The following is a 144,179-nucleotide window of genomic DNA, read 5'->3' as shown; positions in this document are numbered from 1 at the left end:
GATCTTGAGGGGAAAAATGGAAGTTAGGAATGAAGCAGAAAATAGTACTTCAGGACTGCAAATAATACTATAAAGCAATAAACATTAAAACGTTTCTAATATGACAAAAATAATAAGAAACTATACCAATAGGACAAATTAAAGAAGGAAAAATCAGAAACAACTGAACTCAGTAACTCAAAGTTCACTAAATGCAAGATGACAAATTACTTGGGGAAGAAATCTCTATTTAATAATTGTTGGAAGAACTGGAAAACAATTTGGCAGAAATTGGATTTATGCCAATATCTTGAGCCATATATATCATGATAAGTTTAAAATTAACACATTAAAAAAGGAAAAGGAAACCAGTTCAGCTACCTTTGAAAGCTATGGCTAAGGGGAAAATTCTTAACAAAACTGGCATTAGAAACAACCATAAAGTATGCAACAGATAATTTTGAATACATGAAATTGCAAACCTTTTGCATTCACAGGTCAATGCAACTAGAATAAGAAAAGTAGCTGTTGATTGGGGAAAATCTTCACATTAATTGGTTTGATAAGGATCTGATATGGAGCATAAATAGGGAATTAACACAAATACTTAAGATGTGTAGTCAAAGGCTATGAATAAACAATTCTCAAAAGGATAATTATGAACTATTAACAATAACATCATAGATTGCTTAAAATCATAATCAAAGAAATGCTAATTAAAATAACTTTAAGGTTCCAATGGGGAAAGAATAAATCAATTTACCAGGAAATAGCTAAGTAAATAATAGTCCATGAAAGTAACTAAAGGATGTTGTGTGATAAGGAATAATGATTATGAAGAATTCTTAAAAAAGTAGAAAGGCTTATATGAAATTTTGCAGAGTAAATTAAATAGAACCGGGAAAAGATATATCCATATCTACACCTACCTACATGCACATGCAAACATGTATCTACACACGTATGTATGCATAATTGTGCTTGTGTAATGGCTCTAACAATCTAAATCGAAAGAAATATAACAGCAAAAACACATTTATCCCAGAGGAAGCGAAAAAATTCACTTTCCCTAATTCTTTGGTTGGAATGGTTGAATCCATGGTTATGGAACATTGTATACATCATCATCCTTATCATTAATAATAATAATTTGAATTTATGTGGGACTTTACAAATATTATTTCATTTTTCTCTCCAGAAATCCTGGGAGGCAAGTGTTATTATTATCTCTAATAAAGAAGATGAGAAAACTGAAACAGATGGAGGTTAAGTGACTTTCCTAGGATTACACAGTAAGTATCAGAGGCTGGATTTGAATCCAAATCTTCCTGGCTCTGCTTCCAACAATTTATTCACTATACCATATCTATTTACTAACTGCTCTGGTTGATTTTGTGGACATGTTGATTATATTTTTCTGAATTGTTTTTTCTCTCTTCTTTTTAAAATTTTTTGTTATTGTTATTAGAAGGTTTGGCTCACTTGGTAGGATAGAGAGCAAGAATACATTCAGATATGAATGAATCAGTAAAATTGAAAAAGAAATGTCAGTTAAATGAAAAATTAAATAATTAGGTTAAGACTTCAGCAAGTATATATCAGTGTAGGGGAAAATTTATAAATGACATTTTTTCACTGTTCGGATGTATATCCAAGGTTATTCCCAGACATTAAAATAAATCTACGTTCAAAATCGATCTCACACATTTGCTAGCAGTGTGACACTGAACAAGTGACAACTTTGGTTTTCTCATATGTAAAATAGGGGGCCTACAAGGTCTTGCCCTGTTCTGTTGCTATTATACTATGATATTTAAGAACCAGTACTAAGACTCCATTGCATCTCTTCATGATCTCTTTTATCTTCTTGACAATTCTGAGCATTACAAGTTACTTTTATTATTTGTTGTTGTTGATCAATTGAGAAATAAATTCATCTGAATGCTCAAGACTCCTTCTTTGCCCATACTTCTTAATTCGATTCTAAGACTGTAAATATATGATTCCCTGATATTTTTGTGTCTTCAGGCTAAAAAAGACCTGAAAGTCTTTTGACTCTTTTGAAAAATAGTAGTATTGATGATAACGGTGAATATGAAGAATAATGGTGGAAGAAGAATGGAGAACATAAAGATCAAAGTAAAAACTCAAAGTTGTTATTGGGATTCAAAATTTGTTTGGGAAGCATATTGAATTTTTCATTTTTCTACTTAACCTCTTTATCCTTCTTTATTCTCATTGTAACAACATACTACAGCTCTTCTTCTTTAAAAAAAATCATTTATGATGGAGCCCAATATTCTCTGAACAAGGCTTCCTATCTCTATTCTCTCTTTTGTCCTTCATACTATTTCTAGACAGATATTCTCATGTAACTTCATTTCTTCAAAATCTGTAATTGATACTTATTACCTACAGAGTTTAATGTAAACTCTTTTGATTAGAATTCAAGACACTTTACATTGTAGAACCACTCCATTTTTCAGTTTTATCTCCACATTGCTATTTCTTACCCATATATGTACAAATAATTTCAGATTTCATGAATGACCAACCTCATCACTTTTATATCCTTTTAAAACTTTTAAGACTCATTTCAACTCAAGTATCACATCCTAAGAAAAGTTTCTCCTACTACCTATTTGTTGTCATTTGCTCACTTTATAAATCAGTTTGTGTTTACTTGTTTTTCCATCTTTATCTCCCTGATATAATTTAAGTTCTTCAAGGATGGCACCTGTTTTATATCTGTTGGTTTCCAAAAATGCCTATAGATATTGGGCATAGTGACCTGTCCCCATTAACTCTTCTATTGGGTGAGATAAGGTTGATAGGGCTAGAGAATTCTGAAATATAATGTGCTAATCTGATTAGCTGTTCCAGCAATTTTTATGTTAATTTAATAAACTTTAAAATATCAGATACTTGTTGGCTAAATAGGAAAGAAAAGTCTCCTAGAAAAAAATGACATTTGAGCTGAAGGAAAGGTCAAATTATAAGATGTTATGACAAGATGAAGAAATTTCAGGTTCATAAAATAAACAGATTTCATCCAGTGATAGCCAAATGAGCATCTCTGTACATAGAGGTAGAATGAGATTTATGGGAAATCAGTAAGTTTAAGTGCCAAGGAGTGTTTGAGGCAATATCAAAATGTATATTTAAATGCCCAAGTATAAAGGAAATTATTGGGAAAGAAGGAAAATTATATATCAGATATCTACATATAGGTTGATAGGTAATGATTACCAGGATCTAGTTTGGATGGTAAATTTGAATAGCATGAAATTCAAAGAAGTTATTGAATGAGGAAAGTAGAAAAAGGTGTTAGGTTGATGAGCAACAAATACTTTTCAGATATCCCATCATGACAAATAAACTATTTTGAGAGAACAAGAATACAATAATAGAAATAATGTTTGAGGAAATAATCTCATCAGAAATGAGCCAGGTTTTAATGAGTTAATTGTATAGTGGAGATGATGTATCTATACAAGAACACTTATGCTTGGTCCATTTTTTTAGTACTTGTTATCTCTATTTCTATCTATGTAATTAAAAAAAACATTCTCTTTATGTTCAAAGGGGAGAACATGTATTACCTTATCTGCTCTCTATCTCCACATGTCTAAAATATGTTAAATTTCTAGAAGATCCAGTACTCTTTCAAAAGATATCACATTTTAGCTAAAATTTATTTCTTTTCAAATCTATTATTAATTGTATGTCCATGGACAAGTCACTTATCTATCTGAGCTTCAGTTTACTTATTTGTGAAACAGGAGGATTAAAACAGATCACCTCAAATGTTTCTTGGAATTCTAAATCTATGATCTTATGATCTTCCTTTCTTTCTTTTCTTCTCCTTTTCTTGGCTTTTTTCCTTTCCTCTTTGCTGGTAGTATAGTACAGTGGGAGGAATGCTTGAACATGTAGTCAAGTTACCAGACTTAAGCTCAAATTTACGTCTTTCTCCTATAGGTGACCTTTAACAATTATGTCCAGGATTCTCATAAAACTTATAATTTATACCATTCATGGTGATATCAGCACATATTACACAAACACACACATATCATATATATATATATATATACATATATATGCATATATACACACAAAAACATGTGTGTGAGTATATAAATATATGTATATATGCATATATACCATATAGTCATGCATATATGTATATATATATATATATATAATTTAATTTCTCTGAATCTCAGTTTCCTCACTTGTAAAATGAGGGGGTTGAAGTGCATTACATTAAAGGTCCTTTTTCATTCTAAATGAACATACACACATACATACAAGCAAATATGTACAACTCTATAGACCTATCATGTGGAAATATTTTTATACATATATATCCTGTTTTCTCAAGGTATCTGAAATTGAAGTCAAGTTGTATACCTTCATATCTCTATCCCTAACACAGAGCCTAGAACACAGGAAATGAACAATTAATGCTTATGTTCACAATTATAACATTAAGACTCTGCTCTGAACTCATCCAAGATCCAGACTAAATATGATCGTTAGAATTAGGCTCTATGTTCTACAGTTTGCTATTTCTGAGTCTATCTTGTAAGACAAAGAAATAAAACTGCCACAGTTAGTTAATCCAGTGATACAACTGTATGGCTCTGGTGAAAAACATACTCAGGGAAGATTGTTAATTGTTATCATAATTAAAATTATAAAAACTAGAACTCAGCTGCATTTCGTTGTAAGTATTGTAAAGCATAAATTTTTTTTTTATGATGTCCAACCCAAGAGCTTTATGTTTTCTGCACTAGAAACTTTTAGATGTTTACAATGTAATCCATTTCAGAACATGGCATTCTATTGTTTTTCTTTGTTTCCAGATACAACCTGTTCTGAGACAGGGGAATATCTAGAGAAAACTATGGCCATTTTTTGGAGATAGAGAGCAGATAAGATAAATTTGTGTCCTAGGCAAGTTTTCATAATTGTGTCCCCTTTATATGAAAATTACATTTCCCTTTATACTATTATCCACATTATTATAGGTACCTATTATGCACCAAATGTTCTACTAGGAATAGGAGATAAAAAAGTAAAAATATAGCAGTCTTTGAAATGTAGAAGTACCACCTGCCTAATGTCCTTCTAGTATTTTAAACTCAGGTTTGGATAGTCACACTTTCTCTCACTTTCTACTTTTTCACATATCTTTTGTATTTCCATGCTTTTTCCTTTCTTTATGAGTATAAAAATCTGTAATGGATTTGGCAGGGAAGCTGTATTTTTCTTTAAAACTTTGTGTAATTCTTAGCTAAAATATGGTTTGTTCTGGAAGAAATACTGGAGTTTTTAATATTTTTAGGAGATGGCCATTTTTTGGAGATAGAGAGCAGATAAGATAAATTTGTGTCCTAGGCAAGTTTTCATAATTGTGTCCCCTTTATATGAAAATTACATTTCCCTTTATACTATTATCCACATTATTATAGGTACCTATTATGCACCAAATGTTCTACTAGGAATAGGAGATAAAAAAGTAAAAATATAGCAGTCTTTGAAGAACCTTGCAACATAATAAGGGGAGACAGCTTATAGATATATAACATATCTATGTGCATATTTACTATATACACATATACACATATACATAAGTGGGTGTAATATATGCAAAGGTATAAAATGGATACAGGATAATTTTGAGGAGAAGCCTCATTGGCTGCAGGCATCGGATAAGGCTCCATTGAGAAGGTAGTACTTGAACCGAATCTTGAAGGATGTTAGGAATTTTAAGAGGTGGTGAGGATGGGGGGCACCCCAAATGTGAGAGTGATGGCCCATGCAAATGAACATAGAAAGGAGATGGAGTACTATGTAAAAGAAATGGCAAAAAATGCTCAATTTGGCCACCATAATGAATATTTTAAGGGGAATAATGTGAATCATGGCAAGAAATGTGTTAGGAGGAAAGCACTTTGAATGTTAGATATAGATATATGTCTATGGATAAATTTTATGTCCATGTACTGATAAAATATTGACTAATTGTATGCAAAGTATATTGAAGTTAGGGAGAGATTTCAGGCAGGGAGACCAGGTAGGAGGCTTTTGCAACAATCCAGATGATAGATGATAAAACCCTGAATTAGAGGGGTTGACCTGTGAAAAGGAAGTCAAACTCAGAGATGTTATGAAATTAGAAGTGACAAGATTTAACAACTGATTGGATTGCAAGGTGAATTTGTTTAAGAATAATACTGAGATTGTGAATCCAGATGACCAGAAAGATCGCAGTCCTCTCAAAAAATATAATGGAGACTTCTGGGTTTGTGTATGGGAAACCAGGATGACAAAATAGAGGAAGCACTCAGCTAAACTTTCCCAACATTCCCAAACAAATAACTTTAAAACAATTCCTCAAATTGAATCTGGAGAGGCAGAAGCACAAATGATCAGAGAGAGACATTATACCAGTTCAAGACAATTTAGAAGGTCTGAGGCAGAGATCTCTGGCATAGGAGTGAGTGCTGGTTTTAAGCCCTTGTGGATGAAATGACAGTAGTGGAACTTAGTGATGGGGACAGAAGTAAAACTATGGAAACTCTCACCCTTGTGATGGTCAGAGGATCTGGCATGGTTATAGGAGATTCCTGGGCTAGCACTAGATGCAGCACCAGATTATGTTTGACAACTCTTTTGCTTATACTTACTTTCAATCACAGTCCAAGGAAAGAAAGGCATATATTTGGTCAAAAGAAATCAAGGTCCCTAAAAAGTAGTATTTATGACAATCCCAAGAAATCAGGGGCCCTTTCTGAGTAAGGACCAGAGCACAAATTAGGAGAGCAGTAGCCATACTTTTCTCCACACTAACTAGGAAGCATTAAACTCTCAACCCCTCTGAACTGGCTTTCAAAATAGCAGTGTGAAAAACAAAAACAAAAACAAAAACAAACTGAAAATTTGGATAGTGCCCCTCATCTTCACTTCCACAATGAGAACAGAGCTTAACTTTATTTTTTTTATGATAGCTTTTTATTTACAAGATATATGCATGAATAATTTTTCAGCATTGACAAATGCAAAACCTTTTGTTCCAACTTTTCCCCTCCTTCCCCCCACCTTTTCCCCTCATGGCAGGTTGACCAATACATGTTAAATATATTAAAGTATAAGTTAAATACAATATACATGTCCAAACAGTTGTTTTGCTGTACAAAAAGAATCAGACTTTGAAATAGTGTACAATTAGCCTGTGAAGGAAATCAAAAATGCAGGCGGACAAAAAATAGAGGGATTGGGAATTCTATGTAGTGGTTCATGGTCATCTCCCAGAGCTCTTTTTCAGACTTTTAAAAAGAAAAATTCAAAGTTAAGAAATAAGCTGGAAAAAATGAGCAAATAACAAAAAAAACCTTTTTTCAACCACAAAATGTTACTTTACTAGGGAAAAGATCAAGATACAAACTCAGGAGACACAATGTCAAAACAGCTATAACTAAAATCTCAAAAATACGAACTAAAGGTAGAGCAATATAAATTAATTGAAAAACTAAAGTGATTTTTAAAATTAACTGACTGGTAGAGGAAAAAATGGGTAAAGAAATGAGTGTGAGGGAAGAAAATTACTAAAAAGACAAAAAGTAGCTTACTAAAAAAGAGGCACAACAAATACTGAAGAAAATAATAATTTAAAAAACAGAATAGGCCAAATGGAAAAGAAGGGCAAAACTTCACTGATGAAAATAACTCTTAAAAAAGCAAAATGGAAAAAAGGTACAAAAGCTTATTAAAAATAATTCCTTAAAAATTAGAATTGGTCAAGTGGAAGGTAATTACTCAATAAACCATCAAGAAAAATAAAACAAAATAGAAAGAATGAAAAAAGAGAAGAAAATATGAAATAACTCACTGGAAAAACAAGTTATCTGGAAAATATATCAAGGAAAGATAATTTTAGAATTATTAGACCACCTTTAGATGATGACTGGCCATGATCAAAAAACAGTCCAGGCATTATTTTTCAAGAAATTATAAAAGAAACCTTCTCTAGTATCCTAGCAGAAGATAAAATAGAAATTGAATGACTTCACCAATTAGGTCATTAAAGAGACCCCCCCAGATCTTATATTATTATAGCCAAATATGAGCTTAATGGTCAATTAAACACCAAAATTGAAATACTAAAAAGCAAAGGAGAGATGAATAAAAATTAAATTAAAAAGAAAAAATGAACTAATAAATAAAACTAGGAGCTGATTTTCTGGGTAAAATACATAAAATATATATTGGTTAGTTTGGTTTGAAAAAGAGAGAAAATTAAATTATCAGCATTCAAAATAAAAAGATGAATGTACCACCAATAAAGATGAAATTAAAGCAATTGTTAGGAGTTACTTTACTCTCATATGACAGCAAAACTAATCATCTAAGTGAAAAGGATAAATAGTTATAAGATCCATTTCTATTTAAAACACTAGAAAGCACAGAAATCAACGTAGTCTTTCTTATAACTCTAAGTAGTATCTATCTACAAAAGCAGGAATTATCTGAAATGTGGATAAACTTGAAGCTGTCCCAGTAAAATCAGCAGTGAAACAAGGATGTCCATTAGCACTACTATTGTTCAGTTTGACATTAGAAAGGCTAACTGCAACAATAATACAAGAAAAAAATTAAAGAATAAAAATAAGCATGAAGAAATAAAACTGTCACTCTTTGAGGGTAATGATAGTATACTTAAAGAATCCTGGAGGATCAACTGAAAAACTATTTGAAACAATTAGAAACTCTAACAAAGTTATAGAATATACAATAAATCCATATAAATCATTAGCATTTCTATATACCACCAATACAACTCATCAGCAAGAGAAAGAGAAAACCCCTTTAAAATAGTTGAAGATAATATAAAATGTTTGTAAGTCTGACAAGAAAAAGCCCAGGAAATATATGAACGCAATTACAAAATACTCTTCACACAAATAAATTCATATCTAAACAACTGAAGAAATATAAATTGTTCATGGACAAGCCAGGTCAATATAATAAAAATGATAATTTAAAGTTACTCTGTTAATCAAGCCACCAAAAAAAAAAAACCTACAAAAATAACAAAATGTATCTGGAAGAACAAAAAGTCAAGAATATTAAGAAAATCAATGGGAAAAATGTGAACAAAGGTGGCCTAGCAATACCAGATTTCAAACTATATTACAAAGGAGTAATCATCAAAATAATCTGGTATTGCCTAAGAAGTAGAGCAGTGGATCAGTGGAATAGATTAGGTACACAAAGTCACTAAATGTATGTGAAGAGTGGAAGGATCAGAGCAGGATCATAGTTAAAGCATGGGATCTAGAAGATAATCCAATAAAAGAGATTGTGAAGGAGTAATCAGGTAGGCAGAGAAGTCACTTGTCAAAGTGTGAAATGTCAAGATATCAAAAGGAATGATTGAGACAAAGTCATGAGATTCAAGGTTTACTCATTAAAAGCAGATAATTTGGAGAATCAATTTAAGTTGGATAAGGAGATGGAAAGCCAAATTGAAAAGGATTGAGAGAGAGGGAAAGAAAGTAGACAGCTTTTCTTCCTTTAGGAATTTGGCTGAGACATGGAGGAGAGATTAGGATGCTCTCTTGAAAGTGTGGTAAATCTAAAGTTTTTCATTTGTCTATTTTTAGGATGATGGAGTCTTTGTATACAACGGAGATAAAGTCACTAAATTAGAAAATTAAGGCGAGGTAGGAGAAATGATCATTGAGACAATATGCTAGCAAAAAGAAGGGAAGGATCAGATCAAGGGAACACATAAAAATGGTAGCATTGATGAGAAGCACACCTCTTCAACAAAGACTAACATGAAGGAAGAGGGAATAGGAAATAACAGAGAAAGGAGATTAAAAAACTCACAAAAATGGCTTCTTTTCTGGGTAAAAATAAGATGAAGTCCTCATCTGTGAATATGACGATTATGACGGTGTGGGAAATTTGAAGAGAGAGAATATATAATTTGAGAAAGTTTCTGAGGGGAGTAGCAGAGAACAATTTTGTAGGAATTCTTTGTAGTTGTGCTTTGTCTTAGTTATGATAATATAGCATTAAATTGAGCTTCTAGAAATCAACATGGTTGGATGATCTTCTTCCGTTCTGTTCACCAGCACAAGAAAAGGATGAGAGTAGGCAGATGGTATGAGCAATCTATTGACAAAGCATGAGTGCCAACAGAACAGGGGATCAAGGAATGTAATTCGAAGGAAATCATTTGCAAATTCAGATAACTCTAGAAGAACTCTCATTTCATTATAGAGATGTCTGTCTATATGATAGCATTACTTCCTCCTTTTTCTCTTTGTGGGTGGAAGGCAAGAAATCTGAGGGCTGCCAGAAAAGAGATGCCATAGTTTTTTTCCCAAGAAGAAAGTTATTCCCTACACTGTACTTCCCTTTGTCCTATATCCTTTCTGACACAAGGAGGGATTAGGCGGTTAAATGCTAAGATGGCTGCCAGTAGAATAAAACAAAGCCAATGAAAATTCCTGAGGACTCTTGTAAGGGATAACAGCAATTGAAGCAAGACACAAGATTTTTGGTGAGAAAACGGTCTGCCTGGAGCCTGAAGATAAATCTGAGAGAAGTTTGATTTCTGTTCAGGATATAGGGTGAACTAGAAAAAAATCAATACAAAAACCCCTTAAAAATCAAATTAGGGCTACATTAAGGGGCAATTCAGGACAGTTAATAATTAATGAGAAAGATTCAAAATTAAACCTGGATATGTAAGATTCTAAATCCATTATTTTAATATAATGTTGCTACGTGTGCTTCACTATTTTAGTGGATTTGTTTCTTTTAAGAATTTCTTGAATCAGAGCTATAGCTTGAACCTGCATGTTCAAATAAAAACAACCAGCCAACTGATAAGTATTTATTGGGAATCTATTACATTTGCATAAGTGTCCTATCCACTGAATCACTTATCTTGCTATGGTGACAGTATGTTCTAAGTGCTAGCTAATTACACAGGAGGAAATGAACTTGAAGTTACAATAAATTGATTCAAGTGTTATCAATTATATATTGGTTTTGAATGCAATTGAGTGGGCATGAGTCGATTTTATTTTATTCCATCTTGTGAGATATAGAACCCTTCCCCTAAAGCCTTCCCCTGATGCTTGATTGCAGCATGGTCATCCTGAGGATCTGATGACGTCAATGAAATGCAAGCTCTGGCAAGTCTCGCCCTGTTGAGAAGCCTTTGAGTACCCGGCTTATAATGGAGCATATGTAGGTGTCATCCAAGGATAAGCCAAATTAAGTTTAGAGAAGCGCTCTAAATCACTCGGTGTCTAACCAAAGGGATGGAGAGTTGGTGATTTATTTGGGGGGGTGCACATAACTTATTAAAGCATCTAATAGAATTGTCGTGTCTATTAGGAGAAGAAATAATGAGAAGGATGAAATAACAGATTCTTGAAGTATTAGAGCAGTGATTATAGAATCCATTCTCACATGGTTCATTAGGTAAGTCTGAATGTATCATGATTTAAATTATTTCTCCTGACACATAACTCCATTTAGTAAACCTTGATATAGTTAGCTCACAATGCAGGTGTCTTGTCTCTCAGTAGTTGTGAATATTACAAAAGTAGGTAAAGCCAAGATAGTGGAATAAAGGAAGTATTCTACTCAAGTCCTCTCAATAAATTTAAATAAATTTAAATAACACACCAAAGCAAATTCTAAAGAAGTATGACAAACAAAAGTGGAGGTAAGACTTTTTTTTCAGTCCAGGCAAATTAGGAAATAAGAAAGAAAGGTCTCTGGCACCAAGAGTGTAGCACAAAAGTGATGGCCATCTGTGGACCTTGGAGGCAATGGGGTAGCATCAGTATCTGGACAGAAAATGGTCACCACCCAAAGAAAGAAAGATGATTGAACATCTGGATTGAAGAAATTATAGGAACCTTCTGCACTACCACTGGGTGTAGAAACAGATGTCATTTGGCAATCCGTGGCCAATTACCCCATTTAGAATTGCAGTTCCAAGGAAGAAAGAACTTGTGATTAGTTACAAGGAAGGATGAGTCCTTTTGGGGTACAGATCACAGTTCTAGTGAGGAGAGCTGTGATTTGAAGTGAAAATGTTTAAAAGAGCAACTGTTATACTAATGACCTGTTAGTGGAGTTGTGAATTCAACCCCCTAAAAGACAATTTAGAACTATGTCCAAAGAGTTATAAAAAGATATATATATATATATATATATATATATATATATATATATATATATATATATATATATATATTATATATATACATGTACCTTTTGATCTAGCAATAGTAGGTCTATAACCCAAAGAAATAAAAGGAAAAAAATCAATTACATACAAAAAATTATAGCAGTAATTTTGTGGGAATGAAGAATTGGAGATTGAGAGGCTACCCTACAATTGTGAATGGCTGAACAACTTGTGTATATGGTTGTGATAGAAAAGTATTTTGATGTAAGAAATGATAAAGATCCCCAATTGATAAGGGATATCAACAGACCGTTTTCAAATGAAATTAAAACCATCTATAATCATATAAAATGCTCTAAATGACTATTGATTAGAGAAATGTACATTAAAACAACTCTAAAGTACTACCTTACACTTATCAAATTGGCTGACAGGAAAATATAATGATAAATCTTAGAGGAGATATGGGAAAACTAGGACACTGATGCATTGTTGGTAGAGTTGTGAACTCATAACCATTCTGGGGAGCAATATGAAACTATGCCCAAAGGACTATAAAACTGTGCATATCCTTTGATCAAGTAGTGTCTTTACTAGGTCATCATCTCAAAAAAATCCTACAAAAGGGAAAAGTATCTACATATGCAAAAATGTTGATAGCAGTTGTTTTTGTGGTGACATGGAATTGGAAAATGAGTGTAAGCCCATCAATCGAGGAATACCTGAATAAGTTATGATATATGAAAGTAATGGAAGATTATTATTCTATAAAAATGATGAACAGGCTGATTTTAGAAAGGCTTGGAAACGTTTGCATGAAAAAAGGGAAGAAAGTAAAACTAGGAAAATATTGTAAACAGCAACAATAGTAATGATCAACTATGACAGTGTTGTTTCTTTCAGCAGTTCAATGATCCAAGGCAATTCCAATAAACTTTGGATGGAAAATGCTGCCCACATCTAGAAAGAGAACTAAGGAGATTTTGAATATAGATCAACACATTCTACTTTCTCCATTTTTTTCTCATGGTTTTTTCCTTTTGTTCTTATTTTTCTCTCCCAATATAACTCACATGAAAATATGTAAAAATGAATTTTTATATAACAAAAAATGTTTTACTTGTAACTGGGGAAAATAAAAATAATAATAAGGAAAAATACAAAAGATTTTAATGAAAGATAAAGAAATGATGAAGAGAGTGTTTTCAGGAAAACCTGGGAAGGCTTATGAACTAAAACAAAGTGAAATGAGCAGAATCAGGAGATCATTGTCACCACAATGTTGTAAAGATAATCAGATGCAAAAGACTTAGCTACTCTTATCAAGCCAATGATCCAGGATGGTTCCAAAGATCTATGATGACAAATGCTATCTATCTCCAGAGAGAGAGAACTAGAATGCAGATTAAAGTATATTTTTTCCATTTTCTTGCCTTTTAAAAATGGCTAATATAATAATGTATAACAGACATCATATTGCTTGCTTTCTCAGTGGATGGGGGAGGAGCTAGTGGAAGGAGAGAATTTAGGACTTAAAATTTAAAAATTGAATATTAAAAAGTAATATGATTTTAAGTAGAACAATTCAAAAAACATAAAAAGAGCAGTGGATGCTTAACAATAGATGCATATTTGTTAAAAGAAGTCAAGTAGATAAATGAGAGCCATGAAGATAATTGGATTTGTCACAATCTAAATTCAGTAAAAAAAAAAAAAAAATATATATATATATATATATATATATATATATATATATATATATATATATATATATATATATGTGTGTGTGTGTGTGTGTATGTATGTATACAAATACATATATATATATATATATATATATATTTAAATCATATATAACTATATACATTTCCATACTTTAGCACTGCAATGGAGTTGTAATTTCTTTGATACAGAAATGCCTTCCAATAATTCAAAGCACAGTTCATGCCTATCTATATTATGTAGCTTGATTATTTTGTGGTACCATAAAAATTCCACAGGAAGTTACTTCAAATTCCTAGCACATGCCTGACTTAAATGCATGATTGGTCCCACAAGAGCCCAACTCTCTTTCTTTTACTCTAGTAATAATAAAAATGAGCTGAGATTAAATATGACCCCAAAATAAAGTGGAAATCTAGTGAGACCTCTTTTTCCAATCAGGCCTACAAAAGAGCAGAGGCAGAAGATGTAGAAATTTGAATTGGAGTTCCTCGTTTAGTTATGCTAAGGAAGAGGGAGAAAGTGCAAGTTCTTATTCTAGGGCATCCTGGGAGAACAAAGGGACACTAAGCACTATAATTGGAGAAGCCTTAAGGGAGGGGGTATAATACCACCTATTGCCATAACCAGAGAAATTGAAGAGGAAACAGAAGGGAAAGAGAAGCCAAAAAAACATGACTGAGAATTCCCTAAAAATGTTCCCAGGACAGACAGAAATCATCCAGTGTCTTGAATGTAGAAATAAAAAGGAGAGGCAAAAGACTAAGGTGCTCCTATAGAAAATCTCAGGAAGTAGGGAGATCACATAGTGCCCTATTCAAAAAAGTTCTACCATATAATACTAATAATAAGAAGAATCAGTTAAACAAAGACTACACAGAACCATAAACAAGTAAGATTGGGGGGGGTTAGAAATTAACTACTCTCATTAACAAAGCCTCAAAGGGGAAAAAGATCACCTAATGTAAAGGTCATTGACACTCAATAATATAAGTGATTATAAATGCAACCAGTTCACTGAGTATAGACCAAAAAAAAAGTGGAAGTATTAGAAGGAACCCAGAAAAATGAAGTTAGAATGAAAAGAACCTGACTTCATCATCTCAGAGTGTGGGAAGAGGCAGCTAGAGCCTGCTCCTAGCACTAAGATAAAGTGAAAAAGAGGATAAACACAAGAAAATAACAAAGAAACATTATGGATCTGAGAGTTCAAACACAATCCAAGAGAGGAACAAATCTCCACCACTCACATGCAGTTTCAAAGAAAATCACAGATTTGCTATAAATCCTACTGAGATTTTCTAGGAAATGAAGATATAAAAATGGAATGAAATGAGAGCTATAAAGAAAAAATGGAAAGGAAAACAGAAATCTACAGGAAAGAATTGGGAAGAGAACAAACAATTTCATATAAGAAGTGCAAAATCTCATTCAATTTGGGAAAAATTACATTGATCTTCTCAATTACATTGAGATTGGTGACTTCATGATAAAACAAGAAATACTGGAATAATATTGAAAGATTGAAAAAGTATGAGAAAATAGAAGATATCCTCTTTCCAAAGCAACTATCCTAGAGATCACATTAAAGAGAAGTAGTCTAAGAATCAGACTACATAAAAACCTTAACCGCAAAACATTAAATGACATATTTCTAGAAATTATGAAAGAAAACTGTACAGACTTATTATAATCAGAGGAAAGTTTGAAAATAAAACATCCTTATAATCTTCTGACATAAACTCCAAATTGAAAATATCAAGAAAATTTTTAGCCAAAATCCTGATTTTCCTGGTCAAAGAAAAGAAATTAATGCTGTAAGAATCCAGAAATAATTTTAAAAACTAAGGAGCCACAATCAGGGTTAGAGATCTTGGAACTATCACTATAATGGAGAGGGTGGTTTCTAATATAATATTTCAAAAGACTTATAGCCAAAAATAAGTGGCAATGCTGGGTATCTTACAGAGATGTAGGAATGAAGCTTTAAAGAAACAGAGAATCTCTAAGTATTACTAAAATAGCAGAATTTAGTAGATAGTAAGAAATAAAATATATAAGAATAAAGAAAAAAGAAATATGAAAAATAAAAAATAAAGTTATAACAATTAAGTATTTAATATGTTCTTTCTGACACAGACAAATTTAACCAAAAGATAAATAAGAAAGAAATCAAAGACCTGATTAGAACATTAGAAAAATTAAATATGAAATGTTTAATGACTACTAAATAGGAAGAGAAAGAAGTGTATGTATAAATCAGCTGTGCATAATATAATAAAAAGGCCCAGTACTATAATATTAAACTCCACAATATGTATAAAAGCAGGAATATCAATCATGGTATTTACTTACTATAATAAAATAAAAATTAGGTTCAGAGACTTTGAAAAAAGGATTCAAATTTAATCAGAGATGAACTCCTAAAGAATTATTAGGTCAAAAGAGGAATAACATTTCATAAAAAATGATAACATAATTGCCTAAAGTTTTGGGATGAATCCAAAGTATTCCTGCGGCAAATTATATATATCTTAACATTTTTGTTGAGAAAAAAAAGAAATAAATTAACTGAGTATATGTATACATAAACAACAAATTTAACACCCCAAAACTAACCATTGAAATAGATATTCTCAAAAACAAGAGATTAGTAAAATATTGAATGCATTGATACAAAACATCATTTTATTTGATATTTTATTTTCCCCCAATTATATGTAATTTTTATATTCATTTCTTAAAACTGTGAATTTCAAATTCGCTTCCTTTCTACCTTCCCTGTCTTTCATTGAGAAAGCAAAGAATTTTATATAAGTTATACATGTGCAGTCATGCAAAACACATTTCCATATTAGTTGTGTTGTGAAAGAAAACACAAACCAAAAAAGAACTCCCCAAAAAATAAAGTTAAAAAACATATTCTTCCATCTGCATTCAGAGTCCATTAGTTCTTTGCCTGGAGACAGATAATATTTTTCATCATTAGACATTAGGAATTATTTTGGATCTTTCTATTGCTGAAAATAGCTAAGTCATTCATACAGGATAATCATACAATATTACTCTTATTGTGTATGCTGTTCTGCTTCTGCTCACTTCATTTTGTATCAATTCATGTTTTTCTGAAAGTACCCTGACCATCATTTCTAATAACAAATGGTTCGCCATCACAATCATATGGCACACTATGGAGAGTCATTTTCCAACTGATGGCCATCCCATCAGTTTCCAATTCTTTGCTACTACTAAAAGAGCAGCTATAAATAGTTTTGTACATATATGTCCTTTTCCTTTTTGTTTTGTTATGTTTTTGGGATACAGAACTAGTAATGATATTTCTGCGTCAATGACTATATAGCCCTTTGGACATAGTTTCAATTTGCTCTCCAGAATATTTGAATCAATCCACACTTGCACCAACTGTGCATTAATATTTCCCCACATCCCCTCCAACATTTGCCATTTCCCTTTTTCTTTTGGTTACACTCTGATAGATATGAGGTAGCTCTGAATACTTGTTTCTCTAATCAGTAGTTACTTAGACTTTATATATACATATATACATAGACATATACATGTATGTGTATATACATATATACACACATTTTTCATTATTCATTGATTTGATTCCTTTGTCTGAAAACTAATTTTTCATATCTTTCAACCATATAGCAATTAGGAAATGTCTCACTGTTTTTTAATTTATTTTTTAGATTGTGCATGTATTCATTTTTTTACATATTTCCATGAGTCCTGTTGGGAGAGAAAAATCAATATTAAAGGGGAAAACCATGAGAAAAAATACCTGAAACAATAAAAAAGTTGAAAATATTATGTGGTGATCCACATTTGGTTTGCATAATTTTCTCTCTGGATATGGATGGCATTTTCCATTCAAAATTTTTTGAAATTACCTTGAATCAGTGAATTGGTGAAAAGAACCAAGTTTATTTTAGTTGATCATTACATAATCTTGGTGCTATGTACAATGCTTTCCTGCTTCACTCAGCATTAGTTCATGTAAATCTTTGCAGATTTTTCTAAAATCAGCCCATTCATCATATTTTAGAAAAATAATATTCCATTATTTCCACATACCATAACTTATTCAGCCATGTCCCAATTGATGGACATCCATTTATTTTTCCATTTTTTTTGCACCACAAAAAGAGCTGCTACAAACATTTTTTGCACGTGTCTCTACTGGGCCTGTATCCCCAAAAGATCATTTAAAAAAGGAAAAAAAGAGTATTGTGTGCAAAAAATGTTTGTGGCAAGACCTGGAAACTGAGAGGATGCCCATCAATTGAGGAATGGTTGAATAAATTATGGAATATGAATGTTATATATTATTATTGTTCTATAAGAAATGCCCAGCAGGATTATTTCAGAAAGGACTGGAAAGACTTACAGCAACTGATGCTGAGTGAAGTGAGCAGAACCAGGAGAACATTGTACACAACAACACTAAGATTATACAATGATTAGTTCTGAAGCACATGGCTCTTTTTAACAGCAAGGTGATATATAGTTTTGTAATAAAGTTTTGTAATAAAGAGATCCATCTGCACCACAAGAGAGGACTATGGGAACTGAGTGGGATCATAACATAGTATTTTTTACTTTTTGTTGTTGTTTGCTTGAATTTTGTTTTCTTTCTCATTTTTTCCTTTTTGATCTGATTTTTCTTGTCCAGCATGAGAATTATGGAAATATGTACAGAAGAATTGCATATGTTGGGTTACTTGCCATCTATGGGATGGGGTTGGGGAAAGGGAGGGAAAAATTTGGAACACAAGGTTTTGCAAGAGTGAGTATTGAAAATTATTTATGCATATGTTTTGAAAATAAAAAATATATAAAAAGTTCCCCTTCATTGAATATCCATTCCTTCCCTCTCTGAGTATTTTTTATACTCAGTTTTGTTGGATAGATGATTCTTGATTATAAGACTAACTTCTTTGCTCTCCAGAATATTATATTCCAAGCCCTCCAATTCTTTAAGGTAGAAGCTGACTAAATCTTGTTTTATTCTGATGGTGGTTCTACAATATTTGAACTGTTCTGGCTGCTTGCAGTATTTTCTCCTTGACCTGGGTAAGCTCTCAAAATTAGCTGAAATATTTCTGGGAGTTTTTATTTTGGTACCTCTTTCAGGAAGTGATCAGTGGATTTTGTTTAATTTCTATTTTGCCCTCAGTTATAGAATATCAGGGTAGTTTACCTTATCAATTTCTTGAAAGATAATATCTAGACTATCTTTTTTTGATCCTGGCTTTCAGGTAGTACAATAATTCTTAAATTCTTTCTCCTTGATATATTTTCTCTTTTTTTTTTCATTCTTTGAATTTTTAAATTGCTTCTTGATGCCTCATAAAGTCATTAGTTTCCATTTGCCCAATTCGGCTTTTTAAGGAATTCTTCTATTCTATGAATTTTTGTAGCTCTTTTTTCCTTTTGGTTAATTTTGCTTTTTCAATTCTTTGAATTTTTGTGCCTCTTTTACCATTTGGTCTATTCTATTTTTTAAAGATCTTATTTTCTTCATTTTTTTGTGTGTGCCTCTGTTCCTAAGCTATTTAAATTTTTAATGATTTTCTTGCATCACTGCTACTCCCCCTCCCATTTTTTTCCTCTACTTCTTTTATTTGATTTTGCAAAAAAAAGTTTGAACTCTTCTAGGACCTGAGACTAATTTTTCTTTGATGCTTGGACATAGTAGTTAAGATTTTGTTGTCTTTTTATTAGTTTGTGTTTTGATTTTTTTTTTTTGGTCATTAGGAACCTTGTTGTTGTTGTTATTTGCCTATTCTCCAATTTCTTGATTTTCCACTTCATTTTAAAGGTGGACTCTGCTCCCAGAGTGGAGGGAGCATCATCTTAAGTGTCAAGTTTTTGAGTAGCTGTTGTTACTGCTAATTCTGGAAGTCTGTTTCTTTCAGTTCTTCTGAGGTGGTATGATCTAAGGAAAGATGTGTTTTCTCCTTCTCTTGCCTGTGAGTGATAAGGACGTTTTTTTCCCCCATCATCCAACTGTAGCCATGGCCCCTGCTACCTTGTGGCCACAAACTCGGATGTGCTAGTGCTCCTCCCCACCCTGAGATTATGACCCAGACTTCAAGCCAAATATGAGTATGGGCAATAGAATAGTTCTGTCCCCAGTGCCAACAAAGGGACATCATTAATGCCCTGACTAGATGTCTTGTCCCCTTAGTATCTGTGGCCTGAGGGCTCTTAGTACAGCTGTTGTCCACCACCACTAATTCAGTAGCCCTCAGAGCCTGCTTCTGGTTTCTTGTGGTTGGGCCTGTACTGGTATAGCCTGTATTGGACTACATTCCACTCTCCCCTGGTATCACAGACCTTTCCTGCAAAACTTCTAAGCTGTCTTGGGCCAGAAAATTATTTCACCCTGTCCTTTGTGGATTTTGCTGTCCAGATATTTTTGAGGCAATATTTAATGTTGTTTGGAGGAGAATTTTGGAGAGTTCAGGTGAGTTCCTTTTCTCTGCCATTTTGGGTCCTTTTATTTTCTTTCCCCCTAAAATACTATTTTAAAGAATACATTGGAATAGTTATGCCATTGATTGACTAGTGTAAGAACTGAAAAAGAGGAAAATAAACATGTCAATATCAAAAGTCAAAGAAAAAGAAACCATATAAAATGAAGTAGGAATAAAAAATTAAAAATGTAAATTAAATGGACACACGTCTATTAAATATAAAAACCTCAAAGATCCCGAGCAGCAATTAAGCTTTTAAATAATTTAATCTCAGAAAAATATATTGAAGAAATCATTCCTGGTCGAAGAGGGAAAATGCCAAGACGAAATAAATAATGTTTTTTTTTCAAAAATACAAAGAACCATTAATCCCAATATTGCATAAACTATTTTAAAAATATTCTTTCAAATTTAAACATGGCTTTCATACCAAAACTAGCAATAGGAAAATAGAAGAAAGAAAAATATAAACTAATATGGCCACAATAATTTTAAATATTAGCAAAGCGCCTATAGAATCGCCTAAAATTGTATTTTATAAGTAAGCATCTAGATCAGTAATGTAAAATTGATTTAATATTATGAAAACTATCAACAAAATAGACCACAATAATATTGAAAATAGTAAAATTACATGGTTTATAAGATGTAGAAAAATCTTTGACAAAGAGTAATGTCCCTTTTTCTAAAAACACACACACCTCAAAAAACAAAACCTCACTATAAATCACAGAAATAGACATTTGCTTAAAATGATAAGTAATATCTACTTAGAAATAATAGCTAGTATTACATTCATATAATGAGATAATTATAAGCCTTTCTAATAAGATCACAAATAAAGTATGGGTATCTATTATCACCACAATGGTATAAGAGAGCAAGCTTCAATGATAATAATTGATACTGCAATATAGTGTATTATGTCATAACATATTATCATATTATATAAATATGTTATATATCAGTATGTATGCCATTATGATAATATAGCAATAATAAGATTTTTTTTTCTGAAGCCATTGGGGTTAAGTGACTTGCCTAGGGTCACACAGCTAGGAAGTGTTAATTGTTTGAGGTCACATTTGACCTCCTGAATTCAGGGCTGGTGCTCTATCCACTGTGCCATCTAGCTGCCCCAATAATAAGTTAAAAAAAGAAATTAAGGAAGTAATCATAGACAAAGAAACAAAATTTTGATATAATAATGATACCATATTTTAAGTGTCATTAGGTGATATAGTTTTCATAAACAACCCTAATAAAACACAATTGAAATAATAACTTCAAAAATTTAGAGTACTAAAACTAATCCCATAGAAATCATCAAACTTTCTGTATGTTACTAATAAAAACTAACACTAAGGCATAAAATAAATTCCATTAATTATTATCATGGAATATATTAAATGGTTCAGAGTCCACTTTGCGTGTATGTGTGTATATTCATAAACATATATATATATATATATATATACATTTTCAATTATAAAATTATATATAGAGCATAATAAATAAGCAGAAAAATATCAATACTCATGGTTGGAGTGTTCCAATATAATAAAAAAGAACAATACTGCCTAAATTAATTGAATGAGTCAAATTCCAAAATGATTTTTAAAAATAGGAAAAAAATTGGCTAATTGTACACTATTTCAAAGTCTGATTCTTTTTGTACAGCAAAACAACTGTTTGGACATGTATACATAGATTGTGTTCAATTTATACTTTAACATATTTAACCTCATCTGGGTTGAGGGAAGGAGGGGAAAAACTGGAACAAAAGGTTTGGCAATTGTTAATGCTATAAAATTACCCATGCATATATCTGGTAAATAAAAACTATAAAAAAAAAAAAAGTCAATGATGAATACATATAAAATTTTATGACAGATTCTCAAAAAAAATAGGAAAAAATGTAATAAAATTAATCAATAAAAGCAAAAAGTGTGCCTTTTTATTCATATACCTCCTCAGCTTTTTGGTCATCATAAATAGAAGAGGTTGTTTTGCAAAAGGAAAATAATTCATTGGTCTTCCCCTATTCAGTTCTGGGCTCAACTCATTTTCATTGGCAGTGTTGTTGAAGATATATCTATTCATGATCAAGTGGTATAGGTTATTCATGAAACAATGTCTTAACCTTGTCAATATAATTATCACATTTACATCACAGGGGTGTGTCCCCATGATCTGGAAAATCCAAGTAAAAATTTTTGACCCTCCTTTAGTTCCAGAGAAGTCTGAATTCTTTTATTTTTTCTTTTATAGGAGATGTACAGTATCTTATTGATTGATTACCCCTTGAGGCTTTAAAACCTGGGGACTATTTTTCTTCTTGGCTGACATATGTCCTCTGATTCAATTGCACCCTCCCTATGCCTCCCTCCCCCTTTCAGCATTTAATATCTATTCCAGTTTGCAGCCTTTCTCTTCATTTATTATTTTTTAGGGTTTTAGGAACCTCCCTTGATGCCTTTTGATTAGCAGAAGTTTCTTCTCCCTTTACTTTTATATTACATAGGCTAAACCTTTTCATATTTTTTATATTTAAATTTTTTTCAAGGCAGCAAAGGCTAGCTTGAAAATCTACAGGACTAGATCTTTCACTTTAATTTTCTGTTAGTAAATCATAGAAGGACTTATCCTTTTTTTAAAATATGATTCCAGAATCTATCAAAATGCTTTTTAAAAAATAACAATCCTGCACTCAAAAGATTGTTAGTTTTTTACAGGAGAGAGATGTGGATCTCATAGTTTACACAAATGCTTTGCAGTTTTGTCTAAAACAATATTGATTAATATGGCTGGCACACATCTCATTCCTGTTAATCTATAAATCTTTTTATACCTTTCCCCGTATTCTATTCCTTCCCTGCTCTTATTTCTTTATAAATTTAGAAGACTTTTACACCCTTCTAGATATATATGTATTGTTTCCTCTTTCACCCATTTCTGATATGAGCAAGATTCCAGATTTACCCCATTTTCCTCCAACTAATTCCTCTGTGTCACTTCTTGCTCTCATACCTCTTTTTGAATAACATCATTTCTTTAAATCACCTTTTCCTACACTATTTTGCTTTTAGAATCATTTCATATTCAGCTCAGTCCCAATCTTTCTTTTGAACTACCCAATTACTAATAACAATCTTAAACAACTAGTTTATATTTCCACATATAAAATATAAACAGTTTGTTCTTATTAAACTTTGTAATTAGACTTTGATGTTTACCTCGTGGATCTTACATCAATTTTTCTATTAAGTTCAGCTATTTTTGCAACAAAATCCCGAAAGTTTGGCAATTCATTGAATAACCCCTCCCCCATTCAAGATTAGCTAGGTATGATATTTTCAGCTGCAACCCTAGTTCTTTTGCTCTTTGATATCTACTGTATCAAGAATTGCAGTCTTTTAACATAGCTACTGATAGGTATAATATGATTCTAATTATGGCTCTGGCATATTTTAATTTTCCCCCCTCGTTGCTTATAAAATTTTCTCATTGTTCTGAGAGTTTTGGAATTTGGCAATGATGCTCCTTTAGTTTTTCCTTGTAGGATCTCTTTCAGGTGATGATTGTTGATTTTTTTTCTCTTTGAGATAATTTCCTTTATTTCTTGTATTATTACATCAAGATTCTTTTTTGAGCATAGTTTTCAGGTAGTCCAATAATTATTATGTTTTTATTTCTTTGCTCTCCAGCTCATTCTCCAGATCTTTCTCTCCAGATCCCCAGATTGGTTTTCCAGATCAGTTGTTTTTCTTATGAGATATCTCACATTTTCTTCTATTTTTTTCATTTTGTCTTATTATTTCTTGGTCTCTTATAACTTCACTGGCTTCCCCTTTTTCTCCTTAGGACTCTGGATCTCCTTTTCTAGTTGATTGACCTTCTTTTCATATCTTTTTTTTTTCTCTTGGATTGTTTTTATTTTCCTTTAGTTTTTCCTCAATTTTTTTTCATTTTATATTCAAATCAATTTTTTGAGTTCTTTTTAAATTTTTCGATTTTTGACTTGTTTTTAAATTTTTCTATGAATTTTTTTGGTCAAGGGACCACATAATTTTTTTTTTTTTTTGGAGTAGGAGAGGCTTTTTTTTTTCCTTTCAGTGTCCTCCTCTGAAGATAAGCCCAGGTTTCCCCCATTCTCATGATAACTTTCTTTGCTTGGATGATTTGATTCTTTCTCCTTTTCCTCCTCTACTTTCTTTTCATTTCTTTATTTAAAAAAATAAGCGCTTGCTAGGAAAATTACCTCTAGTCCTGGGGTGGAGGTTGGAGAGATGATGCCTCTAATTTAACTTCAGCTCTCCCCTCTGACTTAGAACCCCAATCAAGAATTCCCCCCTCCATAAGTGCTCCCTGCTTCTGCACTCACCAGGTGTTAGTTCCTTCTCCACCATGACTGTGTCTCTGTGGCACATATGGGCCTGGCATTCCTGATCAGCCAAGGTTCTCTCAGTCTGCCCTGCTGACTGTGACTGGGAGGCTCCCTCCAATGCCAGCCAATCTCAGGGCTGCCCACTTAATGTTTCCATAGAACTAGCCGGGAGTTTTGCACCCCACAAAGGCCAAATAGTCCTAAAGTCTTTTATTGAAATTTTCTCAGATTATTTCTGGAGGATCACTTCTTTGTCCCCACTCTATTTGTTTTTAACCAATCTATGGTGTCCCCATAGCTCACTTTTGTCTTGTTTGTGGGAAAAATCTGGAGAGCTTCAAATTTTCCAACTTCTTCTGACATCTTTCCAAAATCCCCTGCTATCTCTACATTTCTATTCTTTATGTCTCCTCTGTTAGCTTTCCCCTCATTTTTGCAAATTTTCTTTATTTTATTTTTTAAAAAGAAATTGTTTATATTTATGGCATTAAAAGATAAAATGTATTGGTATTATACAATGCATTATATATACATATATACATATATATAGTTTATGCATTTCTGAGTTTCTCAACTTTTTCTGTTGGCCTTCACATTTCATTAGCAGCTTCCACAAAACTCTCCCCAAATTCCCATTTAATTTCTTATGCTGACCCATTATACATCAACACTGTCATGGGAAAGCCATAATGTGGAAGGCATAACTTCATATTTTTCCACTGCTTGCGACATTAACTTTTATGTTACTACTGGTATAGATATATGTTTTAATGTGTAAGGAGTTATGATACGTTGACATTTATTTCTTTATCATTTTCCTATTTTTGTCATCACAAATATCTTTAAGTGGAAGATTTAACATTGCATTCCATATATTTACCTAAATAACATTGCATTCCATATATTTACCTAATTTTTCTTCCTTTTAATGTTGTACTACAATTTTGAGCTTTGCTCTCTTAAGTGATTGGTCTGATTATATTTAGACAAATGAATCAGGAAGGGCTCACCAGAGTGGTACAGCGGAAAGACCTTAGAGTCTTTGAAGTGGGCAATTTGGTTTAAAATTCTGTTTTCTGATGCTTCTACTTATGATACCATGGCCTCCTAACCTGTCAGGGTACTTGTTTACTTTTCTGTAAAATAATAGGACTGGAATAGAGAAAACCTATTCCTCTCCAGTTCTTTATCTGGGATCCTTTAATTCATATTTGTAAGAAACCATTTCCTGGCTATTAAAGTATACTTTGTGTGTGTGTGTGTGTGTGTGTGTGTGTGTGTGTGTGTACACTACAATTTGGTGCTATTCATGTTCTGTCCTTATGACATGGACCTTAGATTTTCCTCACCATCTGAGATATGTCCTTGTCCCAGGCCCTTACTTTTAAAGGGCTTGATACCCAGACATAGAGAAGAAGCAAAGTAAAACATCTCATTGGTTGGTAGACCTTGATTTGATGATCTGGAAGGGCCAAAAATCATATATCAGCAAGATGGGCAAAGCAAAGGTCATCTCCACTAAACTGGGATCCTCCTTATAGTTGGCAAGAGGTGCTAAAAGAAGTGGGGGACTTTCTGTATTGTGCCAAGATATCCCACCCATGCACCCAAGATATCCCAGTGAACAGGTGGCAGGACCCTTGTCATCATTCTTGTGGTCGTTATAACTGATAAATAAGTGACAAACAGTAAAATCACAGTTTTACAGTTTTAATATAACTTACCTAATTATAAATCAATAAAACATAAATTATAAATTAATAAAAATAAATATATAAATAAATTGAATGAATAAAAATAAAAATTAACATATGCAAATTGATATATATGCATATGTATTATGATTCTGCCTTATCTAATTATTTCTATAGGATATATGTGAAATATGTATGAATATGTTATTCTTGAACTAATATTATTTAGAGTGACTAAATGTATATTATTACATGTGTATATCACTAATTGCTTTTTAATCATCCTGATGGAATCACACTGAACTGATTAATAATAATTGATATTAAAAAGGGGTCCAATGCCATTTCCCTGGTTGCATAAAAACTATTCATGATATATAGGTATGAAAGTTCTTTATAATCAACAAGCCTTTGTCCTCTTTAACATATTTTTTCCAACATATTTGGTTTCCTTTCCCTAATCTTACCTTTAGATAGAAGTCATAAAATATTAAAGAGAATGTTGATTTACTCTATAAAGTCTTTCATAATATTTCTCTATCACCTTATCTTTTACACCAGATAAACAATTACTTTCCTTGGGACCTTTTCACAAACATAAGCACTACAATATGAAATAATCCAATATCCCAGGTGATAAGATTTGTTGTTGCCTTTGGATGCATGATAACACCAGCCCTGTCAATTCCTTAAATCTTTTGTTTAACTCTCCAAGGAAGACCTATGAGTGATTTATACATTTAACTTTACTATCACCTTAATTTTCGTTTTAATTTATAGCAACAATATAAAGACTGACATGATTGAGTTCTTCAAATAGCATATAGATTTATTGATCAGAAAATGATTTCATATTTACACTACTTAATAAATAAATTAATGTTTATAGATTATTTAAAATCTATAATTCCAACATTTTTCTTCTCCCCACCAGGAGATCACTAAAAAATAAATCCTCTGCCTACTTGTAGGAGCATCTGTGCTTAACAGATTAGACTTCAGAATACAAGCATAGGCTATGGCAACGAACACACTTGAAGCCTTTCTAGCATGGCCTACCTTGTCAGAGCTTGATTATGGAGGACAGGAGATTATGAACAAATTACGGTGAGGTTTTTTGAAGCATACATTCTCACTTTACTTTTAAAAACTCACCTCATTTACAAATAATAGTAATCATTTAGGTTTTTTTTTACTTCCTAGAAAATAATATATTTTATTCTAGAAATGAAAATATTGTCAATAATAATTACTAAAATTTATGTAATTTTAAGAAGTTTTCAAAGCATTCTACACACATCATCTCATTTGAGCCTTGTAAAAGTCCTGTTAGGCAAGTTCTATAAACGTTAACTTTATCTTACAATTGAGCAAACTGATTTTACCATTGAGACATACTTAGTAGAAGAGATAAGGTTTCCATCTAGGTATTACTGATTCCAAGCTCAACACTCTGTCCACCACACCACGGCTAATTATAAGCAGGAGCACATATTCAAATTATTTATATGATTGATGCCAACTTGCACCAAATTATTCAGACTTGTATTTATTTCCTCCTTGACTAGTACATCTATAAATATCTTGCTGAAGGAGAGCATTGTCATTCATTGATTCTTTACTTTGACCCTAGTGTATATGAGACTCAAACCTGTGACATCGTTTATTAATGAACACAGTACTATCTGATATTGCTTACTAAGTATGAATATTTTCAGTTCATGTTATTCAGGAAGTCATGCTGTTCCCAAGGAAAGAAATGTTTCAAACAGTATACTTTGAAGTCATTTTATTTCATGACCTATGATTAAATAGTATTTTCTGTAAAATCTATTATATGAAAATTTTCAGGCTTATTAAGACAAAAACTTATGGTTTCTGTAATGTACTGTTTTGCTATTTCATTTTTTAGGAAAATGTTTAAAGTGACCTCTAAAAACAGATTTCCCTTTATGTAAATATAATTATGACAAATTATTTTTCCTCATTCAAATTATTTTTTCTCCCTTTGGGGGTGGTGATGGAGGAATTACTATAATTGGTTTTATTTGGAAAACACAATCTCTAAAGATTAAAGTCTTTAGGATTAGACTTTGATTTCCTCTCTGTGGTATTACATTAGATTATGCATTCCTGAAAAATAAGATAGACCTTGTTATTAATGTGATCTTTTCATAAAAAAAAGCAATGCATATTCCTGGGCAAATTCTAGTGCAAAAGTATAAATTGATCAAATATATCCATCACCCACCCTACTTATTTATATCATATATATATACATATACATACACATGTGTGTATGTATATATGTATGTGTATACATGTATATATATACATGTGTATGTATATATGTATGTGTATGTGTATATATGTATGTGTGTGTATATATATATATATTATGTATATATATACATGTATATGTATATATAATCATCTCACCTCAACTGACTGAGTCAGATATATGAGGTAAATACCAAAAAGATCAAAAAAATTATATTGACTCAATCAATGCTTTTAGCCTAAGGGCAAAAAAATAACTGATCAATTTAGATACCCTTGAAAGCCACTGAGTAAAATAGGGTGCCTTTGGACAATAACCTTGAGAAGGTCATAGCTTTGTATAAATTGTATAAAACTACAGAATTAGTTTGGAACTGGGAATTCAAACCTTTGCTGGATTAGTTTAGGAAAACCATTATCCAAAGCCTTGAGGAAGAATTTCATTGGGGAAGGGGTAAGAGCCCAGGACCTTGAGCTCCTTCCTACTCTTTCCCCCAATCATTGACCCTAAGAGGACTTTGTGAACTTTGTAATGCTGGAAAATTTGGTTGTTTTTTTTAATGTCCTTGTTGTGCTTCTGGAAGAACAGGTGCCAGTTTCTAATTGGAGTCAGGGACAAAGTAACGGCATATTAAAGGGATGACATATTAAAGATTTTATAAGAAGCCCAACAAAAATGCTGTTATCATGCTGCAAAGAGTATATGCACAAAGGGCAAAATAGGACTGGCATCCATCAGGAGCCACAAGCCCTAAGTGATGTTCACTTTGCCTGGAAATTGAGGCAATAATTCCAAAGTCTTCATATAAAAAAGATCATAAAAAGATGGCTAGTGAACATATTGAAAAGGAAGACATGATTACAAAACTCTAGTATTGCTTCATCACAGAAGAATTAGACTTAAATAAAATCAAAACAACTAGAATTAGAAGAGAAGCAATTAATTAGGGAAAAATTCACAGCAAACACCTCCAAAAAAGTTTAATAGTAAATATATTGGAGAATAACTGTAAATACATAAGTACACCCCACAAAGACTGAGTCATCCAATCTTTACTTACCATCATTAAAAGAGAATTTCCTACCTCTCAATTTGTACCATTCTATTTGCAAATAGCTTTCATTGTTAGAAGAGAGAAGTGTTATGTCGTGGATAACCAGTATAGGAGTTCTAAAGGCCTTCAATTCTCTTACATCTACTACTTGTGTTATACTGGACAAATCATTTGTCCAATTCATTTAAGATGATAAATTTTAGAACCAGTGACAGTTTGCATCAATAAAGGAATTTTTCTCACCAGGAATTTCCTATGCTATTGAAATCCTATGTCCAGCATTATGAAAACATCCCTAGATTGAAAGTAGTATTTACTAATGTTAATTTTAAAATGTCACTTAGCCTCTCTAGACCTCAGTTGCTTCATGTGCAAAAAGAAGGAGTTGGACTTAATTATCTCTGAGACATTTCTAGCTCTGAAGCTATGTATGATCCTTAGGTTAAGAGTTATAGAATGGTCCTTAGGTTAGGAGCTATAGGATGGTCCATAGGAGATAAAGGATGATCCTTGGGTTAAGATATATAGTATAGTCCTTTGGCTAGGAGCTATAGGATAGTCCTTAGGTTAGGAGTCAGAGGATGATACTTAGGTTAAGAGCTATAGGATGGTCCTTAGGTTAGGAGTCAGAGGATGATACTTAGGTTAAGAGCTATAGGATGGTCCTTATATTAAAGCTGAACCAGCCTTTTGGCCATGTCCTAGCCATTTCTTAATCCTATTGCTGTTAAATATTTAATAAATACTTATTGAACCAAATTCTTTTTTTATTATGGACCACCAATCAATATTGATGTGCAGTACTTATCACGTGATCTGATGTTTGTTTTGGACCTTTGTTCTAGTTTGGTGATTCCTTTATATCGTAGTAGGATGAAAACTCCCCAAGGGCAGGAATTGTGTTTTTTTTTTTTTTTTTCTTCTTGACATTTAATGTATAGTGATATGTAAAGAATTGATATTCAGGGCTTTGCTGATCCTCCAGTGGTCTCATCCCATCATTAGAAAATTCTTTCTCCTGAAATAATCTTGTATAACTCTGTATATATTTGTGCATATTTAGTCCCCCAGAAATTATAAGCTCTCTAAAGGCAAGGAGAGTGTTTTTGTCTTTGTATCCTTTTGTATTCCAGTGCTTTTTAAATAATAGTAGCAAATATAGGAGCAAATATTTCTACATAGCAAATGTTGGTTGAATCGAAGGTATAAGGAAAATGAAAAGATGAGAATTTTGTCAAAGATGGAAGGTCATTCTGTGTATAGAAGGATTTAACACAGTATATATGAAGGTAAATCAATATATTTTTTTCAAATTCTTATTGATCATTTAAAAATCAATCTTTAAAAACTCCTTAGGTTTAATTTTACTCAAGTATGTAATTGCTATTATCACAATTAATGAAAACTTCAAAAAATTTTATACTGTGGCCAACCTTGCTCAGAATATACTGTAGTGTTCGACTTAATTCCTTTTATGATTCAAGAGAGATTACAGAGAAATTGTCTAGGATTCAGAGGAGAGTTGCAAAAGTGACTGAAGTCAGAGATTGAGACCTACAGGGAACTGAAGACAATTTTTCTTGCAGAATAAAGTCTCTTATGTTGCCAGAAAAATTTTTCTCTGAAATAATCTTGTCTCAAAAATGGACAATGTTAGATTCCCCCAAAATAGTTTTCTATTTCTAGCTCTTTGGCAAAAGACGTGCTGCTGGATATACTATTGCATGATACTAGACATCTAGAAATATCCAAGTGACTGACTTTAAAAAATAACTTCTTTTCCATATAGTTCATAGACAAAAGTCATTAATCCTTCAGGGACCAGGGAAAATGTCCTTTTATGCTCTTTCAGTAATGGGATTTCTTTAACCTGTAGAATCAAATAAAATCTCTTTAACATAGTATTTAAACTCCGCACAATCTGACCTTAACAAATGTTATTTTCTTTCACATACTCTGTTTCTAAGTAGAATAAAATAAATTAAATTAAATAAATAAATAAAATAAAAACAAAGTAACTAAAATAGAGTAAACATTTCTAAATAACCCTCAACCCAGTACCTGATACCTAAATGTAGCTTAATATAGTTATGTAAATGCTTATTCCCTTCCTGTACTGTTCTTCATACATCCAATCCAATAAACACTTGTTATTTATCTACAATGTGCCAGGCAATGTGCTAATTAAGCTATTGAGATATAATGAACAAAAGGAAGATGTCCCTGCCCTCAAGGAACTTACATTTTTAAGTGGGAGGTATTACATAGTAGGAAGCAGAATAGCAGGGGGCTAGTGATGGTGGTGGAGGGGAGCAGGACACTATGGGGTACCTTGTTCTGTGGAATTGAAACCAGGAAGAGCAATTGTCAACTTCTGTCTTCCATAAATAAAAGCTTTGAGATCAGACCCACCTTTGCTAGCCCTCCAGTGAAAGAGGAGGAAAAAAAAAACTGAGAGAAGAATCAAGGAAGGCTTGAACTGGTATCATTGATCAGTTTAGAAGTATTGAACTTCTGGGATTGATTTGTTCCTATTGAAACCAGGTAGGGCAGCAGACTAGAACTCCATTACTAGTTCATTTCTATTAAACTGGGTTCATTCACCTCAAGTCATTCCTTCCTTACCGCTCCCTTTTAGAATACTTCACTAGAATCCTAAGGTGAAATAAGGCCTGCCTTCTACACCTGCCTCTTCTTAACCCTCTAACTACCCCCCCTTCTCCAAATCCCTATATTGATATATTCATCCCTATACATGGAAATGTTTTCCCACAGTAGAATATTTAGGTTCTTGAGGCACCTTAGAATTTTGCTTGACATTTAATAGGTAATTAATAAATAGTCGTTGATGGATTGCTAACCCTGAAATTCAAAAATCTCAAGTATTTTTATATCTGTAGAGAAAACATAATTTGAATTTCATGTTCAGTTGAGCAATTGTACATTTTGGACTACTTTACGAATTGGAATGTAATCCCTATAAACCAGGAAAGTTTTGTTTTCTCCTCTAACTTTTTGGGGCCTCTGGGGGTAATACCCCCACTTACCATATCAGTTTTCACTTTTGCTCATGTAGATCCTCCAAACTTGCCACTGAGCTATAGTCAGTAAAGAATTATAGTCACTACAAAGGATAACAAATATGGATCTGAAATTTCTCTTACTCGGGAACAAATCTTGTGTCTTCAAGCAGGGGGAAGAGAGACATTTCTCATGTTTGAGCCTGAAGTCACCTCAAACTTATCTGTTTAATCTTGCCCAACTGAGGAAAGTGGGCCTCAGAGAGTTAAATGACCCACGTAATACCTATCACTAATCTTTGCAGACAATGATTTTAAGTGCAGATCTAGCACTGTGTCAAGTCTAGGTGGGCCAATAAAGGTAGTAAAATATTTCCCATATGAACACAGGAAAAGAACTGCCAGCATCCCATTTGTGCTAAAAATCAAAAAGTAGAATTTGTAGAGAGAAATATTGTGTTTCAACATCAACAACAACAACTAAAAACCAAGTTCCTGGAACTTTTTTTTTTTTTTTTAATTTTTTATTTTATTTTATAATTATAACATTTTTTGACAGTACATATGCATGGGTAATTTTTTACAACATTATCCCTTGCACTTACTTCTATTCAGATTTTTTCCCTTCCTCCCCCAACCCCCTCCCCCAGATGGCAAGCAGTCTTATATATGTTAAATATATTACAGTATAATTTAGATACAATATGTGTGTGTAGAACCAAATTTTTTTTTGTTGCACAGGAAGAATTGGATTCAGAAGGTAAAAATAACAGTTTACATTCATTTCCCAGTGTTCCTTTTCTGGATGTAGCTGGTTCTGTCCATCATTAATCAATTGGAATTGGATTAGCTCTTCTCTATGTTGAAGAAATCCACTTCCATCAGCATACATCCTCGTACAGTATCATTGTTGAAGTGTATAATGATCTTCTGGTTCTGCTCGTTTCACTCAGCATCAGTTGATGTAAGTCTCTCCAAGCCTCTCTGTATTTCTCCTGTTGGTCATTTCTTATAGAACAATAATATTCCATAACATTCATATACCATAGTTTACCCAACCATTCTCCAATTGATGGACATCCATTCATCTTCCAGCTTCTAGCCACTATGAAAAGGGCTGCCACAAACATTTTGGCACATACAGGACCCTTTCCCTTCTCTAGTAGTTCCTTGGGGTATAAGCCCAGTAGTAGTATGGCTGGGTCAAAGGGTATGCACATTTTGATAACTTTTTGGGCATAATTCCAGATTGCTCTCCAGAATGGTTGGATTCTTTCACAACTCCACCAACAATGCACCAGTGTCCCAGTTTTCCCACAGCCCCTCCAACATTCATCGTTATTTGTTCCTGTCATCTTAGCCAATCTGACAGGTGTGTAATGATACCTCAGAGTTGTCTTAATTTGCATTTCTCTGATCAATAGTGATTTGGAACACTCTTTCATATGAGTGGAAATAGTTTTAATTTCATCATCTGAAAATTGTCTGTTCATATCCTTTGACCATTTATCAATTGGAGAATGGCTTGATTTCTTATAAATTAAAGTCAATTCTCTGTATATTTTGGAGATGAGGCCTTTATCAGAACCTTTAACTGTAAAAATGTTTTCCCAATTTGTTACTTCCCTTCTAATCTTGTTTGCATTAGTTTTGTTTGTGCAGAAACTTTTTAATTTGGTGTAATCAAAATGTTCTATTTTGTGATCAATAATGGTCTCTAGTTCTCCCTTGGACACAAACTCCTTCCTCCTCCACAAGTCTGAGAGGTAAACTATCCCATGTTCCTCCAATTTATTTATGATTTCGTTCTTTATGCCTAAATCTTGGACCCATTTTGATCTAATCTTAGTATGTGGTGTTAAATGTGGGTCCATGCCTAGTTTCTGCCATACTAATTTCCAGTTTTCCCAGCAGTTTTTGTCAAATAATGAATTCTTATCCCAAAATTTGGGATCTTTGGGTTTGTCAAAGATTAGATTGCTATTTTTATTCACTATCTTGTCCTGTGAACCTAACCTATGCCACTGATCAACTAGTCTATTTCTTAGCCAATACCAAATGGTTTTGGTGACTGTTGCTTTATAATATAGCTTTAAATCAGGTACACTTAGACCACCTTCCTCTGACTTTTTTTTCATTAGTTCCCTTGCAATTCTCGACCTTTTATTCTTCCATATGAATTTTGTTGTTATTTTTTCTAGGTCATTAAAATAGTTTCTTGGGAGTCTGATTGGTATAGCACTAAATAAATAGATTAGTTTGGGGAGTATTGTCATCTTTATTATATTCGCTCGGCCTATCCAAGAACATTGAATGTCTTTCCAATTATTTAAATCTGACTTTATTTTTGTGGCAAGTGTTTTGTAATTTTGCTCATATAATTCCTGACTCTCCTTTGGTAGATATATTCCCAAATATTTGATACTATCGACTGTTATTTTGAATGGAATTTCTCTTTGTATCTCTTGCTGTTGGATTGTGTTGGTAATGTATAAAAATCCTGAGGATTTATGTGGATTTATTTTGTATCCTGCCACTTTGCTAAAATTCTGAATTATTTCTAATAGCTTTTTAGCAGAGTCTTTGGGGTTCTCTAAGTATACCATCATGTCATCTGCGAAAAGTGACAATTTGATTTCTTCATTTCCTACTCTAATTCCTTGGATCTCTTTCTCGGCTCTTATTGCCAAGGCTAGAGTTTCTAGTACTATATTGAATAGTAATGGTGATAGTGGGCAACCTTGTTTCACTCCTGATCTTACAGGAAAAGGTTCTAGTTTATCACCATTACATATGATGTTTACTGAAGGTTTTAAATATATGCTCCTTATTATTTTAAGGAATAGTCCATTTATTCCTATACTCTCAAGCGTTTTTAGTAGGAATGGATGTTGGATTTTATCAAATGCCTTTTCTGCATCTATTGAGATGATCATATGGTTTTTATTAATTTGATTATTAATATGGTCAATTATACTAATAGTTTTCCTAATATTAAACCAGCCCTGCATTCCTGGTATAAATCCCACTTGGTCATAATGTATTATCCTGGGGATGATTTTCTGAAGTCTATTTGCTAATATCTTATTTAAGATTTTAGCATCAATATTCATTAAGGAAATTGGTCTATAGTTTTCTTTCTCAGTTTTCGATCTACCTGGTTTAGGTATCAGTATCATGTCTGTGTCATAGAAGGAATTTGGTAGGACTCCTTCAATCCCTATTTTTTCAAATAGTTTACATAGCATTGGAGTTAGTTGTTCTTTAAATGTTTGGTAGAATTCACCTGTAAATCCATCTGGTCCTGGGGACTTTTTCTTAGGAAGTTGGTTAATAGCTTGGTCTATTTCTTTTTCTGAGATGGGACTATTTAAACTATTTACTTCTTCCTCTGTTAATCTGGGCAAGCTATATTTTTGAAGGTATTCTTCCATTTCATTTAAGTTATCGAATTTATCGGCATAAAGTTGAGCAAAGTAGCTCCTAACTATTGTTCTAATTTCCTCTTCATTAGTGGTGAGTTCACCCTTTTCATTTTCAAGACTATCAATTTGCTTTTTCTCTTTCCTTTTTTTAATCAGGTTTACTAAGGGTTTGTCTATTTTGTTGGTTTTTTCATAAAACCAACTCTTAGTTTTATTAATTAATTCAATAGTTTTTTTACTTTCAATTTTATTAATCTCACCTTTTATTTTTTGAATTTCAAGTTTTGTGTTTGTCTGGGGGTTTTTAATTTGTTCCTTTTCTAGCAATTTTAGTTGTAAACCCAATTCGTTGGCCCTCTCTTTCTCTATTTTATGCAGGTAGGCCTGTAGAGATATAAAACTTCCCCTAATTACTGCTTTGGCTGTATCCCACACATTTTGGTATGATGTCTCATTATTGTCATTTTCTTGGGTGAAGTTATTAATTATGTCTATGATTTGCTGTTTTACCCAATCATTCTTTAGTATAAGATTATTTAGTTTCCAATTATTTTTTGGTCTATTTTCCCCTAGCTTTTTATTAAATGTTATTTTGATTGCATTATGGTCTGAAAAGGATGCATTTACTATTTCTGCCTTACTGCATTTGATTTTGAGGTTTTTATGCCCTAGTATATGATCAATTTTTGTATAGGTTCCATGAACTGCTGAGAAGAAAGTATATTCCTTTCTGTCTCCATTTAGCTTTCGCCAACGATCTATCATATCAAACTTTTCTAGTATTCTATTTACCTCTTTGACTTCTTTCTTATTTATTTTGTGGTTTGATTTATCTAATTCTGATAGTGCAAGGTTGAGATCTCCCGCTATTATAGTTTTGCTATCTATTTCCTCTTGCAGCTCTCTTATTTTCTCTTTTAAGAATTTAGATGCTGCACCACTTGGTGCATACATGTTTAATATTGATACTGCTTCACTATTGATGCTTCCCTTTAGCAGGATATAATGCCCTTCTTTATCTCTTTTAATTAGATCAATTTTTGTTTTTGCTTGATCTGAGATGAGGATGGCTACTCCTGCTTTTTTGGTTTTGCCTGAAGCATAATAGATTCTGCTCCACCCTTTTACTTTTAGTTTGAATGTCTCATCCTGTTTCAGGTGTGTTTCCTGTAAACAACATATAGTAGGATTCTGACTTTTAATCCAGTCTGCTAACTGCTTCCTCTTTATGAGGCAGTTTGCCCCATTCACATTTATGGTTAGAAGGACTAATTCTATATTGCTTGCCATCCTATTAACCCCTGCTTATGCTTTTCCCCTTTCCTTCCCTTTTACCCTCCTATCCAGTATTAAACTGGTAAACACCACTTGCTTTTCACAGCCCTCCCTTTTTAGGATCCCTCCCCCACCTTAAAGATCCTCCCCTTATTTTACCCCTTTTCCTCGAAATTACTGTATTCCCTTCCCCTTAGCTTACTCCTTCCCTTTCACTTTTCAATGAAGTGGAAGAAGTTTCACCATAAATCGAATATGTCTATTGATACACGCTATGTTCATCTCCCTCCTTTCTTTCTCTCAGATATAATAGGTTACCTTTGCCTCTTCATGAGATGTAGTACCACCACTTTACACTTTTTTATGATATAATCTCCTTTCCACCTCTATTTTCTAAGACAAATTGTACATATGTTCTTTACATATTTTTTTGACAGAAGTATAGTTCTCAAGATTTCTTTTTACCTTTTTTAGAAGTCTCTTGAGTTCTGTATTTGAAGATCAAACCTCTTATGTAGGTCTGGTTTTTTCATCAAAAATAGATGGAATTCATTTATTTCGTTAAATGTCCATCTTCTTCCCTGGAAAACGATGCTCATTCTTGCTGGGTAAGTTATTCTTGGCTGCATACCAAGTTCCTTAGCCTTTCGGAATATCATGTTCCAGGCCCTGCGTTCTTTTAATGTGGATGCTGCTAGATCCTGTGTTATCCTTATTGTGGATCCTCCATATCTGAATTGTTTTTTTCTAGCAGCTTCCAATATCTTTTCCTTTGTCTGATGGTTCTTGAACTTGGCCACTATATTTCTTGGCGTTTTGATTTTAGGGTCCCTTTCAGTAGGTGATCGATGAATTTTCTCAATGTCTATTTTACTCTCTGTTTCCAAAACGTCTGGGCAGTTCTCTTTGATAATTTCCTCGAAAATAGTGTCCAAGCTCTTTTTTTCCTCCCATTTTTCAGGGAGTCCGATTATTCTCAAATTGTCTCTCCCGGATCTGTTTTCCAGGTCTGTTGTCTTTCTGGTAAGGTACTTGACAGTCTTTTCAATTGTTTCATTTCTCTGGTTTTGCTTGACTCCCTCTTGGTTTCTCCTTGAGTCATTCATTTCTACTTGTTCCAGTCTAATTTTCAATGATGTATTTTCTTCACTCACTTTTTTAATATCGCTTTGTAATTGTCCAATTGAGTTTTTATCTTCTATGGAATTTTTTTCCATTGTATCCATTTTATTTTTTAGAGAGCTGATTTCTTTTTCCAGCTCTCTAATCCTGTTTTCCTTGGAGTTGTTTACCTTTTCCAGCTCACTAATCCTGTTTTCCTTGGAGTTGTTTACCTTTTCCAGCTCACTAATCTTGTTTCTAAGTGATTTGATTTCTTTATCCATTCTGTCTTTGAATGCATGGGATGACTTCTCCAGGCTCTCTTGCCAAGCTTCCCTTTCCTTTTCCCATTTCTCTTCCAGCTCTCTTGTGAGAGCCTTTTTGATTTCCTCTATGAGCTTCTTTTGTATTGAGGAGCAGCTTATATCCCTCCCAGGGGATACATCTGGGGACAGTCTGTTCCTAGTCTCCTCAGCATTTGAAGTCTGCTCCCTCTCCACACAGAAGCTGTCAATGGTTAGAGCCCTTTTGAATTTTTTGTTCATTTTGTCAGAGCAGGAATCAAGGAAAACAAACTGACAAGAGAAACAATAGGTCTGTTTTGCGGAGGATGGGGCTGGATGGTATTAATGGGCTTCCTCTACAGACTGGGGGTAGGGCAGCAGAGAGCCACTAACAGAACAGCAATGACTGTACTGAGTCTGCGCTCTGAGGCTCTGAGAACTCACCGAGTCAGTCCAGGTGGGGGTTGGGGGTGGCCGGGCTCTGAGAGACGCTGGCTTTCTGGGGTTTTAATCTTCACCTCCGGTGTTTACACCCTCTCTGCCGCTCCTGGCTTGCTGCCAAGATGGAGCATCCACACTGGGGCAAAAGCCCTTTCACAGAAACGGCAGAGATCACACCCCTCTCCCTCCGGTCTGAGCTGTGTGAGCTGCCTGTCTTGCTCTGGCTGCCTGCCCTCAGTCTGCGCCCAGTCTGATTGACCCTTCCCCGAACAAACACAGACCTTTTCTGGCGACTTTCAAGGATGTCTTCTCTTGGTGATAATTTGTGGATTTCTTTCTGGGTCAAGCATTAAGTCAGAGGCTTGTCATGAAGTAAGTTCTGAGAGAAAACGAGGAGCTCAAGCAGCTGTCTGCCTCCACGCCGCCATCTTGGCCGGAAGTCCCCCCAAGTTCCTGAAACTTAAAGCCATACAGAACTAGAATGGCAAATTTTGGGGTTAGAAAATCCCAACATTTCCAGCATCAAGGTCTTCAGAAACTAATCAATGTAATTTGAAGATGGAGAGAGCAGTAAAAAATAGATATAAAGAAAGGTCTTCTGTAGGAGGTAGCATATAAAGTTTATAGTTATGGGTTCTAAAAGGCAGAAGTCAAAAGGAGGTAAAGTGCAACATAGGGAATAGGGTAGCTTCTGCAAAAGATAGATGAGTAAAAAAATGAAATAATTTAGTGGGGATTTTGTTCAAGTTTGGCTAGATGACTTTTGAGGTGCTGCTCAATTCTATGTATTTAATTGCAGTGTGAAGCAACCAAATAGAGCAAAATTCTACTGCTTAAAATTCCTTCATAACTTATTTTTAATCTTAGTTTTTTTCTTTCAAAAAATTATTTATTGAATTTAAAATTAATCTTGCAATTCAATATTTCAACACAGATACTCTTACCAAAACTTCATTTATGTTTTGGTCCAAATCATGACATTTTTCTAATTCTTCTTCAAGGGTGTTCATTAAAACATTTAAAGAAAGTATAAATGACAAGAACCAAAAGGGGAATATCAGTAATGGCTTCCTCTGTCACTCTCTGGACTAGAAAATATCAATTTCCTTAATAAAGAATCCTAACATAACTAACTTTACTTATTCTCTAAATTCATCCTGGCTTTTAATTAGATTTTGGTAAGACAGTTTGCATGGAAATTTTCAGGGATTTTAAGGAAGAATTGATACTCTGTAAATAGAAAAAAAATAGAGGATATATACAAAGTTATGTGGAATATAATTTTTCTGCATTCTCAGCAACTAAAGAGCATGCCTATAAATAAACTGGTAAAATCATTATTAATGATAAAAAAATCAATTGAAAAACAAGCATTTATTAAGCCCTTATTTATCGTGTGCAGTGTCCTATTGCTAAACATTTTCTCCTTGTTTTCAGATACATATACTACCTGATTCAATCAAATATACATGCCAATGATTTCTATGTAAGCTGACATAACAAGAAACTCCAGTTCTTTTGACACAGGAATAAACATTTCCTTACTCTCCCTATCCCCTTTCTATGCACTATACTTCTGGCAGTTCAATAGTCACTTTGACACAACTTTGAAGACTGAAAATTCTATATCTTCAGGTACAACAATCTCTTCATGAACTCACTTGTGTCTTGTTCTAGCACTCATCTCCCTTCCTCCTTCTTAGAAAAGAACCAGTAGGAATATCTAACACATTAGTAACAGGAGATACAATATGAAATGATACCTCAGGGAAAAAAATAAATGGGGTGGGCAGGGAGTACAGTATACAAATAGAGAATAGTTAATTCAAATAACATTTAAAGGATAAGAGTTGACTTTTTGGTTATAACCAAAGGAAAGGATTTAAGAATCACTGTAAATTATATGTTGAAATCCATGGCCCCCTGAGCTTTTGTGGTCAAGAAAGGCCACCCATATTTTGACATTCTCATCTTAACGCAAAATCTTAGCACAGTCAGACATATTATAATATATTTTGTTTAAGGGAGATATAATCAAGCTGGAAACAATTCAAAAACAAATTAAGGGGGGCCTTTCTAAATAGAGTTAAAAACATTAGGACTTTTCAGTCTTGGATAATAAAACTGAAAAGGATATAATTTAAATACAGCCTTGAAGATCAAGCTAAAGAGGTCATGGATTTATTTGCCAATTCCAACAAAACTAGAAATAGGAATATCTCTTGAAGTTTAAAAAGAAGTAAACTTAAGATCTAAAAAGAACTGTTTCTGTTACATAGTAAGTAGCTAACTTAGGAATAGTGGATTTTTTCAATTTTCACAATGAAAATACAAATAAGTTCCAAAGGACATTAGCAAAATTAATGAACAGTTGTTCTAGATTCCACGGCATACTGACATGGAGGGGACCCTGGTATTTTTAAATACTATATCAGAAAAATATAAGTGCTGACAGATCCCGCCAACTGGGAATAATTGAGTACAAGATATAAGGATTAGCTTCTCTGGAAGCTCATCATCATGTTGATGATATGATTAAAATTTCATCTAATTTTTTTCTTTTACCAAGATCATATTCTAGGACACAGGGGATAGAGTTGAAATTAGCAGGTGTTTTTATACCAATAATATCACATATCTTTATTTATTGAAGTAATGAAGATAGGCTTATGCTGAATTTCAGAAAGAATTTTTCAATTTGATATAATAAAAATATGTTCCTTTCCACAAATTATTCTGATAGTCAGATGAAGTGGTATCTAATAGAACCATAACTAAGAATACACCTGCCCTTTAGGTGTGTACTTCCTCCTGCAGCATACAACATTTAAAAATATAAATGATTTCAATTTAATTTGAGGATGAGAAGAGGATTAAAAATAGGGATTAAAACAATGAGAGGAAGCGATGCTTGGAAGAAGTTGCATTGTGATGTGGAACAATCTGATCCCTGTAGTCCTGTCCTAGCAACTCAGAGCTTCAAGTCTGGGAGATATTATTGGGAGGTGACAGTGAGAAACAGTTCTGCTTGAGATGTTGGTCTTTGTGAGAATTCTGCAAAAAGAAAGGGAAAAGTTCCACCATGTTCTTCTATTGGATACTGGCTTTTGAGTGTGAGACAAAGTTATTATCTAGTCTGTACCATACCTCGGACCAGAATTCCCTTAACAGGGAAACTTTACAAAGGGGGATCTTTCTGGATTATGAGATGGGAGATATAGTGTTTGATGATGTAGATAGGAGATGCTATATCTATATATACACCAGCTCCTTTTTAGAGTCTCTCTTCCCTATTGAAATAGTTCTTTCCCCTTATAGCCAGGGCATCCTTTCTCATCAACTCCCTCTCCTTTTAATGCAGAAATCTTGTTGTATCAGGAGACATCCACACTCCAGATGAACGCCTCCCTCCTCCTCAAAAAATCCTCCCTGGCCCCAAAAAATCCTATTTAAGATTATGCTTAGGATTTATCTCTAACTATACTCTCTATTGGGCTTAACTCCAAGAATGAAAATATTTTGTTTATAGACCCAGTATCAGATGAGGCTGAAGAAACCCTATAGGAGGAGTATGACATTTACCTGGAAACATCCTTCAGAGAGGAACCCAGCCTGTGACCACCATACATGACTTTTCCCCTCCTGTATTGTGATGAACTTCATTTTGAGGGCAGGGAGTTTTCTTATTTTGTAATATTCATGCAATGAACTGCATACAAGAGGGAAGTCAGTATAAGATAGATTGAAGGTCCATACATGAGAGACACAATTAGCTCCATAAACTATATGAGTTTAGAAAATTCAAGAATGAGGAAGTTTATTTCCAAAAGGCAGATGGAAAGGATCACCACCCACCAATGAAACAAAAGTAAACATAACAAAATTATAAAGATCAAGCAAGACTCAAGTGAAGACATATGAGAAGACATTTCCAATCTACAACTTGGTGGCAGTGGGAGGTCCACATATATTTATTTTATGCTGCACATGTTTTGGGGCTTTCTCAATCTATTGATCAATTATGCTGAACGCCCCTCTAAAAGCCAAACAAGCCACTATTTGTTTTATGGAATGACTCTCGTGGAAAGTTGGGGGGGTGGGGATACCATACATGAGAGACTATGGTCATATAAGAAAAAAGAATCAATAAAAATATTATTGTTTAAAAGGAAAGAGTTTCTTAAATTAATGTAGAGAGAAATAAGCAGAATCAGAAAAAAAGGCTTATTCCCTTTCATCAACATTATATAAATGAACAATTTTGAAGATTCTTATAAAATGATTTAAAATGAAATGACTGTAACTAGGGAAATAATTTATACAATAAAACACTGGGATTGGGGGGGAGAACCACCACCAGGGTCTCTGTCTTCCCTAGTTCTGATTCTGTCTGAGTCTTTCCAAGCTTATATGCTCTCTCAGAATAGGTGTGAATCTTCTAGTATATTAAGTACTAAGTACATGTACTGAACTACCATTGTCTTTATCAATTTTCACCTTGTTTCAAGTTCAGAGTTCTAGCCCATAACAGGACAGTGTAAGATGGCAGAGAGCTGGATAAGTAAATTTGAAAATCATTAATACTGAGATAATAACTGAATCCCTGTGAACTGATGAGATCATCAAATGAAATAATAATTATAATTCCCTATGAGACATCACTCCCATATTGGTTCTCCTGTTACTAATAGGTCATCAAGTTAGATATTCCTACTGGTTCCTTTCTAAGGAGGGGGAAGAAAGGAGTGTGCTAGAACAAGGCACAAGTGAGTTCATGAAGAGATTGTTGTACCTAAAGATATAGAATTTTCAGTCCTCAAAGCTATGCCAAAGTGACAAACTGCCAGAGGTATGATACATAGAAAGGGAGGAGGGAGAGTAAGGAAATGTTTATTTCACCAAGTGAAATAAAAATAAATAATTAAAAAGAGGGCCCAGGAAAGAGCCCACCACTTGTGAGCATACCTGAATGAAAAGCCGATAAAGAAGACCAAGAAGGAGCAGCAAGGTTCTCAGATGAGAACAGTATCCCCCCCAAAAAGAGAGAGAGAGAGAGAGAGAGAGAGAGAGAGAGAGAGAGAGAGAGAGAGAGAGAGAGAGAGAGAGAGAGAGAGAGAAGAGAGCATTGAGGAGAAAATGAATAACAATATTAAAACCTATAAGGAGGTTAAAAAAAAAAAGAGCATTAAGAAAAGGCCAGTGGCTTGACAATCAAGAGTTCTTTGTTAACTTTGAAAAAATACATTTCTTTTTTTAACTGTAAATTTGTTTATTTTTAGGACACATTGCTTTATGAATCATGTTGGGAGAAAAAAATTAGAGCCAAAGGGAAAAACTATGGGAAACATTAAAAAAAAAAACAGAAAAAAGAAGTTAACATAGCATGTGTTGATTTACATTCAGTTTCCCTAGTTCTTTTTCTGGATGCAGATGGTCTTTTCTGTCCAAAGTCTGTTGGGATTGCCTTGGATCACTCAACCACTGAGAAGAAATGAGTCTTTCATAGTTGATCATCACACATTCTTGCTATCTTTGTGTACACTGTGTTCCTGGTTCTGCTTGTTTCTCTCAACATCAGTTCATGCAAATTTTCCCAGGCCTTTCTAAAATTATCTTGTTCATCCTTTTTTTATAGAACAATAATATTCCATTGCCCTCATATACCACAACTTTGGCCACTCCCCAACTGACGGGCACTACTCAGTTTCCAGTTCTTTGCGACCACAAAAAGAGCTACTATAAACATTTTTGCACATGTGGGTCCTTTCCCCCCCTTTATGATTTCTTTGGGATACAGACCCAGTAATGGCATTACTGGATCAAAAGGTATGCACAGTTTGACATCCATTTGGACATAGTTCCAGATTGCTCTCCATAATAGTTGGATCATTTCACAGCTCCACCAACAATGCATTAGTGTCCTAGTGTTCTTACATTCCCTCCAACATTTATCATTATCTAGAAAAAATGTTTCTGATGAATGGTGTAGTTATATGTCATAATGTAGAGAGTTAAGGAGAGCCTTGGATGGAGATCCTGATGGGAGATGCTTTTCTCAAAGAATTTAGTCACAAAGGGCAGGAGCGGGATGGTGTGATGGTGAGCGGTAAATGGAAGTTTCAGTTGGTAGGAATAAGAAGTTGACTATCTTACCCTTGCCCAGAAGACGTATGCTTTCATTTCTACCTGGTATATGCAGGTATGTTGGTGGTATGTGCCTTCTCCCTCCATCCTAATTTACCTAACTCAGCACAGAATGAAGATTTAAGTTTTGGGGACCACCTACCATTCCTGTTCCCATCTCTATGTCCCATTTCAGATCTTTGTTTGGATGAGAGTTTTCCAGAGTATGAAGCTGAGATTTCCAAAAGAAGAAAAGATCCTGGATTCATGCTTCCTTACACCCTCATGGAGCTTAAGAGTCTATAGAAAACTTTATTTAAAACTTTATGGGCCATAGACACTTTCCAACTGAGAGGAATAAGACATTGAGACTCCTCTTCTACCTCCCTGATCCTTCTTTTATCATCTGGTCCCAGATGTGCTCAACCATAATTCTATCCCAACCATACCATCAGACTTAGTCTCTATTTTACTCATCTAGGAGAATAAACTCCATTTGCAGTCACTGAAAAACTGTGTGGACTTAGTGTTTCCCAATCCTTAATCACAGGGCAATGGAACTCTGCTATGTAAAGCCATTGATGTATGGGGTGGAGAGGAGGAAGATGAGGAGTCAAATCAACAGAAACTATCAGCCAATCATCCTATGTACTTATTTCAAGTTCTTAAGAATCCTGGTAAGCCCCCTTTGAATGTGTTAAATTTTACCAATATCCTGCTCTCAAAACTGCAGAATTCTCTAGAAGTAGTCTGATCATGGCATAGTATATTCAAATTGAGGCAGGCAGATGGCATAATGGTTATAGCACCGTCCCCCTCTATCAACCTAAGTTCAAATCCAGCCTCGGTTAAATAAACTTATTTGGCCCTGCTCCTGATCTATAAAATGAGCTGGAGAAAGAAATGGCAAATTCAACTCAATAAACACTTATTAAGTGTTCACTATGTGCCAGTATTGTACAACATTCTAGGGATACAAATAAGAAAAAAAAAAAACCACAACATTGCCAAGAGAACTCCAAATGGGGTCAAGGAGAGCTGGACATGACTCAAAGTACTGAATGACAAGAGTCAAATTATCACCTCCCTTTTATGATGAATACTAGTATTAAACATATACAAAGAAAAGCAGTTGCTTTCCTCAAAGAGCTTATATTCTAATAAGGAAAATAACACATTAAATGAAGCTGTAAATAGTTGGGGTGAGGAAGGGGATCCATAAGTAGATGAGATAAAAAGTATGGAGAGCTGATCTCTTCAGGTTTCATAATCATGCTATTTTTCAGTCTCAGTAAACATTGCCCCACTTCCTTCAGCATCTTTTCTTTTCTGGAGGGGAAAGCACTAAACTCCTTCCAAAATTCCCTTTATAGAGAGCAGGCTTTTGATTTTGAGCTCACTCCACCTTCTGTTTGTAGCAGTCTTTGTTTTCAGCTTTGTGAAACACAATGCCTTTGCTTTGGGGTATCTTCTGGTATCCCCCTTTCCAGCCTCTTTGTGAATGTTGTTTTATTTTCTTATTTGCATCCCCAGAACACTGCACAGTGCTGGCACATAGTGAACACTTAATAAGTGTTTATTGAGTTGAATTGAGAAGTTAGGAGGAATACAGTCAGGAGGAAATGAAGATATAATCCTTAAGTAAATACAAAATGAAAATTAAACTATGACTTCTTTGGTTGAATGAAAAGGTTAATAATAAAGGAACCCTAATTTAGATTATTCTATGCAAATAAACTAGATTATTCAAATACATTAATTGTAATATTTTCTAAGATTAATTTATGTGTTCATTCTACCAATTTAACATATGAATTTAATTCATTCACGCATCTATTTATGAAATCAATAAGTGTTTATTTATTGATTCTTGCAGGCTAAGAATTATCTAGAATTATTAAGGAACCATTAGTTCTTTTTATCTAGAGATATTTTTTATGATTGGAATTGTGCCTGAAGTCTGGATAAGAACCAATTTAGTACACATGTTTTCAGCATACAAAGATGACCCTATAGATTATATGTCTGTAAACTTAACTCTTATGCTTGAAAAGCAGGATGCTATATAATTTAAAATCAGTTTGCAGAACCAAATTAGATACTGGATTATTGCCTGCATATATCAAATAATAAAAACTTATGCAAGTCTGACATAATATTTTTCTATGATCATATCAGATGGCTAGCAATTTCGATTTAGGGCTCTGTCACCAGAGGAATTGATGATTTCTTTTTGGGTCTTTTTGTCTCCATCTCAAAGTTTTATTCTGGGTAAATCTCCAAAATAAAACATAGCTTATGTCTGTTTCCTCAAATGTGGGTCTCTAACTCCAATATAGATATTCATTATGCAATATTTATGTCAAGTATGGTATAAATTTTATTTCATTCACCACAGAAAATGCATAAGGCACAAAGGATTCCTAGGAGCTTATTAAATACAGAAACATGAAGCGCTCAAATTAGTTCATTAAATTCTTCCTGGAAGATAAGTACACTTGGGAGAAAGGAATAAGTTGGGGGGAAGAGGAGGATGCCAAAGAAATAATCCACCTTCAAATTAAAATTGAAATGCCCAAGCAACTCGTGGCAAATGAGTAGTTTGCAAAGTCTACACTAGTCCTTTAGATGTAGGTCAAACCACTGCTGAACCTTCTCCTTTTGAGAAGGATATTGTGGAAATATTCTTTTTCTAGGAAGTCACTTCCCATATGATTGAACTTAAAAAACTATACCTTGTGAATGCACACAACTCTTAAGGCTAGGAAAATCTGCTCTCACGATCTCTCTTCTGAGGCTAAGTACATATTTATTAGTGCCATATTTCTCAGAAGGAATTCCATTGCTTTTATGGCTGCTGCTGCATACATTGGACATGGACATTTTTCAGGAACCCTAACCTTGGGTTTGTGTTTAAAAAAAGGAAAAAATAAATGCAAAAGGAGGTGACAAGGAAATGGAAATATAAAAACCATTTCCCATGCACATCTACAAATCTCCTGGGTGAGGAGAAGGGAAAGGAGAAATCCTTTGTCCCCACTTGCTTCCCTTCATTCAGGAAATCCAAGAAAAGTATTCAAAAAGGAGAGGCAAGCTGAGATATTTCATAATTCATTTTCACGGACTATGAGATAAAGAGAGATTTAGCTCTTTCAACAAGAATTCTTCCCCTAGTACTAAACTGACAATCCTGTTGGGGGCAATCCAGTGACTGGGAATAAATTAGACAAGTTCCTTCCTTCCTCTCAGAAAATTACTAACACATAAGTCAACATCTGCAGGAGATGCCCAACAGACAACCATCTAATCTTATCATCTCATCAAAAATACCTGGGGGATTCATAAAATTAACCAGGAATTCCACCAATCAATGCCTATTTTAAATGCAAAACGTTTTTTTTTTTTTTGTTTTTTTTTTTGGTAGTTAAATCCTGGTGAAAGATAACAAGAGATCAGTTGCTATTTTTCAAGTTACAGGATTAGAAATTGTAATTATGGCAATTTTAAGTTGCTTCATATAAGCATTGCTATCTGCTATCTCTCTTTGCAGTACCTGGAAATCCCACCTGGTAAACACAGTTGGTTTTTTTTCTGCTCTTAATTCTCTTGCCTTTCCAATATTTCCAGTTCATTCATTCGTGGCATCCAGAAGCTCATCTTCATTGTTAGAAATAATTCCAAATGCCTTTAACTTCTTTTCAGAGTGGTAGTATTGTCTATCTGTGCAGTAACCACCAGATGGTAACGAAGAGCAATTTGGCTCTCTATCTTCTGAGAATAAAGTATTTTAACATCTTGACATATTTAGCCTTGCTGACCAGAAATTCAAGTTCAGCTCTAAAAGCTAGACTGTTCAGTTACATGGCAAATGAATGCAGTTGAAGCATCCTGGTTAATCATATCTATATATCTATCTCTATCTATATCTATCTCTATCTATCTATCTATCTATCTATCTATCTATCTATCTATCTATATGCTGTTCTGTTACATGGCAAATGAATGCAGTTGAAGCATCCTGGTTAATCATATCTATATATCTATATATATCTATATCTATATCTATCTATCTATCATCTATCTATCTATCTATCTATCTATCTATCTATCTATCTATCTATCTATATGCTGTTCTGTTACATGGCAAATGAATGCAGTTGAAGCATCCTGGTTAATCATATCTATATATCTATATATCTATATCTATCTATCTATCCATCTATCTATCTATCTATCTATCTATCTATCTATCTATCTATCTATCTAGGCTGTTCTGTTACATGGCAAATGAATGCAGTTGAAGCATCCTGGTTAATCATATCTATATATATCTATATCTATATCTATCTATCTATCTATCTATCTATCTATCTATCTATCTATCTATCTATATGCTGTTCTGTTACATGGCAAATGAATGCAGTTGAAGCATCCTGGTTAATCATATCTATATATATCTATATCTATATCTATCTATCTATCTATCTATCTATCTATCTATCTATCTATATGCTGTTCTGTTACATGGCAAATGAATGCAGTTGAAGCATCCTGGTTAATCATATCTATATATCTATATATCTATATCTATCTATCTATCTATCTATCTATCTATCTATCTATCTAGGCTGTTCTGTTACATGGCAAATGAATGCAGTTGAAGCATCTTGGTTAATTATATATATATATATATATATATATATATATATATATGCACACACACACACATATATACATACATACATATATATATATATATATATATATATATATATATATATATATATATATATATATACTGCCTTGGGTACGTATCTGAAAGCATCATGAAGCTTTCAACAACATTATAAAGCAATATAAAGTCTTTCCCTGCACCTCTCCCATGTTTTTTCTGAATTCTGATATTCAATAAATATATGAAAGGCTACAGAAAAATAGAAGAAACATCCTAGTATAGTAGAATACAGACCAAATCTGGTTTTGCAGATTAGTGTGTGTATGTGTGTATGTGTGTATACATCTATTTATTTATTAGAAAAATAGCTTTAAAATAATAAAAATATATTTACTAGAAAAATAATGATTCTAATTAGAAAAAAAATCTTAGAAAAATGATTTTGATTTAGGCAATTTAGGCAATTTGACCAAAATAGTAACAAATAACAATAAGATAAATTTATCAATTAATATCTTTTAAATCAATAAGCGCATGGGAATACCACCAATTTAGAAGGAAATTTGTCTTAATCAACCACCAAATTTTTATATATTTATTAAGCCTTTCCTGCACATCAAGTTCTGTGTTAAGTCATGAGAATATGATGACAAAAATGAAGGCATTCTTGCTTCATTTAAGAAGTTCACTTCCTGGGATGCAGAGGTTAATGACGACCCACAAATGAGAAGTGCTAGAAGTAGGATTTGAAAAACAAACAAACAAAAAAGCTTTCCTAGCTTTCACTCTAGCACATTAGCCATTACACTATATTTATGCCACATATACTGAGTTTCCTTTTTTCAATTACTTGTTTATAAAATTGTGATGTTAAATCTTCCTTCCTGCCTAGAACTTTACCCCCACATGGAAGTCTTTTCTGCCTTTTCAGTTGATGGAATAATGATTCCTTTTTAATGTAGAAATAACACAAAATCTCATGTTTGCCACCAAAGGTGATTTTAATGTGTTTCCAATATAATGTTTTACATAAAATTGTGTTAAAAAAACCCAACCTATTGAATGAAAGAATAAATGAAAAATGCCATTCTAAATTTATATTGTACCTTATTGATAACAAATGATTTACATGTATCATGTTATTTGATCTTCACAAGAACTCTGTCAAATTGTAGTGAAGATAACTAATACAGATATTTCTATTTAAGGGATGAGGAAAACTGAGACTCTAGAAGTTAAATAATTTGCTCAAAATAAGACAATTACTAAAGAGATGGAGCTTGGACTCAAATCTTAGTTTCCGGAATCCGACTACTGTTCTCTTTCTCTTCAGGAATTAATGAAAGTTAGGAAAGTTAGGAAATTCAGAGATTCATAAAGTAAATTATCTCCCTCTTTGGATATATGGAAGGTAAGAAAAAAATCCAAAATATGGGAGAAATGTAGAAGATTTCTATTGGAATATTTTATTCCAGTGCAGAAATATTAGTACCTCTGACTGGGAGCCAGAGGGTTTGGGTTCTTGTGACAACTCTTATCACTGATGACAATTCTATAGATCAATAGATTCTCAAACTCTGAAGTTAGGGCTGAGGGAGAATTATAATCACCTTATATGATGTATGGTAGTAGAAGAATATTATAGATGAATTATTTTAATATATTTGAATTGAAAACTGAGGACCTTTGAGATCCTTTAATCTGATCTCTTCATTTTATAAATGAGGATACTGAGACTTCAAGAGATCTCTTGCTATGTAGAGTCAGGATTTGAACTCAGGATTTCATTTATTTATAGGATTCTATCTTATTTCTAACCAGAGCACTAGTAAACTAATTGACTGATCTTTAGCTTAACCAAGAAAAAATCAACATTAACACAATTGTGTATATTATTTAAATATAGAAATTATGGAAATGGTATTTTTTTATTGTTTTGGGCATGAAGTACATGGACCTTAAAGTGCTAAACTGAACTTAAAAAGTTCTTGAGGCAGTAATAATAACTGATAAGAAATTGATAATAAAAAATAAAGGATAACATGCATACCTTTTATTAGGCTAAAATTTCAGTGTTATGAAATAATTCATGTGGCACTGGTTGCAATTCCCAGGTCTCAGGTAGAATTTAGTGAATAACCAGTTATGCAGACAAAAGTATAGAGTTCATTCAGAACATTCTTTAGCCAAAACCAGATGAGAAACAAATAAGTTGATAACAAAAGCATTAAATTAAATCATGTTACAATATAAACAACAAGAAAAATATTCTTTCTACTCACATACAAAGATGTATATAATATACTATCCTCTGATGGTATAAAACTCTTTTTTTAAAATTAATTTTATATTTATAACATTTTTTGACAGTACATATGCATAGGTAATTTTTTTTTACAACATTATCCCTTGTACTCCCTTCTGTTCCAAGTTTTTCCCCTCCTTCCCTCTGCCCCCTCCCCTAGATGGCAGGCATTCCCATACATATTAAATATCTTATAGTATATCCTAGGTACAATATATATGTGCAGAACTGAATTTTGTTGTTGTTGTTGCAAAGGAAGAATTATATTTGGAAGCTAAAAATAATCTGGGAAGAAAAACAAAACAGAACAAAACAAAAGATGCTCACAGTTTACACTCATTTCCCAGTGTTCCTTTTCTGGGTATGGCTGATTCTGTCCATCATTGATCAATTGGAATTGGATTAGCTCTTCTCTATGTTGAAGATATCCACTTCCATCAGAATACAACCTCATACAGTATCATTATTGAAATATATAATGATCTCCTAGCTCTGCTCATTTCACTCAGCATCATTTGTAAGTCTCTCCAAGCCTCTCTGCATTCCTCCTGCTGGTCATTTCTTACAGAACAATAATATTCCATAACATACATATACCATAATTTACCCAACCATTCTCCAATTGATGGGCATCCATTCATTTTCCAGTTTCTAGCCACCACAAAAAGGGCTGCCACGGTATAAAACTCTTAAAAACACTTTCTGAGTTGTTAATCTAAGTTGCCATGTTTTTTATTCCAAACTCCAACTGGAACTATTTGAAAACATCAAAGATTCCTGAGTTAGTGATCAATCTTTTGGCATCATAAATCTAAACCAACTGGGTCCATGCAAAATTTCATATTAAAAATTGTTAGTCTTAAGATTGGAGAAATTGGGAGAGGAAGCAGTTACAAGGAGAACTGAAGAGGGGCAAATTCATAATTATGGGATGGAATTTAAAGTGAAAGAATCTGTAAAAACATATAAGAGGAGACATATAAATAGATAAATAATATAGTTGTATAGAGATATGTAGTATATGTTATGATGTAATATATTAGCATATTATATATTGACATATGTTAGTATAGACAATATAGAAATAAATGCAAAGTGATTTGTGCAGGTAGTGAGATGGAGAAAGTACAACTGGAGACCAGAAAAAATATCACATATACTATATATTAATATCCATCTATTTATTATTTATCTATCTATATGTCGTTTCTGATAGAATGTAAACTCCTTGAGGGCATACATAGTGCTTATTCTCATTGAAAATATATTATATTTTTCTCTTTGCATCTGTGGCACGTAGCATCATGTCTGACAAAGAGTAGGCACTTAATAAATGCTTCTTGTTTGGTTGATTATTGATGGTCGTGAAGAAAACACTGAATTTGGAGTCAGATCCTCTTACAGACATTGTTTGGTGACTCTGGGAATGTCACTTAATCTTTCTCTATCTGGAATTCTTTGTCTTTAAATTTAGGATAATTTCTCAATGATAATAAGCACCTTCCTCACATAGTTGTGAAAATCAAATGCTTCTTTCTTGAAAAATTGCTTCATAGGATGAATTCTGATGGAAGTGGATTTCTTCAACATAGAGAAGAGCTAATCCAATCCCAATTGATCAATGATGGACAGAATCAGCTACACCCAGAAAAGGAACACTGGGAAATGAGTGTAAACTGTGAGCATCTTTTGTTTTGTTCTGTTTTGTTTTTCTTCCCAGATTATTTTTAGCTTCCGAATACAATTCTTCCTTTGCAACAACAACAACAACAAAATTCGGTTCTGCACATATATATTGTACCAAGCATATACTATAAAATATTTAATATGTATGGGAATGCCTGCCCTCTAGGGGAGGGGGTGGAGGGAAGGAGGGGAAAAATTTGGAACAGAAGGGAGTACAGCCGATAATGTTGTAAAAAAAAATTACCTATGAATATGTACTGTCAAAGAAAATGTTATAATTATAAAAATTAATAAAAATTAAAAAAAAAAGAAAAATTACTTCATATATAACCTACATTCATTGCTTACTGTCTTAGGGAGGAAGAAGGAAGAAATAAAATGTGGAGCTATACATTTAATTTAAAATAAATGTTAAAATTATTTTTAGAGGTAATTGGGGAAAATAAAGTACTAATAAAAATGTTTTAAAAGGGTTTATTTCTTGATTGAATGTTTCTTAAGAGGGGAAATTGACACTTGAATGTCAATTCAAAGTATTTATACTGACTCAAGTGACACAGTGGATAGTGATTGGGATTTAGAGTTAGGAACTCCCTGAGTTCAAAGATAGCCTCAGACACTTACTAGCTGTATAACTCTGGGCAAGCACGTAAGCTTAGTCTGCCTCAGTTTCCTTATCTGTAGAATGGAAACAATAATAACACTTACCTCCCAGGATTGTTTTAAGGATCCAGTGATTTAGTATTTTGAAGTGCTCAGCCCAGTGCTTGGAAATAATGCACTTAATAAAGACTTGTTCCCTTTTTTCCCCTAGGAATTCTAGAAAATGCATCTAAGGGAAGGAGGATTAGACTGAAGATTAGTCATGTAGCAAGTGGCAAATAACTGATGACAGCCTGAATGATTGGTCTGCTTTCCAATTTAATAGGAACTTAAATTTACAGGAAGGCGCACTGGAGAATTAACCAATTCCTTGCCGTGTTAATTCTCCTTTAATAATCCTTTGATTAACACGGCAAGTTTTGCATGGAATAAGAAGATATGGAGGGGTTACAATCTAATTTTACTGAAGAGAATAATAAGATCAACCAGATAATAGTGAATTGAGAGATACAGAATTGTTTTTATGATGCTGTATCTTTCCTATTATACATAGTATAAAATATTTGTTTGGATTATCTTCATTACTTAGAATATGGTAGTAATTAGGCCCAAATCATGGGCTTTAGTTCAAAAGACTGCTTAGTTTCCATCAGTTACTAGGCATTTCTGTAGCCAAGGTGAAATGACTGGTACTTTTACTCAACATGTGAACATGGGAGGGGGTTGAGGCTGCTTCCTTTCTGAGGTTGTCCTTTAAAAAGGAGAGAGAAGGAAAGAAGTGGGGAATCACAGGTACACAATTTGTAGGGGAAAAATAAGCGTGAATGGAATTCATTGAAATTTGTTATTCCAAATCAGATGTAATCTTAGGCAGAAGAGCACCATCTGGGATGGGGAGCAGCCTGAAATGCATTGTTTCACCCACTTTCTATTATTAGGTAGGGCCCTTCAGGGCCCTTAATTCTCTTAAAACAGGAGTGCTATTTCTCTGAATATTTTTATTTGTTTTAACTTCAGCTGAATTGTAGGAAAGAAGGAAAATGGTGCTCTGGGCTATAATTATTAACTCAACTGGATTTGCCCCAATGTACCAGAATTCAATGATGGCTCAGTTTTAAAGAAATAATATTTATCTCATATCGATCCCTATGTAGTTAGCTCAGAAATTCATGCTGTTTGTGGAGAGAGAGTGTCAATGAATCGATGTCAACCTAGGAATGCTTATTAAAAAATAAATTGCTAGAATGAGTCTATATCATCTTGATTATCCATGTAGCATTTATCTTTCTTTTTAAAAAATCACTTCCATTGTTAATGCAATCACATTTTCACTGTATCTTGTTAATGACATTTATGAGTGGATATAATTTACTTAGATTTTACCAAAACTTCTGGCAAAATATCTCATGGTTTCTTATGGCAAAGGGATAGAAATATAGATGAGGTTAAAATATAATTAAATGGATTCAGTACTACTATAGTGGTTGAACTTAAAAACAATTAATTGTTCCATGTCAATTTATCAGGAAACTTCCAGTAGAATACTGTGAGGGATGTAGAAGACCCTGTGAGGGATAGAAAATCCTATCCAAAAATGACTACTCAGAGATCACTCATAGAAAGCAGAATTATTTATTAGAATCTCAAGAAATGGACCCCATCCTGATCCGTGAGCCAAATTCACAGCAGGAGAGAGCCACTCCCTTGAAAATGTTCACCGCTTTTATACATTTCTGACAAAGAACCCCCCAAATCCCACCCTCCATAGGTTGTGATTGGTCATACAAGTCTGCACCCCCCCCCCATTTGATCGGTGGAATGCAGCCAACAAGGTGATTTACAGCCTCTTTGGCCAATGTATATATGTTCCCAATCTCTTCTTTGCAGCCTAGGCCTTCACATGACTGGGGCCTATAGGTTTGGTTTACGTTAGCCAGCAATCTCTGATCAATATAAGCTTAATCTGTAAATTCTTCACCATATCTTACTCCACATAACCCTTACCCAAAATGACTACACAGAGATCACTCAGCAGAAGGCAGGAAAGTTGCTTATTGAAAACCTCTGGAGGATGAGCCATCCCATCAAGAGATAAAAAAGAGAAAGCTCGAGGTAGGAAGGCTAAAGAAGTAGTAAAGATACATAGCTTTTATACAAGAGATTACGTCACAAGGAAGAGAGCATTGAGAAGGAAAGGAGGAGGCATCTAATTGGTTGTTGCTATCTGGAGATATTGAAATGGAAGGTTTCTGTTTCCCGAAATCTCCTGATTTCTAGGAAACAGAAAATGCAGGCCTTCAGGCTTAATCAAGCATTCAGATTTAGATAGACTAAATATCGATAAATGTCAAATATTGATAAATGTCATCAGCTCAGATTAAGTAAATATGTTTATAGCTGGCCAAGGCTCAAGTAAATATGAGCCTGCACATATTATACAGGTCATAGGGAAAATATAGAAATAATGAAAATAAAATACAGAAAAAGAATTCATACATTCCTGTAAATTCTTGACCTTATCTCTCTCTATTCCATTCAATACCAAAGGATTTTAGTTTTGGTTCTGTGGTATTTGCTTTTTTGATCAATGACTTGGAAGCACAGAAAGCTCAGTAAGTTTATAGATGATAAAATTGTGAGATATAGTTAAGCACTAGATGACAGAATTAAATAGGATTTTGACAGGATAGAGCATTAGGTAATCCAAGAAAATAGAATTCAATGGTGAAAAATGTAAAGTTTTCTACTTGAGTACAAAACATCAACTCCCCGGAGCAATTGGAAAGCAATTATTGGGGGGCTGGGGGGGAAATGGAGATTTTATTGGAGTGTAAGCTCAGTCAAGTATCTGTCTTGTGATATAGAATCTAAAACAAACAAACAACTAATTCGATATTGGACTGGACTGTATTAAGAGTGAAATAAGAGTGAAATAGCTTCCAGGAATAGGGAGGTGATAGTGTCCCCTGGCAAACCTTATCTGAGGTATTATATTCAATTCTTGGCTTGTTTAAGGAATTTGATTCCACAGGCAACCAGGATAATGAATGGCCTTTAGTCAAATGAGCATTGATTGAAGAAATTGAGCATGTAAGGTCTGGGGAAGACTCATGCAGGATGTAATGACTTCTTCAAGTATGAGAGTTTCTTTTATGAGAAGGAGAAAGACCTTTTGTTTGTTCTGTTTTGGCTCTAGTGAGCAGAACCTGCAGCAATTAGTGAAAATTGCAAAGAAGCCAATTTAGGCCTTATGTCAGGGAAAACAAACAAACAAACAAAGGAACACCTTGCTAACAGTTAAAGTCCCCTTAAAGTGAAAAGAGTAGCTCAGGGAGGTGGTGGCCACCCATTTGTCAGATTTATTAGAGTTCTTTTGCATATGAGTTGGTTGAAATTGTTGCTTAAGTTTCCTCAAATTTGGTACTTTGTGATAAAGATTCAATAGAACAAAAAGGAGTATAGAAATTAAGTGAAAGGATGGAAATGGCTTCTAAAAGGACATCTGATAGATTGCTATAACTAAAAAACTACACCTCTATCCTCAGAGAATATTCCGTATTTTTTCTAGTTTATTTTTCATTTCCTTAGCTTTCTCGATACAGGGGTTTAGCAAAAATACATTGACATTTGGCTTGTTATAAAATAAAATATTGAATAATATTTTGAGAAAATAAGTAAAATATAATCAAATTTCAAGCAGATGGCAATTCGGAACATTTGAGCCATGGAAGGAAGACTGAAGCAACTAACCAATCTACAATTCTTTTAAGACAGTCTGGCAACTTCTTCATTAGACTGGGTTTGAATTTTCACATTGAAATTCATCATTTCTATTCAATAAACATTTATGGATTGCCTATTGTGTGTGAGAATCTACAAAACAGGATTTCTAGTAAAATCTCTTCAGATTTTGGGGGGAGAGTGGGAGATGGGGATTGGGAGGGATTGTTTGCACTTTAGGCTCTCCTACCCAATGAGATGAAAGACCAGGCTCTGACTGAACGTGTTTCTACATCTACCTACAAAAGCCCCTTAAACAGGGCACATTAATTGGGGCATGATCCCAAAGACTTTGCATCATGAAAATTATTTGGGTCATCAAATCAGGCTTCACCTTAGGAAAAGCAACACATGCATAAGCAAAGGAGGAAGCCACAGGACCTCTTCCCTTTTCTCTTTTTTCTTTCTGTTCTTGATGTTTACAGCAAATCAGAGCAATTAACTATTTTCTATAGATTTGGGTGGCTGTGGACTTTATTTTTAGCCCAGCAGCCACAGGGCCATTGAAACCCTCCTGCTCTTCCGGCTCCTCGTTTTCCCTTACCTAGTTTTAAATCAGAGAGCAAACAGAAGCAACACACTAGCAGAGCAGGTATTCGTTTTATTTCCGCTTTATTTTTAAACTTTCGAGAGCAGTTAGAATCTAGCTTCGTCTTTTTTCCCCCCTTCTTTTTTAGAGAATCAAACTGAAGGGGAGGTCTGAAAGCAGCCGTGCGTCATTCTGGGAGAGGGTTGCAAAGAAGTCAAAGTAATTTTCAGTAGGCGTCCCCTTTCATGTGCCTCCGGAGGCCCCCGGGCCCGGGGGTTGGACTGGGGGGTGGTGATGGTGGAAGTCACGGTGGGGGAGGGACGGGAAGGATGGAAGGAGAAAGCAGGGGAGGGGAGGAGAATGAGCGAAGGAATTAAGTTTTATGGAAGCGCTTCTCTTAGCGGGAGAGAGCGGAGCTGGAGGCTGTCTGCTAGCCAGAGGTTGGGGTCCGTTCCGTGGGATTTAACCCCTTCGCCGCTCCTGGCTCCTCACCCCTCTCCCCGAATTTTTGGAGACTGGGGATCCTTAGTTTCGGTCCCTGAATCTTCTCCGTTGATTTGGTTTCGGGGGGGGGATGAAGCGGAGGAGGGGGGAATTGGGGGAAACAGAAGGACCCCGCCCCCCGTCCCCCTTTTTTTTGCCCTGAGAAAGAAAGAGGAGTCCTCAGATACCCTACGTTTCCTTGGCCAAATCCAAACCGAGCTCTTGGGGGAAGAGGAGCGATGGAGGTGTGTGTGGGGGTGGGATGGGGGTGGGATGAGAGAAGCGCTTAGAATAGGGCTGGGGGTGGACGCCGTTCCCCTTCTTGCTGCCCAGAGTTGAAGGTTCAGGCAAACTTGCACAGGCTGGACCGTGGGGGGAAGGAGTGGGAGGTGGGCACCGAGCTGTCCCCGCTTCAGCTTTTTCTCCTGCGATAGAAATCGGGTCCTGCTTCCCCCCCAGCCCCCCGCCGCGCGCACACTGGCTCCTCCTGGGATGAGCGCGCCGGGGGAGTGTGGCACAGGGTGAGTGTGAGCGCGAGTGTGCGTGTGTGCCCGCGCGGTGCCAACCGCTGGGTGATCTCTCCGCTCCCCGGACTAGGCATCTGCGAGACGGAAAACGTGAACAGGCTTAAAGTATGGCATGTTGCAAAGATGGTTTCTACCAAGAAGGAGCCAGGAACTACGATGTCCTCCGGGGTCAGTTTTACCCTCTTGCACTTCCTGTGCCTGGCGGCTTGGTGAGTACTCCCCAGAGGCCCGGGGGCGTGGGGGGCGGGGGGCCCTGCCGGCCGGCCCCCTCCCGCGCGCCCCCCGTGCGCTGGGGACTCCGGCCGGGCTGGCTTGGGACGCGGGGAAGGGGCTGGGGAGGAGAGAGCCTGGGTGTGCAGGTGGGGAGGGGGACAGGGAGGGAGGGAGAGCGCCCTGGCTGACCGTCGTCTTTTCTCCCCATCCCTCCTTGGATCAATTTCCCTCCTCCCCTCTCCCTCTCCCTCCTCCCACCCCCAGCCTCTCCCAGGGATGCTTCAGGTGAAGGGCTTTGACCCTTGAAAACCAATTGAGCATCCCCCCCCCAATTCTGATCTTCTGTCTTTCCTACATTTCGCATGTTTTCTTGTTGATTTTGTGGTGCAGTTTAAACGAACCCCCAGGAGATATCAAAAAGGAGGAGAAATTGCGTCCAGAGAATTTCACCCGCATCCTGGACAGTTTACTCGATGGTTATGACAACAGACTGCGTCCTGGATTTGGGGGTATGAATGATTTCAAACCCGCAAGTGTGTCCTGTCCCCCCTGTGTGTCACTCTCTACGTCTGCCTGTCTGTCTGTCTTTGGGGATATCAGGAGGTACGCTTCTTATGCAAATATAAATCTGTCTCTGTCCGGACCCTGTCGTCTGTCTTCCTTGTCTCTATGATAATTATGTTATAAATACCACCCCCTCCCTTTCCTGCCCTCTCCCGCCTCACTTCTCCCCAGTTGCCTTCTCTTTCTTTCCTAGCACCCAGGATCCCTTAGTCTAAGTGGGTGAGAGACTAGGGAAATGCAAAAAGAAGAAGAAGAACACGGTATCTCAGTTCTAAATCCGCTAAGGTAACGAGTTTGGAGGTACTCTCTGCCTTGAAATTGAGGAGGACCCATATTCCTCCTACCTGAACACTTCAAAAAGCTTCACCTGTTGTCTTTTCATTAGAACATAATTAGTAGGTGTGTTCCACGCTGGTCAGATATGAAGGGAAGCACATGTTCTTCAGTTAGTTTGGGGGTTTCTTTCTTCTGGGTGTATCTGGTTCTCTTGTACATTTTAGGAGTCTTCTGGGCTCCATTATTAATCTGTTCACCAAATATTTATTGAGCACGAGCTGTGTGCACTTTGCTAGATTCTATGGGAGATGGGAAATTGGCTACTTTCAAGGACTTTCTAATTTATTAGTAGGAAAAAAAAAGGTTTGAGAACACTGAAATGTAAGAATTTTAGAGTAGGGAGAGAGTACGTCCCTACAGGATGATCAGAGAGGTTATTATAGCACAACTATAGAATCTCAATATTGAGGGGTACTTTAGAACCAACTCTTACCCCATCAGGATAAAGATCAGGATTCACTACTATGATATACTCAACAAGTGGTCATCTAGCCTTTTCTGGATGTCCTCTAGTGAAGAGAGAACACTGCGATGTCCTATTTAACTTCTGCTTAGCTCTAATTGTAAGGAAATCCTTTCTTTTATCAAACCCAATTTTGCATATTTTTAAATATTTTAAAAATATTTTTTCCTTTGCTCCTAATTTTGTCTTCCAAAGTCAAACAGTATGTCTAATTCTATTTTTTATATACGCTTTCAACTATTGGGGACAGCTTATCATATCCCACTAGGTCTTCTTTTTCTGCATTAAACTCTCAATTCTTTTAATCTTATATTAAGGATTTTCACTCTACTTACCTCATTCTGTATGCTCCAAAGTTTATCTTTCCTAAATGAGGTCTCTAGAACTAAAGCCAAATTTCCAGATAGGATTTAATCAGATCAGACTACAGTAGTCCTGCACATTTGCTTTGAAGGATGTCATGTCACACTGTTGACTTATTAAGTTTGTAGTTCATTTTCATCTGAATTAGAATGTAACTATTTTGTAATTGTGACATTGATTTTTTGAACCTATGGTGACACTTTACATTTAGTCCCTTTTAAATTCTAATTGAATTCAATCTAATGTTCAATTCTTTTGAGATCCTGGGATGGATTAGGTTGGGAAATCAAAAAGGGCTTTGTGAATGCTTTCAGGAACTGCTAATAATACAGCTGGGTTGAGACAAAGAATTCATGATGGAGAGTGATATGAAATAATGCTGGAAAAGTAGGTTGGAGGTGGCTTTTGAGCTCAGCTTTAAGGATAGACTTTTGAGAGCTGAAGCTTAGAGAAAACAGAACATTGAGAAGGTGGTCCTAGGCAGGGAAAATAACAATAGCAAGGTCAGAAAGTAATCTGTATTGGTAGAACTTTAGTTCAGATTTATTCATATTTGGGAGTAATGGGACTAGGAGTTTGAACTGTCCTCTCATAAGCAACAGGGAACCACTGAACATTTGTTACCCAGGTTTTTTTCTTTCATTTGATCAAAGTCCAAAGGCTGTTAACTTCATTAAAGGGACCTAAGAAATAATATAGTCTAATTACATTTTACAAATGAGGAACTACTTCTACTTTTGTCCAAGGTAGACAGCATCAATGTGAATCCACCTTTTCTGACTCCAGAGCTTGTGTTATTTTCTAATGCAAATGATTTATATTAGTTAGTTCCCCTAAGGAAACAAAGAAACAAAAGCAAGTGTATTTGAGTGCTATGACTTTTCTACTGAGATATAGTTCCCTGAACAGTGAGTACCTTGATTTTATGTACAATCATAGAATGTTGGAGTGGGAAGGAATCTTTAAAATAATCTCTTCCAACCCCCTCATTTTATAAATGAAGAAACTGAAATCCTTGGAGGTTAACTGACTTGCCAAATGCCATGTAGGTAGAAAGCAGCATAGTTGGGAATTGAGGGCAGCCACTCAAACTCAAGTTCTGTGCTCTTTCCACCAAACTGCAATAATAATTTTTCAATTAATTAGAAACATATTTTTAAAAATATATCATTTGCTCTATTAAGAGTTTTCCTAATTTCCTGAGTAATTCTCCCTCTTGAGTCAGTAAACTGTTAGTAATTTAAATAAGCAATGAACTTTAAACTCTCCTTAAATCATTCTGGGCATGGAAAATGTGGCCAACTGCAATATTGTAATTCAAAAGGGGACGATACTTTTGACTTTAACTCAATATAATATAGTATCCATATTTGGAAAATTTTTACAGGGTGAAATTTCCTTCCCATTACTTTGAGCATTAGCAGTTGATTAATCATTAAATAGTTACCATACAAATCAAACTTTCCCCTTTGTCTTCTAGTTCATGCTAATAAATATTTATTGTATAAAGTGATTCATAATTTGGAAGTCAGCTGCCCATTGGGATATGGAGAGTACTCTAGGTATCACAGAGGGTAATTCATACCAAAAGAAAACATGTGGGCTTTCATGATGCTAATGTTGTGTTCCCCTAAAAGTCAAGAGAAAATTCAATATTAAAGACAAGTCTTCGTTTGTTTCCTTCTCTCAAATGCACTCCTTTAAGGGATATTTTGACTTTTTAAAGATGAAATATAAAATACTTGGTTTTTGCTAATACACAGAAATGAATAAGGAAAGATTTACTTTCTGGCTCTGCTAACTCACTAAGAGATAAATCATTTTTATGCCTTTGCTTAAACATTTTTTTAATGTTCTTTTTAAAATAAAAGTTAAAATGGAAGCTTAATCAATCAGCAAGCATTTAATTTGGATCTTGGTTGACAGAATGCTCATTAGACTAGGCAGGGGTTTGAATAGATTTGGAACCTAAATAGACTGTTTTTTTGTTTGTGGAAGGGAAAGGAAATAATTTTTTTTGCTACCTCCTGCCTTCTGCCTTACTCCCTAACCTTCCATGTTTCCATCTTTTTCTCCTTATCCCAGTCATTTTTGGAATACAAGATTTTTTTTTGGTGGGGGAGGAGGGAAGGGAAAGAGGAAATTAAGGGAAAAAAAAAAACTTCAGAGGGAAATATGGAAGGGACCTTCTGAACAGATTTTCATCTGTTCCACAGTGGAATAAAATTAAAGCCTTCTAAAAAAGAAATTTAGAATGACTCTGTACCTTTTTCCACCTATATACCACAAGCCCTGATTTAGAAACTACTTATGTGCCTAAAGGAAGCTTGGCTTATAATTATCCAATCACTTATTGGGTGATACAGTAAATGAAATACAACCTAAAATATCTGGATCTTTTGGGACCAGATGTGACTGGGATATAGGAAATCATTCCGAACCTTTTCTGTGGAAAGAATGTTGGATCTGGTAGCAGAGGCTCTGCATTCGAATTTCATCTCTGCTCCTTACTTTGTATCCTAGCCAAATTACTTTTCCTCTCTAAAATCAGCTTCATCTCTAAAATGAGAGTGTTGCACTAGATGACCCATAAGGTCCTTTTCAATTCTCTGATTTCATGATCCCGTAATTTCATCTCCCTGGACATTTTTTACGGATCTTTTGAATTAGGGAAGGAGGTGACATGAGTCACATTTTCAAGCAGACATTAGCTTAGATTCTAAGCTCCTGCAGATTAATTTCCAAGGCAGTTTATATGAATTGCCAAACTCATTTGAACAAACCTTATTTGAAATTGCCCATTTAAAATGGCAAAAATTTGCAACTTTCATCAAAATGAATCATGATGTATGTGATATGATTGCTCAGTTCTGCAAAATTAAGAGATCCAGAAACCAATCACAAAACCTTAAAAGGTGAAAATTGTTGGTATTATTTTTCAAATGTATCAAGAGCTTATCTTCCATGCATTTTCCATCCCCTACTCCCCAAAATCTTTAAACTGCAATACTTTGCTTGAGAAAAAGAATTATTTCAGTATGTAGCATATTATTTCTAATGACAATAGCTTATCATTTACATAGTGCTTTAAGATTTACAGAGCTCTGTGCAAATATTATGACTTTTTGCTCTTAACAACCTTGGGAGATAGATGGGATTATTATCTCATTTTAAAGATGAGAAAATTGAGATAAACAGACATCAAATGACTTGCTTAGTAAGGTGACACAGATATTTAATGCCTGGTGGTGGACTTAAACTTAGCTTTTACTGACTCCAGATTCAATTCTCTATCTACTACAATTTTTAGGTGGAGAGAGAGAGAGAGAGAGAGAGAGAGAGAGAGAGAGAGAGAGAGAGAGAGAGAGAGAGAGTAAGTGTATGTGTGTGTGTGTGTGTGTGTGTGTGTGTGTGTGTGTGAGAAATACTTAAAGCTTCAGGTTTATCAGTATTATCCTGGGTTAAAAAAAAAGTTGGACCTGGTAATACCCTAATATTGGTACAATTAGAACACTTTCAATATTTTGTAAATTACTTAGAGATAAAGGACATATATATTTTGCCCATCATGGTAATACATAGAAAATGCTGTTAAATAGTATTGATAGTTTCATTATTAGACACATTTACTAAATAAGATACTTTCTTACTGAGCCTATTAAACTCTTCAATCTGAATTCATGTGCCATTAAACCTAATGGTTATTTTATTTGGTTTAGGGGGCTTGACAATTTAAAGCGAATTTGTGTTCCTAAGGAATAAAAAGAGTGAATTTATTACTCTTACCTAATCTTACATTCTACCCAGTCTTGACACCCAAACAAAGCCCTCTGAAAATGTTACATTTACATACAAGAACTCCATAAAAAATGTTAGCTTTGGCTTAATTCTACCCAAATAGACTTTATATTTCAGGATTTCAAGTGTGTTCATTTGCAACTTACAAAAGGTAAGGAGCCTTTTCTTGAAATTTTTGCTGGTCTACCTAGGAGTTCACTCTTTGAACCAATACTAATAGGTGATCCTCTGAATTGTGGGACATTGATATGTTAGAAATATTGCCAAAGAATTTTTGAGACAAATCTAAGGGTCTAGGTGCCCTGGCTGTGGAAAGGAGTTTCTAGGAGCCTGAAATATAATATGTGCTTTGTGAATTTTTATTTCATTTTTCAAAATTGGGAAGAAAACCATTCATTGTAGTTCTGTAACATCAGTGGAGAGATTTCTGTTCTTCAATTTGCAATGATAAGGGCTTCAGAAATAGAGTTGGAGAAAGACTATCAAAAAGACAACATTTTGCCAGTTCTAAGGGCCAAAATAAAATAGTAAGTTGTCAGAAATGGACACATCTCCATTGTTTGTATAAAAACTCAAATAGAAATGAATGGGCAAAACCACAAATTGACAATTTTTGCTGCCTCATGTTGTTATTTATTTTGTTAAATGTTTTTTTCATTACATTTTAATCTGGCTCAGTCATGGAGCTGGCCCTCTTGAGTATGACACTTTTGGTTTACTCTGTTCATATTTACCTTTAAGTATATGGGTTACTACTTCCTATTGTAATTTATGATTGTTTGCTCTGGGGAGTAATCTTCCCTACTCCACCCCCTCTTTTTAAAGGCTCAATATGATAAAATGGAAAGATCAATGGCTTATGAAATCAGAAAATGTAAATTCAATCTGAGTTCCACCAATTGTTTGTTATGACTGGGTGAGTTACTGAATCTTAGCCTCTGAGAGAGACCACACCTAGGACTTTTTATTTATCATTACATCAAACTGTATCACTCATCTTTTCTTCACTGTATACATTTGGGGAGTAGAGGAAGCCAGAAGAGGAATAGTTCTTGTATAGAACAGTGTAAAGTCCCACTATGTCAAGAATACTTGTTCTTCCAGTGCTGATGTCATGAAAATGGAAATCCCAATCTATAAGGTTGTATGGCAGATGGAGGTTTCTAGCCTGAAAGATTCCCCAAAAAAGGAGATAGCTCTAGTTGGAATAAGCTTGGCTGAGAGAAAGGCTATCTGAGAAAGAGTAGGAGTGGAAAAACCAGAGTCCTTTAGAGACTAATCCATATCCCACTAAATTTTCATCCCATTTGGAGTAAAAACATTGTTTCTTTGTAGGAGTTGTGTCTTCCTGATGCAGTATGCTGTAAAAAAGGCTCTTTTTATGTTCTGGTGCAGAAAATTATGGAGATTACATTAAATGTCATCTTTTATTAATCATATTCAATATTAATTGATTGGTTTCATGTTTCTATTTTCTGCATCTCAAAAATGAGTCCTAGAAGGCTCTAAATTATAAACATAGAGTGACATCATGCAAGAACCATTACATGATGAATATTTTTTCACACCATTCAACTTAACTAAGTGGTTATTGTGTTTGATATACTGTGCCAAACCATTTTAAGAGGTATTAAGTAAAAGACGTGGTCCCCTTTCTTAAAAAAAATTATAATGTAGTAGGAGACTATTATTCTTAACTCTATTAGGACAATTAATGCATAACTTGTATCTATGGGATGAAATGGAGCATAGTAAATTATTTTCTGATGTTGGAGTCAAAAAGACATGAATTAGAAATCTGCCTCTGACAAAACTATCTGACCTAGGACGAGACCTTTAATCTTTTTATGGCTCAGGTATCTCTTTAGGATTGACATAAATTAAAGATAATTCAAAGTTTCTATTGGCAGAATAATTTTCAATACTAATGAAATCTTGTATCGTCTTATAAAATTTAAAACTATAAATATGTGAATTATTAATATTGTTGCTTAATTCATACTTTATAGTTAATTATAAATAAAATAATCTATTATTTACAAAATCATTTTTAGAATCCTAGAAGGAATAAAAATGATATAAGTTCGAGAGTTTGATATGTAACATTAGGCAGATTTAGAAATTCCCATGCTTCCTTGAAATGTTTAATGGATAATATAGTCTATATTATTGGAACTGGAAGATAATTTAGGAAGATCATAGGTTTAAGCTATCATTTATTGGGGGGGGGTGGGCTGCAGGGAGAAGTTAGGTTCCTTTCTCCTACAAACACAAATCTACTTGACCTGCCTTCCCACCCATTTATGTTTGCTTAGAATTATATGAAAACAAAGTTTCATGAGATAAATTTATATATATATATATATATAATATATATAATAAAAATATATATACACACATACATATATACGTATATATACTATATATATACATATGCACACATATCTGAGTGTCTAGATATATACAAACACATACACTTATATAAAAATGTATATACATGTATATTTCTCTCTTTAGATCCAGAAGCTACCAAATTCTCAGCCTCATAAGAAAGCCAATTGCTATCAGATGTACGTATGTGTATGTATATGTGTATATGTATAAATATATACACACATATGTATATATATGCATGACATATACATACATACATACACACATACAAAAATACATACATTTGCTCTGTGATATATCACAGAGCAAATTTTTACCATTAAGAGACTTTCATTAAAAAGATGAAGAACTCAGCATTCTGGTAGCTAATTTGAACTACAAGCAGCCTTAACTAAATCTTTCTGAGCTTCATCCTGGTTCACACTGAAGCAATTACTGCTGAAAAATGTATTTTTTAGATAGACTTGGAATTCAGTAGGTGGAGTTACTGATGTAGCTCAATGACTCAATTGCTTCAGCTTCTTTTCCACCCATAGTTATATAAGTTAAGCTTTCATGCAGTGAGGGCATATAGGGAGACTCAACCATAGCACTTTTTCTTTTGGCATTCAAAAGCTGGGGATTGTACTTGATCATTGTGTTTTGTTTGTTTTTCACAGTGCATTTATTGTGTATTTTGAAGGCTTTTGTTTGCTATACTTAGTAGGACACCCCCCACGTTTACATCAAAAGACAATCTCTTTGATATGTACAATTTCAGGAGTATTTCTTGACATCTGTGAACAGCTAAGTTTTATAAAAAAAGATTGCTCACATGAAAATCAGCACTCTCCATTACTTTTTGGATTATATAAATTCTTTGAGAAGCTTAAAAAAGTGGGCTTTAGTAGCTTGTATTTAATAACTCATAAGATCAAGAATGATAAACCTCTAAGACCAGATTTGTATATATGATCCACTGAAAGCACTCCCAGCTTAGGAAGGAAACTAGTTGCTACTAAAAAATAGTATGGTGACATGTGGAATTTGTCACATCAATTTTGTGATAGTTGTCACAATATCTTCCTGCTGAATTGTGCTAAACTTGTTCTAGACAATAAAATCAAGGATTTAAATAAAAAGAGAGACTATTTAGTCTAATCCCTCCATTTTGCAGATGAAGAAATTGAGGCACAGGAAAATTAAGTGAGTAGCCTGAAGTCACAAGTAGGGAAGGATTTCAGATGTGTACTTGTGAAATTGACTTTTTGAACCCAAATTTGAGAGTTTAAACAAAATTTCATTCTTTATGTTTATAGCTTTATACATGAGCACAGTACCTGTCACATAGTATACCTTTATTTAATAAATACATTTTGATGATTTGATTGATTGATCTTAATTCCAAAACTCTTTCTGTTCAAGATCTTTTTGGATCCCAACTTTGCTATATACGATATTAGCTGTCTCTTCTAGCTTTATGACACTTGCAGATTTGATTGGATGCTTTTATCCAAATCATAAATAAAATGTTAACTAGCTGAGGGTCAAGCAGAGATCCTCGGGGTCTCCATTGAAGACCCCCCCAACCATGTTAACACTGAACTATTAATAGCTCTTTGATCTAGTCATACAACTAGATCTGAATTAGTAAAATCATGTAATCATCGAGTAAACATCTCTGTATACCAGCTAAAAAATTAATGCACAGCATAAAGTTCCCTAGTCACTGGATAGTTGCTACCATACATTTCATTTTCTGTACAAAACTGACCTCATGTCCCAGTCCTGATATCCATCAAAATCCCCAAACTGATTTCAGTAATGCTCTGATAGCTACATAAAGCCTTTGGAGTGAATTATATGTGGCTAAACATAGCTTTTTGAGTTGTCTCTTACTGTGACTCAGCTAGCAACACGGAGCAGAAAGGCTTGATTTTATACTGTGCTTATTCCATGTCTCATTTATTTGGATCAGTTGAAGATATTTGTAGAGCACTTAGCACAGGTGTAGCACATAGTAAGTGCTTTTTCTTTTTCCTCCTGTCCTAAGAGGTGTTACCCATGTAACACTAGGAATAAGTGCTAAGGAATCAGAATCCTTCTGTTCTGTTCCCAATTCTCCCCTGTCCTACATATACAATCTTGGGCAAAATGTTTGCATCCCTAAGTTATAGTTTTCTTGCTGGGAGAGCAGGATAAGAAAACTTCCCTTGCCCAGGGAAATCTAGGATCCTATGATCCAGCTTCAACAGGGTCATTTTGAGGATCATGTGAGATGATGTAGGTGGAAATGTTTTGAAAATGATAAAATTTAATACAAATAAAAGACATGGTTATATCATCCCTTAGGAATCTCGTCACTAGCCTGATTTTCTAAAAGAATAGGTTATGATATTTTGGTCTCAGTCTTGCTTCAAGCTGCTAGACTATATTTGAAATTATCTTTAGGTCATATTTGGTTTCCTTTTGAAAGTTGGTCATTTTGAAGAGAGAAAAACTCCTTTCAACTTCAAGACTGATATGAAGGTAGAGGCCCAGGTGGGAACATAGAGGAAGTCTAGAGAGGGGAGAGGTTATAACTAAAGGCCAAAATTGGTGAGATGAAGGCTACCAAAGGCGTTTTAACCTGCTTTTGATCATTGGAAAACCTGCTTTTTCTTATGAAAATAGGAATTTTGTATTGATGTTAATTAGTCATATTTTCAGAGGTATGTGTTTGTTATAAATAAGGGATTGGAGAAAGTTGCTTTGTCATTTTACAAACTGTCCTGTGAAAAGGTAAACATGGATAGTTATCTTTGATAACTTAGATGCAGGGATATTTGACAAATTATATAGCTGATTAGAACATTCATGTAATTCATAGCTTGAATATGCTATGTGTGAAATAATTTTTAAATCTCAACTTTATTTGCAAATATGTGCTACTTGACTCCCCAGAAACCATTTCTCATAACAAAGCATTTAAAAAGAAGAAGAAAAAAAAATCATTTCAGCAGAATAACAAAGCTAGCTTTTACATAGCACTTTGAAGATATGATTTCATTTTGTCCTCTTAATAGTCCTGGGAAATATTCTTATCTCCATTTACAGAGGAAGGAATTGAGGCAGATTGAGGTGAAGGGACTTGCCCAGTAGCACATAGCTAATAAGTATATGGGATATGATTTGAAATTAGGTCTTCCTGAGCATAAATCTAGCACTATGTTCACTCTATCACCTAGCTTCCCAAAACTAAACATTCTATCAGTTGGGTCTTTTTATATATATATATATATATATATATATATATATATATATATATATACATATATATAATATTTACATTCATGATCTCCCACTTCTGCAAAAAAAGATTGAAAAGTCTATTTTCTTTTCTCTTTTTCAATACTGCTCTTGATCATGGTAATTACACAGTTTCCCTTCTCCCTCTGGCTCACCTCAGCCCCTATGTCCTTTTTAATTACATTTTATATATTTACAATGTAGTAGTTATTGCATATATTATTTTGCTGATTCTTCTTATTTTACTTCATACCCCTTACTACAAATCTTTCTATATTTCTCAATGTTGAGTAATGGATAAATCAATCATTTATTAAATTTTTACTACATGCAAAGCACTATTCTAATTACTGGAGCTGTCCATTCCAAAGCAAAGCCGTTTTTGCTGTCAAAGTGCTCACATTTTATAACAAGGGAATTGACACACCTGGAAGATTTCAGCTGCAAATCATATAGAAAGGTCCCATGTATCTTAGGGTGCAGCAGCAAAGCAGAAAGCAATGATTCTTTTTGTTTGATAAAGATCACAACAGTTATTGATGTTGACAATATTTTTGAATGCCAAGGACTTTGGTGGCAAGAATATTCTGTCCTGGATCCTTTGTAGCTGTGGCTATGGTACTTGCAGGAACAATCACCAGGCTGCATCTCCACAGAATAATGGCATAAGAAAGGGCATGGAGACATTTCTATTGCCAGAGTTCTTGGTTCAGGGGCCTGGGTTCTCTCCATCAGTGTCTTGAGAGATGTTTTCCAGGGTGATGGGGGTGTCCTGACTTACCTGGCTCATGCTACCTCCTGTTTCTCTCTCTAGGATCCTTGATACTTTATTCTTTACATTTAGCTTTTTATAGTGCAGTGACACTTCATTTTAATGCATGGGAGTTTTAATTAGCCCTTTTCCAATTAATAAGCATTTACATTGTTCATAGTTCTTTGCTAGTTTCACAAGTACAATTATAAAGATTTTATGGATTAAAAAAAACTATTGAATTAAAAAAAATACCTTTGACTTCCTTGGACTATATGTCTAGCAGTGAGATTTTTAAGTCAAAAGGTGTTGACATTCTAGTTATTCTTTTAATATTATTGCAAATTGCTTTCTAGAATGGTTTGATCAATTCATAGTTCTACCAACACTATATTTGTGTTACTGTCTTTTCACAACCCCCTCACCATTTATTCCTAGCTGTTGTTATCTTTGACAATTTGCTGAGTGGGAGATGAAACCTCAGATTAAAAACAAAACAAAAAGCAATCTTTTGGAACAATCCTTTTTGTGGTTGTATAGTTTGTGATTCTGCCTTTGAGACTATTTGTTTATATGCTTTCATTGGGGAATGGATTTTTAATCATGGATTTGTGTTAGTTCTCTATATATTTTGAATATTATTACTTTGTCAAAATATCGAATGCTAAGAATTTTCCCCAAATGAATAGCTTATTTTATAAATTATCATGTTACTGTTTTCATGAAAAATCCTTTCAATGTCACATAATTAAAATATATTTTTTTCCTTTTGAAATAGATTTGATCTTTCCTTTGATTAAGAATTCTCCCCATATTCCTATATGTAAATGGTACTTTTTCTGATTCTCTCAAAATTTTTTTAATGGTGTAGCATTTAACATTTATATTGTATACTCATTATGAATTTATTATGGTACAATTATATATGGTATCAGATACTTAATTTAATTTGTGCTAAACAAATAGTTATTCCATTGGTTCTTTTTCAAATAGGAAGTTGTTTCCTAAATAATTTATTCACTGATTTAGCAAATCCTAGGTTATTATTGAATTAAATTAATTCTGATTCTTTTTTATATATTGTGTTTCACTAATTTACTTTTATATTATTCTACTCAGTACCAAAGAGTCTTGATTTTAGCTCATTTGTAGTGTCATTTGAAGTCTGGAAGTGCTATTTTCTTTTCATTGCTACCTCTTTGATTATTTCAGTTGTGAATTTAGATCTTTTATCTTTTCATATGATTGTAAGCTTTAACTCTATAAAATATTATCTTGATGTTTTAATTATCTTGGTAATTTAATGCATGATATTAAAACTGTAACTTAATTTAGGAGGATCATAAATTTCATTGTATTTGTAGCCCACCCCTGAATGAATAACCCTCCAGTCAGATATTTATCAACCATCTGTTATGTGCCAAGGACTGTGCTCAGTGCTGTTATTTGAATTATTCTTAAAATGCCTTGTAATCATTTCTATAAAAAGTCTTTTATATAAGTTTCGAGTGTACTTTGCTAGATGGACTTCTTGATGTTTTTGTGCATTTTGTAGTTTTTTTTTTTTTGTACAAAAATAAGAAGTTTTAAAAGTTTTTTTCTTTAAATAATCAAGGTCTCATGCATGTGCATATCCTAGCAGCTTTCTCAACTTACAATGTGGAGAAATTGAAAAGAATCCTTGTGGGAGACTTGTAGGTGGGAAGTGCCTTGGGGAGACTGTAGAGTTTGAGTAGGCATTCCATTACTAGTTCCAGTTGGCTAATCACTTGGTGCAGAGGAGGTTCTTTGATTGGCTGCAGAAACAAGAGTTCTATTGACTTTAGTCACCTTCTTTTTGCTTCCCTGTTTCATTCAGTCACTCCTTAGCTTATAGTATCTGTAGAGATTTGATGCTCCATGGGAAAAGATCTTAAGGCTCTCTTTTTCTTCAGACCAAGAATTGGTCTGTGGTTCATGATCTCTGTGATTTATTCTGTTTTGATTTGTTTTTCCTATTCCACGTGAAAAGATCCACAGGATCTTTTTAGTTTCAAAAGTTTAGAGGGCAACTCAGAATCCTAATTTTCCAGGGCACAAAGAGCTTTTAGCATCCTGGCAGTTACAGGGCTGGTTTTACAGTTCTCCCAGTATTAATGCTTCAAGATGCAGGGGCTAGCCTTCTAGATCCAACCCAAATCTGTTCATGAATTTGATGGGAACAATGATATAAAAGAAATGAGATCTCTTAACCCTACATCCTAGCACTTCTCCAGAGAAGAGACTACATAGGGATGAACATTCCTCTGAGATACAGGGGCAAATATTAATACTTTGTTCTTGCTTAACAGGGAGGAATATCTCTAGTTAAATTCCCTATTCCTTGGCCCTGCTTACTATTCACTTTTTTTTTTCCTGTGATAGCACTGAAAGCATGCTTACCAGATCTGTAGATAATTAAACGCTTTGAAGGATAGCTGATCTATGGTATGAAAGTTAACCATATTGATTAATCAATTAATATGTACCAGCCATGTGTCAAGAATTGGAAATACAACATAGCCCTTACCCTCAAAGAGTTCATGTTTGAAGGAAGATAATGTGAAAAGGACTCATTAGTAGATGGGATCCTCCTTCAGAAGATGGGTTTTGAATTTAGTTAAAAAAAGAATCCAGGGGAACACAGAGGTAGAGGTGAGGGGACAGAATATTTTATGTATAGGACAGGGATTGCAAAAGTACAGCCATAGACAATGGAGTGGGTAAAATGTTTGAGGAGTTCACTATTTCATAGTAAAGATCTATGAGATGATGGTGGTACTCTTGATAGTAATAGTGAAGTTCAGACTAGAGTGGGGTTTGGAGGGAAATAATGAGTCCTGTTTTGGACATGTTGATCTTAAGATACCTATGAGAATTCAAGTTTGTGCAATGTAAGTGGCAGTTAGAGACAAATGGTTGTAACTCAGGAGAGAGACTAGTCCTGGATATATAGATTTTGGAATTTTATCTGTATAGAGATTATAATCAAATCCATGGAGCTGATGGGATCACCAAGTGAAAACATCAGGATTCAAAAAGTTCCGACAAGCTAAAAACCAGTAAAGTAAAGTGTAATTGTGATTAAAATAAAAGCTTATTCTCACAAGAACAGTATAAGAGGAGTGATTAAACAGCAGTACATTAGAAAAATACACAGACATATAATTTTATGTATATATAATATATATAAGTATATATGTATTTCTACAGATACACATATACAAACATATTTGTGTTCTCTATAAAAGTTTTAAATGACAAATGATTTTCAATGTCCATTTTTAGTTCTTTTCAAAAGTGGCATAAAAAGTAATAAAGACATTTTCTCTTAACTGTTCCAACCTAGGAGTGTTATTCTCTACTTTATATATATATATATATATATATATATATAGATAGATAGATAGATAGATAGATAGATATGTACGTATATATATATATATATCTATATCTATATATAGATATAGATATATATATACCAGAGTGTGTATATATATATATATATATATATATATATATATATATATATATATATATATATATATATAAAGCTTAAAGACATTATACAACATGCAGTAGTCTTAGACTTCTCTGGTATAATTCCAATATTATCAACATATTACCCTACCTGAATGATTATATTTTTAAACTTACTGGCCATATCCTCATGACCCATTTACATAGGTATTAGTTTTACCAGCTGATGATTTTTTTTTTTCATATCAGGTAGAATCATAGAATTTCAGAGGTGTAAATGAACGAAAATGATTTTTTTCCTGTTATCTGTCAAAGGACATTTGATAAAAGGTTTTTTTTTTTTTTTTTTTTTATAAAAACTTACATAAACCTTAACAAGAGCTCATTGGCCTTTTGTAAAAATCTTAATTGAGGAAGAATTTATTACTCCCCCAAGCAGTTCATTCTTTTGGATAAGTATAGCTCTCAAAAGACTTTTCTTCACTTTAAGATGAAATTCATCTCTGAAATTTCTGCCCATTACTGCTGGTTCTGGTCTCTAAAGAGCAGAACAAGTAGATTCCCTTTTTTCAGAAAGTGGTCCTTCAAAAATGTGAAGACAGTTGTGGTCGAGGTCCCCTTAAATCTTCTCTTCACATAGCTAGTACTTATCTAATGCTTTAAAGTGTGACAAATGATTTCCACATATTATCTTATTTGATCCTCACTTTAACACTATCAAGGAGGTGCTGTTATTGTCTCCATTTTACAGGTGAAAAACTGAATATGAGAGAGTCTAAATGACTTGCTCTTAGTAATATGGACAGTGACTCTATGTGGCGAGATTCAGATTCCTCTCTTATTGAATCTGGTTCCATTATTCCATCCATTGTTTTTCTTCTCCAAGTACTTTCAACTGATCCTCATATCTCATGGATTTACCATCCTGTTTTCCTGTCTCTGAGCAATTTAATAATAATCATATTTCTGTGAAGATGTATGACTTCTGGCAGCTGTTATGGATTTCTTTCCCCTTCCACATTAGCAAGTTCCATGTTAACCACCCTTTAATGATTTACCTCCTTAACATAGGGGACCTAGGTCTATTGAAGATCACTCAGAAGCATCTGGCATTCCCCATGGCACTCAAAGGCCAGAGGCTCTTCTGAAATCATGGGATAATTGCTGTCGATCAGGACAAATAAGCCTTTTGTTTAATGTCTGTTTAACCTGAAAGATCTTAGCTAACACAGAAGTTATCACAGACAACTATTTCTATTTGTATTCTACTTGTAAAAATACACTTACCAAGATAGTGTTAACACTAAGATGTTTATGGATATTGCTTTCTTTGTGAGATGTTCAGAATAGCACCTTCAGGCCTTAATTTTTTTTTCCTTCCTTCCTTCCTTCCTTCCTTCCTTCCTTCCTTCCTTCCTTCCTTCCTTCCTTCCTTCCTTCCTTCCTTCCTTCCTTCCTTCCTTCCTTCCTTCCTTCCTCTCCCTCCCTCTCTCTCTTCCTTCCTCCCTCCCTCCCTCCTTCCCTTTCTTTCTTTCTTTCTTTCTTTCTTTCTTTCTTTCTTTCTTTCTTTCTTTCTTTCTTTCTTTCTTTCTTTCTTTCTTTCTTTCTTTCTTTCTTTCTTTCTTTCTTTTTTTCTTTCTTTCTTTCTTTCTTTCTTTTTTTCTTCCTTCCTTCCTTCCTTCCTTCCTTCCTTCCTTCCTTCCTTCCTTCCTTCCTTCCTTCCTTCCTTCCTTCCTTCCTTCCTTCCTTCCTTCCTTCCTTCCTTCCTTCCTTCCTTCCTTCTTTCCTTCCTTCCTTCCTTCCTTCCTTCCTTCCTTCCTTTCTTCCTTCCTTCCTTCCTTCCTTCCTTCCTTCCTTCCTTCCTTCCTTCCTTCCTTCCTTCCTTCCTTCCTTCCTTCCTTCCTTCCTTCCTTCCTTCCTTCCTTCCTTCCTTCCTTCCTTCCTTCCTTCCTTTCTTCCTTCCTTCCTTCCTTCCTCCCTCCCTCCCTTCCTTCCTTAAGGAATTTATTTATTTAATTACCTCTAATTCCTAAAATTACCTTATTTTGTTGGATATAAAACTTTTTTGGTTGTTGCTTTACTTTATTCTTTAAATTTTTCTTCTAAAAAGATAGTGTTTCTAGATTGACAGATAAATATAACTATTTCTGAGGCTCTATTAGTATTAAATTCTTGAGAGACAGTGTGCAGTAGTGGACAAAAGACTAGATTTTTGAAAAGGAAGATTTGTGTTCAAATATTGTGTTACCTTGAGTATTTCATGTGACTGACTTTTCTGAACCTCAGTTTCCCCATCTGTAAAATGAAAAGGTTGGCCTGAATGAGCACTGAGGCTCTTTTACCTCTAAATTTTTTGATCTAGGACATCAATAGTTTTTGGTAAGTAATTGGAATTTTACTTCTCACTTTAACTGAATATTATTACCAGCATATATTCATATTTGTAAAAAACAAGTCTCTCTTTTTCTTTTAGCAATGTTTATCTCCTGGAAACTTAAAGGCAATAATTAAAGTAGCTTTGTGTATTTTCCTATTATTTCCTCTCTCAGTTATTTTGTAAAATTAATGATTACTTTTTCACACTTATCTATTTCCTATCTACTAGGTCCTGTTACAGAAGTGAAAACTGACATATATGTCACCAGCTTTGGGCCTGTTTCTGATGTGGAAATGGTAGGTGTTGGAGAAATTTAAAATAGCTTTCTGTAGTTAGGAAAAACCATACACAACAGAAGGAAATGGATGTTTATTTCAGTGTCAATCAGAAGAGTTAGAGAAGCTCTGTTTCTAGTATGAGTAATTAGACCCATATATTTGTCAAGAGGAGTCACAGCATTTGCACTTCAACCCTAACATTTGAGTACATTTTTTCCTGGATTCTTCTTTTACAAAAGGAACAAAAAAAAAAAAAAAAAACAATAGTTACTATCCCCATATGGCAATCTTATGAACTGATTTTTTCCCCTGTGAGAACCACTGAGATGGAGAAAATTAGAGATTATAACAGCTGAAATTATTTCTGGCACAAAACTATCTCCCAGTCCTGAGGGATCATATTTTAGCATTTCATTTTCACCCATTGTATAGTGTTTTTCCCCCTTAATGCTTGAAGAGCTTAGTATACCAAACTCTGGTAGCTGTCACAATGAATTCATCCATTTAAGTGTGCAATCTTAAGGTTATATAAAGATCTTTGGCTTGTATAGTGGATGCTTAGTAGTATCTTTAAATCACATATATACGATCTAAAATAGTGAATATTTACTTTCTAATTTTAAGTAATTTGTTGAACACAAACTGTTTTGAGCTGTTGATTTGCTTTTATTCTTTTAATTTACTCTTCTAAAAAAAATCAGTGGCAATTGTTACTGCATTATCTCATTTTCTTCCTGATATATTAGAGTGAAAGTGTAATTTCTACTTTCCTGCAATTTTATTGAATTATAGTAATTATTCTTGAATGATTAAATATATACGGTGATATATTTATCTAATGTGGGAAACTGAAGTATCAAGACATATACAACATGATTTAACTGCTGGAACTCTGTGATAGTACCTTTTGTAAATGTCTGCTCCTATTGATTTTATTTTACTAGTGTGGTATTAGGTGCATATGTGTCTATGTATTCAATTGTTCATTTTTGCATAATAACTTGTATTTGGGATTGCTGTGGTTTGCCCATCTAGGAATACACAATGGATGTCTTCTTCCGGCAAACATGGATTGACAAAAGATTAAAGTATGATGGCCCCATTGAAATTTTAAGACTGAACAATATGATGGTAACTAAAGTATGGACACCTGATACTTTCTTCAGGAATGGGAAAAAATCTGTCTCCCATAACATGACAGCTCCAAACAAGCTCTTTAGAATTATGAGAAATGGCACCATTTTATACACAATGAGGTGATAAACTTTTTAAACATTTTAATGCATATTAAGAAATAAAGTTGATTATGAAAATAATTAAATCTTTTTTTATTCTATGTGTTTCATTGTAGGCTTACCATAAGTGCAGAGTGCCCCATGAGATTAGTGGATTTCCCCATGGATGGTCATGCATGTCCCTTAAAATTTGGGAGTTGTAAGTTAAAATTGTAAAGCTTCTTTTTATTAATAATTCAATTAATTCAGTAATAAGATTTATAAAGTACCTTGTATTTGTAAGGCATTTCACAGTTTGTATGAGAGAGGAATGTCAAGAATCATTCCAAAATTGTTAAGTCTTATTGTTTGGTGGAATGGATAAAATGTCATATTTATAGATTCAAATTTTTGGGGGAAGCAAAAGCAATACAAGTTGTGAAAGACTGGGTTTTCAGTTTATTACTCATATATAAACTGATAATCTTCAAATAAAGAGACACAAATTTATTTGAAGGATCCTTGAGATTTTGTGTCTGCTGATAATTTGGTTAGAAGAAATGACAGAATTCTGCCATATGACATCTCAGTTTGGCTGTTCAATTTTTCTCTATAAGAGACGTATGGGATGGGGTTAGGGTTACTCAGTGATCATTCCTTTAGGTAAGTGCTGTAGGAGAAAAAAAAACAAAAACGGGAAGTAGAATGATATGTAGAATGATATAACTATCATTTTCATTGGAGTAATAAATGAATGGAGTGATTTATCATGAGTATGAGTAATTCAAAATCTAGTTTGCAGTCCTGGGATCCACAGGAGACTCCCCTGCTGTCCATGGCTTTTTTTTTTTTTTTTAAATGACTTACTTTCAATGTAGAACATGTTCTTCAGTTTTGAAGGAGCTTTTGCCTATGGCTGACTTCATTGTATAAACATAACCTTAAGACCCAGGTAGTATATCCATTTAGATATCCATTTTTATGCAATTTTTCTTAGATAGCATTGGGAAAATAACTTATTAGCCTCTATTTCAAATCTAAAATTTTTGTTGTTATTATTGTAAGATTGAAATAAAGAGCATGGTGCTTATTATTAGCACTTATTCTTCTCTTCCATTCATTAAATAAACATTTGTAAAATAAGTGCTATGTACCTATTTAAAAGTACCTGTCTATTTTTATATCTAAGGAATGCATACACACACAAAAAAAAACTCCTGGTGGTTTTCATAATTTGCTTAAGAGAGAGGGATAATTTGTTTAAGAGATAGAGAGACAGAGATAGACAGAGAGACAAGGAGAGACAGAGACAAAGAGAAGGAGGGAGGGAAGGGGGGAGAGAGAGAGAGAGAGAGATAGAGAGAGAGAGAGAGAGAGAGAGAATGTTTAAAACAATGAAGCTTACATTTTTTAAGAGAGATATGATACAGATGCAAAAAGTTGTAGTAAGTAATTATACATACAGAACTAGTTCAAGAAAGCTTATTCTATCATTAGTATGAAGGATAGATTAAAAGGGGAAAGAGTGTAGGGAAGAAACTCTGAAATGCCAAAGAAGACTTTTTTTTGCATATATCATAGACTCCCTTTAAAAGTCTTATAAAGTCTAAGGACTCCTCAAAGTAAGGTTTTTAAAATAAAATATATAAGATTATAAAGAAAACCAATTGTATTCAAATGCAGTTATCAAAAAAAAAATATATATATGTATATACACACACACACACACACACACACACACACACACATATAAAAGATAGCCGTAGTGGGAATCGAAAGAAGGATATGAATTTGAGACATGCTGAAGAGTTAGAATCTAAGATCCTTTTTGAACTGATAGGCTGTGAGAGATGAAAGAAAAGGAAGTGTGAAAAAATCTAGACATTAGGAAAATTGGGGACCAGTTGGTCCCACAGATAGGAAGGAGATTCAGAAGGAGAAGCAGATTTAAGGGGGAAGATGATTAACTCTGTTTTTTGACATATGGAACATGAGGTACTAGTGGTACATTTAGGAAGGAATCTGGAAATTCAAGTCTGGAACTTAGAAGGATTAGAAGATTAAGATCTATGAGTAATATTGTGATTTGCTTTTTCATTCATTTATTCTTCATAGATAATTAAACCATGGAAGCAAATAAGAATTCCAAGGAAGGAGAGGAGAGATCCTGGATGGACTTTGTAGTTTTTTAGAACATTCAGTCTTATGTAGGGTCAAGGAGAAGTTCTTGTCAGGTCTCAGCCATGAGAATGCCCCATGTTCATTATGTTGCACTGGCTTGTGGCTAAGTTCTCTTAGGAGAAGGTCTATTGTTACCTATTTACACTGATAACAATACAAGAGGAAATGGATTTAAATGACAGTTACTGGGATTTACAATAGAGGTTAGGGAAAATATCCTGATTGTAAAGGTTCAAAGGTAGTGCAACTGTTTATATAATCTCATTCCCTGGAGAGCTTTAAAAAAAAAGCATAGGCAGTCATCTGTGTAGAGTGGTTTAGATGTAGTGTGCTTTGCCCAGAGGCAGTGGGCTGGACTAGGTGACCCCTGGAGATCTCTTCCAACAATAGCATCCTTTGTTATAAATAGCTTCTGGTATTCTTCTTATTAGTAATTTTGCATTAAGGTGGAAGAAGTAAGTTATGGTCCAATATGGGAGAGAAGTCAGAGATGAGAGAGAGGAAGGAGTGGGTTTATTTAACTTTAATAGAAAAGATTTTAGTTGGACTGCCTAGTATTTTTCCCAGCACATTTCCAGGTGCAGTGATGCAGACACAGCATTTTAGTTTATTTTCCTTTGACCTGAACAAAAGAAATCCTGCTGAATTGCAAGGCTTATTTAGATATTAAACTTCTCTGAGGCTCAAAGCTGAGCCCATATAAGTTAAAAGGCTGTTGTTTTCCAACAATTTTTGCTAGTCCAGCATGTCCATTGTGAAATTGATTAAGAGTGAAACCCTAAAGTTAATCCCTTACTTTGCATTGGCGTCCAGATGCTTACCCAAAGAGCGAGATGATCTATACTTGGACAAAAGGTCCCGAGAAGTCTGTGGAAGTTCCAAAGGAGTCTTCCAGCTTAGTTCAATATGACCTTGTTGGGCAGACAGTGTCCAGTGAAACCATCAAGTCTATTACAGGTAAGGCAATCAGAATGAATTTGAGATCTAGCACTTGCAGTGCCGTTTTATCTTACCCATTGTTCCAGAGGATTTGGTAAAGCCCACAGAAGCAGAATGGCATAGAAAGTATAGCTTAGAATTGTATACCTGAACTCATCGAAGGATCTGTCTGGTATTTGAGTCATAATCCACCAAGGAAACCAGATGATATTACAGTCAGAAGAGTTAGAAAGGGGTGTATCACGATTGAAACACACATCCATGGTACAGGGGATTTTTTATTTTTTCAGATGGCTAGAGTAAAGCTTATTCTACAGGTCATTGACGTTGCTGGTGTTTTTACAGAGCCATCTTTGTCTTGCTCAATTTGTATTTCTACTTTGATTTAGAAGAGCAAATGATATAAAGGCATGCCCAAGAAACTTTAAGGTAGTGCTTTAAAGTTCTCCCTACATTAGATATAGTTAACAAGTATAAAAAGTGTTTATACTCTTTGTGCTCTTAGAATTTATGTGAAAACAAATAAAAGACTTTATTTTAGTTTATTTAAAAGGAAAATACCAAGTTATTATTTGAAAATGATTTTCCCCTTAATTTTCAGACTTAAAGTTCACTTATCTCATTTGCATTTCTAAAAATGAATTACCCAGTTTTCTCTTGGACAGTATCACCTTAAAAACATGTGGATAATTTCTGAAATCATAGATTATATAGTCAGGTAATGGGAACCAAAGTTTCCCCAAAAAACTTTTATGGAGGTTTTGTAGTTTGTTTTTAGATTACCTAATTAATACTTTTTAAAGACAGATAGTAGTAATTCAAATGTTTATTTTTCTTAGGTCCATTTAAAAAAAAAGAAAATTAAAAAGTCAAGGCAGAATTATAACTGTAGAACATGTAAATATTCAGGTATAGTTACATAGAAACTATATTGATTTCATTTCAAATGCTATAACACACAGAAATAAAGTCTTTGCTGAAATTATTGATCTAAATTCTTAGAAGAAGTGGAGAGAGAGAATTGGCCTTGGAGTAAGAATAAGAGATACTCCTTCCACTACTGCCCCCACTTTATCCTATGACCATAGCAAGTAATTTACTGATTCCCTGTTAATTCCCTGAAACTTTCTAAGATGTTTAATCACAAAATTGCCAGTCTTTCATGGAGGAAGTTTTCATGCAAAGTGTTCTTTGCACTTGTGAAATGTCAGGCCTTCCCTCTCCAAATAAAATTAAACAAAGCAAACAAAATAAATACAAATTCCCGTTGTTATCAATATATCCATCTAAATCAGAGAGGCTTAATCTATAATTTTCTATGCAAAGAATTAAGATGCCATAGGCTGTACCTTATATCTTTGAGTGCTAAATGAGCTTATAAGAATCCATTATACCATAATCACTCACCCCAAAAAAACTATCATTATTAGCCCCATATGTTACGTTAACAGATAATCACATTGGAAAAAAAAAAGGTGAAGTTCAGTTTCCTTTCAGCATCTCTTTCTGAAACATTCACAGCCTCTGGCTTGTGTTGGGAAGCTTGGATGCTATTATTATTTCAGTTATGAGTTGGTAGTCTGACATATGTATATGGAAAAAAGTAGCATGCAGAGCCAGTAACACATTTTCCTCCTGTTTTATTTTATAGGTGAATACATTGTTATGACAGTTTACTTCCATCTCAGAAGGAAAATGGGTTATTTCATGATTCAGACTTATATTCCATGCATCATGACTGTGATTCTTTCTCAAGTTTCCTTCTGGATAAATAAAGAATCTGTTCCAGCTAGAACTGTGTTTGGTAATTACAATTTATTTTTTGGTCCTTAATGTTACCTGCCCTCCTTCAGAATGTTGCCTTTGGAATGAAACCTTCCCTTAAGAATTGTGTTAGCATTTTTATGTCAGCTTGAGTAGTGTACAGAATCTAGTTTATATTTACAACTTTCCAACCAGAAAGAAACATTAAAGTTATGTATATGTGCAGTCCTTGGGACTCATGTTACCTTTAGGTGGTTATATAAAAATACTATTGGAAGCCCTCCTGTTGGAGTCATGTTGAATTAGCCTCATTGGGAACCATGAGTATGAAGGCTAAATGTACCTCTGAACATAATTTCCCTTTTAGTGATACTCTTGGATTCAAAGCCTAATGCTGTGTAATTTAATTGAAATTGTATCTAGATGTTAAAATGAAATACACTGGGAAGCAATTTGCAAAGAAAAGCTTAAAAGAAAACAAATACAATTCATGGCTGATTGGTTATTTGAAGGCCTGGAATAATTTTGCTTTTAATGAAAGAGAAAAAAAAACCTAATCCTTAAATGGTTTAAATGCAATAAAAGAAACTATTTCATACACTTGCAGTTTATTAGTTCAATATTAAAGATAATATATGTTCTATGTTTTATGCTGGTTTATATTTTGGTTTTCTACAACATATAATGCTTTGAATGGCTTGAATTTGAGAGATTTAGCAAGTTTTAAAAACTATTTTCTCCACAGGAAGGATTGTAATTGAATTGTGCAATTGAAATAGCTCTGACTATATAGTCCAAGGATAGGACTTGGATTAAAATCCTGCCACCTACATCTTATTAAATAGGAAATTAGATTTTAAAGGGATTTTAAATTATAAAGTTTCTGACTTTTCACTCTGATAATTGTGCATTACTATAGAAGAACTGATAGAAGTAGGAGTGTGGAAGACAGCTTTAACGGGATGTACTTAGAATGGGAGTAGGTGATATTTGTTTGGCTCTTGGAGCTCCTGATCTTCATGTGTACCTATAAACCCTGAATTAGCTTTTTGAAATAGTCAGGGTACTGTGATATAGGTAGTCCATAGAGGATACTTACAAGTGCTAATCTAGTTCTGGGTCAGATGCCTGGTCAGGAAACTTTGCTTGGAGGGAAAAAAAAAAGCCTTGGAAGTCTGCTGCTTACATCACCAAATACTTTCTTGGAAAGTTTTGGGAGCTTCTTTTTGATCACAAACTATTGTGGTAAGGGCAAAATAAGGACCTTGGGTCTTTTACCATTAAAACCTCCACTTAGAAATAATATTTATAATAGCTAGAACCTTGAAAATGCTTCCAAATACATTACCATATGTTTTAATAGCACCCTGAAGAACACAAAGAGGAGTAATTACTGGTGATCAATTATTAGTTGATATAAAAAACTCAATCTCTCAGCTGGCTATTGCCACATACTTTCTTCGACAATGATTTTTAGATATTCTTAGAGAGGAAGGGGAGCTATAGCTGGCAGCCATCTGCCTTCTGTCGATGACTCAGATGATTGTCACTTTGCAACCTTTTGCCAACCTCCTGGCAGCAATAATGAAATTTTAACTTTAGGAAGTCAAAAGTAAGTAGATATCTAGAAAAAAAAGTTTCAGTTCATCGACTCATTGTGCACGCTGGAGCATCTCAGAATATCTGAGGCTGTTTTAGGTATCTTGTCCCATTTGTTTGAGGGGAGTTTACTGATAGAAGGCCCAATTAGAGAAATGAGTTATAAGTTTCTATAGTTCCCATAGATCTGGGATTCTAAAGAACTAAAGTAGAAAAATTAACTTATTGAAAAGCTGTTTTTCTATGTAGTTATAAGGACCAGTCAAACCTCTGTAAGTAGAATTTGCTTTTTGTAGAAACACTTTTAGAAAAAGGATATGTGAAAATATTATTTCTTTTTCCAACAATTTGTTTTTCTTTAGTGTCTAAAACATGCTCAATTCACACCAATTTCTACCTCTACTGAAGGATTATAGATTTATCCCCGAAAGGGAATTTAATGGGATGTCCTCTAGTCTAAACCAGTTCATTTTTACAGGATATTTGTTATCACATACAGTTCAAGAGAGCATCAAAAAGTGAAAAAGTACAAGTACTTGACCTTGTATGTCATTTCTCTGGTCCTCGTTTTCCCTTCAGTAAAAAGAACATTTAGTGTAAATGACCTCTAAGCTCCCTTTGAGCTCTAACATTCTATGATTCTAAGATTTAAAAATAGGCCTAGAGAGGGGAACTTTAAACATGTGAGTAAATGTCAGCTGGCGGGCAGAAATGTGTTATCACACTGTTAAGTTAATGTTACTTATTTCCCTTGTGATTGGTCAGGCCATATTCACCTCTGTGTACTTACAGCTTGTATTCACATTATGGGCAAAAATGATCATGTTCTGTGTTCTAGCTCAGGGATTGGTATCAATATTTAAATGTGACATAAGGAAAAACAAACAAACAAAAAAAACCATTGTATTGAGATATCTGTAGGTAGTCATGGGGCAAGAAATGTCTTTAGACAGATGCCCCGACATCAGCCTTTCTGGTACCTAAGGAGACACGATTTGATTCTAATCTGAGTTGCTGCTTTTGCCTGTTGCCCTGTGCACCATTTACTTCATTATGTGATTGGGCAAATGCTACACTAAATCAGTGTGTAATACATATGCCCAAGGACATGCTCTGTGTCACCCTTAATAGAATAATATTAGAAAAAGAAGTGTTTTTCCCTGGCTGAAAGGGGAATGATTTAAACATCTCAGGCGGTGTTAAAAATGTCATGCCCTTTGTTCATCGCAGAAGACAAAGGCCATTTTGGTTGGAGATTCCCTTCTGTTTTCCCCTCTATCTCATTCCCTCTCTTTTCCACACTCATGTGTTTATGCCAGGTTTATATTTACTAAAGGCACCTGGATATTAGTGTCTAAAGATTTTGAGTTAGTATACATGATCTGCCTCGCTCAGTCATGTCACCTTCAACCATCTCTTTCTCAATTATTGCTGGAATTACACAGTCCCCCTTTATTTTACCTTGTCTCTGTAGAAAAATCCAAAAGGCAGAAACTTCCCCAAAAACCAGTAAAAGAAATTGAGGGCTCTTTTGCCTGTGGGAGAAATAGTCTTTAGGGTGATATACTCTACTTTTAACAGGCTTTCAAAGCAATGAAGCTCACGGAAACACTAGTTTTTTTGTTTGTTTTCTTACTCTATGAGTTTCATTATATCACATTAAAGTAAAGAGTTTTCCCCCCATGATGTTTCAGGAACAGAATAGTTTTAATAAATGAAGTAGGAATTTGACAACTGGAAGGGCTTTCTGAGCTGACTCCTTCACACTGAGGATGCAAATGTCTAATCTAGGTAGAATGCTTAATTGTAGTTAGTTAGTGGGTAATAGTTATGGAGGTCATAGAAAACCTTACTGCTCCTAAATTTTAATTAAAGTGATGGTCTTTCACAAGATAAAAGACTAATTAGACTTCATCTCCATATTATGTAGCTGGAAGATTTAAAAGCTATGGCAGGACATTGTTAATTAACAAAGTCGTCAGCATGACAACAGTTCATTTCTGAACTGAGAAGTACATCTTAATTTCCTTTCAACTCGAAAATTTTATGGTTTTGTAAGTTTGAGTTAAACAGGGAAAATATTAAATTCCATGAATTTATTATGTGTCCACTGGAAAATGATTAAGGTAAAGAGGCTGGCTATGAAATTCAGAAGATATTTGTTGCATCCTGAAGAGACAGATTAAGTTTTAATCACTAATGTATTGATGATGATTTTTAATAATCTCTGTTCAGGGTTAGGGTTAAACTCTGGAATTGGGAGAGAGGTTTTAGAACATATTCTGTAAAACTTGTTTTTAAATAAGTATTACTCTTTAGCATACTATATAAGTCATCAGACACCATTTTCTGTAAGATGAATGTATATAAGTAGAACATACCGACTCCTGAGACAGATCAGTCTACTTTTGGACATGGCTTTTTAAACAAGTTTTTCTTACATTCAACATAATTTCACCCCTTTGTAACTTTTAGACATGGCTCCTACTTCCATCCATTGGAACAACAAAGAACAAGTGAAACTGGAAATTAATCTGCCATTTCTTTTAGCAGGTACCTTACAATATTGTTCATTTAAATGAGATGATTTGAAGTCATCAAGGCTAGCCCTTTGTTTTTCTTTTTTATAATCTCTCTATTTATTTTTAACATTCACTTCCTGTTAGTCATTATCTTGTCCTTTCTAGTATATAGTGCACTTTCTTTGGTAGGGAGAAAACTATAAACAAAGTTGAAGAGCTTTGACTTTTTCTTAAACAATTATATTCATATGTTCCACTCTAAGTAGTATTCTTCTCTCTTCTTCGATCCTTTTTAATATAGAAAAAAGTTATCTTTATTCTTCTTCATCAGCTCATTTTGGGCTTCAGTATACTAGGAGTATACTAGATTTTTTTATTCATCTTTCATTAAGCTTGCTTTCATAATCTATATCTGTCTTTGAAAAATGTTTGTTTGTTGATAAATTTTCTGTGCATCCACAAAGCATTTTTTAATGCTTTTAATAAATCTTTTTTTTAAATATTGCTTTTCTTTGGGAACTTAATTCCTGGAGGTTTCTCATCATACTTCAAATGACTTTCATTGAAGAATTTTCATTCATGGGATCTTGCTATTCTTTTTCTGACCTATGTTAAATAATCTCTTCTCTAAGCGAGGGTGAATATTCCCATGTTCCTATATTCTCTCTTCTTTTGTAATTGTGAATCTAACTAACTCTTTTCAAGGGCTCACTGTGGGTTTTTTTTCCTAACATTCAAAATACTTCATTTACAACTCTAGCCCATTATTCCAGACCTATTTTACATTTTTTCTCTTCACATACTATATTCATGTGAAAGCCCAAAAGACCTATTTGTCATTCTGTGAACCTAAACTATCCATCTTCTGCCTCTGCCTTTGCACTGATTACCTGGCACAGATCTAAGGTCTCTCTGAATCCTCAACTAATTACAAATAAACTTATTTACATGTTTTAACTCCCCAAGGGAATGTTAAACTCTTTAGGAAAAAGTATTTTTCTTTCATTTTATCTTTGTGCCTCTAATAATTACCATAGTATATTCATGTAAAAGGTGCTTAATAAATTCTTGGATTCTCTCTATCCCAGAATTTAGTGTCAAGTGGTGACTTTTCCTCAAGATTGCTATCAGTAGTAAAGTCGATATGTGGTGCTCCTTTAGAGATAGCTTGAATCTATCATCTTCATAAATATATTCTTGGGCCAGCTACTTTTGGCTTTGAACTTCAATAATAACTTCTCATTGTCACTGGAAAAGCATTTTGCTATCTAATTGCTTGGTTGGCTTTCTTCTGGGCCATGTACAGAAGAAATTTAAATGGACCAATTCCCTTGGGACTTTATAATTTGAAGTAACATTGAAACAGTGGCCATAAAAAAGATATATAGACACATATAACTATGCAAAATCAATGGATAATAAAATTCAGGGTTTTGGTGTATATGCCTCCTGGGAAATGTTGTGTTATTATGTAGAATTGAGACTGGACTGAATTGTGGGACTTTTTCTAGGGAATATCATGTTTTCTAATTTCTAAGGAATAGTATGGCAGAAGAGGTAGCATTTCAGGAACTAATTGAAAGAATCTTAGTGTAGCTGTGAAATCTTCAGGTCAGTCATAACCTGAGAGAATTTTGTAACTTCTAACAAATATCTTTTTATCTTGTAATCATTTCAGAAATACAATTGTCTAAGTAGACTTTATTCTTACACAAATTTGCCCTTGAATTGCTTTCTCTTTATTACTCACTGGTATCATGTTTTTAAAATCACTCAATTAATTATATAATCCTTCCCCTCCCATCCCAGTTGTTCTACATTTTTATAATTTGGATAGTTCTTGTTAAATTTTATCATGTATCCTCATCTCCATTTGTTTTAAAAATAAAATAAAATTAAATTAAAAATGTTTTTAAAATAAAGCTAAATTTTTCTGTTTCTTTGTTTTGAAGGGATAACTACTGTTCTGACAATGACAACTCTGAGCATCAGTGCCAGGCATTCCTTGCCCAAAGTGTCCTATGCTACTGCCATGGATTGGTTCATTGCTGTGTGCTTTGCCTTTGTGTTCTCTGCCCTCATTGAGTTTGCTGCGGTTAACTATTTTACGAATGTCCAAATGGAAAAAGCCAAAAAGAAGCCATCAAAACCCCAGCAAGAACTTTCTGCCCCTTCGGTTCAGAGAGAAAAGTGTTCCGATGAACCACTTCAGGTATTTGATGTATTTTCTCTGTGGTCTGGTCCCCAGTACTAAGGATATAATTGATAAGGGCTTACCCAATGTCTGCCAGTGTGTTGTGTCTAATCCTAGAAAACCAAACCAAACAAGAATTTATCCCAGTTGGGAAGATCAACAAACTGTGGCCCATGATGGACAACCAAAGGAATTTAACAACTGTGCAATGGAATATTCAATTCAACTCAGCCATATTTACTGTTAATTACATGCCAGGTACAAGGCTACAAAGACCAAAAAACCAGAAACCAAAAAACCCAAAACACCAAAAAAATCCCAAAACAATCCCTTTCCTGAAGGAGCTAGTATTCCTCTTTGGGATGCAACATGTATAGCAATAAATAGAAACCAAATAGATATGCAGGAAATTTAAAGTAACTTCAGAGTAGTACAAAGAAATGAGGAAATCATCTTAAGGACAGGACTAGATTATCCTTTGCATTTGCTTGATGGAACTGAAGTTGATGATATAGGAAAAGTCAATAGGTAGGGTTATTGCTATCTGGATCTCAGGGGGGTTCCACTAAAGATGAACTGCATGATCACAATGCCTTGGATGCTTTCAGTCATCACTTCATCACTGTAGGGCACCTGTGGGCAATTTCTCTCTCCAGCCAAGCAGAAATTTTGATGGAGTAGAGAATTGCTAGGGATGCAAATGGGAAGTAATGACTATTCTTTGCAAGCTTAGGAGAGAAATTAGTTCTATCCTATGCTCTAGTAGATAGAATATCTGTTTTTATAAGTCAATTCAGGGTTAATTCAATTTAAGAAATACGTACTAAGAACCCACCAATTGTGGTGTGCTAAGATGGGCATAGAAGAGACAAATATGAAACAAATCAATGCTGTCCCAAGGAGTTTACAATTTAGTGGGTTACTGTGAAATAGTCTCATTAAAAAAAATAGGCTCAATATGTTTCTAATACTGTGCTATTACATGATGAAATGAAATGGCACAAAACTGAATTTCATTACAAGGAAATAAAAGGAATGGTGAAAAAATGTTAGGAAACAAATGTCCACGGGAAATTGAGACGCATGTACTAGAATATATGTGATCTTGAAATGTTTGTTGTTGTTGAATTGTTTCAATTGTGTACAACTCTTGATCACCCCAGTTTGGCTTTTTTTTTTTTTTTTTTTGGCAAAACTACTGGAGTGGTTTGTTATTTCCTTCTCTGGCTCATTTTACAGATGAGGTACTGAGGAAAACAAGGTTAGTTAACTTGGCCAGGGTCACACAGCTAGTGTCTCAGGACAGATTTGAACTCAGGTTTTCTTGACTCCAAGGTCAGTGCTCTATCTATTATGGCACCTGGCTGCCCTCTTGAAAGGTTAGGTATACTCTAAAAGGTTTAATATTGAAAGTGTTGTGTGTTTGTTTTTGACTTTCTGGCTAGAATTTTATTACACCTTTATGGAACTTATAAGTTTTTCTCTGTCTCTTGTAAATCGTACACATTCTTGTGGATTTGTATACATGTACATAGTTTTATATGCAGTCTTGGTGTTTGTTGATGGACTCTTTCCAGTGTTTTATGTTTTCAGATACAAAATGGTATCTGTTTTCTAAGCTTTGCATTTTTTAAAGAAATAATATTGCACAGATAAGACATTTCTTTGTAATGCATATTAAAAACTTTGGGTGTTAAGTATTTTGTTTTTCCTTTTGGTCCCTGATTTTATTTTCCACTTGCATGGTGTGTTTAGGAAATGTGAACTGAGTCCCAGGACAATTAATAAATAGAGATTTGGCTGAGGTGAAATTCTTAACTAGCCAAACTAGTCTGCAAACTTTTTTTTAATTAGAAGATTAAGTTGATTTGACTAATAAATAGTAGAGATTTCTAAAATCCCTCTGCAAACTGATGGAAAACAGGATGAAGTCTGGAGTGAGCTGCTTGAGTTGAATGCAGTCAAAAGTTGATATGTAAAGTCACATAGAATATGATCGATAAGGGTAGAGATAAACTGATAAATGAAATACAAATACTTTTATTTTAGTATTCAAAAATACAATAGTTGGCATTTACTTAGTGCTCCGTGGTTCATAAGCTTTATTCTTCACAGTGACCCAGTGAATTAGGAAGCACCAATATTTATTTTAGGGTGACTGCTGAGATCTCCTCAATATAGGGAACAATTGCTATGGAAACTCTCCATCAGTATGGATCAGATGATAATATCTCCTCACGATATATTCATGGAGGGTTGCTCAGAGCCCTTAGAGGTTAAGCTTTGCCAGGGTTACGCACCATTAGGATGTTACCAGGTGCTGGGTTTTAATCAAAGTTTTCCTGACTTCAAAACCAGTTCCTTTTCACTCACTGAGATACTGTCTTAGTACAACTCCTTTCTCTTTTTATGAGTGAAACTGAGGACCAAAAAAAGTGAATGACTGTAGAGTTTAGTCCATATCAGAGCATAGAGTAGGACCCAGGGCTTCTATGGCTTAGTACTCCTTTTATGATTTTATACGCCTCTCTAATTTTGACCACGCCAATTTGCACTGATGGGGAAGAAGGAGACAAAGTAGAGAGGCTATGGAGAGTTACTGAAGCATGCTTACTTTATGAGACAGTAGGTCCGAAATAAGTAGTCCTATGACTTGAGGGCTACTCATATGTTTTTCATCCTTTTTAGCAAATAGCATTTCTGATTGTGATTATCTTTTTGTGAAGTAGAAATGGTTGCACTATAAATACTGACATGCGATTGACAATTATATTCCTCTGGGTGGGAGAGGGGAGAGCTACAGTAGTTAATTATGGTATATATTTGCTATATATGATTTATTGTATCCTTGTTCCACTTGATCATTTTGCATTTTCTCATCAACACTATATTGATTTATCAAGAAAGATAATAGACAATTATGAGATTTATAAATATATACATATGGTTATATATGTGTATATATTTATACATATATATTGAGATAGGTATAGATAGGTAGATGTATCATCTCTATTTTTGATAGCAATCTTCAATTTTTTGGTGATGCAGTTGAAAGATTAGCCTTTTTTCTGATTTTCTCTTGGGAGCAGAACTAGAAACAATAGATGAATATTAGAGATAGACAAATTATGTTCAATTTAATTCAGCAAAATATTAATTAAATATCCACTATGTGAAAAGCTTGAAGGAAGGGAAAAACCTTCCTAACAATTAGCACTCTCCAGAAATACAATTGATTGCTTTTGAGTGTGATGGGTTTCCCTTCATTTCTTCTTGATGTTTAGTCATTTCAATTGTGCTCGATTCTTCATGACACCATTTGGGGTCTTCTTGGCAAAGATCCTGAAGTGATTTTGCTATTTCCATCTCCATTACACAGATAAGGAAACTGTGACTTGCCCAGGATCATGTCTGAGGCCAGATTTGAAATAAGAAGTTGGGTCTTCCTGACTCCAGGCCCAGCACTCTATCCACTGAAATATGTGACTGCCCTTCATTTCATATCTTCAAGCAAAGTCTATATACTCATTTGTTGGTAATGTAATGGAAAGAATTCTTGGTCAGGAGCAAGCTGAGCTAAGGTTATGGTGGTTCCTTCCAACACTGAGATTGTGTGAATCTATTTTTTTTTTTTTTTGCTCTGGTCTTAGACCAATTTTTATTATCTGAAATAGGGTGATCCCTCAGTAGATTACAAAAAGCAGCATGTGTTGATTTTTGGTAAAATGCATCTTGAGTATAAAAAGACTTTAGTATGTTACCATAAGGACTTGCATGTGAAAAATTGTGTACAAGGGATAATGGAGGATAAAGATAAGGAGTTCTGAAAGAGCACTGAGATAGAGATTTATAACCCAAATGTATCATTATGATATAAAAGAACAAGATTGTTTTTAGGTTTTTTTTTAATAGTTTTTGTGGTTCAGCATTAGATTAGCTGTCCTCTGAGGACCTTGCCAGATCTAGAAGTGAATGTATCCTTGGAGGATTTATGGTGAAGCATGGACATAAATTTTATTGAACAAGAAAGCCCAAGATTCTAACCATGGCTGTAATCTTCATTGGTAGAAATGGTACCCACACCAATGAAATTTTTAAAAATGATTAAACCATCACTCCACTGATAAAATAAAATAATTAAAATGATTGATTTATTGCAAAAAAAAAATAGTATCATTGTCTGTTAACCATTCATTGATTCTACAAGTGAATGGATTCCTTAATCTACAGTATGGTAGAATTAGGGGCAGTGAGAGAGTGATGGTGGCTAGAGCCTGTGGGCATAGAGTCAGTAAGATCTGAGGTTAAATCTTGCCTTAATTATTTACTAGCTATGTAAGTCACTTCTCTTTGACTTAATTTCTTCATATATAAAACCTTGTATGGTTATTGTGAAGATCAAATGAGCAAATAATTGCAAAGTGCTTAGCACAGTGCCTGGCACATAGTAGGTACTATATACATGTTAGCTATTAGTGTTATAGTGGGTTTATGTGAAACATGCTTCCTTTATATGCAAACATGATACTTCTAATTAATTTCCAGTAGAACTTGTATCTTCACTTTATCTATTAACGGGGAAGCGTTTATATGACCCTTTCCCCTGAATCTTTTGAGATCAATGCCATTTATTTGTGATTTCGGTCTAAAATGTGATGTAACTTTTTTTTTTTTGGTAATTTGAATCATAATTAACATGTGATTTCATCCCCCCTGCTCTGTTCCTTGGTGCTTCTTTCTTATCTTATGAGCCCCCAGGTAACTTGAATGCTTCTTGTTATTTTTCCTGGCTACATTGAAAGGGGAAAAGATAAAGGAGGTCAATGGCTTGTCTTCCATTTCCACCCCATCCACAGTTCTGATTGTTTTTTATATTGTACCAGCAACCAAACAGCACAAAAGGAGGAGAGGAAATGGAAATGGAAATTATGGTTTCTGAGAAGGATCGGTCTGTTCTGTGACCTTGGGATTAAACTCGCCATATTGTTGACATAAGGGTGACATCACGAAACCTTTCCATTTATCATTCCTAGCTGGCCCTTAAGTGCCACAGAGGAAACAAATAACACTGCTTTCTGTTTTTGTTGTTATGAGAAAGGTTGTGGAGAGGGCAAGAAACATAGATCAGGAGAATGCACAGGTAATTGTGAGCCCCTAGGGACTGAGCAGGGACAAAAAGGAGACATGGAAGAGTGAATGAATACTGTTCCAAAATATTGGTCCTGGATGGTTTTCAAATTCAACATGGAGAGGTTTCAGTTGGAGAATCACACAAGTCTTGGACAGACAATGATGAAGTGATTTTGCTTGTGGGAAGAAAGGCAGATATCCTGAAGCCTTAGGAATCACTTTGGCTTGAAGGAGAGTCACATGATGTTTTTCTAGGATCTTTATCCAGTTTTTTTTTTTTTTTTTTTTTTTTTGTTATTAATGCAAGTGACAATAGAAGTTAGTCCTGGATTATATCTGTTGTCTTGTGGCCAAAACAACTTATTTTCTGACCATTCTTCCCATGGTGGATGGCTAAGAGAAAAAGTCTAGTATAACGAGAGATCTTTGAGTCTTAGAGAAAAATGTTAATCTGAAGTTCTTTGCTCACTGAGCTTTTATTCATTCCCTAGAGACATTCCTTCTGGAAATAGAGACAGACATTTGTCAGCTTTCCTTGCGTATATAAGAGTAATGGTACTAGTTTTCAGCTTTATTTTTTTAAAGTGATGACAGATTTCTCCAAACCACCTTGGGCAAAGCTAGTAGGTCGCTTTTTGTTCTTTAAAATGTAGCACTGAGCTACAGTATTAACTAACAGTGTTGCAGTTATTCACGCCCCTAAATCACTGATCAGTTAGTGTGTCTAGAGATGAAGTCCATTTCTCCATAGTGATTCCTTTTGGCAGCAATAAGAAAGCTTTTTGTGTGTTTGTGGGGAAACTGAGAAAATGAGTTGGTAAAGGGAAAATGCCATGTGTGTCATAAAGGAAAGTGAACTACTTTACTGCACATTGCTTGATGGGTATCTTTGTTAATCTAAAGATAGAGTTGAATGGATGAAACCCACCCATCTCAACTTCCTCCAGATACCCTGTTAGATTACAGTTGGCAATGAAATGGCAACTTTGATTGATGAGAAGAGTTTTGAGTGTAACTATGAGACAGGCTAGGAATAATAACAAAAGAAAAAAAGAAAAAAAAAGGGCAGAAAAAAATACACAAATAGCAGATTGAGAATAATAGAAAGAGTTACTGGGAAAAAATGCTCCAGGAATCCTACATGGGAAGTATAACCCATAAAATAATTTAACTGATTTTTACAAACACATCAGAAGTAATACATTCAATGTATGTCACCTCCTATCCAGGAATGACTATGCACTTCAAAATTATTTTTAATTATTTGGGTATAAAATAAACCACTCAAAATGAATATTGCCACACAGAAAGAATAGTGAAAAAAATCCTATATTAAAGCACTCTTTTCATACAGCTAGCTATTTTTAAAAAAGAAAATTATATTAGAAATTTCAACATGTTATTTTCAAAGCTGTCCAGTTTGTATTTGCTTCTGGACTTTCTTGTATTATGTGTATTTAAAAATGATTCAATTATATAAACACACACACACACACACACACACACACACACACATATATATATAATTTTGTTTTGATATGTATTTATTCCAATGGTGCTACTCTTACTCATTACAATTTTAGAACTAGATTTCCCATTTTGGAATTGCAGAGCCTTTTTTGAACATCCTCAATTGTGGTAAATCTTTTCGGCATTGATAGGATTTTTGGAAAACGACCAAAGTCATTCAGAGACAAGAATGAGGAATAAGGTGTGTAATTAAAATGTGTAATATTTTATTTGGTTTAAAAATGGGCTGTGATTGCAAAGTAATGTGACTCATTTTTTGTTTCTTTGCCATACAAATGGCTTTGAAGTTAACTGAACTGCATCAGCTCTATCCTAAGGTGAGAGTTTGAAGGCTAACTTCCAGTTTGATAGAGAAGGTCACACCTTTTGGAGAAGAATTGTTCTGGCGCTACTGCTTCATTCTGTTGCCTCTACATTTTCTTTTTAATCTTGATCATGTGAAAAAATGGGTTGTGGTTTATTTAAAGGAAAATTATTGATTTATTTCCAGTCTCACAGATTTTCTAGCACCTAAATGTGGCATAGAATAGGAAATATTCATATTTCAAAATCTGCAGGCTGCTTTTCCAGGCCATCCTGGGCCTGCAGAGACACAGCTCAGACTAAATGTTCAGGACTGCACAGAGGAAAGAACACAACATCAGCTTTGAGGTATTGTTTATCTAAAGGTGAGCTTAAAACAAAAATCTAAAAGCCTGGGAAGGATTGTTAATTCTCAAATCATAACAGTGCCTGGAATACTCTCTGGTTGACAATGTTCCATCCTTTCTATCAATAACAAGACCAGTTTGATGACCATGTTCAGGTATTCTGTTTTTGCTAATTTTAAAAATCTTAATTAATTTAGCCTATTCCTTATAACTTTTCCCAATTCTTCATTAAATTCATTTTAAAAAGAAGGAAAACCAAACAACATACAACTGTATAATTCTGCAAAACAAATTTCTATTTTGACTATGCCCTAAAATGTACATCTATCTCTCTATGTATTTTAAATTCATTACCTCCCTATCCATGACAGTTTACATCATTACTCTTTTGGAGTCATAATTTAGTCATCTTGACTCAAGTTCTAAAGTCTTTTAAAATTTTTATTCTTTTTAATGTTGTTATCAATGCATAAATTGTTTGCCTAGCTCTTTTCACTTTGTTCTGCATTAGATCACAAAATTCTTCCCAATTTGCCCTGAAATTGTCCATTTTTTTTCTCATGGCATAAAAATATTCCATTATATCTACAAATCACAATGTTGTTTTGCCATTTCCCTTTAGGAAGGCATTCCTATAGTTTACAGTCCTTGGATATTATGGAAAGAGCTGCTATAAATAAAGCTGAACATATAACAAAAAACATTGTTTGCTTTCTTTGGGGTATATGCTTTGAAATGGAATAGTTGGGTTAGCTGACTATGGGTGTTTTTAAACAGCATATAAGAAAAGAAAAGCATTCTGTCACAAAAACAAAATTATTTTTGTATTTTCTTCTAAGAAGGAATCAGTATTTTATTACCACTCTTTTTGATTGGCCTTTTGTTAGAGATAGTCTAAGATCATCAGATTTGAGAAGAACTAAGCTGGAATTCTGGGTTGGCCTTTTGCTATTTTTGTGTCTTAATTTCCTAAGGAGGTAAGGATGAGGAGTGATGGTAGGAAGATGAGGAGAAATGAGAATTCAATTATCTCTAAGGCCTGTTATAATTCTAAAATACTATGGTCATTTAGGGAAGTATAAACACCAGCTTTTTTTCAATGCTTTGAGGTGACATTCTTTGCATTGGTGATTAGGATCCATTAACACTTAGTGTAGACTTTTGGTGATCATTTTTACCCCTTAGAAATATATTTGAATATAAATATAGTGATGGCATATTTAAGAGGCATTGTGAAGTGGTAAATTTGAAGCAGCAATGGATAGCTTGAGAAATTCATGGTTTCCTATAAACTAATATGTTCCCTGACTGTCTATATTTAGTCTCAACTGGAGTCTCTTCTTGCTCCTTCTCTTTCCATATCTTTCTATATCTACAACCTGAGTGGGTCAGGACACTTGGCTTAATTGGTAGAATGAAAATCATAGAGAGGAAAATTTAAAAATATTCCTTTAATAAACTTTTAGTATGAAAATCCCCTGAGTTTAGGTTGTATAGTAATGGGAATATAATTTTTTATGCTGTAGTGTCATAGCTTTAGAATTAGAAAGAGCCTTTGACACCATGTCCAACTTCCTCATTTTGTAGCGGACACAACTGGGCCCTGGAGAGGTGATGTTCATTTGCACAGGTCACGCAGTGATAGAATATTTGAGGCAGGATTTAAACCCTGCTTTTTGCGAGTCCAAATTGGGGTACTGATCAACTTTTCCTCATTGTCTCTCTGTTACACAGCTGGCGTTTCTACCTCATGAAATCAGTTTATCAGACATGACCTTTAAAAGAATTCTAATAGTTTTGTTGCAATCCTACTTAAAGTCAAAATCGCATTAAATAATAAATTGAAATTTCCTGGGATCCTATAACTGAACAGTACCTTTTTCTTTACCAGGAAGAAAAGGAGTCAGAGAAATGTGTTTTTGATTGACTCTATGAGACTTGCCATAATTCCATTAATCATACCACACATGCATTAATTCCAACCACAAGCACCATTATCACCTTTTCTTCCTAACTATTCTCATTATTTTTTTTTTACCATTGTCCATATCATTAGGCTAATTAAACACAAGCCCATAGTAAATGTACTCTGACCTTTCATTGCAAATGTAAAGTCTCATGAAAATCAAATGAAATGTGATATGCAGGAGAAACTGAATATATAAAATTTTCTAAAGGCCTGCTATTGGATTTCCTCTGGGTATGACTTGATTTCTTGTCATCTCTGATAATATGGGTGAATGTCTTTAATGACTTAAGAACATAGAATTCAGGGTTCTAATTATATCTATTGGAGTCCTGGAGAGGCAGAATGAAATAGTACCTAGAATAGCTATTCTCAAACTTTCTTGAGCTCAAGACTCCTAGAACTCTTTTCATTCTTGAAAACTGTCGAGGACACCCAAGAGCTATTGTATATGAATTTCACCTAGTAATATTTATTGCATCACCAATTAAAATTGATAGTTAAATTGCTTATTTATTAATTCATTAAAAATAACAATAACACACTGATTACATTTCAGCATACTTTTTATGAAAAAAATTAAGTACTTTTCAAAACAAAAATTAGTGAGAAGAGTGGCATTGTTTTATGTTTTGCAAATCTCTTTAATAGCTTAATAGAAAACAGCTGGGTTTTCCTGTCTGAGTCTACGTTAAATCTGTTGCAATCTGTTGTATTTGTTGAGGCACATAAAGAAAATCTAGCCTCATACAGATAAGTAGTTGGAAAAGGGAGGAGGCATTGAATTAATATTATTATAAAGATAGTTCTGACCTATCAGACTACCAGAAAATAAGAACTTCTGGGGAGTAAACAGACCATACTTTGAGAACTACTGAGCTAGAAGACTTGGACTCAAGTCCTGTCTTTGGTATATAGCAGAACTTTGATGATAGGCGAGTCATTCATTTCTTATATAAGTGCACAGCACAATGCTTGGTACATAGTGTTTAATAAATCCTTGATTGGAGTGTATCCTCAGCTCAATTTCTTAAAGATCAAGTTCTAGGTCTTGAGGAAGGGAAATTCTAATTTGGGAGGACATTAAACTGATGAAGCCACAGGTCCACCAAAACACACACACACACACACACACACACACACACACACACACACACACACACACCTTACATAACTTACATCCCTGACCAAATGACTCTGTAGACCAGGTGCATCTGATTCTATGATTAACAGGAAAGGACATTAGATTCATATTTCCCTTAGAAAAAACAAATCAGAGACCAAGTTTTTATACAACTTGTATCCAATGACTTCTTTTATTCTCATTCACTTCATGCCTGGCTTTATTGTCATGATTTTTATAATGCTGATAATTTAATATTCAAATAACTGGCATCATTTTTTTGCCTTTAAAATATATAACAGACTAAGGAGTAAAGACTTTTATTCTTTTTCCATTAATTTGGAAATAATTAATTTTAGTTCAAATTTTGTTTTCTTGTACCAACTGTACCTTCTTTTTCCTTCTAGTTTTCCTTCTTTATTTCTTCCTTTTCCCCTTTCTTACTTTTACAACTAGGTCACTTAAATATTGATATAGATATTGCCTCAACTCTTTACCCTTTCTATTGCTCAGTCACTAAACCTCATCATTTATTCTTGCACATATTTCAGTAATACATAGGGATGGGTACACATTGGATCTCAGGACTACCTACGAATGTCCAGTTCCCTGAATTAGAAACTCTGTCATACCATTATCTGACTCTCACCTCATATCCTTCTTCCATTTCCTGTCCTTTACCTATTTTTTAATCAGTTCCATAATCTACTACTCTTGAATCCCTTGCTCTTAGTCTAGTTGTTACTCTTTAATACTAAGCCTCAGCCCTGGATTACTTCCTCTTTTGTTTCCACATATAAACCACTGAAAACAATGAGAGGAACTCTCACAACTGTACCTAATGATTTCAACACCAACAACAAATCAATCTCACCTGGATCATTATGACAGCAGGCTATTCTCTTTATTCCTCTGCAGTTTATTCCCTTTCTCATTCCCCATACAAACTATTTCATATCACCTCTTCCTCTCTTGAACTTCATATATCTTCTGTTTCCCTTTTTCGTAGTGGAGGACTTTCTCTTTTTATTGAGAAAATTGAGACTGTTGAAAGTGATCTTTCCTTTCTCCCATTTTCTTCATTTCAAAAATATTTTATGTGATTTCCCTTTCTGTCTTTCTTTCCCACTGTTTCTGACAAAAACATAGTTCTTCTCCTTGCCAAGGTCAAACTCTCTACATGTGCAATTGATCCTAGAGCCTCAATCATATTGGAGTCTCAAAGCATCCCCCTTCTCTCAAGAATTTCCAACCACTTCTAAATATCAAATTCTCTCTTCCCTTGAAACATAAGTAAGTTTCCAGATCACCTTGAGCTACAATTCTTCTGCCTTTTTCATCCATAGTCTTAGGAAAAAAACTGCCTGCATTTGATGCTTCCATTATATTGAAGTGCCACAAATTTTCTTTATCATTTCCCAACTAATGGGCACTGGCTTTGTTTCTACTTCTTTGCTATCAAAAAAGTTAATATTTTGGTTTCTCCGAGTGTTTTCTTATTCTTAATGGTTTCCTTGTGTATATTACTAAAAAAGAATCTTTGGGTCAAAGAGTAAGGATTTTTTTAATCATTTTATTTGCATAATTCCAAATTACTTACAAAATGTACCAATTTATAGCACCACCATTTTGATTATATGCCTATCTTCTCAGAATTCACTCCAACATTAATTATTCCTATGTTTTTTCTCCTTTGAAAGTGAAGGATATGAGATAAAACATAGAGTTGTTTTGATGGCATTTTCTTATAATAAATGACTTGCATCATTATTTAATGTGCTTCTCAATATTTTATAATTCTTTTGAGAACTATGTATTCTCATCCTTTGATGACATATTTTGGGGAATGGCTTTTGGTTCTCTCTCTCTCTCTCTCTCTATCTATATATATATATATACATATACATATACATATATATGTGTGTGTGTATAAAATATCTCTATTTGCATACATATGTATACACAACACACATATATGTATATATGTGTGTGCGCGCACGCGTGTGTGTGCATTTTCAAGAAATCTTAGTTATTAGCTAAAACTGCACTAAAACTTTGGAAATATATATCTTTTTTTAGTTGTTCATATATCTTAGAAACCAAACCCTTATCTGAAAAATTAGATACATTTTTCTCTTTTTTTGATTACTTTCTTTCTTTATCTGGATGCATTAATTTTGTTCGAGAAGTAGTTTTTTTCAGTTTCACATAATGAAAATGATGTTTTAAAAATATCTTCTCTTGTAGGGGCTGGTTCTTTGGGAGGTGAGAAAAGATAATGGGAGAAATTTTGACAATAAAGAAACAAAAATATCAATAACACTTTTAAAAATTAAAGCAAAACAGTTCTCTAGAGTGGTTGTTGTGGAAGCCAGGTTGCAAAGGGCTTAGGTTAACTGAGGATGAAACAAAATTGTCCAGTAAAGTCATTTTTTTTAATCAAGACCTAGCTCATTTTTCTAATAATAATATAAGTTCCTTTAATACCAGATCTCATGACATTAATCTTTGCCTTCCCCCTTCCTATCCAACATAGTTTGAACATAATTTCTTGTACATAACATAAATTTAGTGAATTCTCATTTAATTGAATCAAATTGTAGTTGAATTCTTGTGATGTGGTCTGCTCTGAGATGACAATAACTGAAAGACGAGGCTGTTTGAGAATGAAGTAACTAAAATTGACTAAACTTTAATTCTGTGATTGCCTCTGCAAAAAGTTGATGTGACCCTGAACCAAATGCCAATGATTCTTTGTGCAATCTGTTTACTAAATTGCATGTAATTATTGGTCTTTTCATCTATATGTATCCCAATAGAAACCATGGTCATCAGTAATCTCCTCTGGGCGTCTATATGGAAGTAATTGATGATATGAAATGAAATTCAAACAGTTAACAATCCATATGAAAACTTATCTTTAAAATTATATTCTCAGTACTTGGAACTTAAGCTGATATACATACAGATCCCATTCATGTTCTCCTTTTGGAAGTCTTCTTTGGAGTTAATGGCTTTGTGTCGGGGTCTACCTTCAAGCAGCTTGGGAAGGTAACTGATTTCCAAAGCCAAGTGCACTTTGTGCTTCTATTCCATGCTGCTTCTCGTGTTCATCAGTGGGTATGACATTTCAGTATATTTGTAAAAAATTAGTGACATTCTTTAAATCTTGTAGGAATAAGGAATATGCAGAGCCAGTGCTGCTTGATGCTACAGTATTCTGTCATTAGCTGTACCCTTTCATTACTGAGTGAATGTTTAATTGAGCTGTTATTCCAGTGCACGATTTTAATGGCATGATAGTCAGACTGGTATTTAATCTTTGATGGTGTGTGGGAGTGGGGTATTTGTGTGTGTATGTGTGTGTGTGTGTGTGTGTGTGTGTGTGTGTGTGTGTGGACTCTTGAACAGATTTTTCTGAAACGTATCCCCATGTCACCTGAAGTTGGGTCAAATCTATTATATTTATTAATTTCCACAAGCATAGAAATGACCCAAGGGCAAGGACCACCATCCCAAATGCAGAAGAAACAGTCAATTAGCTGTGGCTCATTTTGGTAAGCATTCCTTGGCAAAGCTGTAGCTGGGAAAATATGATAAAAATATCACAGTAGTTCAGGATTTAGGTGGCTCAAAAATGATGGGCTGAAGCTCAGCTGAGAGATATATTTAGGAGCACTCCATTATCTTCAATGCTACACTGAATGGGGGTGTAATGGAAACTGGATATATTGGGGGCAGAGTTCAAGGCTAACTCAAGGTGTGTAAATTTTCTGGAGTTCATCTATCACTTTGGGATACCTACGAGACACCGACATATCCCAGTAGTATAATCCTAAACTTAGTTGGCTGGGTGAGACAACACTGTTGAAATGATTGTTGGACATTGTTTAAATATGGTCTTCTATAGTATCTTCACTGATTGTTAATCCAATGGGTAATTTTGGTTCCTAATACAAATCACAATTATCCTATTGCTTCTATCCAGTGTGATTCTTGTTCATTAATTTTTGAAAATATTCCAAAAAATATTCTTAAAAGTAGCAATTTGTGGTGGTGATTCAGTTATTTCAGTTGTATCCAACTCTTTGTAATCCTATTTGAGGGTATTCCTGGCAAAGATACTGGAATGGTTTGCCATTTTTTTCTCCAGCTCATTTTACAGATGAGGAAACTAAGGCAAACAGGGTTAAGGGTCTTGCCTGGGGTCACACAGCTAGTGTGTGAGCCAGATATAACATCAGGAAGATGAGTCTTTCTAACTCCAGACCAGCCCTCTATCCATTGGGCTATCCAGCCCAATAACAGAAAGTAGTATTTATATATATATTTTAAGATTTACATCATGTAATTATTGGTATTATCCTTCCATAAATATTCCATCTACTATATTTGATTTCTGTGAGTTAAAATCTCAGTAAAACTAAATGAAGAATGATTGTTATTTATATCTCACTTTAAGGTTTACAAAGCACTTCATTTGCTATATCTTACTCTACAGGAAAATATAATCCTAGATTTAAGGCTGGAAAGAATATTAGAGACTATCAGATACAATTCCCTCATTTTCAGATAGGGAAACTGATTTGTGCAAGATCATGTCAACAAATCTAGGATTTGAACTTGGCTTCTGAGGTGGTACGGTAATGGGGGAAAGGTGCTGGCTCTGCAGGCAAAAGTCCAGAGTTCAAATCTTTCCTTTATGTGACCTTGGACAAGCAACAACTTCTCTAGTTTCTTCATCTAATAAAATGGTGGTATGGAGTGAGGGGGAGGGCTTTAGACTGGATGGATGGTCTCTAAGGAAGCATCTTCATCACCTTCCTGTAAACTTATGATTTATGATCCTAAATCCTAATAACAGAAACTGCTCCAGCTGTGTATAACAGGTTTGATGCTCTCACTTTGCTTTATATGAGTAAATTTCAAATATGTAGCTTTAAGGGATGTTATGAATATCACACTTGTATTACTCAGAAATTTATATTTGTTAATTTATAACCCAATTCCTGGCATAGTGCTGAAAAAATGTCTAACAAATACTTACTGGTTGGATAATTACATCTCTGATATTTTTAAATTATAGGATTATTCCAGGTATAGCAATAGAAGCATGTAGAACAAACTTCTCAAAGTTGAAAATGAGGCATTAAACATGTAGAACTGTCTAAATGGATTTATATGAGCATCTTTATAATATAGGCAAGCATGGGTTGCTGGAAATGCTGTTTATGGTGGTAGAAGCAGGCTTTTAGGATATAGATGGCAAGAGCAGCTGCAGAGCCTTTAAAGAGACTTCTCTCAGTGATTGTATGGTCCTGCCAACAAGTCTTTCCCCTTTTTTTCATAGAGTGGAATTATTTACACTTCCTCTTGGTTCTTCTGGCCCAGCTGCCAGTGTTTCTCTGCTGCTATTTTGCAGAGCTAAGTTTTCCATCAGTACTATGTAACATACACACACACACACATATGTATACATATATATATATATATATATATATATATATATATATATATATATATATATATATATATATATTATTGAACTCTCAACTTTCCAACAAGGTACCACATTAGCTCGTTGTGGACGTTGACTTTCCCTAAATCTAAATTGAGTTACATACATTTTGGAAGAAATATTTTAGTTATCAATGTATTTTATTTCAGCTACTTTTCTAATTTTTCAAGGAATAATTCTAAAAAACAGAATGACATTAAATTGATAAAATATAAATTATATATACATATATATATATAATTATTGTTCTACAGGGTTTTTCTCATGATATTTTCTTTATATATGTTCTTCAAAGCTTTTTAAAAAAATTGGTGTCCATTCTAGTAATGCTAACTCATCATTTTCCAATTTCACTGATATTTCTATAAGTATTTCTCCTTTGATACGTACCATTTCAAATTTTAATTTATGTAACTAATAAACACAGTTTTTATTCACTTTCCTGCCTAGAACAACTCCCCTTGTCTACACCCTAAGGTGGCTCAATCCAAAATATTCTCCTGAGGTATTGCTAGTTTGCTGCTTTCTGCCAGCTCCAATCATTGTTTATTTACTTTACAAATTCTTTTCTAGGAAATGCTGAGTTGATTATAGTTTGAGGATACTATAGCAGGTTCTCTAAACAAACAAAGGCAGGATGATCCCTAGTGATTGAAGGGCTTCAGGTAAATCACACCATGCTTCTCTTTTCCTCCCACCACATTTTTAAACAGGTGAAATGAAATTGCAATGAATTTCAAGGGCAGTCTTGAAGGGGAAAATGATGACAATAATATTTCATTTATGCTTTAATGCACATACAATGGAGGTACTTCCTCTCATATTATATAATCCAGCCCATTCATGATTTCTCATCCTGAGTGAATCGTTTCCTTGCCCTTTCATAAACTATCCAGAGGGAATCTACTAAATATAACGTCTTTGTTTAGATCCCTTGACGTTTGTGGTTATTGGTGGAGCATATGGGCTGTCCATCGGCTCTCACCACATGACTGGCGTACCTTCATTTCTCATCATCCAGCTGTCTGAGGACATTTTTCATTTCACTTCTCTAGGACGATTCCTGGTTGGTAATCCTTCACAAACCATGCACACTCTCTGTGTGCCTCTAAATTGTTCTTTGGGTGACCCTCAACTTTAATTTTACATTCTAAAATTTTAAAATCAAAAATCTTAAAATCTAAGGATTTTGTTCTGTTCCTCTATAGCTAGACAGATAGATTTTTTCCTCATCTTCCTGACTTGGGTGATTATCTCCTCAGTGCTTCTTCCCTGTGTAGGATAATAATTATAATGAAAAAGGCTATGATGGATACTATCCAGCATTTTACAGTTTTCAGAGTACAACATAACACAAGTATCATCACTCATTTTACTGATTTAAAAAAAAACACACTGTAATTTAGAATAGTTAAGCGATCTGTTCACAATCATATGGACATCCAGATTAATAATCTGGATGCATCGGTGTAGATATTTGATCCTAGAAGTTCTGACATCAAGTCCCTTCTTCTTTGTACAACAAATCTATTGGCTCCTATGCATATTGATTAAGAAATAATTTATTCTTCAAGTCCATAGGGACTACAAATGACCCACACAAACACTTGTAAAGAGAATATAATTTTTGTTAGTTAACATCATTGATGTTTATAGAACTCATTGAACAAAAATTATACATTTGAACAAGTCCTAAGCAATGACCTGCAAATCTCAATCTCAATCATTGTCTCTATCTGTCTCTTTCTCTCTCTTTCTTGCTCCCTCTCTGTCTCTGGCTTTATATCTGTGTCTGTCTCTCTCTGTCTCTCCAGAGAGAGCTGGATCTGGAGAGAGAGGACCTAGTAGCAAATCCAGACTATTTCACAGAGTACCTGCTGGCAAGAGAGGGAGGGAAGTTGTAGCAAGTTACTGGACTTTTGTACTTCCTTTGTCTTGACTGCAAAGGTTTGTATCATAAAATCTCTCCTCTCTTCTCTTCTTTCCTGTCCTGTTTTGTCCCATCCTCCTTTCATTTCTTATATTCTCTTTTTTACTCCTCTCTTTTCTCTCTCTCTCTCTCATTCTCTCTCTCTCTCTTCTCTCTCTCTCATTCTCTCTCTCTCTCTCATTCTCTCTCTCCTCTCTCTCTCTCTCTCTCCTCTTCTCTCTTTTTCTCTCTCTCTCTCATTCTCTCTCTCTTCTCTCTCTCATCCTCTCTCTCTCTCATTTTCTCTCTCTTCTCTCTCTCATCCTCTCTCTCTCTCATTTTCTCTCTCTTCTCTCTCTCATCCTCTCTCTCTCTCATTTTCTCTCTCTTCTCTCTCTCTCTCTCTCTCTCTCTCTCTCTCTCTCTCTCTCTCTCTCTCTCTCTCTCTCTCTCTCTCTCTCTCTCTCTGTCTCTCTCTCCCTCCCTCCCTCCCTCCCTTCTTCTTTCCCTCCCTCCCTCCCTCCTTCTGCCATTTGTGACTTCATCAGGTTAGGGACAGATTGTTGATTAATTTCTACCAACATGTCTTCTCTGCAATTTATGAATGAAGGTACAAATGCAAAAAATAAAAGCATTTTAAGTACTTGGTAAGTGCCAAGTTCTGTGCTAAGTGCTAGAGATACAAATAGAAAAGCAAAACAGTTCCTTTTGTCAATGAAAGCCACACATAGAGAAGGTTTCAACATTTCAGTTGCAAGTCAGAGAGAATAACTCGTGTCCCTAGGGTGAAGTAGTAAAGCAGATAGAAATACATCTTTAGTGAATTTGCTCTGGAAAAAGCATATCTATTTCTGATGCTTACTCATTTAATAAAGGTACTAAGGATTTTAGGGTAGAAAGAACTTTCTTAGCTGGTAAACTTTCTTATTCAGTTTCATTGATGATGATGATGATGATGATGATGATGATGATGATGATGATGATGATGGTGATGATGATAATGACTGATGATGGGGGTGAGGAGAGAACTGCAGTATCTACGGATACATTTGCCTGGTTACTTTTCCCAGGATTCATTCCCACTATAATAAGTGGGCTAAAAGCTGGGCTGATGGGATGAGGCAGCACTGCTATTCTGGGAGCTCTTGACCCACTGTTGCCTTTTGGTCAGCAATTGATGTTGGGATGCATAAAGGAAGAGATAATGAACTCTTTTATCTAGAGGATTGTCCCTCCTAGTGATACCTTCTTTGATCATAATGAGGGCAAAGTCAGGGATGTTGGGGGCATTTTGATAGCTGGAGTTCTTGGGGCAGCTACTTGGCCCGTCTCCCTATAGGTCTGAGGAGATGATGGAAATGCAATCTCCCCATCTGCAATATTCCCCTTCCTCTTTCTCCTGTTAAACACATTACTTCTGTAGCCAGGATGGCTTGCCTGCTTTCTTGGTGGCAACTGATAAGCAGCTGATGTTGGGGGGAAGTAATTTGGATAGCTTCTTTTCTCTATAATTTGATTTGTAGCCCTGAGAGATTAACCATCTTTCACCCAGCAGAATATGCCAGTTTTGAGACTTTAACTTTCTGCCTGGGAGGTTGATTCTGTGTCCACTATATCATGATGTCTTTCAAATAACTATTTAAAATAACCAAGCAATAGATCCTATCTAGGGCAGCTAATTGGCCCAAGGGATAGAGTGTTGGGGTCAGGAAGATCTGGATTCAAATCTGGCCTCCGACACTTACTAGTTGTGTAACCTTGAGCAAGTCAGCTACCTTTGTTTGCCTCAGTTTCCCCATCTGTAAAATGAGCTGGAGAAAATGTGGCAAAGCCATTCCAGTATCTTTGCCAAGAAAACTCCCAAAGGGGTTACAGAGAGTTGGACACAATTAAACAACTCAACAATAAAAAAGTCTATCTACAGTTCTCAATGACTGTAATTGTACTGAAGGTAGGAAAAACATCTTGTTTATTAAGGTCAAAATTTAAAAAGAAAAGAAAGATATGATATCTGAAGCTTAAGTATCTTGTCTAGTTCACTTTCTCCTGATAGAATGTTCTTGTAGGAGAAGGGCAAAACTCAGGATTCACTTTGAGGGGCAAACCAATCCACACTTGTCTTTTTCATATGCTTTGAAGGGTGCCAGCAAAGCCACTCCCAAAGACAATATATCTCTAAAGCTTCTTCCCAATAATTTTAAAGCTACAATTAGTAGCCATTTTATCCATTTGCTCAGTAATCTGAAGAATTTGTCACAGAATAAGTGGTAGGATAGCTACTTGTTTTCAGGCCATTTTTACTGTCAAACAAGATGAGAAAAATAAGATGACCATTGACATGTATATGATGCTTTCAAGTGGCCAAAGCCTAGTAATTTCATATAGATGCTAACTGGGAAAGGCGATTAATTACCGCTTTGCAAGGGACAGGTCATTGGCAAGGTATTGTGGGAATTGCTATAGCTGTCCAGAGAATAATGCAAACAATTATCTAAGTATTTATTACAAAACTTTGGTGGGGTGAGAGGAGTTGAATTTTCAAGATAATTGCCTCAATTCTCAGTTTTGTATTTTTAGTGAAATGAACTGGAGGAAGTTTCTCCCTCTTTCCCCCTTCCTACTTCAGTCATTATCCTTCATTCATATATATATATATATATATATATATATATATATATATGTGTATGTACATAATCATTTTAAGCCACAGACTTGCCTTCTGAGGTGAATCTCCTAACTTTCCTTAGAGTCTGCTCTGTGTGCCTTGGGGGGGTGTAAGGCCCTGCAGGCATTTTAGTGATTTCACTAGAGTATTTTTTTCCTGTTAGCTTATTTATTTTTATTTTCAGCTTAAAGCAGCCAAGCCTTGTGAAAACAGAGAATATATTCAAAGGAAAGACTCCTTTGGGAATAGCTCAGGATGGCTGTTGCTGGGGGGAAAAATCCCAAAGCCCATACTTTGTTAAAATCTGGATTGATCCTGAAAAAATGGTAATTTGCTTTTTACCTGAAGTTTGCCAATGGGCTAATCTAAAAATGGTATCAGGAGGTGATCTATTATCCACAGAACAAGAATACATTCAGGTACCAAAATAGAATGAGTCAATGGGGACTTATGTGCCAACAGAAAGATATTTTAGGACTTTAGCAGTTTTAAAGAAACACATTCAGATTTTTCCATTCATTTTATTGTTGTAAACCCTTAAACATTAGCTCTCCAACCCCTCTGGCAACTTTCAAAATGTACTTTCATTTTATTTTTCTGCTAAAGATCTGGATTCAAGTCCTGTGGTAGCTAGTTAACTAATTGTGTGACCCTGGGATAAGGAATTAAATCTCTCTGAGTCTCAGTTTCCTCATTATAAAATGGGAAAAATAATTCTTAAAGCAATTATTCAAATGAAATAAAATATGTGAAAAACTTAAAACAAGATATAAATGTCAGCTATTATTATTGCTTTTCAATATTATTCTGACTAAATATATCAAAGGCCCATAAGAATTGCTAATTTTCTTCCTTTTTAAGGGTTAAACATATGAAATCTCCCTTTGTCTATTTCATAAATATTAGATTTTAAAAGATGAGGACATAAAGTCTTAGAAGAACTGAGTGAAACTATCAGATGCTACCTGAAACAATTTTCCATTTGGATGAATAAATCTTAATTATAGAGCAATCAAAAAATCCTGCTGAATTTCAAAATTTCAGATTAATGTGCAATGGAATAATGTTTTATACAATGAAAATTGGCTCCATTGTTTCAACTACATATTTCCAAAATGCAATTGAAATAGTTGGCTTCTGTTATTTTCCAAAATGTGTTCCAAAAATGGTGCTTGGAGCTAAAGTTATCATTTATAGGGGTATTTCCAGATCCCTGGAGATGATTTCAGCTGACTAGTGGATGGATTTAGCCATCCTCCTTTTTTCAGTCATTTTGTTCATGTTTCTTACTCATTTTTTTGCAGTTTAGTAGAGTTTGTTTTTTACTGATCCTAATAACATTAGCTTTAAGTAGACACAGATAACTGAATTTATAATGGCCAACCTTGACCATGATAAAGAGATGATGAAATTTCTCTCTTTTCCTTCTTTGCAGACAAGTGAAGGGGGTGGAATGGGTGTATAATACTGCATATACTATCATAGGCTGTTGATATGTTACTTAATTTTGATGAGCTACTTTTTTCTTTTTTTTTTTTTCTTTTTCAATGGAGGGCTCTCTGGGTAAATGGAAAGTAAATGAACAGATATGGAATTGAAAGTGATTTAAAAACAAAATAAAATCAATAATTTTATTTCCAAAACAGGGAGAAGATAAAAATGATATCTTTAGAATTGGTTTCATGAAATAGTGGAAGATATATACAAATGAAAGAGCTCTATTTTAGTCCTAGCAGGTGTCGACAGTGTGTGTGTGTGTGTGTGTGTGTGTGTGTGTGTGTGTGTGTGTGTTGTGTAGGGGGGATGCAGAGAAAGGAATCTGCGCTTAAAATAAGAAAGGTAGAATAAGGAATTTGTGTAGAAGACAGACACAAAAAATCCAAGGGACTTTTCTCTCTTCTAGACTCTCCTTTGGATTTTCTCTTGCTTCTTATCTGAAAACGTGCATCATCTATAGAGAGTTATCTGGATTAAGAAACAGCAAAGTATAACTTTTGATTGTTAATGCACATGCAATAATTTGACAGTTTATTATTTATTTTAGCTTGGTAGGAAAAAAAAAAGATTTCCGATGAGTTTTGGCTTATTATAAGCAGATAAGATCTACGAATATGTCTGCAAAAAAATAATAATAAAAGCAGAAAAGATCTACGAATATTTCTGATGAAGGAAATGCTAATTTGTCAGGAGACCCGAGTTCAAATCTTGGTTCTCACATGTACTGTGATTTTGGACAAGCAAAACTCCAATTTTCTCATCTATAAGATGAAGAGATTAGATACCATTGTCTCTAAGGTCTCTTAACTCTAAATCTGTAAGGTAATTATACTTCAAAGCAAAATAATGGAATCAGTTTAGAAGGAAGTCTTTGCATCTGCTTATTTTGGTCCTATTTCTTTTTTGTGCATGATACCAAGGTCAACTTTGTTTACAGCAATAGCTTTTCAAAGTAGAATCTGTAAGTACCACATGTGGGTTTGACGGGGCTGTTCTTTAGCCAGAACTGACAGGATAGGGCTGCATTTTGTCAGTAAAAGACGACGATTCACTAACTCCAAAGTCTACCTAAAAACTCCTGAGTTCACCAGAGATGACATATAAGAAGGTTTCGCAGGGACTGTGGGTAAAAGGACAAGAAATCACTGTGAGCTGACATTTAGCCATGTCCGCATTTGGCAGCGAGGCGAGCAATATCTTAAAAAGGTAGATAAAGGAAGACACAAGCCCCATGTTATTTGTAGGAATGACATACATTATCTCCTTGGCAACTGTCGGATGGCATGCAATTTGGCAATCTATGTTGTGTCATCGTGCATGACTGGAAGTCACTGGAACCTTTGGAAACAAAGGAGAGAACATCAGCACAAAAACGTGGTCTTTTTTTAGTCTTCTGGGAAAGCTCTGAAAAACCAAGAGAATAGCAGACTTCTTTAGGGAATGTTAGAATCCACAAAATGACAGGCTAATTGCTCTTTTAACAACCCCACAATGCTCATTTCTTATCTGAGTCTCCTGAGGACTTGTTTTCTTTGGCCTGGTGAGCTTCAGATAGATATCTTTGATTTAGAATAAGGCCAAATGGTCGGCCAACTTGTCATCGTGGGATTCCCATCGCTAATAGATCTTGACCTGTCGCTAAAAAGCACCAGAGGCCGTAGCCTGCTCTTTCGATTCATTTCCTTCAAACTTCCTGTCCAGTCTTGGTGATTTTGTGTTTATTTATTTGGGGTCAGGTTAAAATTCCCTTTCAATAGCTCTCCTTGAAGCCTGACCGCAATACTGAAGGAATACCATTGTATTCTTCTGACATCTTTTCTCTAGTCAAGGTTGGTGCAACAAACCAGACCGCATCAAACCATCTTGCTATTTATTTAATGGATCATTAAAAATAAATGCTATTATAAAAATTCTACAGAAGGAAAAAAAAGTGGCAAATTATTAAATCAAAAAATTGTCAATGACAATAAAAAAAAGAATACGTTTGGATTCCGTGATTTGAAATCAACCCTTGTTTCTCACACAAACTTCAAGACATAGAGTAAGTCATTTAACTCATTGATGCTCATATACATCTCTAAGTTATGGAAGTGTTGCCCAAAATGGAGTAGCAGCTTAAGAAAGCTTTCTCATCTCTCTCTTTTTGTCTCTGTGTCTGCATTTCTCTTTCTCTGTCTCTCTCCATTTCTATCTATGCCAATCCAGCAGATCATTATCCAGGAAAGTACTTGCTGAGATGACAATACAAATCTGAAGTGAATAGCCAAAAATAGAAAAGGTGAAAAAGAAAGGTAAAAAAAAAAAAGAAAAGGAAATCTACCTTGTAGCACAGCAGTTAAAGCCTTGAATATTTCCTCATAGGTTTTAGAGCTGAAATGGATTACAGAGAAGATCAAGTCTAATCCCCCTGATTTAGAGATGAGGAGACTGAAGCATAAAGGGACACGACTTGGTTGCCTTGTGTAGAAGTAGAATCAGCAGGAGAATTCAGGCAAGCTTTCTGACTCAAAATTCAACCATCTTTCCCCCTCCTTGGTTAGGAAAACCGTTATTGGCCAAACAGCTCAGTCCACTTATTTGTCTCAGGATTACTGATGGTACAAAAGATGTGAAAGTAGAGCTAGAGGTTTCTGGGGGGCCCCTCTGATCTTATCTGGTGGGTGATGACACTGATTAAGTACTACTAAAGATCAAGGAGGTCGGGCTATTCCAAAGGATAAAATGGCAAAACTTTGGGGCATCTAGGCTTACAAGAGGAAGGAAGGCTCTTGTCTCTTAGTGGGCAGTAGCAGGAATGCTACCATGTTGTTTTTATTCCAGCCAGCCAGTGGGAGCTCATCCACTCATCTCCACATCTCAGGAGGAGAAGAATCAGGGGACTTTTTAATATTTCACTGGCATGTAGAACAGTACAGGCCACTGATTCCCAGCCAAGAGAAGCACAAATAAATACCCCTGGGCCCTGCTTCCAAAGTAGCTGCTCCAGGTGGCCTTCGGCAATCCCGTGGGGTTGTTCTAAAATGATGTTAATACAATTAGCAATCATTCCCCATTCCCCAGATTGTTTTCATCAGGGTTGATTTGGTGAGGTCCTCCTTAAAGGACAATTTCACATTAGTATTTTCTTGAGGTTTGAGTGCGATATTCATGGAGGATTTAAATAGCATTGCAGCTGTACTGTAAAGCTGTTCCTCTAATATGTGCTTTGAAAACAAGTTTTTCCAATAACTTTTAGCTTTAGGACAGTGAGGGAGATGAAGAATATAGGCCTTGTTAAGTAAACTGTTTAGCCACTGGCTATGTGTTTTAATCATGATGGCAAAGAGGAGCAATTTTTGCAATCCACAGCTTCTCAGTGGGCAGACCTAACCCCCACGGGCCACATTCCTGTCCTGTCTAATTCCATAGTGGAGGAACAAATGGAAGGAAAATGAAGAAAGTTATCTTCCTCTGCTTATAAACAATTATTCAAGCATACCACAAAATGAGAAGTATGACTAGTGAGAGAAAAAGCATTTCATTCTAGTTATCAGTTAATATTCCATGATTGGATCATTAAACAGATCATTAACTACTGTAGTGGCCCAGGAAGTATAATGTGGATAGAAGAAACCACTGTCATCTGCTTCTCATGTAGATTTAATTGAACCGCTCTTGGCCAATAGCTTAGTCAACTTATTTTCTCGGGAGACGTTCAGTTCGGGACTATGGTGGAAATGATTTCATATTTCAATTAATTCAATATACTCATTTAATTATCTAGAGAAATATGATTTTTAAAAATCTGCTAATAAAATTAAGCAAAATTGGTGATAAATTCCTGTGTTCACAGAATTCATAGTTATCTTGTATATTCCCACATGCCATTGCTTCCCATGAAGATTAGCAATAATTCTTTAATATGGAAATATGTTATTTTAACTGAAAATTTATTTAATTTTAAATTGAAGAAGTTATCACAGAAATAATAGGACAGGTGAGATTGGGCTAGACTTTGTCTCAGCCATTGAAGTGCCTTTCATTCTTGGGGATTAAGCTAATTATAGCCAAGCTAAGGTAGGGAAGAGTGAAAAATTATGAAGAGGGACACAAGGTGGAGGACTTAGCAAACTCTACAGTACTCTATGAATTATCTTTATATATATATATATATATATATATATATATATATAAATATGCATTTAATGATGACTTTTGTTTTTTATATCACTGTAGTTTCACCCAAGTAATGTCACTCTCTCCTTCCCAAAAATCTAATCCATATAAATGATATTTTAATAATTAAAACAAAGAAGGGAATATCAGCACAATTATGTATTTTCATTGATTTATTTGAAATAAATTCAGTATATCAGCCTTACTCAAATAAGAAAATTAAATACTTCCAAAGCTAAGTACAAATAGTTTTTAGACTACTATATTAAATTAAATATATCATGGCTCAATTTCAATAGTATAAACTTTCATCTTTATGGGACTTTGAGGTTTAAAAAACACTTTTTATACATAGATTATCTTTTTATTCCTCACAATAATTCTTTGACATAGTTATTATGATCATCTTCAGTTTATGGATGAGAAATAAAAGTTAATATAATTTAAGTGATTTTCTCATAGTTATAGAATTATTAAGTATCTGACAAAGGATTTAGACTCAGGTCTTCTTGCCCCCAAGTTCACAACTGCATCCAATTTCTACTAATCTGCCTTAAGTAAAGAATGAATTCTAAGGATAATTTTCAAGTCATTTGAAATAGAAGAAAAAGGACGTTGGGATAAGTGACTTGGTAATCATTTGGATGCCCCAAATATCAATTTTATTCGTATTAAATTAGTTTTAGACTATTTAAAACTGCCACCTCCTCTACCACCATTTTGGAATTGGGGCCTTAACTTTAAAGTGCAACTTCTTAGCCAGCAGCAAAAATCAGTTGACATGTAGAGTATGTTGAGCAACATGGAGAAATTATAATTTGTATAAACCATTTTTAGTGAGAAAATATTCAAGTTTAACCTATTCCTTGACACTCAACATTTTGGGGGGCAATATTTTGTCTAACATTTCTCCTAATTAACATGACAGGCAATTTACTACATGTTGACATGAATACTTCAAAAATATCTGAGATTTCTTAAATATGGGATCTGATCAATAAATTGTTTCATGAATTACTATATTTTCCCTCCCCCCAAAAAATCATCATTTGTTGGCTAAATTAGCATCTAGGGATTGGGGAATTGAAACGAAACAAAAACAAAAGGGTAAGTTCACAAAACAGAGAAATTTATGTTTATAGATGGTTTCAAAACTATATGAAACAGTATATAAAGTACCCCTATTTCTAGCACTCGACCACTAACAGTTTTACTGGAAAGGGTGATATAAAATACTTTCATCACAAGCCATAGCCAAATAATGTCCCATTGGAAGAAAGGATAAACAAGAATATATAACATTCAATCATGAAAGTGCTAGCCAAATCTACATGAACAAAGTGCCAACTGTAAAAATTTTATAAGGATATGGAATTTGGTTATCAGCATTTCTTAGAGTACTCAGACATATAAAATAATTGCCTTGAGGAGCTGGCTGAAAGAACCTCAAAACTGCCTCAACCAAAAAAGAAAAAAAAAAACAACTCTGGCTCTACAAGCCAAGTGGAGAGACGTAGAATTCAAGGGCAGCACCAGCTTAGAATTAAAAAGCTCATTTGTGAAACATTTGGAAGAATAAGAGATGATGAACAGTATAACCTAAAAAAATAGTGAAATGCTGTGAAGGACAAACTAAACTTGCAGAAAATGTGTGAGACCTAAGACTCATTATCCTGATGGGATTTGTTGATAACTACAAAGTAGTAAAACAGAAGAGACTTGCCAACATTTCTATTTTTTGCCAACAATCTCTGTAGATCCAACACGTTTGGATTCTATCATATCAATATATGGCATGAAGACATTTTTTTAAAATGATGAAATGATGAAATTAGGAGCATTTGGCTGGATCAGAAAACATGCTTGGATAACAATTCTGAATCATTAAGTGATCAGTTATTAATATGTCTCAAGGAAGGAATAATTCCAAAGGAATGGCAAAGAAAATAAATTGCATTACATCAAGAAAGCCTGACAAGATACCAGGAAGTATTAACTCATATATCTGTTTACTTTGCCAAAAAAACATTTATGAGAACACACTATGGTTATGACAAGAGTATTCATTCTGAAAACAAAGGAAGAAAATACTTTTACTGGCCATTTTCATAGTCACATATTTGAATAGGAAGTATAGATAATATAAAAGTTTCCTGCATTTATTTTTTGTGGATTAACTCCTAGTAAAAAAAAAAAAAAAAAAAAGCATGTTACTTGGTAGAGTAAATCGGGTTCTTGTGGATCTTCTCAAAATAGGTATATTAAAGATTATGTAAAATTTCTTGATTCAGTCATCAATACCCCCTTTTCCATAACTCATCAATATCAAACAATATGACCGGATATGAAAAAGAAGCATATCCTTATCCCCAATGTAAATATAAATGAAAGAAAATTCCTTCACAAAGATGTCATTTTCCATGTCTTCCAGTTTATAGAATTACATGGAATCCTGGAACATTGCTGGAATTTCTTTATGAGATCTAAGGTGATTATTATAATGTGCTATGAAGTGATAGTGATGGTGATGGTGGTGAAAATTAGCATAAAATGAATATATATTGACCAGATTATAATATGAAGTTGGGGAGACAGCCCATTGAGTTCATTTCTCAGCATGCTCTGCAATTGGAGATTGAAGCCACCAAGAAGTGAAAAAAGCTGGCTGAATTGCATTTCAGAAAGGATATGGTACTTTGAATTATTGCAAGCTTCTTTTGCACACATTATTTTTAGTACCAGCAATCTCTCAATAATGTGATATGGCTAAAAACTATGAAACATCATGATTTCAAAAGTATCTTAATTACAAGTGATTGTGTAAAGATGAAAAGAATGCATTATATGTCTAAATGGGGGAAGCAAATAAGCAATAATTATTTGTATGCAAGAAATTTTATCAAAGAAATTATCAAGGATATACATGAGCAGAAAAAGAGGTCATTTTTTTTCCTATAGGATGAGCAAGAGATAGCAGACAAAGAGCTCATCTAGATTGTCTGCTGATGTTCATAGAATAATGAAACACCAAGAACAATCCTTCCCCCCCCCCACCTTTAATGTAGCAATTCTATTGGATTGACATGGTCGGCAATAATAGAAGGGATAAGGTTTACATGGATTGTGATCTGGACTACTTGGAAGGAGCACCTACATCCATGAGATAATTGATAATTTAAATATCAAAGTATATAAATGGACACTAACATATTAGATTTATCTAACATTTTGTCTTTTAAAATTGATAAATTTTTTTTTAATATAGCTGATGAACAAAAACAATTGTCTAACCACAAGTAATGTCTATTTCCGGATAACTTCACCAAACAAACAAAGATGTTTATAACCCATAGTCTATATGACTGTATATTTTAAAAAAAACATAGTCTGTATTAAAAGAATGAGCAATTAGCTATATATTTAATTTTGATAAAGTAGTAGAAAGCTCATCAATTTTATTTAACCCTTGTTTTGCTGCTGTATTATATTGTCTACATTTACTTGTTATCTATATGTTATATATGCATCACAGTTTAGTCTTTTTTGGGATTTGCTTCTCTTCATTTTTCTTTATTTGTCTTTAATCTTTCTTCAAAGTCTTGTATTCATTGTTCCTTCTAAAGCAAAGATACTCTGTGTGTGTGTGTGTGTGTGTGTGTGTGTGTGTGTGTGTGTGTGTGTGAGATCCTTTTGGCACTATGGTACTAATTCTTCTCAATATAACACTTTAAGTGTATACATTTAATACATAATACATAAATTTAATACATAATTCATAAATACAATGAAAATGAATCACAAAGATATATATATATATATATATATACATATTTTTTAAATGAAAAAAATATTTTTAAAACAGAAGATCATGAACTTTAGTTAAGAAGCATAGCTATAGAACAATAAATTTCCATTGCATTCATATACCACAAATCATTCATTCTCCAGTTGTTGCATAGATAGCTTTTATTTAAAAAATATATATTACAAATGCTACCATTATCAATATATTTACATTAATATATATTTTTCCTTTGCTGTATATAAAAATATGAATGGGTTCATTGGAGGTTAGGAGTACAAACAGTATGTGATATCTTTATGGTACAATTCCATACTTCTGTCCAAAAATATTGGGAAAACGTGCCAGATTCACCATCAGTACATTCACATAACTTTTTTTTCATGGTTTTGTAAAATATTAACTTCTTCCATTTTATTTTTAGTCTTTGCCAACTGAGTGAACATAAAATAAAATCTAAGAGTTATTTTAATTTGTACAAAATATTTGATTTAGTGGTCTTGTGTAGAAATTTGTATTTCTAAAACTGAAAGACACTTTATAGATTATCTGGGTCAACAAGAGATGACATTTATACGGCACTATAAATTTTACATAGCATTTTATCTACCTTATCAGATGTGAGCCTCACAACAATCCTATGATGTAGCTACTACAGGTATCCAACTGTATTTTACAAATAAAGAAAATATGGATTAGCAAAAGGGCTGTGACTTTTATCATCATATAGCTAGAACTTTTCAGAAGAGTTCAAGCTAAGTCTTTTTGAATCCAAATCTAGGTGCATTATATTCAATGAGGTATTAAATTGCCGAATGTTATACTACAGATAAAGTAAATTTAATAGCTAAGCAATTGACCTTAGAATATTCATTGATCTCATACATAATTTTTTCACTAAGTTGTATTTGTTTTCAGGGTAACTTAATTAGTTCATTTAATCAGTTATCTTACTGCCTTCAACTATACTCCTTCATGTTCTTCAGCCTACCTGGAAAAGGTTTGTTGCTCAGCAGTATATATTATAGTTTTGATGAGCCATTTGCTATAAATCTCTACTTAGCTACTAAGTTCAGTTCATGCTAAATTTGCAATGTGACTTCACTGAAGTGCAAAATTGGCTTGCTTGTCATAAACTGGTAGAACATGCAAAATAGTCTAATACCTTATTTTCTGGCTCAACTCAGATTATTTAGGCTCAGAGGAGGTTTGCAGATTTATACTATAGATGCACATCTATTACAATGTAGAATCTTTATTCAATATTTAAAACATTTGAATTATACATTATTGGAAAACACTTAAGAGAGTTCATACTCTCCAAAATTTCAAAATTATTTAATGAGGAATAGAAAAGATCTAAGATAGTAGAGTATTGGTTTTACAACAGATTCGAGTACCATCAACTGTTGTTAGTAATGTAATCTGTAATAATATAAAGAACATGAATTTTTTTACTACCTTGACCTAGGGTGCTACAGTAAATCAAGTAATTATGTTGAATTAAATTAACAGAATGATTTACTTTATTATTTATAGTCAAAATCATTACCAAGTAATTCCACTTAGTAAGAGAAAGAGGTCATGGTTCTGATTCCACATTTTACAAATACTTGTGATGTATGTATATATATATGTGTGTGTGTGTGTGTGTGTGTATATATATATGTATACACATATATGACAAACTAAAATCCTTGATAACGTTTTAAAGTTTTAAGAGTGGTTTATGTAAATATGATAATATAGACTGATATGCTAATCATAATATTAAATATTATTTATATTGTCTTAATGCATAACATGGACTAAGCATATTTATATATATATATATATATATAAATTTGTGTATATGTTTCTATATACAAATGTATACATTCACAGACATTTACATTACCTATTTTTTTGCATTTATGTGTACATACATACATAAAAACATAATCTGGGGTTGTCATATTTATCCCATTTTTAACTCATAACTGTGAGATGTGACCAAAATGCTAACTAATCATTCTTCTTTTACCTTGTGTATGTGTCTACATGTGTGTGTGTGTATATATATATATATATATATATATATATATATTTATATATATATATATATATAATATATATGTATATGTATATGCTTATTTTTCCTTGCTCTCCCCTTAGCCACCCTTTATTTATTTATTAGAAAATGCTATGTTAGAAATCTGTTAGAATTCCCCTTATAACTACAGCCAGGTGAAAATGATCACACCTAATTAATAGTATGTCTTTGTTATAAGAACAAATGAATCAGATGTCACAATATATACAGAAAAAAATTCTTGGACCTTCTGCATGATCAAATTTGGCATAGGGTAAGTGTATTTTGTTTTTATTTGTATTTAAGGTTAAAGAAAATTTGTGATTCAGAGTCAGAAAGAATGTCATGAGGAATTATATTTAAAAAGAATATGCAGAATAATATTGTCATTTTAATGATGTGATTATCAAACAATCAGAAATCAGAAGGAACATTTTTGATTATACTATGGGTCATTTTAAATATGTCTAGAACAAAAGGATTATTGGAAAAATTTCAATTTTTTTTGACCAGAAAGCTCTGTTTAAGAAAACATAAACTTTCCAGTGGTATAAATTCTATAAATAATACTATTTCTGAGAAGTGGAGTCACCATGTAGGCTTGAGCGACATGCACCTTTATAGAATAGGAGGTCTATACTAAGGAAAACAGCACCTATTTATCACTTAATATAAATCCAATTCTAAAAAATTAGGAATGAACCCCGGAATAAGGGTACTAGAAATATCTGCACAATTCTAGAACACTGTTTTATAGGATTAAATCAGAAACACCATTTTTTCTAGTTGTTCTTTGAAATACCAAGCAACTAAAAATAAATGTCACCACACATTTTTGTGGTCTTGTTGACACTTGTCTAACATAATATCCAATTTGATGTGGCCTTTTAAAACGTCAAACCCTAAAATTTCTTGATGTCTGTTTTGCTGTTAAGGTAAATGGAAAGCATTGGTTTATTATCAAGTGGATTTTCATCATCATCATCATCATCACCATCATTGCTGATACATACATTTTTTTTTCTCAAAAGTTTTGTATTTTTCCAAACACGTGTAAATATAGTTTTCAACTTTCATTTTTGTAAGACTTTCTGTTCCAAATTTTTCTTTCTTCTCCATTCCTTTCTTCTCTTCAATCTGATGTATGGTAAACATGTACAATTCTTTTAAACTTATTTCCATATTTGTCATGTTGTGCAAGAAAAAACAGACCAAAAAAGAAAAAAAAAGTGAAAGAAAAAGCAAACAACCAAGAAAACAAAGGTGGAAATATTGTGCTTTCATCCACTTTCAATGTCCATAGGTCTTTCTCTGGATGTGGATAGCATTTTCTATCCCAAGTTTATTGGAATTGTCTAGGATCACTGCATTGTTGAGAAGAGCCAGTTGATTATCACATAATCTTGTTGTTATTGCATACAATGTTCTCTTGGTTATGCTCCTTTAACTTAGCATGTAAGTCTCTCCAGGTTTTTCTGAAATCAGCTGCTTATCATTTCTTATAAATCAATAAAATTCCATTACTTTCTTAAACTATAACTTATTCAGCCATTCTCCAATCGAGGGGTATCCATTCAATTTTTAATTCTTTGCCTCCACAAAAAGAGCTCCTATAAATTTTTTTTTGTACAGACACATATATTTTTTAAGTATTTTTGAGTCATTTCATACATGTCTAATTCTTTTGTGACTCCATTTGGGGTTTTCTTAGCAAAGATATTGAAGTGATTTGCTATTTCCTTCTTCAGATCATTTTGTAGATGAGGAAATTAAGATTAAATGCTTTACTCAGGGTCCCATGGCTAATAAATGTCTGAGGCCGGATTTGAACTCCGGTCCTTCTCACTCCAGTCTCATGCTCTATTCATGGTGTGAAGTAGTTGCCTTTCCTTTTAATGATTTTCTTATTATTAAGTGATTTCCCAATGAGAGATACTGTGCTAAATTCTGAAGATACAAATAAAACCAAGGGGTCTCTACCCTCAAGGAACTTGTATTCTAATGAGTGAAGACTCACATATATGGGAGTAAAAAGTGGGAATGAGTTCAAGCAGCTGGCCAAAGAGAAGAGAGTCTAGAAAGTGAGAGAAATTGGAGCAAGTTGAATTAGGGCTAAGGCCCTTAATGAAATAATAGTTCTGTTGAGGAAATCAACAATTAGGAGAAGGGAACCTCAGAATAGAAGTTTTTCTAGGGCGGGAAAGTTGTTGAAGAAAGAACAGGAGTTAGGAGACCTAGTTCAAGGCCTTTGTCTTTGTATAGAATTATCCATGATGTTGTCCATTTCAAACACGGCAATTTCATTTTAGAAGGTGGGTTTGAGCAAGGAGAGGGAGGGAGGGAATCAACATTTGTAATGCTTAGTGTATTCCAGGAACTGTGCTAAGTGATTTGCAAATATCTCATTTGATCTTTACAACAATCCTGCAAGGTAGATGTTGTTGTTGTTGTTATTATTACTACTACTACTACTACTACTACTACTATTACTACTACTACTACTACTACTACTACTACTACTACTACTACTACTACTATTACTATTTTATAGCTGAGGAACCCAAGGCAAGGAGAAGAAGCTGGCAAAGTGGATGAAGCCAGATGTGAACTCAAGTGTTCCTCACCTCAGGACCCTATCCATTGCATCACTTATATACCTCCATGACTGACAGGATAAACACCAATCTAAAGGAACTAGAATTTTAATGGCCAAGGAACTAAGTCAACCACCAATGGTCAGATGCTAACCCCAGTGCCCTCTTTGGTAACTGAAAAATACTAAAATTCAGGAGCTTTACATGAGACTTATTTAGCTTAGTTTCAAACAGACATGTTGACATACACATATTCATATGTTATACATAATTGATATTATCATAAGCAATAAGATGTCAATATTTTATATAATTCATCTATCATCTATCACACATCACAAGGTAAGTTGGTGGAATATGTTCTATTTAAAACATAACTGATAAATTATTTCAGTTAATTATTTCTGAATTATATATGTATATATAAAACACACTTTTAGATATATACACACAATATGCACACATGTATATATTTTTTATTTTTATAAATATGAAAAAAGTTGTGAGATTAATGAAAGACTCATATATGAAAAGGACTTTCACAAACATTAATGGACTAATATGGATTTTTCAGTTGGACTATGTTATAAGGAGAATCTGTTCTCAATAATTGATTGCTGTTTAGACAGTTCTCTTATTGATTTTGCTTATGCAGACAAACATGCTTCTCTGGGAATATTTGCTTTGTCAGTCTATTGGATTTTTATGGATCTGTATATCTCTGATTGGCTATTTATTGAAAACCACTTTCATTGTGAGCAATTCTTATCAAATCAATTTAAGGAGAAGGTAATTTCTGAGCCCAGAATAGTTTCTTTTTTAATATTTTAGGTTTAAGTCGCCCATTCCCAGAAGGTGATATGTATACCTTAAAAGTAAAAGAATTATGTGGCCTTCAAATTTAGGACTTAAATTCTAATAATAGTTCTTCCTCAATGTTTTATCATAGAATTACATATATTTATTTCACTTCTGCAAGATATGTTTCTAAGTGTTCATTTTTTATAGGAAGAGAAAAAACAAGTATCTACAATTTAAAATTTAATTAGATTTTTTCCAATATTCAGGCTCTGAAAACATACTAGTTAAATTTCAGGATGTGGAATAGTGGAGAGGAAGACCTTTGCCATGAGGTTTTCGGGTTTAAGGACTAGCTCTCCAGAAAAAAACAAACAAACATGTACATATGACATACTTTTAAATTTAATCTGCATCATTAATATGATTTTCTTATGTCTAGGGAATTAAAAAAAACATAAATCCAGCCTTGCTTTGCCAGTTTCCAAAGTATATATGCCTATACTGAAAATTTTGCTTAATTTAACTTTAATCTCTCACAAACTTATGAGTTAGTTCCAGCAAACTCTTTCCTGACACTTATTATGGGGACTGAAAGTCATTCAATGCCCCCAGACAACATTTATTAAATGGGTAAAACAATACCTTTAGTGCCTACTTCCCATGGTTATTGTGAGAATCAATGAGATAATATATGTAGAATGCTTTTGAAAAAATCATAAAGTGTTATATAACTGTTAGTTATTGTTATATTTATAAAGAAGAGATACAGGCCTGAGATAACGTGAACAGGCAAAACTCAGGATAATTATATGCCAGGTGAATGTTTTCTTTCCCTCATAAAAAGCCCCATGCTATTTAATTTCCAAATCTTATAGAATATAATTTAGGTCACTTGATCTTTTTTTAAAATTCAAGTTTGGAAATTCAAACCTTCATAGCTTTAGTTTTTACCCCTTCCAAACACAAATTGTAGGGATGAAAGAAAGCCAGGATCTCTCAATGAATCAGATTTCAGAAATGAGAGGAGTGTTATTAATGGGAGCCAGTGATTTGCCTAATGTCACACAACTAATAAATGTCACAGGTGAGATTTAAAGATTTCCTCACTCCAACTCTAGTGCTCTCCTGAAATGAAGAAAGTTGATTATTAAAAACGTCTATTCTTAGGAGTAAATATCTGGGCTGAATATCTCACTCCCAACAGAGACTTAACAATTTCTTCTTAAACTGAACTTTCAGTAGTTTGGTCTCTGTTGGCCCAAGCTAAAATTCATTGATATTTGAAAGGTTCCTAGAAGAAATGAAAATCTGACATATTCCCTTAAAGCCCTGGAGATGTTCACAAAACCATAGCTTTAGAATGTTGACAGACCTTCTAACTGAATTGCTTTCTTTTACAAAAAAGGAAACTGGATAAAAACCAGGGAAATTAAGTGATTTGCCTAATGCCACTCAGAAAGTGAAGGGCAATTTAAGGATTTGAATTCAGGTCCTCTGACTCCAAATCTTTCTGGGGTATCATTGGAGCTAAAATTTGCTGTGAGAGGGCAGAGTATATTTTATACAAATAGTACCAGTTAATATGTTTGGAAAATCCAGGGGGAAAGCAGATAGCTGCAAAGGAATATCCTCTAGGACTGTTTAAAAGAGTATCCATAGACTGTTTCAATGAGAGTGATAAGAAGCAAGGAAGAAAAACTTTTATGAAATGCCAAGCACTGTGGTAAATGCTTAATAAATAACAAATTAACAAATTTAATTAACAAATCCCAACAACTTTCATTGATCCTAAGAACAGCTCTGCAAAATAGGTCATTATTATCATCTACATTTTATAAATGTAAAGTTATTTACCCCAGATCACATAGTAAGTGTTAGGAGTCACATTTGAACTCAGGTCTTCTTGACTTTAAGCTCAGACCTCAAAACCACGGTTTTATCCAGCTGTTTCTCCAAAGGCAGATTTGATAGAGTATGAGTTAATAAGATTTAGCCTCTGATGCAACACAGAGGTGTTAAAAATGTAAAATAGAAGGAGAGAACAGAGCTTGGAACAATTCAAGTTCATCCAAAATGAAAGGAGAATACTGGGCAATGAATATTGAGATAGCAAGACTCTCAGAGCTCAATTTGTGATTATAGAATGAATGAAAAGTAAATAAAAAGAAGGGCACTGAAGTGAGAGTCCATGATCTGATGCCTTGTTGGGTTTGAAAGAAATTAATTCAAGGAAAAGATAGACAATTTTCTCAGTTTATCTTTGGGCTGGCTAGAGAGGTTGATCCTGGATCCCTTTCTGATTTTTATGCAGTAGTAATATTTGTGTTTTGGAAGTTGCAATGACAAACTTCTGACCAGCTGTAGATATATGCTTTGCATAATTCTAAAACTCTAGTTGTATCTGCACAGCAAAAGGGAATAGAGTTGTCCATTCCACATCATTGAGGTTCCAGGATCTGGAAAATCTGTGTAAACTTTTTTGGTTCTCCCTTCAGGAGATTTTTTTTCCTCTTTTTAAAAATAGGGTTTTTATTCTTATTGTAAAATTTGGGTAAAACATTTGGTCTTAAGCTCTGTGTCCTCTGCTAGGCTTCATGTGTTGCTTAAAGCTTCAGCAAATCTTTCCCCAAATTCCTATTTAATTTCTTATGCCAACCCCAATATATCAAAACTGCAGTGGGGAGAGTCATGATGTGGAGGTTAACTACTCTGCTGGAAGGAATCCTACTGACCTTGGGTATTGGTGCAAATACAATTAGTGGGCAAGTGATTAAGTGTTTTTAAGTAGCTCTGTATATCTGAAAGTATGTTAGGATTCAGATGGACAGATCACTGTCAAAAAAGCTGAAAAGTCAAAAAAAGCACATTTGAGAGAAGCAAATGAATTCTTATACAGAAATGTCACTTTTCTTTTTCTATAGCTCTTTTGTTTGATGTTACCCATATCTTTCTCAGAGAACAGAGCCTATTGCATATTTCTACTGAGATTTGGGGTTCCATGAAGCTAACATAAAGCATGAGACACTTGATATAAGAAACATACAAATCTCAGGTTGTTACCAATACACAGAAATAGCAAGCTGGTAGAGAGTGTGCTGTGTGGGAAGTCTAAGTAGAGACATCCTCACATCATTATATTCTCAACCTCTGAGGATGTGGCGACCAAGTAAATTCATTCTTCAGGCCCTGAATGTTTTCTGGTAATGACAAATTTAACCAATGCATTTCTCATTTAGTTGCAAGAAAGTAATGACAGTATCTCTACAGGTTATGGCACTATGAATTAGTGAACTAAATGTTAACATCAGGAAGCAGGAGGCCAAATACATAATGAGCTTGTTTTCTTTCTCTAAGATTTTGGGGTCAATAAATTATTAAAATCCTTGCTAATGATTTATGCAACAGTCAGAATGTTTATCATTTTTTCACCATTTCTCTGTCTCTAGTCCCTGCTAGCTCCTCAGTTCAAAAAAGGCCTTAGGGTATCCAGTTGAGCTCAGGTCTCTTCTATCCAAGCATATTTTGTGGACAATCCCTGGAGCGATGTCGGGAAATGAATGCCTGGGATAAATGTATTTGCGTTATTATTTTCCTTTTTTTCTCTCTCTCTTTAGTAGACATTGACTCATTGGTTGTCTAGAAGATAAACATGATCATTATTAGTCTTGTTTGTTTTTAATTTAGAATGGAGTAAATTACATTTTATTAAACTTAGCTAGTTTCCCAAGCAGGCAGGCGAGCAAGATGGATGCAGATGCTTTGCTTTCTGTAATCCCAGTCTAGTCCCTGTGTCTCCATGCAGTTAGAATGAAAACTTCAAATAGCACTTACTACTACTCAAGACACTGGTGCTAAAACCATGTCATTTTGCTGTTATGATTGATAAACTGTTTGGAAGGACTTATGTCTGGCTGTTGCTTAAATTTGTTGGTAATGTTTGAATCTGCTATCTGCATCCTACTAGTTTTCTTGCTTCGGGCTATTTTGACTGATGACAAAATAGTTTCAAATTGAGTAGTGTTAAAAACAATAACAACAACAAGACACAACATGTAATTTTAGGTGGATTTACTGTTGGAGATTTCTACCAGTTGAGCTGTCGAAGAATGCAGAGATGGGGTCTGGAAGGTTTCCAACGTGGGATGTCTGATTGGAATCTTAGCTCCTCCAAATGTTTTGTAACTTTACAAATCTTTTAAAGTGTCTTATTTCTGGTGACTGGTGTATCAGCTAGGTCAGCAGGCATCTAATTCTATTTGGTTTTTGGCAGCAATGGAAATGAGATCTCCCCCAGAGCAGGAGCATAGCTTGGGATTTGAGACATCATTCAAAATATAACTTTAGTATGATTTGGCTTTTTTTTTTCCTTGTGAGAAATGGGAAACTAGGCCAAAAATAAGATTCTGATCATTTTTTAATGTTCACATCAGAATTCTGGGGTCTCCATCATTCAGTTTCTGCCAGACTTCACAATGGGTCAAAGCAATATTGGCTTTTAGCTACTGACATCTTGATGTCTAGAAACACGCCAGACAAATAATCAAGTTCTTTCAGGTTTGAACAAAGCAATGACTGTCTGTGAAGATCAAGGAAATATTGGAGATTTTCTCTTTAGTTTTGAGAAGATGATTTTTGTTCCTTCTTTTATGAAATGATAATCAAACAAGTGTGAATGTAAAATATATGTCAGTGAGCATTTACTGCTGGGGACATTCACAGGCAGCTGGGATTCTTTAAGAAAATCTTTTCCTTCCCATAAGGAAGGTCCTGGATCTTTGGTATGGTTGGTCGCTGATCATAGAAAAGGCTATTTATGAACCCCTCATGCAGCCTGTGTATCTTTGGGGTAATGGAACTGGTGATGGAATCTAAATCTTATTCTTATAACAAGTGCAGAATTAAATGATTAAGATTCCATTTAGGCCTTTTTTACATTGCCTCAGTTCATCTATATTTTCTTTCCAGTTCATTTTATTGAATCATTATTTTTTAAGTTTCAGTTTTCAATGAATATTTTGGCAAGTTACCTTTACTCTGCTCCATAATCACAAAATACAAACCCAATGTAAATTCTAATGTTCCCTTCTTGCTTCTTAATTCATCTATCTCTAAGTGTTGTTTTTCCTGAGTATAGTAAAGCTTTTGAGATCAGAGACCCTTTAAATTTTATTTTTATATTCCTGGAACTGCTAATCTAGGGTCCTGCATGTAGAGGGCACATTCTTAATGAATGGAATCTAATTTCAGATTTAGAACAGTAACATTGTTTTTAAATGTGATGCTAGGTGGCTATAGTTGATGGGAAAATATGACAAATGAAATGTTCATGATGAGTATAATTAGGTAAAAATGTGTCATCCATGATGATTCATGCTAACAAAGTCTAAAAGACATCAGCAAGAACATGTACTACTAGAAGAGGTTGATATCATGACAATGAGGTTAGGTTAAGAGGCAGTCCAGATATGACATTGGTGCTCTTGAAATAACGAAAATAATGAAGGACCCAAAACAGGAATTATTTAATCACTTTTATGGAACCCTTTGGCAGCCTAGTCAAGCCTATCTTCCCTTTTCAGAGTTACTCTTAATTCATAATAGAAAGAGATACTAACTTTCAGTTGGATATTAATAAAAATGAAGCTGTAATTTTCCCAAGTTCTTAAGTCATAATTTTTCTAAGTTCTTAAAACTACTGAAATCTCTCCACATACACCTAGATCTCAGATTAAGAAACAAAAGGTTTCTTTATGAGAAAAAGTAGATATTTAATGGAAAATTTATGAAAAGACATGGACTAGAATTACATAGTTTAAGCTAAGGACTGTTTTCTCTATTAGAACAATCAACATAATGAAATAAAAATTCACAATTCCAAAGAGCAGTGTATTGTTCCCAATAATAATCTGAAAGCTCTGAAATAATCTTGACATTTTCTCTCCCTCTCTCCATCCTGATATCAGATGACTTTCTTTTTATGTATCATCTTCACTGATTGCAAGGAAAAATTCTTTTGCTCATTTCAGTAACTAGTATATGGTAGGTGCATAATAAATACTTAATGCTGACTTGACTCAAGACTGCCAACTCCTATAGGTTTTGTCATTCTCCGTCAGTCACAATGAGCATTCCTACTGCTTTGACTCTGACTGAAACTCAGAATTACTGAGAACGCACATTTCTTGCCTTTCCTTTTCTCTAGAATTCTTTCCTTTATCTTGAACAGTAGGGTGATTATGTGGGATAGGCTGATTCATCATTATTCTAGTGACTGGACTCATTTATTGTGACTTCTAATTCTTAATCATTTTCTTGAGTGCTCATGACCTGAAATAGCTGGTGATGACCTGACCTAGAAGAGCTATTACTTAGAACTGAGTGGTCTTATTTCAGAACAGTATTCTCCCTGACAAATCATCTTGGGGTTTGAGAATTTGGGGGTTTATTTTTAATATCAAACCTGACTTCTCCATTGTGCGCCTATGTATAATATATTCCTTCTACTCTACTTTCAAATTTCCATTTTATGTGTTGTCTTCTCTCATTAGAACATAAAATCTTTGAAGAGAGAGACTTTCTTTTTGCTTCTGTTTGTCTTCCTGGTGTTTAGTACATAATAAGTGATGTGACTGATGTAAAGCCAAATGATGTTACAGTTGGTAGGCACCAAGTGTTGGGTTTGGTAATGCGAAGAATTTACAATAGCCATTTTATAATGTAAATATAACATAAAATAAATCTAAATATAAGTTTATTCAGTGTAAGAGTTTACAGACAAAATAAAGAGATACAATAGACTCCAGGAATGGTAAATATGAAAATAGAGTGGGGGAGCATATAGCAAGGAAAGGGACTTTAATAATTAATGATGGAAAGGGCAAGTTCCCTAATGGAACTTAGAATTAGCCAGGAGAAAATAAATACCATGTAAGGTTGGGGCAGTTCCTAAGGTGGCAGGCTAAATCATAAAAATAATTGATTATTAATATGCTAGGGAAATAATCATTTCTCTAAGCTCTATCATAATTATCCAGATTTATACAAATGATCTCTCATGTCTCACATATATTTATTTTGCTCACATCCACTTAAAACTTCCTGTATGAAGATTTTCCTGGTCTTCCCAGTTATTAATATTTTTTTATCCATAAAGTTACTTTATCTTTGTTCTTGGAGGGCTGAGGGAAGAGGTTATGGTAGATGACCCCTAAAGTTCCTTTTAGCTCCAAATCTTTAATATTGTAGCTTATGAGTATGTTGAATTCCTTCAGTATAATTCAAGTCCTTTGAGGACAAGGTTTATTTAATTTTCATCTTTCTATCCCTGGCACCTAGAATGGTTCCTTAATAAAGCATATAGGTTTGTTGAATAAATCATATCCTAGGTTTTGTTGGGTTGAATAGACTTTGAAATAAATCCTTTTGAAAATTCTGAGGGCTATTTGTTTTTCAAATCAGCAGAATTCTGTTTGAAGCAGAATAGTGTAGTTCAAGACCACTGAAATGGCCACATGGATCAAATCCCAGCTTCCCCATTATTGAGTTTTCAATTTATTTGTCTTAACCTCAGTGTCCTCATCTATAGCTGTTTTGAATAAAGTATCTTGTTAATTCTAACATGCTTTACAGAAATGAGTTACTGTTATTAGTTCAAATGATAATTTCTCTTTGAGAATTGAAAGAGTGCGCAATGCTATTTTAATTATATAAGAATTTAGCTTCTTCTAGGAGCCAAGCAGTTCTCTGAGAATAGTGGACTGGCTGTTGAGTGTGGGGGTGGAATTTTGGATTACAACAGTGTACCGCCAGATGTAATGATCTGGTTCATGAAATCTGTAGTTTGGGAATGTTAAAGAAACTGCTCTCCTAGCACTTGATGGCTATAAGCTGATATTGTGTCACTTATGAGTGGAAGAATTATAAGGTTTCTTCACCTAATAAAGTGGCGCAGACTTTGGATAGGCAGTGGCAGATAGACCTTGCCCATGTCAAAGCATATATATTCACAAAAACCATCACTAGGGGGTTGTCATAATATTGCCATTGACCTTAGTAAAAATAATTGAACAAAAAAATGTTCTTATCAGAGTTAAAATAGATAGTTCCCTGAGGTAAAGAAAGCTAAAACTTAAGGCAGATGACATTTCAAAGTGTGTTCAGCCATCCTAGAATTCCCTTGCTAAATAAGTTCATTTCTTTGGCCCCTAATGCTATGATATGGTCGAGCATTATAGACTATCACTATCTCAGAAGTCTTAATGTTGCAGGTGATTCAAAGACCCAATTTTCATAGAAATGGAAAGATGAATGGGGGATATAAATAAATAGTAACAATACATTTTATCCTACAAACCATGGCACATAGATACAGTATATATGTAGGGCTTAATGGTAGTTTAATTATTCTTCTTTATTCTATTTATATAGTTACATAATTGATGTATATAGATATTAATTATATTACATTTATCCTATATCACATAGTCCCTTGTGTGATAAGTAGTAGAAAGGCATCTTCAAGGAGTTCCATAAATAGAAAAGGTGGGCCAGTCATGTAGTGAGAATCCAAGGCACTTGTGATATAGCTTAACTGTTACATTTGTACAATGGATATTAAAAGAGGTGGAGGAATGGTTCAGATGTATTATGTAAAAACTCTTTGGAAAATTTATGGACAGATGTGGATTCACTTCATATAGGATGAAAAAGCTTGAAGGGATTTTAGTATTCTCTATGGGAGGAAGGGGCTTGGAATATATTACCCAAAGTCCTTTTCATTAATTTCTAGATATTTTGATTCTAAAAAAAAGATTTTAGACAACTTTATGTAAGTAACAATTTATCTAAGCATAAAGTGATGATGATAATGGAAAGATACATGAAAAAAGTATGCAGGATGGGGGGGATTCTCATGGAATCTCACCTAAGAGGCTAGGTGGTCCAACCTTTCATCTGCCAAAAAAAATTGTTTCTGTGTCTTATTCTATAAAGTGCCATTAAACTTTTATTTGAAGACCTCTGGAGAAAGGGAAAATACTATATCTTAAGGCAGCCAATCCCATTTCTTGGCTTGTATTAATTGTTAGTAAATCTGCATCTTTTTTATGTTTTACTCATTACTACTAGTTTGATCCTCTGGGACCAAACACAAAATAGACCTTCCCCTATTTGAAAACAGTTTTTCTTCTCTTGGCTAAATTTGTCCAGTGCCTTCAACTGACTCTCGTGCTGTGCTCATGAATTCCACAACTAATCTCATTGTGCTTCTCTGGACATAATTAATTTGTAAAATGTAGTGAGAGGTATCTAGGTAGTGCAGTGAATAGAGTACCAAACCTCAAATCAAGAATGTTCATCTTCCCAAGTTCAAATGTAGCCTCAGACACTTAGTAGTTGGAGGACCCTAATCATGTAACTTAATTCTGTCTGCCTCAATTGCCTTATTTTTAAAATGGAATTTGTAAGAAGGAAATAACAAACTACTCCAGTAACTTTACAAGAAAGCCCCTAGTGAGGGATTTGGGGGGGTTACAAAATGTCAGACATGACTAATGACTAACCAGCGGCAACAGCAAAATGTGTGACAAAATATTTCTGAAATAATTTGATGAAGGTAGAATATTTACCTCCCTATAGCTGTGGTCATTATATTTATCTTAATGTTACCTGAGATTGCAGTAGCCTTCTTGACAGCCATATGACACTGACAGCTGATATTATATCTATGGCTCAATAAAGTTTTTTACATTTGTTTTAGACAAATGGCTGATTAGCCATATTCTCCCAACCTTTACCTGTAAATTAATTAATATATTGTTCAATTAAAATTTTTTTTTTCATAAAATATGCAGTTTTCAACAGTCACCCTCACAAAACCTTGTGTTCCATTTTTTCTATCTCCCCACTCCTTCCCCTAGATGGCAAGTAATCCAATATATGTTAATTATGTGTATTAATTAATATTTTAAAGAAAATAATTATAAATAAGCTCCTTGAGGTTAAAAAGTATGGTTTCTATTTCTTTTTACTTGTTTTTCATTCAAGCTGCATAATAACGGTGAGCTTTTATTAACTAGATACTTAATAATAATTGTTGAACTGAATTGGAATCAACAGATTTTATAAAAAATTGGGATTCTAAATGGGGAGAAAGAACCCTTCCCCTCACACTCTCATCATCTCACTATAACCTGGGCAAGTCACTCTCTGCTTAATTTTCTCATTCGATAAACTGGAAACAATATCTTCAGCACAGAAGGATTAAAGATGTGAGGATTAATTAGGCAATGTTTGTAAGTGCTCTGCAGGAAAAAAAAATGCTGGGTAAGTAATGGGCTCTTCAACTTTTAGGTGGATGTCAATTGTTACTTCAATTGTCTTCATTCAAATTGAGGTGCCTGCCATATGTTAGACTATGTCTTCTCATTAGTTCAACTGCAACCTGCTTGGAAAATTACTGTAGGCTGACATGAAGAATGTTTCTCCTCCCTCCCAGAGTCTCATTTGGTTCCAAATTTAGAACTTTCCCTTTCTACACCCAATGACCTTGGAATCACAACACTTTGTGTCTATGAGATACAAATTGAACTTGGGTAGCACAATTTGGTAAGGGGCTTTAGGACATTGGGGGCTGCAATACAAAAATATTTTCATAAGCACAATAAACCTTTGTGCAGCCAATTCTTAATTATTTGAGTGCAGATGATTTATGTTGTTGATTATTTGCAATAGTGTTTTGTCCATTCTTTATTTTTTAATGTATCTATCTCACTTCTGAGCTCCTCTTTCCATCCCTCCTTTATGTCTTGGGGATAAATACATATACACATCTGCATATTATATGTATGTATATAAATATATGTGTATATATATTTAATATTATTTAAGCACAATAATCAAGATGACAAAAATCACAATTCATTCCACAATGAAATAGAATAATTTCATCAGAATCCTGCTTTCCTCCAAAATTTAGCTCAAGAAAGACTTCCTGCTCAAGTCCTTTCCTAATTCCTTTAGCTGGCAATCTATTCCCACCAAGTTGCTTTGCACTTACTTTGTGTAGATTTTATACATATATACTTATTTGAATGTTGTCACCCTGACAATGTAAACTCTGAGGATACAGAAGTTTGTCTTAGTATGCCCAGTCCACAGAATAACACTTTGCATATGGTAAACAATAAATGTGAAATTAATGGCATAATTGATATAGAATTGGTTGATTTATTGTGCTTAACATCATATAGCTTAAATTAATGGTTTGTATATCATTAAACTTTATGTAAATATAAGATGTCAACAGAGAAAAAAAAAGTCTGAGAAATCCTCCCAAACAGATAAATTTGCTTTATTTGAAAACTTCTACTTGATTAACAGATTGTCAAAATTAAAATTATTCTCTCCAAGTCTGATGATGCAAATAAGACATGTCATAAAGGGATATTATTCAAATATTTGATATCATGGTTGAAGAATTAATGTTTACTCAAGTTTCAGTATTAAGAAGTGAGAATACTCTCAAAAAACTCAAGATAATTTTATTTTGATTTGTAACTTAAAAAGAGTATCATAAAATTTATACATTTACATGTAAAATTTTAGCATACATTGTATAGTTCCGTGTTTATGGTTCTACTCAATGAACCTGAGATATCAAGTAGGGATTTATACAAATTTCCTTCAGCAAATGCAGGTGAACATTAATCTGAAAGATTAAGTGATTCCCCAGTGGTCCCTGAGACAGCACATCTTAGAAGTCTTGGGAAGCAGCAATATGTTGGTGAATGTTTTAACCATTTGGGGGAGGGAGTATACTTTTAAGTTTAATCGATATTATTGGTGTTTTTTTCTATCACTTTTTGAAGTGGATTTCTTAGGTATCAACACTTATAATAAAATTTCCTATATGTACTTACCAGCCTGGTTAGAGCTGGCTCTAATATGTCCCTGCTATATTCAAATACCTCAAGTATTCTTAACTCCCAGGCAGCCTTCCTCCTATAAACACCCAAATGCACTAGTATCATGTATAACATGGAGCTTAATGTTCTTCTTATGAAAGGAAATATAAAGGTCTTGAAAATTAAAGGTTTTTTTTAAATTCTCAAAAGGAAGGAGTTATACAAGTACGCAAGAGTGTTTTGTCATTCAGCACATAAAAACAGATGTTCCTTCTGCTTAAAAAAAATTATGTTTACAATGCCTAATTGGAGAATTTCAGACATGAGATGCTTTTCAATGGAAGAGAACAATGAAAGCAGAATATATACAGCTAAAGGCATGAACTCTCAAAATAAAAACAAACACATTCCTTGCTTAATCCAGTTCCTTTCACTTTCATTGTCCAATTATTTATAGAAATAATTAATATATCGAGAAGAAGGTTCTTGATTGACAACTGGAAGTACATGGAAATTAATTTGAATTTAGAATAATATTTTAAGCTTCTGGATGAAGCTAAAGTACCATGCAAATGGTTTTATAGTTGAGTTGTTTTCAAGATCTGGTATACTCGAAGGAGTTTTAACCCCACTATATATTAGTCCAAATGCTTAAAATTATTATATTTCTAATGGTGACTTTCTCTTCCCCCCCTTTACTTTTTCAGAATACCGATGCCAATTCAAATGTGAGAAAAAGAACCAATGTACCAGCTCAATCTGATGCTGATGTTGGCAACAGAGCAGAGACTGGAAGCGTGTCAACGGGAACTTCTGCAGAAGCTCAGGGGCCTTCTGGCACCACATCACAATCCTATCTGGCTTCCAGTCCCAATCCATTCAGTCGGGTGAATGCAGCTGAGACAATCTCTGCTGCTCGAGCCCCTCCTCCAGCTCCTCCATCCACTCCCACGTTAACTGGGTATGTGTCCCAGCTGGTCTCCACTGTCTCTCCAGCTAAGCGTCCTGCATTTGGATCAAGACTGAAACAGGTCCAAACCAAGGTCAATACTTTTGGATCTTCCGCAAAACCGCCGGCTGTCACACCTTCCCCGGCTCCACCACCTTCAGGCTCCGGCACGAGTAAAATAGACAAATATGCCCGTATTCTCTTCCCTGTCACATTTGGAGCATTCAACATGGTCTACTGGGTAGTCTACTTATCTAAGGACCCTATGAAGAAATCTGAAAGTCTGATGTAGTGTTTTTGTTTTCTTTTTTGCTGCTATGTAGTAGTTTCCTTAAAAATAATGCACTTAGTGCAGGGTACCTTTTAAACTTTTTTAAAAAAGCAAAACCATTCTTTTCTCTTGAAATGAAAGCTTTGTATATGTACTTTAATGCTATATATATAATATATTTATGCATACGTCATATATATATGCCATTACTGAGAGAATTAACTCCTCAGTAAAAAGAAAATGATTTCTTTCCCTTTCTCAAATGGAAATATATAAGAAACATATGTTAAATTTATCAGAAAATCAAAGCTTAATTGTTCAAAAGCCTCCTTGGGGAAATTTCGACAAGGGGCACTGGCTGTTGTTCACTGAAATCTGAAAATTGGCATTGGTGTTTTAGAAATATTTATAGTGAATATCAGCAGCTTCCTGAGTTTCTGGTGGTATTCCCCTTAACCAGATGTGTATATGTGAAATCACATGCAGTGACCTTTCAGAATCTTCTTAGTGCCTGTGAGAAAAAGATTTCTCCTATTGGACCAATGTAGGGAAAAAACATATACATATATAGTGAATAGCTGAAAAAAAATTCCCTGATGCGCCAATGAAGCAGTGCAATGGGGGAAAAACAAGATGTTTACTCCTCATTGGAGCAACCAAGATGTAATTGCACCAGCTAGGAAATTCTTTCTTTGGTGCTCCAGTGAATCTGTGATCTCACTGATGTGGGTAGTTCCTCCACTGAGGTAGATCCCAGCCCCTTCTTACCTGCCATGAATAAAAATATAACACATTTGTCAGGAAAAGTATTTCTTCTGAAAAGAGCACACCTTTAAACTCATCCAGGCAATGAATGTATTGCCCTATCACCATCTTATGACAATTAGTGTGAAGAATTGCTTTCTGAGCAGAGAAATACTTGAATTTATCAAATGAAGTGAATGTCCTAACGACGGCAAGACTTGAGCATCTGGTTTCCCCAATGTTGAATTCTCAGGAAGTGATCAAGTCCATCTCTTTTTAATCAGCGTGGGAAAGTGCCAGGATGACAATTCTTTCCACCAATGTAGATCTACAAGTAGGTCTGATAAAGTTTTGTAGAGAGCTACCTAAACAAATAGAGAACTTACTTGACTTTCCTAGGGTCACGAGCTAGGATATGTCAGAAACGTAATTTATATCCTGAGTTTCCCGATTCCAAGCGTTCCATTTACTATACTATACTGACTCTAGAAGATAGACTGATTTTAGAGTGTGCTCCTATATAGGTGGTAAGATGATGAAAATATATGAAGAGCTCTTGTAGTTGGAACCTAAAAATAACAAAAAATGGAAAGACAGATTGTCCTGGGTTGCACTGTTGGTATAAATTTACCCCATTAAGTAGTGATACTGAATGTCAAATCTGGATACTGTGGCCCTTGACAAATCATAAGCCCTCAGACATGGACTCAGTCAACTAATTTTTCTTTGCACCCAAGGCCTTATAGAAGGTGACTGAACTTTATGAGGAGTGAGCTAATAGAAAGAAATGGCTAAAATAGGTCATGAGCCACTTGTTTCATGGTCTTCTCTTGGGTCTATTTCACTATGTGGATTGGCAAAAGGATGTATTTTTAGAGAGATTAGATAATTTTGATGAAGTCTTTGAATTTAAAATAATTCCAAAGGAATATGGGTGAAATAACAATTCAAAGGCATTGGACAGGGTTCAATCTACACATTTAGGAAGTTTAAAGACTTTTTAGCAGAGAAATCTTTTTTTCTTTTTCCCAGAAGGTAGCCTTGACAATTTAATTGAATGTCTCCTATACAGTCATGGGGCTCAGAGCATCTATGTCTGGCTTGATATGCTTTCACTTCTCTCTGTTCTCTCCTAAAAATCACTCACAGGCATAGGAGCAATTTTCCTCAAAGTATTTAGGAATGTTCTGCTCATAGGATCCTCCACAAAAATGAGATAGATAATTTCTTGGCATAAAACTACTATTGCATTTTCAGTCTTATCACTTGTGTTTCAAGAAGATCTTAATATTGGCCATTACTGATAATGACACATATGGAACTTCTACTGTATGAGGTTATCAAAATGACTGAATATATTCTAGAACATTTTTCTATGTCATGTATAGCTATACAAATATACACATATACCTACACAATACATATATTCAACTAGAGAAATGTGAATAATTTATAGGTTTCTCAGCATTTGCAAGATCATATAATAAATACTCAGATGTTATTATCTTCTTGAATTATCATGTTATTCATCTTTTTTTAAAGGGACAAAACTTCTGGATCTGGAGATTTGAAAACCTGAGTTCAAATCTAGCTTCAGACACTTACTAGCTGTGTGATTGTGAGCTAGTCACTCAAATTCTGTTTGCCTCAGCAAAATAAATGCACAAATATGAGATATTTCTGGTAGTGAAAAAATACTTAACTTCATAATTGCAAAGAGATAACTTTTTTGGGTTTAATTATGAAAAAATAAGGAAAGACCCAACATGATACAGTAGAAAAATCGATGGAGTAAAATGGGAACAATATACCTTGATGTACCTAATAAGCTTTCAAGGCTATTGTCAGGACAGTATTTTGCAAACCTTGAAGTGATGTAAAAATAGAAGTTACTAACTTTTTAGTAAAGAGTAGATTCTCCTTGTTTACTTTTAAGCCTTTCTTCCTATGATGTTCTCTTGCCATTCTATTCCCTATCTTTCACTTACAATCTTGGGCAGATTTTAGGTTATCTAAAAAGCCAGAATTGATATAAATGGATCCAGTTGAAATCATATTGTATTTTGTAAAAAAGCATCATTGTTGTTTTAACATAACCAAATCAAAGATCGTACATGGATTGGAATCATAAGACTATTTCTTTAGATCATTAAGGAATCTTTATGGGACCAATGTGGAGGGAGGTGAACAATTCAAATTTAATGAACATATGAAGAGGTGACACAGTATATTGTATAGGTTGAATTGGGACTTAAATTTCTGTGTCTAAGACACATGTATCCTGCTTTTGATATGTACCAACTACAAAGCTATGGAAGTTATTTAATATTGTCCCAGAAAATGCTCTGGGAATATAGATTCCAGACACCTTCTTTTTCTTATTGGTGATAAGCTTTTCCACAATGGGAATTTCCTATACTTACTATCCAATGAAATTTTGATTACAAATGTCTCTGTCTACCCCCCCTTAAAATGTACTTATATGTTGTATATATACAATTGGGAGTTATCATTATTATTATTATTATTATTAGTTTTGGACTATAATCAGAATCACTAGGAGTCAACAAATCTAAGATTTAGTTCCAGCTCTGCTACTAATAAATATATCTGACATTTATGTAATACTTGGAAATTTATAAGGTGCTTTGCATGATACTATTTCACTTTACTCTCCTTGTAACCTTATTAAGTAGACATTGCATATATATCTATTTTTATTAATGAAGGAATAAAGCAGTCAGAGAGGTGAGGGAAGTTGTATTCCACAAAGCGGTACATGAAGTTCTGATTTTCCAGAAGCCATTAGGTGGTAGAAAAGTAGGATCTTGAGTCCACAGGACTCCCTTTTCCAAGATCCACAACTAACTAGTGTACTAAAATGTAGCAAAGGTTATTTTTGAATTCAAGAAGGAAAGAAGTATTTAGTATATGCCTACTATAAGTGAGACATTGTGTTTAGCATTATACACACACACACACACACACGCACACACATATATATCACTGGGTTCTCACAGCAGCCTTAGGAGGTAAGGACTATTATTATCCCCAATTTATGGTAATCTGAGGCAAATAGAAGTTAAATGATTTGCTCAGGATCACACAGGTGTGTCTAAGGCTGGACTTGAACTCAGGTCCTCAAGTGCCCTCAGTTAGCATTCTATTCTCTATGGTACTTAGTCATTAGGATGGTACCATGGGGAGAGTGCTGGATTTAGAATCAGTGTGGAGTTCTAGTCCTGAGCCTTTCAGTTAGCTGTGTGACTTTATACAAGTCACTTAATTTAATTAAGTGGCTAATTTAGGATTAGTTGATCAAGTAGTTGACTTAGTCATTTACCAAGTCACTTAGGCTTAGTTTTCTAACCTTTAAAGGGAGGATGTTAGAGGAAAAGTTATCTAAAAAGTTGTCTTTGTCTATTGTATGTTATAATTTGATATAACTACAAATTTGCAAACTAATGAAGTAATGATTAAACCTCTGCATCTTAAAGTGTTTAAAGTTATCAAAATATTTCCTACACCTTATTTCACTTGATCCTCCTCATTTCTCTGGGAAGTGGGCAAAATAGATATCAAAATCCTCATTTTACAAATGAATAAAATAATATTCTCGTTAAGATTACATAACATAAGATATATAAAGTAATGAAAAGTTGAGATGTTCATCTTATTTGGGAAATAGGGGTGAAAGAGAATTTTAAAAGTCCTTGCCATTAGTCAAGAGGACATTGCTGTCAGCAGCTTTCAAAGTTAACAAGGCTCTCCAAAGTTCTGACTGGTTTGTCTTTATCATCATGTCTCCCCCAGTGGCCAAATGCATTTCTTGCACTGTATTACCACCCCCCTCCCATAAAAATAGCAAAAAACACCCAGACTGAGAATCATGAAACAGTTCCTAGTTCCATTTTGCCACTTAACAGCTTTGTGATTTTGAGCCATCACTTGCTTCTTTGGCCATTAGTTTTTTTTTTTTTTTTCATCCATAAAATGAGAGCTTTCCATTTTGCTTTTCCAATTAAGTAGCAACAAATCTTTTCCCTCTAGCTTTCATTAACAAGAAGGAAA

General features: G+C 34.1%; 1 protein-coding gene and 1 pseudogene across 2 annotated transcripts; both read left to right on the top strand.

Moving 5' to 3' along the window:
• The first annotated feature begins 42,262 nt into the window (after positions 1-42,262).
• On the top strand, positions 42,263-42,965 carry LOC141547253 (E3 ubiquitin-protein ligase TRIM39-like; annotated as a pseudogene).
• A 16,479-nt stretch (positions 42,966-59,444) lies between these two features.
• Positions 59,445-139,657, top strand: GABRA4 (gamma-aminobutyric acid type A receptor subunit alpha4). 2 transcript variants are annotated; one of them, XM_074272361.1, is made up of 10 exons: positions 59,445-59,542; positions 60,183-60,321; positions 60,716-60,834; positions 78,365-78,432; positions 79,450-79,670; positions 79,766-79,848; positions 82,623-82,766; positions 84,400-84,552; positions 90,586-90,845; positions 138,852-139,657. In XM_074272361.1, the coding sequence occupies exons 1-10, from the start codon at positions 59,485-59,487 to the stop codon at positions 139,383-139,385; spliced, it is 1,779 nt and encodes a 592-aa protein (XP_074128462.1). In that variant the 5' UTR covers positions 59,445-59,484; the 3' UTR covers positions 139,386-139,657. The 2 variants fall into 2 exon arrangements, with proteins under 2 accessions (XP_074128462.1, XP_074128464.1); XM_074272363.1 differs by lacking the exon at positions 59,445-59,542 and having other exon boundaries at positions 60,023-60,321.
• Positions 139,658-144,179: the final 4,522 nt, after the last annotated feature.

This window comes from Sminthopsis crassicaudata, chromosome 6 (genome assembly GCF_048593235.1).
Source record: "Sminthopsis crassicaudata isolate SCR6 chromosome 6, ASM4859323v1, whole genome shotgun sequence".
NCBI lineage: Eukaryota > Metazoa > Chordata > Mammalia > Dasyuromorphia > Dasyuridae > Sminthopsis > Sminthopsis crassicaudata.
This window is presented reverse-complemented; position numbering and strand designations above follow the sequence as displayed.

Excerpts from the sequence above, each read along its gene's own strand:
- GABRA4 (XM_074272361.1), top strand. The coding sequence starts at position 59,485 with ATGGAAGCGCTTCTCTTAGCGGGAGAGAGCGGAGCTGGAGGCTGTCTG. Across the intron at positions 60,322-60,715 it reads TTCCTGTGCCTGGCGGCTTG|TTTAAACGAACCCCCAGGAG; the intron begins GTGAGTACTCCC and ends TTTGTGGTGCAG. Across the intron at positions 79,849-82,622 it reads TCCCTTAAAATTTGGGAGTT|ATGCTTACCCAAAGAGCGAG; the intron begins GTAAGTTAAAAT and ends ATTGGCGTCCAG.